Source organism: Phyllobates terribilis, unplaced genomic scaffold, assembly GCF_046119375.1.
Source record: "Phyllobates terribilis strain yellow unplaced genomic scaffold, ASM4611937v1 Scaffold_2__4_contigs__length_985480577, whole genome shotgun sequence".
Lineage (NCBI taxonomy): Eukaryota > Metazoa > Chordata > Amphibia > Anura > Dendrobatidae > Phyllobates > Phyllobates terribilis.
In genome coordinates this window covers 200,734,697-200,878,875 of record NW_027362762.1, presented here as the reverse complement: position 1 = coordinate 200,878,875, position 144,179 = coordinate 200,734,697, and the positions used below count along the sequence as shown (strand labels likewise).

Genomic DNA, 144,179 nt, shown 5'->3' with positions numbered 1-144,179 from the left:
GGCAGTTAGATATGGCAGTTGGACAGGGCAGGAGACAGATAAGACATGCAAGACAATTAAACAAACTTGCTTTCAGGTCATCTGTTTTGCAAACAGTGTTCACCATTTGCATTTGTGCCATTTACGTTCTGACTGCTATAATCATCCACATTCCCCGTTCTCCCACAAATTCTGTACACTTCATCCATATTAACCCCTCTCTCCTCTCTTCTCCTATGTACAGCTGTCATGCTCTATTCACAATGTTATACCACCAGGGGTGGATTAAGAGTAGCAAGGGCCCCGGGCAGTTTAGAAGGCGCGGCCCCCCCCCCCACACCTGATTTATCACGTGACATGTCACATGATCCCCTGTGATAGATCATGTGATAGTTCACGGGAAATTAATTTGGCACAATATTAATTGTGCTGCCTCATCTGAGAGCAGCACAATATTGGGGCAGATACCCCGATTCCAGCGATGTGTCACTTTTTCAGCTGCTTGTTGTCATTTTGAGAAAATCACCGTTTCATCTGCTGCAGATCTAGCAGCTCTCTGAATGCTGCTCTCTGTATAGCCCCACCCACGCCACTGATTGGCAGCTTTCTGCCCATGCTCAGTGTACACAGAAATCTACTGATCAGTGATGGGGGTGGGGTCCTACAGAACTTACTAGTCAATTACCTTCTGACAAATCAATGATTTTATCAAAACAACACTAAGCAGCCCAGTAAGTGACACATTACTGGAATCAGTGCCTCTAACCCTACATTATGCTGCTCTCAGATTAGGTGGCAAAAACCTGATGACAGATTCCCTTTAAAGGAGCTGTAAACACAAAAAAGTTTGTATTAAAAAAAATACAAGCCATTTGTGAAATTAACTTTTTTTCATTGTTAATTCACATTAGACTGTATCTTCAACACTTTTGTCAGCAGGTCTTATTACAGACTCTGAATAGGGCAGCTCTCTCCCTCTCCCTCAGCAGAAAGTCACAGCATGGTTAAAAAATGGGATCTTTTATGATTTTCTCATAATAAATAAAAAAGGACATGCAAGTCCTCCAAACTATTTTCCGTTTCTCTATAGGGGAGGTCCTAAATCTTTCTTGTTCTTTAGTTGATCACATGTCAAAAAGGCAAAGCATTTACTATGAACTCGCCTAAAAAAATATACACTGGGAGAGTAATATCATCATCTGCATGTAAATATTCCTTGACTCTAAGGGCTCGCTCACACTGTCGTATAACAAGGCCGAATGCTATGTGATGTTTTATCGGATAGGACTCGGCCTTATGTTATACTATGGGACAGTGCAGATCTGCGATTATCGGCATGAGAAAATAATCTCATTCAATATTCGGACCATGTGCACCCATACAAGTCTATGGGTGCATGTAAAACATTAGACTGCACTCGGATGTCATCCAAGTGCAGTCCGATGAACACTCACAGAGACTATGGAGAAGATGGAGAAAGTAAGTTCTCCATCTTCTCCATATCTGTGCTGCGAGAGAATCGGATCACACTCAGTTGAAGCTCTGACAGAGTTTGAGCCGAGTGTCATTAGCATAATTGGCCGTATTCTCTTGCATGAGAGAATATATGGCTTAGTGAGTGGACCCTAAAACTGAATAGTAGTGACGGACAGGCACCTCACAAGCGGGATCCATGTAGCTCTCAGATGTCGTGTAGGTAGGGCTTCATTCCATGGGGTAGGGCTTAATTTCAAGGTATATAAAAAAATGGACTTCAAATAAAAATTAAATGAACACAAAAAGCACTAATTGAATTATTTTTTTCGTATTTATGTTTGCAGCCCCTTTAAAAACCCTTTGAGGACCAAGGCACATATATGTCCCATAGTTTTAAACTGGAAAAAAATTTGATTGAATAAAATTTATGGTCCTCGAAGGTTTAAGTAGGTCATAAATTCATATGAATACTTGCTCATACAATTGCACATGCCAGTAGATGAAGAAGAACAGAATCAAAAATATGACATTAAGTGGAGCACTTACAGGTATTCAAGGTGAAAGAGACCAGCAAAGGCATCGTCTCGAATGACAGTAAATGAGTTAGAATTCAGCAAGCTGAAAATGAAGACAGCAGGTTAGAAGCGAACCAGACTTTATGGTGCTCAGAATTAGTCAAGCAGAATTTATTGACTGCTCTTGCAAAGCACTGAGACTCCCGTGGTGTATAGATGGCGCCGCGCGGCCTCCCGCTGTGTATAGATGGCGCCGCGCGGCCTCCCGCTGTGTATAGATGGCGCCGCGCGGCCTCCCGCTGTGTATAGATGGCGCCGCGCGGCCTCCCGCTGTGTATAGATGGCGCCGTGCGGCCTCCCGCTGTGCATAGATGGCGCCGTGCGGCCTCCCGCTGTGCATAGATGGCGCCGTGTGGCCTCCCGCTGTGTATAGATGGCGCCGTGTGGCCTCCCGCTGTGTATAGATGGCTACGTGCGGCCTCCCGCTGTGTATAGATGGCTACGTGCAGCCTCCCGCTGTGTATAGATGGCACCGTATAGATGGCTACGTGCGGCCTCCTGCTGAGTATACGTGTATAGATGGCTACGTGCGGCCTTCTGCTGAGTATAGATGCCGCACAGCGCCCCCCCAGAGACAGCAGGAGGCCGCACAGCGCCATCTATACTCAGCGGGAGGCCGCACGTAGCCATCTATACACAGTGGGAGGCCACATGGCGCTCCCCCCAGAGACAGCAGGAGGCCGCACAGCGCCATCTATACTCAGCGGGAGGCCGCACGTAGCAATCTATACACAGCGGGAGGCTGCACGGCGCCCCCCCAGAGACAGCAGGAGGCCGCACAGCGCCATCTATACTCAGCGGGAGGCCGCACGTAGCCATCTATACACAGCGGGAGGCCGCATGGCGCCCCCCCCCAGAGACAGCAGGAGGCCGCACAGCACCATCTATACTCAGCGGGAGGCCGCACGTAGCCATCTATACACAGCGGGGAGCCGCACGGCGCCATCTCTACACCGCAGGGGGCCGCACGGCGCCATCAATACACGGCGGGGGGCCGCACGGCGCCATCTATACACAGCGGGGGGCCGCACGTAGCCATTTATACACAGCGGGGGGCCGCACGGCGCCCCCCCAGATACAGCAGGAGGCCGCACGGCACCAACTATACTCAGCAGGTGGCCGCACGCAGTCACGCACACACACAAACATATACAGACATATACATACACGCATAAACACATTTGAAACACAAAAATACATTTAAACAGACATCACACAATCATATCTGCCCACACACACACACATACAAACAGACATCACACAATGACATCTGCCCACACACACACAAACAGACATCACACAATGACATCTGCCTACACACACACACACATCACACAATGACATCTGCCTACACACACACACACACAAACAGACATCACACAATGACATCTGCCTACACACACACACCACACAATGACATCTGCCCACACACACACACACACACACAAACAGACATCACACAATGACATCTGCCCCCCCCACACACACACAAACAGACATCACACAATGACATCTGCCCATCTGCCCACACACACACACAAACAGACATCACACAATGACATCTGCCCACACACACACACACACACACACACACACACATACAAACAGACATCACACAATGACATCTGCCCACACACAGACATACACACACACACAAACAGACATCACACAATGACATCTGCCCACACACACACAGACATCACACAATGACATCTGCCCCCCCACACACACATACAAACAGACATCACACAATGACATCAGCCCACACACACACACACACACACACACACACACACATACCACACAATGACATCTGCCCACACACACACACACACACATACCACACAATGACATCTGCCCACACACATACACACACACATACACATACACATACACATACATACACACATACAGTGCCTACAAGTAGTATTCAACCCCCTGCAGATTTAGCTGGTTGACACATGCGGAATTAACTTGGCATTGTGACATCTGTACTGTAGATCAGCCTGGAAGTGGGAAATGCACTGCAGCAAATTTTTTTTTTTTTTTTTAAACGTTAAAAGTTAATTCAGAGTGTCATTTATTATTCAACCCCTCAAACCACAAGAATTCTGTTTGGTCCCCCAAAAGTATTAAGAAGTAGTTCAGGCACCAAGAATAATGAGCTTCACATGTGTGGATTAAAGATCTCTTTTGCCAGGCTTTTCTGACTATTTAAGACCCTCCCCAAACTTGTGAACAGCACTCAGACATGGTCAACATGGGAAAGACAAAGGAGCATTCCAAGTCCATCAGAGACAAGATCGTGGAGGGTCACAAGGCTGGCAAGGGTTACAAAACCCTTTCCAAGGAGTTGGGCCTACCTGTCTCCACTGTTGGGAGCATCATCCGTAAGTGGAAGGCTTATGGAACTACTGTTAGCCTTCCACGGCCTGGACAGCCTTTGAAAGTGTCCTCCCGTGCCGAGGCCAGGCTTGTCCGAAGAGTCAAGGCTAACCCAAGGACAACAAGGAAGGAGCTCCGGGAAGATCTCATGGCAGTGGGGACATTGGTTTCAGTCAATACCATAAGTAACGTACTCCACAGCAATGGTCTCCGTTCCAGACGAGCCCGTAAGGTACATTTACTTTCAAAGCGTCATGTCAAGGCTCGTCTACAGTTTGCTCATGATCACTTGGAGGACTCTGAGACAGACTGGTTCAAGGTTCTATGGTCTGATGAGACCAAGATCGAGATCTTTGGTGCCAACCACACACGTGACGTTTGGAGACTGGATGGCACTGCATAAGACCCCAAGAATACCATCCCTACAGTCAAGCATGGTGGTGGCAGCATCATGCTGTGGGGCTGTTTCTCTGCCAAGGGGCCTGGCCATCTGGTCCGCATCCATGGGAAGATGGATAGCATGGCCTACCTGGAGATTTTGGCCAAGAACCTCCGCTCCTCCATCAAGGATCTTAAGATGGGTCGTAATTTCATCTTCCAACAAGACAACGACCCAAAGCACACAGCCAAGAAAACCAAGGCCTGGTTCAAGAGGGAAAAAGTCAAGGTGTTGGAGTGGCCTAGTCAGTCTCCTGACCTTAACCCAATTGAAAACTTGTGGAAGGAGCTCAAGAATAAAGTCCACATGAGACACCCAAAGAACCTAGATAACTTGGAGAAGATCTGCATGGAGGAGTGGGCCAAGATAACTCCACAGACCTGTGCCGGCCTGATCAGGTCTTATAAAAGACGATTATTAGCTGTAATTGCAAACAAGGGTTATTCCACAAAATATTAAACATAGGGGTTGTATAATAATTGACCCACACTTTTATGTTTAAAATTTAATAAAATTCAACTGAGCAACATAACTTTTTGGTTTGTAAGATTTATGCTTCTGTTCATAAAACCTACTCTTGTTTGCAGTTTGAAGGCTCTAACTTATTTGCATCTTATCAAACCAGCTAAATCTGCAGGGGGTTGAATACTACTTGTAGGTACTGTACACACACACACACACACACACATATACATACATACACACACACACACACACATATACATACATACACACACACATACACACACACATACACATACACATACACACACACACACATACCATCTCCCGGCTCGGCTCCAGTCCTCAGGCTGTTCGGTGCAGCAGTGCAGGCCGGGTGCGCACTGCGTGACGTCACAGCTAGGAGACACGGCCGCGCACAGGGCCGTGTCTCCTAGCAGTGACACGGCCGGGCCAGCACAGGGAAGTTAACTGCTGCAGTGCTGGCCCGGCGGATGAAGAAGTAGCGGCGTCCGCAGCTGGGGGAGCGGTACGGGGCCCCCCCTCCCGCTACTGCTACCGGTATGTGCCGCGGCGGCCAGCACATATAATGAGGGCAATCCGGCATTAGACACCCCGCCCGGAGCCGCGGGCCCTCTGGAGGCTCGGGGCCCCGGGCGGTCGCCCAGATTGCCCTCATTATAATCCGCCTATGTATACCACACAGATCCATTCATTCCCACCATACAACACAGGTAACGCTCTCATAAATCACTCAACCATCTGCTCACTCTCTGTTTCTTCCTTCTCTTAGTCACAGGTGATATCTCTCCTAATCCAGGACCCTCCAGTAATAATAACACTTACCCTTTCCCTGTTACTTTCAGAAACCCTGCTAATCTCATTAATATTCCCTGCATATCTTCTGTCTCATTCAACTGTGCCCTTTGGAATGTGCGCTCAGCATATAATAAACTCTCTTACATACATGACTTTTTCCACTCTAATTCCCTCAACCTTCTGTCTTTCACCGAAACCTGGATCCAGCAGTTGGACACCACCGCCGCTGCAGCTCTCTCCTATGGTGGCCTACACTTCTCTCAAACCCCGAAACCCGACAACAGATCAGGTGGAGGTGTTGGTCTGCTTCTTTCAACAAAAATGTACTTTTCAGGTTATCCCCCCAGTACCCTCCCTTATCTTCCCTTCTTTTGAGGCCCACACAGTCAGACTCTACTGGCTCTTCACCCTGTGAGTGGCGGTTGTCTATCGCCCTCCAGGTCCCTCCCGTCAGTTCCTGGATCACTTTGCTGCCTGGCTTTCAAATTTTCTATCCTACGACATCCCCACTCTAATCATGGGAGATTTTAATATCCCAATTGGCGATTCTCTTTCCCTATCTGCTGCTCATCTTTTATCACTAACCTCCTCCTTCGGCCTTTCACAGTTTTCTAATTCTCCTACACATGAAGACGGGAACACATTGGACCTGATCTTCTCCCGGCTTTGCTCAGTACATGTGTGACGCCCAGCTGTGCTTGGTATCACAGATCCTAGAAGGGTGTATTGAAGGATTCCTCCACAAGAGGCCCCCATAACCATTCACACATCTCCACCTTCCACCTCAGACCACCAAAGGGAGCACGTTAGGGATAGATAAATAGGGAAGGTGGGTCCAGACGGCAGTTAGTCTGTTGAGAGAGTTCCTGCAGTCAGAGTCTGGTTTAGCAGTGAGTCCAGTGCAGTCTGAGAAGAGTTACCTCAGAGGACAAAAGCCTGTTCCAGCTCCTGCAATTGCCATCCTGCAGTGGAGCTTATCCAGATCAAGACTCTGTGTAGCTCAGAGAGGCGAGCTTCAGGTGTGCTGGCGCCATAAGATCAGTGAAGCGCGGCAAGCTGCCGTTAGTGTGAGTAGCCTAGTGAGGGCCCGAGTAGGCCGAAGGCGAGTGGAGAGTTAGTACATAGGGGGCAGAGGAGCTTAACTTGCTCACCCCGAAGAAGTTACCGGACACCGGGTCCGAAGCTTATCGTGATCTCCACGACCCAGTAAGATATAACCGGAATCCCTGGAGAACTACAAGTTCCAGGATCGCTAAAGTGCTGATACGTAACAGAGCCAGGAGACACATAGGCCCGCAGCTAAGGTGCGTGTACTCTAAGAAAAAGCCCTACCACAAGGTCAGCCAGCGCAGGACAGAAACAGAGTTAGGCCTAGCTCAAGGCAGGTCAGAAACTTACTACGCAGAGGCAAGAAACAGGAGGCCCAAAACCCGCTCATTGGGGAGGATCCTGATATGCACCCTTCACCCTACAGTGCTCCGGGACATGCCTGAATTTCCATCAGTAAAAGGTACTGAAGTGACTATCGTGTCTGTCCCTGTTCTTGCTCTGACCCGGCTGGGTCTCGCCTGTCCTGCATACCCCATCCTACACTGCCCTGAGACCTAGCTCCACCTGTGGGGAGCTATACCACCCAGCTGCCTTATCACCGGCCTCAGTGGACTGCGCAGTGTTGGTGATTCTCACCAGAAGCCACAGGTGGCGTCACGAACTCTTATAAAAATTAATAAATATCCACCCTTTTTTAAGGAGCGACCCCAGGGTACGGGCCCGGGAGCCGACCACCGCGACATCCCTAAAAGGCCAGGCTAAAGGCCCGGGTACCGAGTTATCCCCATTCCCTTGGGCGAGTCATCTCCAACTTGGCGTCACGAACAGGATAGCGTGCCCGCTGCAACGACGAAGTGTTGTGCCCGTTGCCACCGGGTACTGTGCGCCTTTATTCTGAACTGTGTACGTAAAGTTGTGGTGAAAGTTGCCGCCATTGTTGGGCCGTTGAGCGAGAAGAAGGGCGTAACAGCGGGAAAACAAGGGGCGTACCTGCAAAAGAGCGCGAAGCCTCGGACACGCCCCACGCCTCAACGTCAAACCAACAAGCGCCAGGTCCTGTAAGGAGCGTCGCTGAATGCGCTGACGTAGGACGCAAGTGACGCAAGGTCCTGAAGACGACCATCACCTGTGGAGCTGCGGCCTACCGAAAGAAAAACTAGAAGGTAGGCCACGGTTAACTAGGGGGGCGCCAAGATGTCCAATGAACAGCAGAACGTCGACCTGCCGGTCAATGTCCCTGAAGTTGAACCCGCGCCCGATGATGAGCAGGGCGAAGCCGCCGCTCCACCAGCAGCGCCTGTAACACCTGTTATTCCTATGACTTTACCGTACATTCCTGGAGCGAAGTGGCTCCCCCAGTACAACGGCAAACCAGAGACCCTGTCTGGATTCAAACGGAAGATATGTAGTATCTTAGACATGTACTCTATGACCGGCAAACAGAGAGCCGCTATTGTATTAGGACAACTGACCGGTGCTACAGAACGGGAAGTGGAAACATGGTCGGCCGCAGACCAGGAGTCAGTGTCCGCAATATTCCAAAAACTACAGACTGTCTTTGAGGACCTTACTGAGGCGGACCTCCGGATGAGGTTCTACAGCTGTTCCCAACAACCGGAGGACAATGTTCGGGATTACGCCTGGCGTCTCCAAGGGGCCCTGCGGGCTCTAAACCAGGTTAGTCCAACCAGCGTTGCGAATGAGAACAAAATGCTGAAGGAACAGTTTGTTCGGGGACTAAGGTCTCCAGAGGAGAGCAGGACTGTGCGTTGGTGGTCCCTGGATCATCCAGATGCCACATTTGATAATCTTAAGGACATGGCTATAAAAGGACTGCAGCCCCTGGAAACAAATGCCATCCAACGTTACCAGGGTGGGGCAACCCCAGTACCTGCTACACCCACCTTTTCCCCAGTGGCTGCTGAAGCTAAGGTTCCAGCAATGTCCCCTAAAGAACTGGACAGTCTGCGCTCTGAGGTGCGTCAGTTGAGCAAAACCCTGACCACTGTGCTGAGTGCTCTGCAGTTGCGGGCGGAGCCTGAGGAAGGAGGGAAGATCCTGTTAGCCGATAGCCCTGAGGATGTCCCCTGGATGCGAAGGAGGAGGAGGCCAACACCGCCCTCGCCGAGGACCAGTGACCAGCACCGTCCACCGAAGGACCATACCTGCTACCGCTGTCGCAAGACCGGACATATCGCCCAGAATTGTCCTTTAAACGAGAAAACCCTGGGTCCGAGGGCCGACACCCAGGAGTAGACTCACCAGGCCCATCAGACTGGTACAACAGGATTGTCGGAGGAAGACCTTTCCTATCCATTGTATTGGATGGGATCCCGACGCATGCCCTGCTGGACACAGGATCTCAGGTAACCATCATGCCTGACGTCCTCTACAAGAGGTTCTGGTCCATGGACGACCTACATCCGCCAGCTCCAAATCTTTCTGTATATGCCTCAAATGGACTCCCCCTTAACCTAATCGGGGTTAAGAATGTGACTGTAAAGGTGGGGAGAGTGGAGCTGAAGGACCAGGGACTAATTGTAGTAGAGACTAATCCTGATGACACAAACCCGTATATGGTACTAGGCACTAATGTTGTTGGTAACTGTTTGGGAGAGGTTGTGTTCTTACTCCAACAGATCGCCGACACTGCCAGACCAAGACAGAGGAGGGCACTGCAAAGGGAGATCCGAGTCCTGATGTATCAACAGCAAGTAAGGTTAAACAGATGGTGAAATCAGTAACGTGCTGATAACAGACCCCATACCCATTGTCGTACCCCCAATGAGTGAAATGCTCATCTGGTGTAGAGCTGCCATAGGTCTTAGAGGACAGAGCTACCAGGCGGTAGTAGAACCCCTTTGTTCCGAGCACAGACCCACGCTCTTAACCGCCAGGGGAGTGGTAGATGTACGTAATGGGAGGGTGCCCGTCCGTCTTCTCAACCTAGGGGAAGATGAGGTCAGACTGCCACGTTATGCCACTGTTGCCAAATTACATGCTGTCAATAACAATTGCATCCATGAGGCGGAGTCCTTAACCTCACCTGATGAAGTAGAGGATAAATGACCCTGCAACCCAGGTGGAGGATTGGTGTCGACAGCTCCATGTTGGGACAGACACCACTCCTGCCCATCAAAAACAGGATGTCCACCGGGTGGTTCAAGAATACTCGCAGGTGTTCAGTAAACATCCACTTGACTTTGGGAGGGTTAAGGGGGTTCAACACCATATCCCCACAGGTAACCATTCCCCAATCAAAGAACGTTATAGGCCTATACCCCCAGCTCACTACCAGAAGGCAAAGGAAATGCTGAGTGACATGAGGAAGGCGGGAGTAATAAGGGATAGTTGTAGTCCCTGGACAGCTCCCCTAGTGCTGGTTAGGAAAAAGGATGGGAGCATGAGAATGTGTGTAGATTACCGTCAAGTAAATCGCATTACACATAAAGATGCATACCCTTTACCACGCATAGAGGAGTCCCTAGCTGCCTTAGAGTCTGCAAATTACTTTTCCACCCTTGACATCACTAGTGGGTACTGGCAAGTAGCTGTGGCTGAGGAGTATCGGGAGAAGATGGTCTTCACCACCCCGATGGGACTCTGCGAGTTCAACAGTATGCCGTTTGGACTCTGCAATGCCCCCGGAACGTTCCAGAGATTGATGGAGTGCTGCCTGGGTCACCGCAATTTCGAGACTGTGTTACTTTACCTGGACGATGTAATAGTGTACTCCAGAACGTACGAGGACCACTTGAAACACCTGGCAGAGGTATTTGAGTCACTGTCCCGGTACGGGATGAAGTTGAAGCCCTCAAAGTGCCACCTGCTCAAGAGAAAGGTACAGTACCTGGGGCACATTGTTAGTCTGGAAGGGGTAGCACCAGACCCGGAGAAAGTCACAGCCATCCAGAAGTGGCCGGAGCCGAAAAACCTCAAGGAGGTGCATCAGTTCTTGGGACTTGTAGGATACTACCGGAGGTTCGTAAAGGACTACACTAAGAAAGCAGCTCCTCTGCAAGACCTCCTGGTAGGGCAGTCCCCCAAAGACAAAAATCCCCCATTCTATTGGGGTAAGGAGCAAGCCGAGTCGTTTCAGGAGATGAAGGAGATCCTGACAGGTGATGAGATCCTAGCCTATCCTGACTACAGCCAACCGTTCCTGCTGTATACAGATGCCAGCAACGAAGGCCTGGGAGCTGTCTTGAATCAGAAGCAGAATGGCCAAGAGAAAGTGATCGCATACGCAAGCAGGAAGCTCCGCCCAACTGAGAGGAACCCAGAGAACTATAGCAGCTTTAAGTTAGAGTTCCTGGCCTTGGTCTGGGCCATCACTGAAAGATTCAAACACTACCTGGCCTCCAGTAAGTTCACTGCCTTTACTAATAACAACCCTTTGACCCATCTTGAAACAGCTAAGTTGGGGGCACTGGAACAGCGATGGATGGCTCGGCTGTCAAACTACCAATTTACAATTAAATACCGGGCGGGCCGCAAGAACGCCAACGCCGATGCCCTGTCTAGGATGCCTCACCAGTCAGACACAGAAGAAGAAGTGGATAACCTGGAAGAGATTGAGCTACCTGCCTTTCACCGGAATGGGATGATCCACGAGCAACGAGTCTCCAGGAAGCAGCGTGGAAAGACGTTAAACCCCCTGCCTCACCACAGCTGGAAAGAGACACAGGACAGCGACCCGGTTGTCAGCAGCATCAAGCAGCTGATAACCCAGGAACGTGCCTCCCTGGAGAAGGATGCGTCTCTTCAAGCAAAGCAGCTGTGGAACGAGAGAAACCGGCTGTTTATCTACCGTGAGAAGCTGTGCGTTAATCCAAAAACCCATGAGATGGTATGGCAGATAGTGGTCCCAAAGACAGACATCCAGATGGTATTAGAAGCTTACCACGATCAGGCGGGGCACTTTGGCTGGAAAAAGCTAGATACCCTGCTGAAGTGTCGGTTCTACTGGGTAGGAATGCGCAGCTCCATTGAGAGATGGTGCCGGGACTGTGGACCCTGTGGCCTAAGAAGAAAAGACTTCAGCAGCCAGAAGGCACCCCTGCAACCCATCAAGACGACTCAACCCCTGGAGATCGTGGCCCTGGACCATGTCAAGCTCTCCCCTAGCAGGTCAGGATACTCTTATGCTCTGACCATGGTGGATCATTACTCACGTTTCCTGGTGGTCGCCCCGTCAAATACCTGACGGCAGAAACAGCAGCAAAGACGTTCCAAGCGTACTTCTGCAGACCCCACGGATATCCTGAGCAGGTGCTGAAGGACCAAGGCCCGGCCTTTGAGGCTGAGTTGTTTAAGGAGTTCTGCCATTTGTACGGTTGTAAAAAGATAAGAACTACACCGTACCACCCAGAGACCAACGGTCTCTGCGAAAAGATGAATAACATCATCATCGACCTGCTAAAGACCATACCACTTGAGGAGAGAAACCAGTGGCCAGACCTACTACCTGACTTAGTGGATCTGTATAATCATATACCAGTAAGTTCCACTAATTGCACTCCAGCATATCTCATGCGGGCAAGGCCAGGAAAGCTGCCCATGGATCTGGAGCTTGGTGTTGTTGAGCCTGAAGCTGATATGACCACTGAGGACTGGGACACCACCAGACAAGAGCAGTACAGAAGAGTACAAGCCTGTGTCGAGGACAGTCTCACTCGAGTGAGAGAAAAGCAGGAAGTTCAATACAACAAAAACGCACCCGCAGAACCCTTCACACCTGGTGAAACAGTATTGAAAAGAAAAAGACTTAACCACAAACTTGATGACCAGTGGGAAAAAGACCCCTACACTGTGTTACCGTCAAGGTTTGACAACAAGAAGACATGTAAAATCAGTCGAGATGGAGGAAAAACGTCTACAACAGTGTCCAGGGACCACCTAAAGTTGTGTCCAGAATTACTGAAACCCCAAGAAAAAGTGCCTCTCACAATCCAGGAAGAACCTGAAGAAGCAGTGATCCACACTGACCTAGGAGACTTCCCAGCTGATTGGCCTCAAATAGGAGGTGCAGTAATCATTCCAGTACTCCAATTCTATGAACAGCCAGAAAACCCTCCACAGCAAGTTGAACCTGTAAGTGCTGCAGAAGAGCCAGCTCAAGAAGTTTTCCCTGATGAAGGATCCCCGGTAGCAGCAGAGCAAGAGGGCCCAGCCAATGGTAGACTTGCCAGTCCAAGAGAGAGGTTAAGGCAGTTTTACAACATGGTTACACGTAGAACTGGTAGAGTAACTGAGAATACAGACACTGACACCCCACAGACCACCGCACTACGCAGATCAATACGTAGCACGAGAGGTAAACCCCCTGCTAGGTACACTGAATAAAATAGTCAAAAATTCTGAAAGTGTAGATAGTTACCCCTGGGGTATTGAATATTAAACTGAAATGTATTGAATTGTTTATTTTCGTGCATATGTTTATCAATTTGTGCTTTACCTCATTAATTCTTTTATGCATAACTAAAGGACTTTGTGGCTGAGGACTGTGTGCAGCCCAAAAACTGCTTTTGTAAATAATTGCGCTCCTTGGAGTGCCCCTTTAGGTGACCTCAGAAGAAAAACCTGTCGGGAGTGGCTCTTTTGGAGGTCCAACTCCAGATCTTCATGCCCTGCAGCCACCCCAGGGCCTACATAGAGGGTTTAGGACAGGTCCCTCAAAACCACCAAGTACTCTACCTTGTGAGATGGACATCTTGTATGGGAACCTCATCATAAGAGACTTGGATTCTGAGGACGATTTGCATTTGTTATTGTTATGTAACGTTTAAGATTTGTGCCTCCCATAAAGGGAAGATTGTTCTTGTATTGCTTATGTTTTCTATTGTTTCATAAAATGTACTTCAGCCCGGGAGTGCTGAGTTTAACTAGGGGGGAATGTGACGCCCAGCTGTGCTTGGTATCACAGATCCTAGAAGGGTGTATTGAAGGATTCCTCCACAAGAGGCCCCCATAACCATTCACACATCTCCACCTTCCACCTCAGACCACCAAAGGGAGCACGTTAGGGATAGATAAATAGGGAAGGTGGGGCCAGACGGCAGTTAGTCTGTTGAGAGAGTTCCTGCAGTCAGAGTCTGGTTTAGCAGTGAGTCCAGTGCAGTCTGAGAAGAGTTACCTCAGAGGACAAAAGCCTGTTCCAGCTCCTGCAATTGCCATCCTGCAGTGGAGCTTATCCAAATCAAGACTCCGTGTAGCTCAGAGAGGTGAACGTCAGGTGTGCCGGCGCCATAAGATCAGTGAAGCGCGGCAAGCTGCCGTTAGTGTGAGTAGCCTAGTGAGGGCCCGAGTAGGCCGAAGGCGAGTGGAGAGTTAGTACATAGGGGGCAGAGGAGCTTAACTTGCTCACCCCGAAGAAGTTACCGGACACCGGGTCCGAAGCTTACCGGGATCTCCACGACCCAGTAAGATATAACCGGAATCCCTTGAGAACTACAAGTTCCAGGATCTCTAAAGTGCTGATACGTAACAGAGCCAGGAGACACATAGGCCCGCAGCTAAGGTGCATGTACTCCAAGAAAAGGCCCTACCACAAGGTCAGCCAGCGCAGGACAGAAACAGAGTTAGGCCTAGCTCCAGGCAGGTCAGAAACTTACTACGCAGAGGCAAGAAACAGGAGGCCCAAAACCCGCTCATTGGGGAGGATCCTGATATGCACCCTTCACCCTACAGTGCTCCGGGACATGCCTGAATTTCCATCAGTAAAAGGTACTGAAGTGACTATCGTGTCTGTCCCTGTTCTTGCTCTGACCCGGCTGGGTCTCGCCTGTCCTGCATACCCCATCCTACACTGCCCTGAGGCCTAGCTCCACCTGTGGGGAGCTATACCACCCAGCTGCCTTATCACCGGCCTCAGTGGACTGTGCAGTGTTGGTGATTCTCACCAGAAGCCACAGGTGGCGTCACGAACTCTTATAAAAATTAATAAATATCCACCCTTTTTTAAAGGAGCGACCCCAGGGTACGGGCCTGGGAGCCGACCACCGCGAAATCCCTGAAAGGCCAGGCTAAAGGCCCGGGTACCGAGTTATCCCCATTCCCCTGGGCGAGTCACATGACTTTACTAACGCTCCCCTTCCATTCTCTGACCATAAACTTCTTTCATTCTCTGTCAAGAACTGTGACTCTACTCAAGACACCCCCACTTTCCACATTTATAGAAATATATGCGCCATTAACACCCATAAATTTATGAAAAAGTTGCAGTCATTGGCCCCAATTTCCTCCCTCTCATGTCCCAACTCTGCATTGAAGCATTGTAACGAAATTTCGCTATGTGCCCTGGATGAAGCCGCACCTCCTACACAAAGAACAATTCGGTATAGAAGGCGACAACCCTGGCACACACCTCAAACACGTCTTCTCAGTGTCAGAGCCTTCATCAAAGTTAGGGACACAACATATGACGTAAATATACATCATATGTAATGAAGCGCTTAAAGTAGGCTGCAATTTTTATACTATATACTGCAATACTTATACAATATAAGCAAACAATCATAAGTTAAAGTCCCCTAGGAAGACTAAAATACAATAAAAAGTGCTCAATATGTGGTAAGAACCCCAAAAAGGAATTAATGACAACTATATGCAAAAACAGGCTGTTATACAGCTCCATCGACAGAAACATAAAAGTTACAGGTCTCATAAAATGGCAACATAAATTTTGTGAGACCCATAGTAGTGACTTTTTTTTCACTACTGAAATTGAAAAAACAAACACACACCATACAGGTTTGATATCGCCATAATTGTACTGACCTTGAGAATCATGTTGCTAGGTCATTTTAATTATAGAATGTACGCCATAAAAACAAAACTCGAAAAACAATGGCAGAATTGCAGTCTTTTCGAAATTTAACCCCACTTGGAATACAACTATATTGATAGAAAAATAATTAAAAAAAAGTTACATGTCTTGGGAAAAGGGGGAAGAAGAAATTAAAGCCCAAAAACAAACAAACAAAAAAATAAATAAACATTGGCCGTACCGAAGGGGTAAAAATGGATCCGAAATCTAATTTTATGCAGTATTCATTATACAAAAATTACAGTAAATTCAATGACAGAACGATTGCTAAGTGTTAATAATGCAGTCAAATAGTATGAATTATATGAAGTTTGGCAACGTACAACCCAAAGTTGTATGTGATACTGAAATTTATAAAATTACTAATTATTCCCAGTATAGAAACATGATTATTGAACTGAATTCTCAAAAGTCTCTGTAAATCTAAGACAATAAGTGAAGATTTTTCTAGCCAGACTCTCCAGGAACTGACCAGGTTCAGATAGGGTAACAATAAATTCAAATCAGCGAATTGTCCATGCAACAAGTACTATGTTGGTCTAACTACACGTTAACTTAAAAAGCGTGTTAGAGAACATGTGTTGGACATAGAGGCGGCTAAAGGAAGTACAGATTCCTCTGAATTAAAGACCTTACCACGTCACTTTAAATACCATCATAACTGCGACAGTTTGAAATTGATAGTCAGGGGCATCGATCGAGTATATATAGATCTGAGAGGTGGGAACTGGAAGAAAATTCTTGCACAGAAGGAAGTAAAATGGATCACCCTTCTTGATTCGTTTAAACCCCTCGGAGTCAAAGTAACGGTGAGTTTTGTGCCTTTTCTCTAAGCTTAATGGTTTCCAAAACGTGGCCGATGCTCTCATTCTCTTTTTTCTCTTATCTAATTTTGTTTTTATTTTGGTTTTAATTCTTATTGTTTGTTTTGTAGTTCTTTCGCCAACGAGAGATTTGTTCATTCCTTTGGCTGGAGTTGATATTTATCCGGACGGGTGGTCTTCTTTCTTTGATTTATTATTTGTACCTTATTTAATGATTTTTGTGGTGATAATTTTACCTAACCAATTACACTGTATTATGTTGTACACGTTTTTTTTGTTATATTTATTTATTTCTAAAAAAAATCTTCTTCAATTTTTTCATTTTATATATCTTATATATAATTTTGTTACACCTATCCCTTTTTGGGTTTAATTCCAATAATATTTTTCCATTTATTGGCTTAATGATAATTTTTATACCACTTTTCACTATTCATTATGTATGATATTTGATTTCACAATTTACTTTTTATTGTATTATTCCTTTATTTGGTAATAGACACTATTCCTATTTCTCATGCTGCTTCTTTATCTATATCATACTATGGATATTTCGCACTAGTTTCGGCTAAGTCACATCCAGTTATGCGTTCCACGGTGGTACGCAACCGGACGACACTTCCATCCTCTTGCCATGACTACTTCAGACTATTTATACTTAATATGCGTCCCACGGAGGAATGCAACCCGACGTCACTTCCGCTCCCGTGCCACGACCTTATTGGTTGCACCACGTGACACGGAAGTGACGCCGGTGTTTGTAGACGGCCCCGCACAATTACCAGCTGCGAGGGCTGTTTCTACTTGCTCAATCTCCATTGGCCAATGGATCTTATATAAGGACCCCATACCCATGCTCTCATTATCCCTCGCTAAAGCCAGCAGAGGCAAAATGCGTGTCGGGATATGTGGTGTCTGGTGCCAACATTCTGGTGGTAAGCATGTTCATCTTGTTCCATCTGGTCTTATTAGCTTCTCTTTAAATTATGTGAGGAGAGCTCTATTCCAATAGTGGCTGCTTCATCTTATGAATTGTTCACTCTTCATTTATTTATTTTTTCATATTTGCACTTTTTTGCACGGTCACTTTACCTTTTCACTACCAGGTGAAATAATCACAATCGTGTATTCTATTATTCCACCACCTTGTGGATTATACATATCTAGAAGAGCCTTTTGTACCATATTTTGATCTTTTGAGCCCTTGATTATATTATTTATATATTGATGAACATACACTTTGTGCTTTATTTTTTACCCACCATGTGGAAATTAATATGTATTTTTATGGGTACTTCATGCTATAGTATATAATCTGGCCAATTGTACATTGATATACATGTTCCCATGATCTAATTTAATTATTATTTTGGCGCCATACCCTATATACATCACCTGTTGGATTCTGTATTGTCCTGAATATGTATGTCTATTTTATTCAATAAAGTTTTTCAATTTTGTTATCATTGGCTGTTGTGCATTCTAACTGTAGGGTATTTTAGGTTCAGATAGGGGCGAGACAGGTTACATGAATTCTTTGGAATCCTGGGGGAACCGTTACTCGGGGCGACCATAGACCATGTGCTGCAGCTTCTCTCAGGCACAGACACGTAGGTTGTTTCACTTGCTGATCAGACACACTTGACAAGAGTCCTCAAACTATAGAACAGTAGCATTTAATAAGAAGCCGCACAGATAGTGCAAGTTAAGTCTTATGAGCAACAGGCTCCAATGACAAACAGTACAGTTTCCTTAGCAGCACAGCAGTTCACAGTCTTCCCAGTAGTACAGGACAGTCCAGTTCTAATGCAAAGGCACATTAATGAACGCAACAGTCTTTACAGCACAGTTAAATGGAGGAGGGGGGAGGGTTTGCTGAGGGAGATGATCTCTGTGACACCATTTCTTCCAGGCCTTATTTTTCTTCCTGACAATACTCTGCACTGATAGTTCAGGAACTCTACCTGACCTGTGCTTAGCTTCGCTCCTGACCTGAATCCTTTTCACTTGCAGGGGCACTTCTGTGAGATACAGAACACACACACCACCTTTCTCTTCGGCTCCAGGCAGACAGTAAACAACTTCCCCACAATCCCCCTGGGGCTCCGCTAAAACCCTCCCTGTCTCCTGTGACTGTGTTAACCCCTCTAGTTGCTGGATGCTTCTGGAGCACAACACTTCCTGTCTCACGTGCTTGTGCTTCTAATAGTTGCTGAATGCTTTTAAAGCAACAGCACTACTTCTGCATGTCACAATATCATTGACACACACAGTAGAGGGCCCTTGTGCAAGAACTGTATATGGACCCCCTGTTATCCCATGTAGCTCCATTAAACACCTAATAGTTTCTCTCTATCAACCAACTGTGAAGTTTATGCCCTTCTGTGCAATCTAACTGATATTAGGAAGTGACCAGGGGGTCCCCTAACCTATTGGGCCCCTCTGCAGCTGCACAAGTTTCACCAATTTTATGTCCACCCCTGATTGACACTTTGCCTACATCTGTCAACATAGAGGTGCCTTAAAGGTCACTAATTTTGCCAGTTTCACTGTTGACATGCAATGGTTAACACATGCAACAACGTTAGAATAAATGGCTGAAACATCCAACCTGGTGAAACTGATCTGCATTCAGTAGCTTCATCCAAATGTTCAAGTGTGGCAAACAACAAACCTATCCAGTTAAGTGGCATATTGGCAATGAAATTCTGCGGCCAGCTGGCAATTAAACGTGTAACTTCTGTACTGAAGCTATATTGGCCATTTGAATTAGTTGCATGTGTGTAAGTCACAGGGTATAATGCTGTCATCCATTCTGTTGAGATTCATTCTCACTGTCATTGATTCTGGTGAGAAATTAACGTCTAATTAAAACAAAACTGATGCAACTTATAAGAAAAGACATGTGTCACATAAGTTTTATGATCCAGTAATCCCATTTATTATATATATTTTATATCTTGTCTGTGTCATACCTTTATCTTGCCAAAATCTTGTCTTTTCATAGGTAGTCTTCAGGATGCCCACCTCTTAGATGTACAACCTGACAAGGCAGATGCAAAGGTGTATTCTAATTTCGTACACTACGGCTACGGGTCCCACGATGAGCTTTTAGTGAATTTTTGATGCTGCAGATTTTCTTCATTTCTGCACCTATTAAATTAGGTTACTTGCGTTTTTTCATTGTGTTTTTGAGTGCGCTTTACTACAGGGTTTTATCGCTTCTTTGACACTGCATTTTTTTCATCTTTTGTTAGTCTGTTTTAAACAAAGCTGCTTTGCTTCTGATACTTCTTGGTATTTGGCTTTGCCAATACTTTATTGATATAGTCATGTGCGGATTACATGCATTTTTTTGCATTTCTGCAGTGGAAACGCACTAAAAACATATGTGCGTTTTTACCTATGGATTTTCCGCATCTTATGTAAGCCTATGGGAAAAATCCACACATAAAACTCAGCGTAGGCGCAAGAGAAACTGACATGTTGTGGATTTGAGACATACACCGCAGGTCAGTTTATGCCAAGTAAAAAGAAGCACAGAGGGCATGAAATTTCTATAAATCCCATCCACTTTGCTGGAACTGTGAGGCGGTGTACCCACGATGAGTTTTTGGTGAGTTTTTGACACTGTATTTTCACTGCTTCAAAAACACAGCGTATTACAGCAAAGCGGATGGGATTCACATAAATCTCATACCCACTGTGAGAACAATAGAGAACTACATTTATGCAAAAACTTACATGCTGTTATGCAACGTTGTAGTGCACATCCAATGCATAGTACGGTCTCCTGTCTCTTCGTCCCTGTTCCCTTCAGCACTTTGTCCCCATATATTTTGTAATGGGCTGTATAATACAGAAGAAAAGTGAAGCATCAATCTAACATAAGATGATAATTTGTATGCTTCTTGTCACGACTACAAACTACTTAGCATTTAGTAGGTTTTTTACGAGAAACTAGGCTATGTTTGACACTACTAAGTGATTACGTTTTGTGCACTTACATTGTTATTAGGTCTGGTCTTAGGTCTCTCCTTTTTTGTATATGTTTTTAATATATATACAGTACAGACTAAAAGTTTGGACACACCTTCTCATTTAAAGATTTTTCTGTATTTTCATGACTATGAAAATTGTACGTTCACACTGAAGGCATCAAAACTATGAATTAACACATGTGGAATTATATACTTAACAAAAAAGTGTGAAACAACTGAAAATATGTCTTATATTCTAGGTTCTTCAAAGTAGCCACCTTTTTCTTTGATGACTGCTTTGCACACTCTTGGCATTCTCTTGATGAGCTTCAAGAGGTAGTCGCCGGAAATGGTCTTCTAACAATCTTGAAGGAGTTCCCAGAGATGCTTAGCACTTCTTGGCCCTTTTGCCTTCACTCTGCGTTCCAGCTCACCCCAAACCATCTCGATTGGGTTCAGGTCTGGTGACTGTGGAGGCCAGGTCATCTGGCGTAGCACCCCATCACTCTCCTTCTTGGTCAAATAGCCCTTACACAGCCTGTTGTCCTGTTGAAAAATAAATGATGGTCCAACTAAACGCAAACCGGATGGAATAGCATGCCGCTGCAAGATGCTGTGGTAGCCATGCTGGTTCAGTATGCCTTCAATTTTGAATAAATCCCCAACAGTGTCACCAGCAAAGCACCCCCACACCATCACACCTCCTCTTCCATGCTTCACGGTGGGAACCAGGCATGTAGAGTCCATCCGTTCACCTTTTCTGCATCGCACAAAGACACGGTGGTTGGAACCAAAGATCTCAAATTTGGACTCATCAGACCAAAGCACAGATTTCCACTGGTCTAATGTCCATTCCTTGTGTTCTTTAGCCCAAACAAGTCTCTTCTGCTTGTTGCCTGTCCTTAGCAGTGGTTTCCTAGCAGCTATTTTACCATGAAGGCCTGCTGCACAAAGTCTCCTCTTAACAGTTGTTGAAGAGATGTGTCTGCTGCTAGAACTCTGTGTGGCATTGACCTGGTCTCTAATCTGAGCTGCTGTTAACCTGCGATTTCTGAGGCTGGTGACTCGTATAAACTTATCCTCAGAAGCAGAGGTGACTCTTGGTCTTCCTTTCCTGGGGCGGTCCTCATGTGAGCCAGTTTCTTTGTAGCGCTTGATGGTTTTTGCAACTGCACTTGGGGACACTTTCAAAGTTTGCCCAATTTTTCGGACTGACTGACCTTCATTTCTTAAAGTAATGATGGCCACTCGTTTTTCTTTACTTAGAATTTGTATTATTGCAAGAAAAAAGCAGCTAACAGTCTATTCAGTAGGACTATCAGCTGTGTATCCACCTGACTTCTGCACAACACAACTGATGGTCCCAACCCCATTTATAAGGCAGGAAATCCCACTTATTAAACCTGATAGGGCACATATGTGAAGTGAAAACCATTTCTGGTGACTACCTCTTGAAGCTCATCAAGAGAATTCCAAGAGTGTGCAAAGCAGTCAACAAAGCAAAAGGTGGCTACTTTGAAGAACCTAGAATATAAGACATATTTTCAGTTGTTTCACACTTTTTTGTAAAGTATATAATTCCACATGTGTTAATTCATAGTTTTGATGCCTTCAGTGTGAATGTGCAATTTTCATAGTCATCAAAATACAGAAAAATCTTTAAATGAGAAGGTGTGTCCAAACTTTTGGTCTATACTGTATATATCACATATACACAGTACAGACCAAAAGATTGGACACACCTCATTTAAAGATTTTTCTGTATTTTCATGACTATGAAAATTGTACATTCACACTGAAGGCATCAAAACTATGAATTAACACATGTGGAATTATATACTTAACAAAAAAGTGTGAAACAACTGAAAATATGTCTTATATTCTAGGTTCTTCAAAGTAGCCACCTTTTGCTTTGATGACTGCATTGCACACTCTTGGCATTCTCTTGATGAGCTTCAAGAGGTAGTCACCGGAAATGGTTTTCACTTCACAGGTGTGCCCTGTCAGGTTTAATAAGTGGGATTTCTTGCCTTATAAATGGGGTTGGGACCATCAGTTGTGTTGTACAGAAGTCTGGTGGATACACAGCTGATAGTCCTACTGAATAGACTGTTAGAATTTGTATTATGGCAAGAAAAAAGCAGCTAAGTAAAGAAAAACGAGTGGCCATCATTACTTTAAGAAATGAAGGTCAGTCAGTGCGAAAAATTGGGAAAACTTTGAAAGTGTCCCCAAGTGCAGTTGCAAAAACCATCAAGCGCTACAAAGAAACTGGCTCACATGAGGACCGCCCCAGGAAAGGAAGACCAAGAGTCACCTCTGCTTCTGAGGATAAGTTTATCCGTGTCACCAGCCTCCGAAATCGCAGGTTAACAGCAGCTCAGATTAGAGACCAGGTCAATGCCACACAGAGTTCTAGCAGCAACAACTGTTAAGAGGAGACTTTGTGCAGCAGGCCTTCATGGTAAAATAGGTGCTAGGAAACCACTGCTAAGGACAGGCAACAAGCAGAAGAGACTTGTTTGGGCTAAAGAACACAAGGAATGGACATTAGACCAGAGGAAATCTGTGCTTTGGTCTGATGAGTCCAAATTTGAGATCTTTGGTTCCAACCACCGTGTCTTTGTGCGACCCAGAAAAGGTGAACGGATAGACTCTACATGCCTGGTTCCCACCGTGAAACATGGAGGAGGAGGTGTGATGGTGTGGGGGTGCTTTGCTGGTGACACTGTTGGGGATTTATTCAAAATTGAAGGCATACTGAACCAGCATGGGTACCACAGCATCTTGCAGTGGCATGCTATTCCATCCGGTTTGCGTTTAGTTGGACCATCATTTATTTTTCAACAGGACAATGACCCCAAACACACCTCCAGACTGTGTAAGGGCTATTTGACCAAGAAGGAGAGTGATGGGGTGCTACGCCAGATGACCTGGCCTCCACAGTCACCAGACCTGAACCCTATCGAGATGGTTTGGGGTGAGCTGGACCGCAGAGTGAAGGCAAAAGGGCCAACAAGTGCTAAGCATCTCTGGGAACTCCTTCAAGATTGTTGGAAGACCATTTCCGGTGACTACCTCTTGAAGCTCATCAAGAGAATGCCAAGAGTGTGCAATGCAGTCATCAAAGCAAAAGGTGGCTACTTTGAAGAACCTAGAATATAAGACATATTTTCAGTTGTTTCACACTTTTTTGTTAAGTATATAATTCCACATGTGTTAATTCATAGTTTTGATGCCTTCAGTGTGAATGTACAATTTTCATAGTCATGAAAATACAGAAAAATCTTTAAATGAGAGGGTGTCCAAACTTTTGGTCTGTACTGTATATATATTATATATTCAAAGTGATTATGATTTTACCTACATGGGCAGTCATTGGGTATACAGTGGGTACGGAAAGTATTCAGACCCCTTTAAATTTTTCACTCTTTGTTTCATTGCAGCCATTTGGTAATTTTTTTCTCATTAAAGTACACTGCACCCCATCTGGACTGAAAAAAATACAGAAATGTAGAATTTTTTGCAAATTTATTAAAAAAGAAAAACCTGAAATATCACATGGTCATAAGTATTCAGACCCTTTGCTAAGTATTGAGTAGAAGCACCCTTTTGAGCTAGTACAGCTATGAGTCTTCTTGGGAATGATGCAACAAGTTTTTCACACCTGGGTTTGGGGATCCTCTGCCATTCTTCCTTGCAGATCCTCTCCAGTTCCGTCAGGTTGGATGGTGAATGTTGGTGGACAGCCATTTTCAGGTCTCTCCAGAGATGCTCAATTGGGTTTAGGGCTGGGCTCTGGCTGGGCCAGTCAAGAATGGTCACAGAGCTGTTCTGAAGCGACTCCTTTGTTATTTTAGCTGTGTGCTTAGGGTCATTGTTTTGTTGGAAGGTGAACCCACAGCCAAATCTGAGGTCCAGAGCACTCTGGAAGAGGTTTTCATCCAGGATGTGTGTACTTGGCTGCATTCATGTTTCCTTCAATTGCAACCAGTCATCCTGTCCCTGCAGCTGAAAAACACCCCCATAGCATGATGTTGCCACCACTATGCTTCACTGTTGGGATTGTATTGGGCAGGTGATGAGCAGTGGCTGGTTTTCTCCACACATACCACTTAGAATTATCACCAAAAAGTTCTATCTTCGTCTCATCAGACCAGAGAATCTTATTTCTCATAGTCTGTGAGTTCTTCATGTGTTTTTGAGCAAACTCTATGCAGGCTTTCATATGTCTTGGATGGAGGAGAGGCTACTGTCAGGCCACTCTGCCATCAATGTCTGACTGGTGGAGGGCTGCAGTGATAGTTGACTTTGTGGAACTTTCTCCCATCTCCTAACTGCATCTTTGGAGCTCAGCCACAGTGATCTTGGGGTTCTTCTTTACCCCTCTCACTCTTTTCCCACGATTGCTCAGTTTGGCTGGACAACCAGGTCTAGGAAGACTTCTGGTGGTTCCAAACTTCTTCCATTTAAGGATTATGGAGGCCACTGGGCTCTTAGCACCCTTGAGTAATGCAGAAATTCTTTTGTAACCTTGGCCAGATCTGTGCTTTGCCACAATTCTGTCTCTGAGCTCCTTGGGCAGTTCCTTTGAGCTCATGATTCTCATTTGGTCTGACATGCACTGTAAGCTCTTATATAGGCAGGTGTGTGCCTTTCCAAATCAAGTCCTATCAGTTTAATTAAACACAGCTGGACTCCACTGAAGGAGTAGAACCATCTCAAGGAGGATCACAAGTAAATGGACAGCATGTTACTTAAATATGAGTGTCTGAGCAAAGGGTCTGAATACTTATGACCATGTGATATTTCAGTTTTTCTTAAATGTAGAAATTTTTGAAAATTTATTCGTTTTTTTTTTCAGTCAAGATGGGGTGCAGAGTGTACTTTAATGAGAAAAAAAAATGAACTTTAGAATTTACCAAATGGGTGCAATGAAACAAAGAGTGAAACATGTAAAGGGGCTTGAATACTTTCCGTGACCACTGTATCTCATTTATTTGACTAGGAGGTATACATTGATATTCATTATCTATAGAGTGACGCCATTATTTGAACATAGAATTTGGGACACCCTTTTTCGATTTATGATCTTTTAATTGGACAGTATATAGTTTAGAAAAGATTCCATCAATAGCGGTTCTTGACGTGCACCCACTACAGAAAATGCCATTTGTGTACATACTCATAGAAATTGCATTTACTTTGCTGGTAATGTTAAACGCTGCATTTTTGGGGGTTTAAAAAAAACGCAACGTGTGAACAAGCCCTTATAGTTTGCATTCACAATTGCAAATAATTTGTTACAATTGCTGAAAAACAAATCAATCATGATTTTTTAGAATTATAAGAAAGGAAGTTTGCCAAGAACACCATAACACAATTCTAAAAGCTTTAAAAGAAATAAGTATCGTTTTTTGTTACAGGGAGAACCCGCAGACCTTCCTGATTTTGTAATCTCTTCATTAGCCGGTTTCATTGTTAAGCATGTGTAAAGTGGCAGCCAGTGTGTGAAATTAGTAGTCTCTAAAGAGCGCAAGTGAGATTTACACATGGATGTAATTACCCGGCTTCCTACTGACACATGCACTCCTAGAAATTACAGTTCAACAAACTGAGAACTGAGAATGAGCAGCTGCAGGGAATATGAGAAACCTTCATGGTAGAGACTCCGAGCGTCTAACGTACGAAAAGAAGATACTATGCGCTTACATGGGAATATTGGCTGTATCATTTTACTGACATGATTGCTGTATGTTCCAAATAAAGGAACAGAGATAGGGGGAGATTTATGAAACTGCTTAAATGAGACACTGTCCTAGTCGCTCGTAGCAGTGAAAATATGCAGTCAAAAACGCAACAAAATCTCATTGTGGGAACTAAACGTAAGGTCTCATTCACACGTCAGTATTTTGCAACAGTAACCAGGAGTGGAATTTACAGAGAAAAACTATAATGATTGACAATGGTTCTGTGTTTTAGTATACAGGTACCAATGAAATACTGATCAAAAATACTGATGTGTGAATAAAGCCTAACAGTTCAAATAAAGGAGATACGATTTCATAAAAAACTATGCCCAATGTGGTATTAAGGCCACATTCACATATAAAATACTGATCAAATACTGAATATCAGTATTTGTAAGTCAAAACCAGGAGTGGGTGATAAATGCAGAATTGGTGACTTGTTTCTATTATACTTTCCCTCTGATTGTTCCTCTCCTGGTTTTGGCTTACAAATACTGATGTAAAATACTGACCGAATACTGAACGTGTGATCGTGGCCTAAAGATGCTGTTCAACTGTGTTTATTTCTTTTTGGCGTGTCGTCTTTTCCCTATAAGTTTATTTGGAGAGCCTGAAAAAAAAAAACATATGTAAAACACTGCAGTTGCATTTTTAAGTGCAGAATCCCAGTGTTTCTGCAATAAAAAAAAACACATTGAAAAGCTGTTTTAAATCTGTACTAAAAATGCATTTAAAAGGGAAAATGCATTAAGAAACAGCAAAAATGCAATAATCAAAAGAGATTGCTATTGCATATTTTTGTATGGAAAAAAACAGTATTTAACCCCTTCAAACTGAAGCCTGTTTTCACCTTCCTGACCAGGCCAATTTTTTGAATTCTGAGCAGTGTCACTTTATGAGGTAATAAAAAATATTTTTTTTTGTTAGGAAGTTATAAAGGGTTAAAAGTTTACTGGCAATTTCTCATTTTTACAAAGCCATTTTTTAGAGACCACATCACATTTGAAGTGACTTTGAGGGGTCTATATGGACAGAAAAAAAACAAAAGTGACACCATTCTAAAAACTGCACCTCTCAAGGTGCTGAAACCACATTCAAGAAGTTTATTAACCCTTCAGGTGCTTCACAGGAATTTATGGAATGTGGAAGGAAAAAACAAACAATTTAACTTTTTTTCACAAAAATTTTACTTTTGACACAATTTTTTTACTTTCACAAGGGTAACAGGAGAAAATTGATCCCAGAATTAGTTGTGCAACTTCTCCTGAGCATACCAATACCCAATATGTGGGGAAAAACGCTGTTTGGGCACACGGCAGGGCTCGGAAGGGAACGAGCGCCATTTAAGTATTTGAATGTAAAATTTGCTGGAATAATTAGGGGACGTCATGTTCCGTTTGTAGAGCCCCTGATGTGCATAAACAGTGGAAACCCCCCTCAAGTGTCACCATTTTGGAAACTACACCCCTCAGGGAACTTATCTAGATGTGTGGTGAGCACTTTAAACCTCTAGGTGCTTCACAGAAGTTTATAATATTGAGCCGTGAAAAAAAAAAAAAAATTTCGCCCAAGAATGTTTAACTCAAAATTTTGCATTTTCACAAGGGTAACAGGAGAAAACGGACACCAAAATTTATTTTGCAATTTCTCCCGAGTATGCAGATACCCCATTTGTGGTCGAAAACTACTTTTGAGGTATAGTGCAAAGCTCAGAAGGGAAGAAGCACCATATTGGAGTTCAGATTTTGCTGGACCGGTTTGAGGGCGCCATGTCACATTGGCAGAGCCCCTGAGGTGCCAGATCAGCCAAACCCCCAATAAGTGACCCCATTTTACAAACTACACCTCTCAATGAATACATCTAGGGGTGCAGTGATCACATTGACACCACAGGTGTATCACAGAATTGTATATCATTGGGCAGTGAAGAAAAAATAATTACATTTTTACTACCAAAATTTTGTTTTAGCCCCAGATTTTACATTTTCACACTGGGAAATGGGTAAGAATGGCACCAAAATTTGTCCCACAATTTCTGCTGAATGTAGAAATACCCCATATGTGGCTGTACAGTACTGCTTAGCCACACGGCGAGACTCGGGAGGGACGAAGTGCAGATTTTCCTAGAATAGTTTGCGAACTACATATACAGAGTCCCTACACGCTAGAAGAGCAGAATTCCCCTCAAGTGACCCCTTTTCGGAAATTATTCCCCTTTGTGAATTTATCTACAGGTGTAGTGACAATTTTGACTCCATGGGTTTTGTCCAGAAACAAGCAGCAGTGAATGTTGCCAAGTGAAGATTGAAAAATTGTCGTTGTAGTGACCAGTACGTTATGCCCAACTCGCGCTCCTGGAGACATGCATCCATAAATTAGGCAGGCTGTCATTGCTACAGAAATGCCAAACATGTGGAAGCTAACTGCAGTTTAGACACACACAGGAGCTCAGAAGGGAGGTGGGCATTTGGATTTGGGAACGCAGAAGTCGCTGGATTTCTTTTGAAGGGCAAGGAGCCATTTAGTTTTTCCAGAGCCTATGTGCTACCAGTAACGTGGAAGCCCCCTATATTTTCATTAACAGATGACTGACCTGAGTGGGGACTTGCTTTTTTTGTGAATGGAGTTGAAGCTTTTATTGGGAACATTTTACATAATATTTTGGATCACATTTATCCAGCGTTCTACACTGAACACTTTCAGGTGCATCTCACTAAATTAGAATATCATCAAAAAGTTAATATCGGGGTTTCCATCTAAATTTCTGGGTGACGCGATTCAGATGAAATCTGGAACTGTAAGATGCCCATTTTTGACGCAGAGAAAATACAGTGTCAAAAACTCACCAAATTGGGCACACAGGCTTACAATGATTAAAGAATAACATTCATCTTACTGATCTGCTGCTGCCAATCTAATACTTTCCCGGCCCCCACTGTTCTCTTTTCTTCCTGCTCTGAGCTGACATGGACATGCAACCACTGAAATAGTGATGTGTAAATGTCAACACCACTGAGGTCAACACTTCAGTGGTCACATGTCAGTGTCGAAACAGGGCAGAACAAAATAAATACTTATGGGCACTAAATAAGTGTTGGGACAGAAGCGACAGATCAGTAAGGGAAAATTACTTTTATCTCAATACTTTATAGCATTCTAAGTTTTGAGAAACTTTCCAGGCCAATTCACAAATAAATTACAACTCTCTAAAGATGATGGGTGTCATCTATTACAATTTTCTAATAAGACCCCAATGCTTATGGCATCCAATCACAGGACGGATATGAAATGTTATCTGCTTGGTTGCTACTAGCAATTTAGCATGGAGATGGGATTCAGATGGAACCTCTGACGGAATCAGACTCTAAAGTTTGGACACACCTTCTCATTTAAAGATTTTTCTGTATTTTCATGACTATGCAAATTGTACATTCACACTGAAGGCATCAAAACTATGAATTAACACATGTGGAATTATATACTTAACAAAAAAGTGTGAAACAACTGAAAATATGTCTTATATTCCAGGTTCTTCAAAGTAGCCACCTTTTGCTTTGATGACTGCTTTGCACACTCTTGGCATTCTCTTGATGAGCTTCAAGAGGTAGTCACCGGAAATGGTTTTCACTTCACAGGTGTGCCCTGTCAGGTTTAATAAGTGGGATTTTTTGCCTTATAAATGGGGTTGGGACCATCAGTTGTGTTGTGCAGAAGTCAGGTGGATACACAGCTGATAATACAAATTCTAACCGTCTATTCAGTAGGACTATGGCAAGAAAAAAGCAGCTAATTAAAGAAAAACGAGTGGCCATCATTACTTTAAGAAATGAAGGTCAGTCAGTGCGAAAAATTGGGCAAACTTTGAAAGTGTCCCCAAGTGCAGTTGCAAAAACCATCAAGCGCTACAAAGAAACTGGCTCACATGAGGACCGCCCCAGGAAAGGAAGACCAAGAGTCACCTCTGCTTCTGAGGATAAGTTTATCCGAGTCACCAGCCTCCGAAATTGCAGGTTAACAGCAGCTCAGATTAGAGACCAGGTCAATGCCACACAGAGTTCTAGCAGCAGACATCTCTTCAACAGCTGTTAAGAGGAGACTTTGTGCAGCAGGCCTTCATGGTAAAATAGCTGCTAGGAAACCACTGCTAAGGACAGGCAACAAGCAGAAGAGACTTGTTTGGGCTAAAGAACACAAGGAATGGACATTAGACCAGTGGAAATCTGTGCTTTGGTCTGATGAGTCCAAATTTGAGATCTTGGGTTCCAACCACAGTGTCTTTGTGCGACGCAGAAAAGGTGAACGGATGGACTCTACATGCCTGGTTCCCACCGTGAAGCATGGAGGAGGAGGTGTGATGGTGTGGGGGTGCTTTGCTGGTGACACTGTTGAGGAATTATTCAAAATTGAAGGCATACTGAACCAGCATGGCTACCACAGCATCTTGCAGCGGCATGCTATTCCATCCGGTTTGCGTTTAGTTGGACCATCATTTATTTTTCAACAGGACAATGACCCCAAACACACCTCCAGACTGTGTAAGGGCTATTTGACCAAGAAGGAGAGTGATGGGGTGCTACACCAGATGACCTGGCCTCCACAGATGTAACGACCGGAACGCCGGTCGAATGTGTATGAGGAATACGGCGCTGCTATGAATGACTCCGACCTTTGTATAGTGGCAAATAACTTTCTTTTTACTGGTCACAAAAATGACAGGGTTAAACAATTCTACAAAATATGGGCCACAGCAGCCACTAACACAAAATACAAGTTATGCAGCCCGAGAGAGCCAAAGTGCCAATCTCGCGGGGATGAGCCAATCTACCCCTGGGCTATGCTGCTCCCACCCTTATTCAGTAAAGGGCCTACCCAGGACGTTACCGCGGACGTGGCATGTGGTCCTCCCAGGAATATAACCTTACACCCCCCTCCCACACTAATACAATGAGATCTGGGTACCCTTGTTTTCCCCTTAGAGAACACTCATATATTTTACCAATACAGTGTACAGTTTCTCTTACAAGAGAAAAGAGAAATCTCTCAGACTTAATACATATGCAAACAGTTAACAAACTACACTGTGTGCAGAATTATTAGGCAAGTTGTATTTTAGAGGATTATTTTTATTATTGATCAACAACTGGAGCAGTGGGCAGCAACCAACAGAATGGTTTTTAACAGGGAAAAATGCAAAGTACTACATCTGGGCAATAAAAATGAAAAAAGCATATACAGAATGGGAGGAATAGAGCTAAGCAACAGTACATGTGAAAAAGACTTAGGTATACTAATAGATCATACACTGAACATGAGTCAACAGTGTGATGCAGCAGCAAAAAAGGCAAATACAATTTTGGGATGTATTAACAGAAGCATACAGTCTAGATCACGTGAAGTCATTATCGGTCTTTACTCCTCTTTGGTCAGACCTCATCTGGAATACTGTGTACAGTTTTGGGCACCACATTTTAAAAAAGACATAGACAAACTGGAACAAGTTCAGAGAAGAGCGACCAGAATGGTGACTGGTCTGCAAACCATGTCCTATGAGGAACGGTTGCAGGATTTGGGAATGTTTAGCTTGCAAAAAAGAAGACTGAGAGGAGACTTAATAGCGGTCTACAAATATGTCAAGGGCGGTCACATTGTAGAAGGATCATCTTTATTCTCATTTGCACAGGGAAAGACTAGAAGCAACGGGATGAAACTAAATGGGAGGAGACACAGATTAGATATTAGAAAAAACTTTTTGACAGTTAGGGTGATTAATGAGTGGAACAGGCTGCCACGAGAGGTGGTGAGTTCCCCTTCAATGGACGTCTTCAAACAGAGGCTGGACAGACATCTGTCTGAGATGATTTAGTGAATCCTGCTTTGAGCAGGGGGTTGGACCAGATGACCCAGGAGGTCCCTTCCAACTCTACCATTCTATGATTCTATGATTCTATGATTAACTATGTTCTCAATCAACCCAAAAGACTCATAAATATCCAAGCTTAATATTTTTGGAAGTTGGAGTGAGGTTTTTTTTCGATTTGGTTATCTTAGAAGGATATCTGTTTGTGCAGGTAACTATTACTGTGCAGAATTATTAGGCAACTTAATAAAAACAAAATATAATCCCATCTCACTTGCTTATTTTCACCAGGCAAACCAATATCAGTGCACAAAATTTAGAAATAAACATTTCTGACATGCAAAAACAAAAACCAAAAAAATTAGTGATCAGTATAGCCACCTTTCTTTATGATGACACTCAACAGCCTTCCATCCATAGATTCTGTCAGTTGCTTGATCTGTTTTCAATCAACATTGCATGCAGCAGCCACCACAGCCTCCCAGACACTGTTCCGAGAGGTGTACTGTTTTCCCTCCCTGTAGATCTCACATTTTATGATGGACCACAGGTTCTCTATTGGGTTCAGATCAGGTGAACAAGGGGCCATGTCATTATTTTTTCTTCTTTTAGACCTTTACTGGCCAGTCACGCTGTGGATTAGTTGGATGCATGTGATGGAGCATTGTCCTGCATGAAAATCATGTTTTTCTTGAACGATACCGACTTCTTCCTGTACCTCTGCTTGAAGAAGTTGTCTTCCAGAAACTGGCAGTAGGTCTGGGAGTTGAGCTTCACTCCATCCTCAACCCGAAAAGGTCCCACAAGTTCATCTTTGATGATACCAGCCCATACCAGTACCCCACCTCCACCTTGCTGGCGTCTGAGTCGGAGTGGAGCTCTCTGCCCTTTGTTGATCCAGCCTCTGGCCCATCCATCTGGCCCATTAAGAGCCACTCTCATTTCATCAGTCCATAAAACCTTTGAAAAATCAGTCTTAAGCTATTTGTTGGCCCATTCTTGACGTTTTATCTTATGTTTCTTGTTCAAAGGTGGTCGTTTTTCAGCCTTCCTTACCTTGGCCAGGTCCCTGAGTATCGCACACCTTGTGCTTTTTGATACTCCTGCAACGTTGCAGCTCTGATATATGGCAAAACTGGTGGTGAATGGCATCTTGGCAGCTTCATGCTTCATTTTCCTCAATTCATGGGCAGTTATTTTGCACCTTTTTTGGCCAACACACTTCTTGCGACCCTGTTGGCTATTTGCCATGAAACGCTTGATTGTTCGGTGATCACGCTTCAAAAGTTTGGAAATTTCAAGACTGCTGCATCCCTTGGCAAGACATCTCACAATTTTGGACTTTTCAGAGCCAGTGAAATCTCTCTTCTGACCCATTTTGCCAAAGGAAAGGAAGTTGCCTAATAATTAAGCACACCTTATATAGGGTGTTGATGTCATTAGACAACACCCCTCCTCATGACAGAGATGCACATCACCAGATTTACTTAATTGGTAGTTGGCTCTCAAGCCTATGCAGCTTGGAGTAGGACAACATGTATAAAAAGTATCGAAGTGATCAAAAAAATGCATTTGCCTAATAATTCTGCACGCGGTGTAAACCTTTAACTAGACTCTGATCTCCGGCCACAGTGTTTGATCTGCTTCTCCTTCTCACCAAGCTCTCCAGCACATCCAGGTGTCAGCAGGAATTAGAATCAGTCTCAGTCTCAAAGTGTAGTTCACAACAGGGCTCCTTTGCAGTATCCATGTGCACAGTCTTAGTGTAATGCACACGCCCGGACTGACTGGCGTGTGCGTGTTTAGTGGTTCCACTGTGCCATGAACCGGAGAGTGCCTGGAGGGGCGTAACTAAGTATCTGCTCGATCCGACCAAGGTCGCACGACGGCATATGACGCCAGTGCACCAGGGAGGAACCGAGCAGAGGGACCAGGGTCTACTCCAGGTCAGACTCCGGACACGGCTGTTGACACACCGGGGAATACAGGAACAGGCAGGCTAGAGCGCAGGCTGGGTAGGGTCCAGTACAGACTGGGAGACGAGTTCAGAGCCGCAGATGTGGTAATCAAACAGAGTACAGCGAAACCGCAGGTGCGGTAGACAAGGCTGAGCAGAGCGAAACCGCAGACGCGGTAGACAAAGCTGAGCAGAGCGAAACCGCAGACGCGGTAGACAAAGCTGAGCAGAGCAAAACCGCAGACGCGGTGGACAGGGCTGAGCAAAGCGAAACCTCAGACGCGGTGGACAGGGCTGAGCAAAGCGAAACCGCAGACGCGGTGGACAGGGCTGAGCAAAGCGAAACCGCAGACGCGGTGGACAGGGCTGAGCAGAGGGAAACCGCAGACGCGGTGGACAAGGCTGAGCAGAGCGAAACCGCAGACGCGGTGGACAAGGCTGAGCAGAGAGAAACAGCAGACGCGGTGGACAAGGCTGAGCAGAGCGAAACCGCAGACGCGGTGGACAGGGCTGAGATAAATCGCCGAAGAGGTAAACAAAGAAAAAGCAAATGGGACAGGGCTCTGTTCACATGGAACAGAAAGAAAGGCAGAACCAGATACACACTAGGTACTTACAAAGAAGTAGCGAAAGGACTCCAACTCACAAACGGAAGTACAATGACAACGAGTAGAAGTTAGGTGCAGGTTCAGACTCTACAGAAAAAAAAGGAACAAACGGACATAAAGACAAAACAGGTAGGAAGCTAGGAGACAGTTCAGACAGGAACTGTACTGCAACAAATACAGGAGCGAGTCTAGGTATGCGGCCCCCAGAGGGCGAGACGAACAGGCTAGGAGCGTGTTCAGACAGGCCTGGAAATACAACCGCAGGAAGGCAGACAGACAGCTGGCTAGAATACACAGACAGGACACAGTTCAGACACGGGAACTGATACCGATAGGCAGGGAACAGACAGGACCTGGCATGTCAGCGACCAGAAGCCAACTGACAGAACAAGATGCTCAGGCATGGATTCCAAGGAGGAGCTGGGTTAAATACCAGGTGACAGACAGCAATAGGCTGAGGACGCATCAGGGGAGTGTCAGCAGCAGCTACAAGAAACAGGAAGTTCAGCGGGCGTCGCCCTAAGCAGCAAGAGCAGACAACATGGAAAGAAGCCAAAGTGGCACTCTGGACTGGAGATCAAGTGCGCGCTCTTGCACAGTGGGAGATGGACCACTATGCAAGGACGCCGCCAGGTATGTTACACTTAGTATACCAGATCCTTCACAATCTCTGGATCAAGCCTGCTCAGTCCATCAGCAGTGATATACACCAGGCAGTTCTCAGCACACTGGAATCACTAACTAGCTTTCCCTAACTGACTACACAGTTGGTGACCGGTCACATATCTCAGTTACTTACAGGGCACAGCATCTCCTTGGACACACAGTCTGGCTCCAGTCTGTATAAGCTCTCCAACGTCAAAACAGCATCAGCCCGCACGTCGCCTTCTTTCTGGACTTCCTGGATCAGTCTTTTCCCGGGCTTTTTCTTTACTTGTTTCTTGCTGACCCCTAATGGCCGGACTAAGTCATTGCAGGAGAAATTTACACTGTCATAAATATGAGCTCATTGCTAGAAAGACATGTCAACATGTTACACTCCACCCCACTCACAATTTGGCGTCCCGACAAACGGTTTCGTACCACTCATATGTAACACATACTCCTCAGGATTATATCGTATCGGGGGAACACCAGCTGTGCTCCTCTCCGATCTCCGCAAACCAGTACCTGCCAAGCTTGATGGAGGGTCCACCGCATCTAGTAGAACAGTAACATCAGGGGCGGGGTCTGGAACACCTGGAACTTGCGCTATCGGACTCTGCACGTCCGATTGTCTCACCCCGAAGTCATCCCAACAGTCGCATTCAACATTGCTCGGTGCAACTGCCGTAGGTGGCGCAGGTGACTCAGGGTGACAGGCAGGTGTGTCGGACATACACCTCTTTAGCCAGTTCCGGTGCATTGTGCGACGGGGTCCAATGCACCCTTCGGGAACCACTGTGCACACACTTCCCCCTGGGAATACCCTTTCCACTACTGTGTAGGGCGTTTCCTCCCACCTGTCGCTCAACTTTCCTCCCGGACGCGTGACTTGTACTAGCACCTTATCACCCACCCGGAACTCATCTAGGTGCACCGGCCCCCGATCTCGGTGGGGATGATCCTGCACACGGTCTTTTACTATCCGGTGGATTTCGCGCAACCTTCGGCGATGATCCTGGACCCACTCACTGGCTGTACGATATTCTGGTTCATCGGGTACAGTGAGACTAAGTTCTTCAATCTCTCGCCCAGGCCGACCGAACATCATCGCATACGGAGTGAATCCTGTGGTGCTATGGACCCGATTGTTATAGGCCCACATAAGTTCTGGGAGGAACTCAGTCCATCACTCCTTCTGCCTCTGTTCAAGCGTTCTCAGCATCTGGAGCAAGGTTCGGTTGAACCGTTCAAAGGCCCCATTTCCCTGCGGATTGTAGGGCATTGTCCGGGATTGCTGAATCCCATAGACTTGCAGCAACATTATGAGCGGACCTTGGAAGCAAGCACCTTGATCTGAATGTATCCTTTGAGGACATCCATAAACCTGGATGAAATGCTTACAAATTGCCTCCGCTGCAGACTTAGTCTGATCCTTGGTGGGGACAGCGACGGCAAACTTAGTAAAGTGATCAGTCATGACCAGACATGACTGATAACCACTTCTGGCGTACCCAATTGACAAATAATCCACCATTAGCACTTCCAGTGGGGCAGACATCACGATTGTCTGGACAGGAGGCCTCTGCTCTTGGGACTTATTCAGCTCACATGCCCGGCACCTACCACACACCTCTCTCACAACTTCTTCTAAGCCAGGCGTGTACACGTACCGGTGCAGCCAACGATAGGTCTTCTCAGGCCCGAAATGTGCACCCCGCGTATGAGCTTCCTGGGCAATGTCCGGAGCCACTGAAGTGGGAATTACTACCTGCCAACGGTACCCCAGCTCTGCTGCTATGTAGATCCAGTGATACAGTATCCCCTCCGCTATGACCAATCGATCCCACTGCCTTAGCAGCTTTTGTCCTTCGGCTCCTAGCTGGGCTCTTGCTCTCCCATCAGGCCAGGACTTTAGACTCAGCCATTTCTTTACTCGTGACAGTTCGGAGTCTGCGTCCTGTAACTCAGCCCACTCTTGACGAGTCTTGCCCAGCAACGTGGCGACCCGTGTCGCCACCCCACTTGAATGTGCCACATCCACGAACACAGGCAATCGCCTCAAATCGGGGATCTCAGTATCCTCGAGGTCTTCATCCACCCCATGCTCGGGTGCGCCTCGGGTCACTCGTGATAATGCGACAGCATTGGAGTTCTCTTTACCCGAACGGAACCGAATCCGGTAATTAAACTTGGACATCCGAGCTACCCATCTCTGCTCCAGGGCTCCAAGCTTAGCGTTTTCCAAGTGTGCAAGCGGATTATTGTCCGTCATCACGAGAATCTCAGAACCAGCCAGATACTCCGCAAACTTCTCAGTCATGGCCCATACCAGGGCCAACATCTCCAGCTTAAACGAGCTGTAATTGTACGGATTTCGCTCGGTGTCCCGTAGAGACCGGCTAGCATACGCGATGACCCTCTCACGCCCATCTTGTTTTTGGGCTAACACAGCTCCCAAACCATGGAGACATCCATCCGTGTACAGGGTGAACGGTTGGTCAAAGCGAGCATACGCCAATAAAGGTGCCTGTACGAGGGCGGCCCTTACCCGATCAAATGCCTGTTGCTGTCGGTCAGTCCACCGAATTGGTAGATTCTTGGGCCCCTGTGCCGTCCCTCTCAACAACTCATTCAGTGGTTCAGCCACCTTAGCAAAGTCCTTCACAAACCGACGGTAGTATCCAGCTAAACCAAGGAACGCTCGTACTTCTCTCACGGTCTTGGGACGGGGCCACCCCTGAATGGCCTCAATTTTACTCGGTGCTGGTCGCACACCCTCAGCAGACACTACATGCCCCAGATACTTGATCGGTGTCTGGAACAAGTGACATTTTTTTGGCTTGATCTTAAGTCCATTGTCTCTCAGTCGGTGCAACACTTGCCGGAGCTTCTTCAGGTGGTCGTCGAACGAATCTCCAAATATAAATCACATCATCCAAATAGATCAGCACAGACTCGAAATTGTAATCGCCCAAGCAGTATTCCATTAACCGCTGAAATGTTCCTGGAGCATTAGTCAGTCCGAAGGCCATTCGATTAAATTCGTACAGTCCCATTGGCAAGATGAATGCTGTCTTCTGCCGATCTAGAGCTGCCACAGGCACCTGCCAGTAGCCGCTGGCCAGGTCAAGAGTGGAGAAGAACTTTGCCTTTCCCAAGGCAGACAGGGATTCCTCGATCCGGGGCAATGGGTAGGAATCACGCACTGTATGCGCATTCAGCTTACGGTAATCAACACAAAACCGTACGGTCCCATCCTTTTTCCGGACCAGCACGACAGGTGCGGCCCAAGGACTTTGACTCGGACGGATCACCCCATTATCCAGCATCTGCGCCAGCATTCCTTTGACCTCCTGATAAAGACTCGGTGGAATCTGGCGATATCTCTCCCGAACTGGGGGGGGGGGGGGGGGGTGTTTCCCATGGGCATCTCGTGCTCCACAGCCTTGGTGCAACCAAAGTCTTCATCTCCCCTGGAGAAGGCAGCCGGATATTCCCACAGCGCAGCCTCCAGTCTGCGAGCCTGTTCGGGAGTCAACTGGGACTCATCCACTCCCATGATTTCCATAATCCTTCTGCCATTCCACTCAGGCGTGGGGAATTCTTCAGCTGTCATCTGCATCGACAGGGTCCAGGCGGTCCGGCGGTCTGCCCTCAGTGTGAACTGGCTTTTGGGGATGACTCCTTCACCACACACATACACGTCAGCCAGCTTCGTGCCCACTGCCAGAGTCGCCTCATGATTCTTCAGATTCAGACATCTCACTGGTACACTTCTGTCTTGCACAATGGCCAGTGTTCGGGCTATCATCGGGCTATCCGTATCTTCTGACCGTCCCACCGGTTCCAGAATCACCTACACACCATTCAGTTTCTTGTGCGTCCCTACTGGCATCAACACAAGCTTCTCTTGACCCGGAGTGATTACAACGGCAGACCCGCGTGGGACATACACCGCTCCCACTGCTCTTCCTTCAGCCAAACTCTTTTGAATGCCGCACGAACAGACCACCTGTTGCAGGGCCCTCTAAGTGGCTTTGTGGGGTGTCGCTCGTTTCCAGTATCTCGGACCATCGCGCTCAAACAAAAGGGAGTCCAGTTCTCTCAGGATATTCATTCCCAGAACCACCGGGAGATTCGGCCTCGCCTGAGTCTTCACGAGCACCACTCCTTTGGTTCCCAACTCCTGGCCGCACAGCTGTACTCTCATCCAAGCGATGCCTGCCACTGGAATTTCTTCATTATTAGCGGCCTTCAGCCTTAGCAGGTGTCCTGACTCCGTTTTGACAGTCTCTTCGAAGTGCGTCTTGAAAAATTCCATCGGCATGGTCGTCACTTCCGATCCGGTATCCACCAAGCACGCCACCTTCTTTCCTGCAAACAGCACATCCAACATGGGATTCTCTGCAATCAGATCCTCGGAACAGACATTGGACGCTGATTTTCGTTCCTGCCTTGCCGTATGCCCAACTACAGCAAGGGCCTCTCTTTTACCGATGGCGGGACTTCAGCTGGCAGACTCCTCGGGCAGTACCGCTGCATATGCCCCAGTTCCCGGCATCGCCAACACTGAACTGGTCTTCTTGCCCTACCTCCGGATGCCTGAGGTCTAGGAGCAGTCGGGAATAGAGGGGTTCGTCAAGGCTGAGCATATCGGAGGCATTCCCTCAACTTGCATCTGTTGTACCTGTTCCGTAAGGTTTTCCACCGTTTTCTGCAATGCAGCCAGCTGTGCCTGAAAAGGATCTGGTCTCAGCTCTCGTGTTAGCCACTTGCAGGCTACTCCACTGCAGAGCAGGCTTCACTTCCAAAGTCCGTGCTACCGCCTCTTCCTGTATTTCGGCATAGGTGACACCAGGGGTATTCCGCGCCTTCAGCAACAATTCGCTCCTTAGCGCCTCACTCCGTATCCCCTCGATGAACTGATCCCGAAGAATGCTGTCGACATCGGCTTCAGTACCCACGGTTACAGGCGACTTCTTTTTGATCTCTTGATGCAATTCCTCCAGCGCTATAGCATACTGGATCAGGCTTTCTCCGTCTCTCTGGGTCCGGGCGAAAAACTGTACTCGTAGTTGCCCTGCTGCCGCCATGTGATCAAATGCTTTCCCTAGTATCCGGATGATGTCGTCGACAGTCTTTCGCCTATCCTCGGATTTTAACAAGACAACTTGACGGGCATCCCCCTCCAGAGCATTCAGTGCGACTTCCGATTGCAGCGGAGAGCTGACACCGTGCAAGGCAATGGCATTCTTCAACCTGCCTACCCAATCACTGAACAGCAAGTTATACCCATCAAACTTGGCCAGGTGGTTAAGTAGTGTGCCCGTTGCAGAGCAACCAACTAACCAGTCTCTACCGGTCACAACGGGAGAAGGGGGGTGGAGTACTACAGCGGACGCGGCAGCACCTTCCGCGCTACTGTCACCATTCATGGCGAGCACCATATCCTGCCGACTACGCCAAGATGTAACGACCGGAACGCTGGTCGAATGTGTATGAGAAATACGGCGCTGCTATGAATGACTCCGACCTTTGTATAGTGGCAAATAACTTTCTTTTTACTGGTCACAAAAATGACAGGGTTAAACAATTCTACAAAATATGGGCCACAACAGCCACTAACACAAAATACAAGTTATGCAGCCCGAGAGAGCCCAAGTGCCAATCTCGCGGGGATGAGCCAATCTACCCCTGGGCTATGCTGCTCCCACCCTTATTCAGTACAGGGCCTACCCAGGACGTTACCGCGGACGTGGCATGTGGTCCTCCCAGGAATATAACCTTACACCCCCCTCCCACACTAATACAATGAGATCTGGGTACCCTTGTTTTCCCCTTAGAGAACACTCATATATATTTTACCAATGCGTTACCTATACAGTGTACAGTTTCTCTTCTTACAAGAGCAAAGAGAAATCTCTCAGACTTAATACATATGCAAACAGTTAACAAACTAAACCTTTAACTAGACTCTGATCTCCGGCCACAGTGTTTGATCAGCTTCTCCTTCTCACCAAGCTCTCCAGCACATCCAGGTGTCAGCAGGAATTAGAATCAATCTCAGTCTCAAAGTGTAGTTCACAACAGGACTCCTTTGTAGTATCCACGTGCACAGTCTTAGTATACCAGATCCTTCACAATCTCTGGATCAAGCCTGCTCAGTCCATCAGCAGTGATATACACCAGGCAGTTCTCAGCACACTGGAATCACTAACTAGCTTTCCCTAACTGACTACACAGTTGGTGACCGGTCACATATCTCAGTTACTTACAGGGCACAGCATCTCCTTGGACACACAGTCTGGCTCCAGTCTGTATAAGCTCCACAACGTCAAAACAGCATCAGCCCGCACGTCGCCTTCTTTCTGGACTTCCTGGATCAGTCTTTTCCCGGGCTTTTTCTTTACTTGTTTCTTGCTGACCCCTAATGGCCGGACTAAGTCATTGCAGGAGAAATTTACACTGTCATAAATATGAGCTCATTGCTAGAAAGACATGTCAACATGTTACACAGTCACCAGACCTGAACCGCAGAGAGAAGGCAAGAGGGCCAACAAGTACTAAGCATCTCTGGGAACTCCTTCAAGATTGTTGGAGGACCATTTCCGGTGACTACCTCTTGAAGCTCATCAAGAGAATGCCAAAAGTGTGCAAAGCAGTCATCAAAGCAAAAGGTGGCTACTTTGAAGAACCTAGAATAGAAGACATATTTTCAGTTGTTTCACACTTTTTTGTTAACTACATAATTCATATTTTTGATGCCTTCAGTGTGAATGTACAATTTTCAAAGTCATGAAAATACAGAAAAATCTTTAAATGAGAAGGTGTGTCCAAACTTTTGGTCTGTACTGTTTATCCATTTTTTTAAGCTAGATTTTGTTGGGCACACTGCATAAGGACAGCATGAACAGGGCCTAAGGCAAACAAGAAATATATATACAGTACTTAAAAAATTAAAGTATTTAGCTCATATTTTAATCAAATTGTATGAGCCCATCTGCCAGGCCAGCAACAAGGTGACCTCTTTAGATGGAAACCTACACTAGCCAACTTACCTCTACTGCGCCTATGCCTACAAATTTAAATGGCAAGAAGGATCCAGGTTTAATTAAAAACAGCCTTGAACAGATGTGAGTAGTGCTCGACCAATACTTGAAACATCAATTTTCTCACTTGTTCACCCTTTATCTCATGTTATTTTTCGTCTGTTTTCACCATGGAATAAAAGACTTGCAATGTCATTATTTGAAAGTGTGGTGGATTCTTCTATTCGAACAATATAGAGGCAGTCACTTACCTCCAAGGTTAAGTTCCCAGGATAGGTTTTTGACTTTTCGCATTTTCGCTGCACAAAAAAAACCAAAAAAAAAACTCAGCATTTTACAGTTTCAGAAAAGTGGATGGGATTTATAGAAATCTCATGCCTAGTGTGCTTTATTTATGCTGCATATACTGAGCTGCAATGCTTTTTTTAATTATGCAACATGTCTATTTCTGTTGTGGGTACGATGAGTTTTATGTGCAGATTTTCCCCATAGAATTGCATTGGATGTGCAAAATCTACAGGTAAAAAAAAAACACATATAATCACACATGACTATCAATAAAGCCAAATTCCAGGAAGTATCAAAAACAAAAGCAGCTTAATGCAAAATATGACAAAAAAAAAAAAAGAAAAGGAAAAACCCAAGTGTAAAAGAAGTCATAAAAAAAGTATGTACAAACACTTACTCAAAAACACAATGAAAACTCAATTAACCTAATTTAGCTAATAGGTGCAGAAATGCTGCAACATCAAACATCAAAAACTCACCAAATACTTGTTATGGGAACGTAGTCCAAATACACTGCAAAAAAACAAAACTGACCAGCTTCTCCCAGCAAAATTAACTAAATGTACAAGTGCAGTTTGCAGTGATTGTATTGCTTTTTTTTCCAGCACTGGAGTGGCATTTTAAATGCAAGCCACCTGTCACTGTTTTCACGCTCACCTTTCGGCGGCTTTACCTTCTACTGACGCTGCTCCAATCCCGCAGCGTCATCTTGTACCCGTACCTTCTGACTGTTCGGAAGTCAGAAGTTACGTCACAAGAGCTCAATGCAAGTCTATGAGAGCCAGAACCAGTTGCTCACAGAGATGTATTGAAAAGGGACCTCAGTTGCACTCCATGAAACACAGGAGCTGCCAGCAGGCAGACCGACGGGAGCGATGCTGGAAAAGAATGAATGTGGCAGCAGGCGAGTATGAGACAGGGGACTTAGGTTTAGGGTTCATACCCATCACCGTGAAAAAAAAAAAAAATGGTCTGATGTTGTTCCTGAAAAGTTAGACGAGTATCATGCAAGTGTCATGCGTTTTTCATACGAGTACAATGCGATTTTTCTCACCTAGCATCTGAATGACATGTGCTTTTAAAGAAGTTATGCATTACTTTAGGTTAATCCCCCAATATATCACCCCGGCTGCCCTAAGCCTTTTTGTAAATACCTTCCCTTGCAGATAATGCCTGTGAGCGGCGCTATCGGTGGCCGCTCACAGGCATCACGTGACCCCACACTGACGTCACGACAAGTGAGGCGTGACTCAGCGCTGGGGTCGCCGCTGGGTTGTGGGCGGGGTTACCCCCCACGTCACACTCAGCATCCACCGCGCACTCTCCCAATGAATGGGGAGAGGCAGAGCGCGCGGTGGATACTGATTGTGATGCAGGGGGTAACCCCGCCCACAGACTGGCATCCACCTGGAACCAGGAAGAAAAAGACCCCCGGCTGCTGCCAGCACTTGTCGTGACATCAGCGGATGTCAGAGCCGGCTGCAGCCGGGGTTCACGTGATGCCTGTGAGCGGACAGTGATAGCGCCGCTCACAGGCATTATTTGCAACGGAAGGTATTTACAAAAAGGCTTAGAAGCCCCGGATAAGATACATTGCGGGGTAATCTAAAGGAGTGGACAACCCCTTTAACATTAGATTTTACATAGAGTAATTCTCTGTCATTTCAAGGTAGTTTTCAAGGATATATTTATGCTAAACATAGATAGATGTAGATAGAAATGTGAGTGATTATATATATATATATATAATCATTGCTTTACTGTGTAGTTAATGTACATGTATTTTAGTAATAAATAAAAACATTTCTGAAAAAAAATGACGTGGGATCCCCTGAAATTTTCTTAACCAGCAGAGGGAAAGCGGACAGCTGGCTGATGTTTATAGCCTGGGAAGGGGGTAATACCCATGGAGCTTCCCAGGCTATTAATATCAGCTCACAGTTGTATACTTAGCCTTCACTGGTTATTAAAATGGGGGACCCCCCAAAAAAAATTTAAGTGGCGTTCCCCCTATAATTTATAACCAGCAAAGGCTAGGCAGACAGCTGCGGATTGATATTAATAGGCTAGGAAGGTGCCATGGATATTGGCCCCCTCCTAGACTAAGAATATCAGCTCTCAGCCGCCCCAGAAATGTCACATCCATAAGATGCGCCATTTCAGGAGCTTAGCCTCCACTTTTCCCACTAGTCCTGGTGTGGTGGCAAGTGGGCTAATAGGGTTGGGGTTGATGTCAGCTTTGTATTGGCAGCTGATACCAAGCCCAGGGGTTAGTAATAGAGAGGAGTGTATAAGATGCACCCACTAATAACCCCATAGCCAAATTGTAAAAAAGCACACCCAGAATAAATTCCTTTATTTGAAATAAGACAGACTCCTTTATTGAAATAAACACTCCTTTATATATTTATTTACACTCCTGATATTTCAGTTTTCCTTTTTTAATAAATTTGCAAAAATGTCTACTTCTGTTTTTTTTCAGTCAAGATGGGGTGCAGAGTGTACTTTAATGAGAAAAAAAATTACCAAATGGCTGCAATTAAACAAAGTGAAAAATTTAAAGGGGTAAAGGGGTCTGAATACTTTCTGTACCCACTGTATGTATATACACTGCTCAAAAAGATAAAGGGAACACTCAAATAACACATCCAAGATCTGAATGAATGAAATATTCTCATTGAATACTTTGTTCTGTACAAAGTTGAATGTGCTGACAACAAAATCACACAAAAATAATCAATGGAAATCAAATTTATTAACCAATGGAGGCCTGGATTTTGGAGTCACCCCCACAATTAAAGTGGAAAAACACACTACAGGCTGATCCAACTTTGATGTAATGTCCTTAAAACAAGTCAAAATGAGGCTCAGTATTGTGTGTGGTCTCCACGTGCCTGTATGACCTCCCTACAACACCTGGGCATGCTCCTGATGAGATTGCGGATTGTCTCCTGTGGGATCTCCTCCCAGACCTGGACTAAAGCATCCGCCAACTCCTGGATAGTCTGTGGTGCAACGTGACGTTGGTGGATGGAGCGAGACGGGATGTCAAAGATGTGCTCAATCGGATTCAGTTCTGGGGAACGGGCGGGCCAGTCCATAGCTTCAATGCCTTCATCTTGCAGGAACTGCTGACACTCTAGCCACATGAGCTCTGGCATTGTCCTGCATTAGGAGGAACCCATTGCCAACCGCACCAGCATATGGTCTCACAAGGGGTCAGAGGAGATCGCTCTCCACGGCGTCTCCAGACTCTGTCACGTCTGTCACATGTGCTCAGTGTGAACCTGCTTTCACCTGTGAAGAGCACAGGGCGCCAGTGGCGACTTTGCCAATCCTGGTGTTCTGTGGCAAATGCCAAGCGTCCTGCACAGTGTTGGGCTGTGAGCACAACCCCCATCTGTGGACGTCAGGCCCTCATACCACCCTCATGGAGTTGGTTTCTAACCGTTTGTGCAGACACATGCACATTTGTGGCCTGCTGGAGGTCATTTTGCAGGACTCTGGCAGTGCTCTTCCTGTTCCTCCTTGCACAAAGGCGGAAGTAGCGGTCCTGATGCTGGGTTGTTGCCCTCCTATGGCCCTCTCTACGTCTCCGGGTGTACTAGCCTGTCTCCTGGTAGCGCCTCCAGCCTCCGAACACTACGCTGACAGACACAGCAAACCTTCTTGCCACAGCTCGCATTGATGTTCCATCCTGGATGAGCAGCACTACCTGAGCAACTTCTGTGGGTTGTAGAGTCCGTCTCATGCTACCACGAGGGTGAAAGCACAACCAACATTCAAAAGTGACCAAAACATCAGCCAGAAAGCATTGGCACCGAGATGTGGTCAGTGGTCCCCACCTGCAGAACCACTCCTTTATTGAGTGTGTCTTGATAATTGCCAATAATTTCCATCTATTGTCTATTCCATTTGCACAACAGCATGTGAAATTGATTGTCAATCAGTGTTGCTTCCTAAGTGGACAGTTTGATTTCACAGAAGTTTGATTTACAGTACTTTGAGTTATATTCTGTTGTTTAAGTGTTCCCTTTGATTTTTGAGCAATATATATAAATATATATATATAAAATATTCAGAAACTGATCTGTTCAGACTACACACATGTTGGAGATATAACAACATTACTTTTGCAAATAACTGGATTTCCTATCGATGCTTATACAGTGCTTCCTTTATTGCACCATTAATAACTTGATTTTATCCCTAAAAAATGATTTGCCAATAAGATGACCATGTATAAGCACTTCTGCACGCACAGACACACATGCTGGAAGCTCGGACTATCTATATCCACTGATTTACTTACAAGGGGGCCATCTATATAAACAAACACATGCAGGGAAAGCAGGTGCCTCACCCAAATAATGCACATAACATACGGCTACCACCACCTGTCACGGTTTTATAGCCTCTTATGAATAAAGGTATTGACAGAGCACAGGAGGGGTCAGACAGTTTCTCTTGTAACTACCATACAAGTCAATCGTCTTCAATAAGCAGTACTATCGGTGCTCTGTGATATCGGTGTAGTATTTCAGAAAAAAATACTGAATGTACAGACTAAAGTTGCCTACACATCAACATTTAGAGAACTTCCCAAACACAAAAAGGTAATGCCTTAAAGGGTTTTGTTTCCCACGAACAAAAGTTAATTTTAATCAATAGATCTTGGAATAATAATAATTTCCGCAATTAGATGTGTCTAAATAAAATGTTCCTGTGCTGAGATAATCTTATAAATGTGCCCCTGCTGTGTACTGTGTAATGGCTGTGTCTGACCGTGCCACAGCTCCTGGGCAGGGGAGGAAGCAAAAGAGTATACAGACATTACAGTATGGGATCACAGCTGATTCTTTTTGCGAGGTAAAACATTTCACTGCCTGTTTTTAACCCTAGAACGCATGACCATAAAAATCTACTTTTTCACATACCTGGGGCCTTTTAGGCCCGTGTGCAAATAACATGGAATAACTCAAACAAAAATGACAAACAACTATATACCTGAGGAATACCTAGAGTTTCAAAATTCTAACTAAAGAAATCTTGCAGAAAATAGAAAACAATTAAAAGGGCGGGCCTGCGAGGCCCCAGGTATGCGTTCTAGGGTTAAACAATATTTGACCTCAAAGAAAGAATCAGCTGTGATCCCATGCTGTAATATCTGTATAGTCTTTTGCTTCCTCCCCTGCCCAGGAGATGTGGTATGATCAGACCATGTTCTGTACACGGTGAGACACAGCCATTACACAGTACACAGCAGGGGCACTTTTATAAGATTATCTCAGCACAGGAACATTTTATTTAAACACATCCTATTGTGGAAGTTATTATCATTCCAAGATCGATTGAAGTTAAACTTTTGTTCGTGGGAAAACCCCTTTTCATAAGAAAATTGAATCATTTCTGTAAAAGCAGATGACGGGCATTTACAGGTCACAATTTGAAAACCAGTAAAACATTTTCAAGTTTGAACGACCAAATAGTTTTCTGTTTCGCATCTGTGGATTTATACTGGACAATAATTATCATTTCAACTGACTAGAGAATTTAATATGCAAATTGCCTCTTTAGAGAGGAAGAGGACTAGAACTCTATAGTGCCACCTGTTGGAACCAGCAATCCTATAAGTCACTATCGACCCTTTAACCCCTTAATAACATCTGACGTACTAATACGCGACTGTGCCCTGGGACTTAAGAGCCAGACCCGTATTAGTACGTCATCGCGATCGCGCGTGCACACAGGCTGTGCGGGCGCGATCGCCGCCGGGTGTCAGCTGATTGTCACAGCTGACACCCGGTACTATGTGCAGGGAGCGGTCCTGCACCGCTCCCAGCACATTAACCCCCGCGATGCTGCCATCGAAGTCGATCGCGGCATTGCGGGGGCAAGGGGAGGTGATCGGCGATACTCACCTCCTCTTCCGGCTTCCAGCGCAGTCTGCAAAGGCTTCCCGGGTGTTGCCATGACGACCCGATGTCGTCATGACAACATCCGGGTCACCAGAGAGCAGGAAGATTGCTTGGACATGCGCAGTGCATCTCCAAGCAATCTTCACACTGTGCACTTCTGACAGCCTTCATGGCATAGGGATGGTGCTCCATTCCTGTGCCATGCAGGCGATCAGAAAAAAAAAAGTGAAAGTCCCAGAGTGGGACAAAGTAATAAAATGTATAAACTGTGTGAAAGTGGAAAAAAAAAAAAAAAAATAAAAAGTGCAAAAATATTATAAAAAAATAAAAAAAATAATACACCAAAAATAAAAATATAATGTACCCATCAATAAATATTATTATAAAAAAATATAAAAAAAAACAATAAAAGTACACATATTTGGTATCGCCGCGTCCGGAAAAACCTGACCTATAAAACTGTCCCACTAGTTAACCCCTTCAGTGAACACGGTAAAAAAAAAAAAAAACGAAGCAAAAAACAATGCTTTATCACCATACCGCCAAATAAAAAGTGGAATAACACGCGATCAAAAAGACGCATATAAATAAAAATGATACCGCTGAAAACGTCATCTCGTCCCGCAAAAAACAAGCCGCCATACAGCTCCATCAGCCGAAAAATAAATAAGTTATAGCTCTCAGAATAAAGCGATACTAAAAAATATTTTTTTCTATAAAATAGCTTTTATTGTGTATAAGCGCCAAAACATAGAAAAATGATACAAATGTGGTACCGCTGTAAACGTACTGACCCGAAGAATAAAGCTACCTCATCAATTTTACCACACGCGGAACAGAATAAAAAAAAAACAAAAAAAAAACAATTCCTGAATTGTTGGTTTTTGTTTATTCTGCCTCCCAAAAATCGGAATAGAAAGCGATCAAAAAATGGCACCAATAACAACGTCAAGTCATCCCGCAAAAAACGAGCCGTCACATGACGGTCTGCCAAAATCTGGAAAAATTATAGCTCTCAAAATATGGCGATGCAAAAACTAGATTTTACAAAAAATGCGTCTTTTAGTGTGTGACAGCTGTCAGTCATAAAAACCCCATATGATTCTGGCATTGCTGTAATCACACCGACCCGAAGAATAAAGTCGTCTAATCACTTATACCGCACAAGGAACGGCGTCAAAAATAAACTCTTGGGTTAGGATTGGGCTAGGGTTGGGATTTTTTTCAAAAGTAAGAAAAAAAGATGACGATATGGCGACTAGTGTTGGGAGCAAGTGCTCGCTACTTGAGTTTGCATCGGGTGCTCTGGTATGCATTGAGTATCGTGGGTATTTGAGTGACATGCTCGAGTCTCTGCCCCATATGCTTCGCGGCCAAAAAACTTTACGGGGATTGCCTGCCATGCACGAGCGATCCCCGCATGTTTTTTTTTGGGTGTCTAATAACCGTGAAACATGCGGAGCAGGGACTCGAGCATGTCACTCGAGCACACGCTGTACATGGTGCATACCTGAGTACCCGATGCAAACTCAAGTAGCGAGCACTTGCGCTCAAGAATAATGACAACTTATTCAATATGATGACCTAATGTAAACAAATTCTGTGCCGTACCTCTGGGTTCAAAATGTTCACTATACACCTTAATAAAATCCTTGAGGGGTATAGTTTCCAAAATGGGGACACTTTTGGGGGAGCTCCACTGTTTAGGCACATCACGGGCTCTCCAAACGCGACATGGTGTCCGCTAACAAATTGAATGGAAAATCGGCTCAAATTATTAGCGGACGCCATGTTGCGTTTGGAGAGCCCCTGTGTGCCCAAACATTGGAGCTCCCCCACAAGTGACCCCATTTTGGAAACTAGACCCCCCCAAGGCACCTCTCTAGATGCATAGTGAGCACTTGGAATCCCCAGGTGCTTCACAAATTGATTCGTAAAAATGAAAAAGTGAAAAAAAAAACACTTTTTCATTTTTATGAATCAATTTGTGAAGCACCTGGGGTTCCAAGTGCTCACTATGAATCTAGATAGGTGCCTTGGGGGGTCTAGTTTCCAAAATGGGGTCACTTGTGGGGGAGCTCCAATGTTTGGGCACGCAGGGACTCTCTAAATGCAACATGATATCCGCTAACAAATTGAATGGAAAATCGGCTCAAATTGTTAGCGGACACCACATTGCGTTTGGAGAGCCCCTCTGTGCCCAAACTTTGGAGCTCCCCCACAAGTGACCCCATTTTGGAAACTAGACCCCCCAAGGCACCTTTCTAGATGCATAGTGAGCACTTGGAACCCCCAGGTGCTTCACAAATTGATTCGTAATAATGAAAAAGTGAAAAAAAAAACACTATGCATCTAGATAGGTGCCTTGTGGGGTCTAGTTTCCAAAATGGGGTCACTTGTTGGGGAGCTCCAATGTTTGGGCACACAGGGGCTCTCTAAACGCAACATGGTGTCCGCTAATTATTCAAGCAAATTTTACAATCAAAAAGTCAAATGGCGCTCCTTCCCTTCCGAGCCCTACAGTGCGCCCAAACAGTGTTTTTTCCCCAAATATTGGGCATCTGCGTGCCCAGGGGAAATTGCACAACAAATTTTGCGGTCCATTTTTTCTTGTTACCCCTGTGAAAATAAAAAAAATTGGGTCTAAAGTAACATTTTTGTGAAAAAAGTTAAATGTTCATTTTTTTCTTCCACATTCAAAAAATTCCTATGAAGCACCTGAAGGGTTAATAAAGTTCTTGAATGTGGTTTTGAGCACCTTGAGGGGTGCAGTTTTTAGAATGGTGTCACTTTTGGGTATTTTCTGTCATAAAGACCTCTCAAAGTGACTTCAAATGTGATGTGGTCCCTAAAAAAATGGTTTTGTAAATTTTGTTGGAAAAATTAGAAATCGCTGGTCAACTTTTAACCCTTATAGCTCCCTAATAAAAAAAAATTTTGGTTCCAAAATTGTGCTGATGTAAAGTAGACATGTGGGAAATGTTATTTATTAACTCTTTTGTGACATATCGCTCTGATTTCAGGGCTTAAAAGTTCAAATTTTGAAAATTGCAAAATTTTCGCCAAATTTCCGTTTTTTTCACAAATAAACGCAAGTGATATCGAAGAAATTTTTCCACAATCATGAAGTACAATATGTCACGAAAAAACAATCTCAGAATCAGGGGGATCCGTTGAAGCGTTCCAGAGTAATTACCTCATAAAGTGACAGTGGTCAGAATTGTAAAAATTGGCCCGGTCATTAACGTGCAAACCACCCGCGGGGCTTAAGGGGTTAACAAGTCGTGTAATATGACTCAGGATAAAAACCAAATCAGAATCTCAATTTGCAGACACGGTGTTTCGGGCTGTTGGCCCTCGTCAGTGCAAAGTATGCGGTCTGATTTGGCTAGATGAGAGGCTCTGGACTGAGGTCTAAGAGGTAATGTTTCTCCTTGTGGAAAGTGACATACCGGCTCTGGCATGCCAAGGGGAGGAGGCTTATTTACAGTGAAAGGTTTGCACCTTGGCATGCCAGAGCCGGTATGTCACTCTCGACAAGGAGAAACGTTATTCCTTAGAACTTGACTGGAGACAACTATATGTAACATGTCTTTACAATTTAAGTTCCCACAATGCGTTTTTGATGTTGCAGATTTTCTGCTTCTATTATGTAAATTAGATTATTTGTACTTTCTCATACAGTTTTTTTTTTTTTTTAACTTGTGCTTTATCTAGTTTTTAACTCTCTGGGTTTTGTCTTTTTGGTGTCTCGTGTTTTAAATAAAGCTTCTTTGTTTTTGATACTTCCTGGTATTTGGGTTTAACAAAACTTTTATGTGTAGTTTATATGCATTTTTAATGCGTTTTTTTTTTTCCAGTAGAAGAGAACTAAAAATACACGAGTTATTTATCTGCGGATTTTCTGCATCTAATGCAATTCTATAGGGAAAATCCACATATAAAACTCAACATACTCATAGGAGAAATTGACATGTTGCAGATTTCAAACACAAGAAAAAAAGAAATACCCTTCAGAAAATGTCCAACCAATGGAGAAGCCCATGATCACACTACTGCATAGTGTCTAGTGAATGCAAGGACGAAAGACAATCCAGGTATCATTAAAAAAAGGTCCTTTATTGTAACTGATTAAAATGTATAAAATATATGACACACCATGGCTTTTAGTGTGTCAGGGGTACGGAGAAAACTAAGTTTAAGTACGCAGTGTGCGTTTGGAACACATTTGGTTATCTCATGATGTTTTTCTCTTATCCCTTTACTCACTAAAACCCATGGGGTGTCACGTATTTTATACATTTTAATCATTTACAATAAAGGACAACCTGGATTGGAAGCCGGATTGTCTTTCCTCCTTGATTTCAAACCACAGGTGAGTTTACGCAACATAAAAAAGCACAGAGAGTATGAGATTTCTTTAAATCCCATCCAACTTGCTGGAACGGTAAAACGTTACATTTTTTGTGTAGTGAAAACTTAACCTAAGAAGGTCAAACACATAAAACCGCTATTTTTGCAATGTACAATTCTGACAGTTAGTCCTTATCGTCACATTTTTAGGGTATGTTCACACAATATACCGCGGTATACACTGTCCGGATTTATGGGTGGAAATATCTACAGCAAGGTACAAACGCACACTACCATATCTCATTCATGCAATGTGCAAAAAATCAGCATAGTAAATTGTATTGCCAATTTTAAATTTGATATTCTGCAAATTATTATAAAGTAACTCAACTCTTTTTTTTTTACATTTTAATTGCCTGCAGATTGGGTCAGTGAGGAGGATCCAGGTTGTAAAACCGGCACCAATTGCTCAAAACACTGTTGAAAGTGTGCATGCTTGGGAGGCAGCAGCGCAAAGATCCCGCCTGAGTGGGTACATAGAGTGGTGTACTAATTCAACAGAAAGTCATAGGCTTTCTACTGAATCAGTACTCCGCACTGTTCAGGCTGGAGCTATGCGCCCCTACATCCCAAGCTGCACTCCTCTTGGAAATAATAGTGCTTAATTCACCGTCCGAGCGCTGTCCGTGAAAAAATCCGTTATTGCACAGACAGCGCTTAGACCAGTTATTCCTTCATACATTTCAGATGACCATTTTGTTTTGTTTCTTTACATCAACCGAAAGTGCATGTTAAAAAATAGCAGCATGCACGAGTCTATTCCCGAATTCGGTTTAGCAAAAAAAAAAACGGATCCCGTACAGATCAACCTTAGGGCATTCAAATTTCAGTGATACATTGCCATTATTAACATACAAAAACGGTTTTTGGTCTTGTAAATTTTATATAGTGCTGCAATATAAATACAAATGCCATACGGCTCGTGTGAACTTAGCCTAATAAATAATAAAAAAAAAAAAAAAAAAAAAAACACGTAAAACTTTAGCTTCTCTAAAACCTAGGCAGATTTTGGTGTAGATTAGAGGCAAAAGTTCCTGCAAACATTTTAAAAATGTGTAACGTACCATAAAGGGTCACACAGTGTATGGGGCATTTCAATTCCTTGTGTTAGGGTTCGCTCTCACTTGCGATTAAATCGGACGAATGCAATCCGATAAAAAGAAAAAAAAAATCAGATTGCATTCATACCAATTTAATCCCATGATGGGGTGCTCAGTGGCGTTTTTTTCCCCAGCTCCGATCGGATTAATAGCACCTTTTGATTGAATGTTGGATTTGGATCGCACGCACCCATATAAGCCTATGGGTGCATGTGAAACATCGCACTGCACTCAGATATCACCCGAGTGCAGTGTGATTCCCGCCAACGCCAGCAACAGAGGAGATGGAGAAATTGATTTCTCTGTCTCCTCAGCACCTGTGCTGTGATTTTCTCATGCGAGCGGATCGGTGCAGAGAGCACTGACACGGGACCACGGCCTTAGTTTCCTCAATATAAAGCAGAAAGTAGTCTGTCTATTCATCCCAATGTTAAAAAGTCTACTTCTGTGTATGACCTGCATGGTTAGCTTTTTTTGTGTGATTTGTCAGCCTCTGGACATGTGTTGATGCTGTTCTGCCGCTTGAGTTTCCAAATGGCAGTGGCAATTTCACACTAGTGTTATCTATGAAGGATCTGCTTATCATATACTGATAGCTAAATTATGTAAAAGCCTTTCAGGCTGGGGTCACACATAGCACTTGGCACGCGTGTAGCTGCATTCGTGCATCTGCTGAGAAGTCGCTTCCTACATACGGCAGTGGATTTCCGCTGCATCATTAGAGAGGAATTGCAAATTGCTTACTATTAATGGCCTAGAAGTTTCTGCAAAACCCTGTAGCCATTAAACAATAGGCAAGCCATTAATTGGCAATTAATTTATAATGTTGCAGAAGAAATCCACTGAAGTATTTTGATAGCACCTTCTCCACAGCCACAACTTGTATCCATGCTACATGTGCACACAGTGCCTCAATTACTTTATCTTTTATCTTTTCATCTGTTAAAATTTCACAACCTCAACTATTAATGCATCACAATTTTTTTTTAAGGGGAAGCAGGTGTTTGCTACTTAATCTGAGATCAACATAATGTAGGGGCAGAGACCCTGATTCCAGTGATGTATCACTTACTGGGCTGCTTGTTGGAGCTTCAATAAAATCATCAGCAGTCCTCCTGCTCTTTGTAACCCAGCTCCCACCACTGATTGGTACAATGTACAGTGTACACAGACAGCTGCCAATCAGTGGTGTGGGCGGAGTTATACAGAGCTCAGCATTCAGAGAACTGCTAGATCTGAAGCTGAGAAAACAGGGATTTTATCTAAACTGCAGCACCCGGTATGGTAAATTATATATCGCTGGTATCAGGAGTTCTGCCCCTACATCATATTGCTCTCGGATTATATAACAAAGACCTGGTGACAGATTCCTTTAAGAAAACTGCATGCTTTATTTAAACACAATAGAAAAGATAATAAAAATGTATGTTACATTCTTTGTGGGACCCCTGCCTCATGTCCAATTGACTTCTGACAGATAATCGAAGAAATGCCTGTGGATGGTATCTGTTTGAGCAGCTAGGCTCTATGTCATGTCTATAAACATATACTTTTGGAGGGATTTTCTCATATGTTTATAGATATGTAAAATCATTAGATTTTTCAACAAATAAAACAATTCTCTGGATCTCTCAATTGGGATGTATATAAGGCTTCGCTGACGTCGGCGGTTGCGTGACCCGTCACATGACTAAATGACATAATGGCAGGTCCTTTTACACCACCGTGAGACATCGGGGGCCATCAGAAGGTAAGTATAATATTTATTTTTTACCATTCTTTTACGGTCACACTATATAAATACATGCCGTTTGCATGGATTTATATAGTGTGACCAAGTTGTCAAGCACTTTCCAAGTGATGCTAAAATCGTTGGAATTCGCATGACAACCCGCATGCGGAAATGCAAGTGAAAAATGCTTCACTTACGGTTGTCCCTGGCAGGAAAAACGCATGTACAATCCGCATGTGTTTTTTCTGCCAGGGAGATGCAGAAACACTCAGGAAAAATGCTGCATGAAATGCTGCATATTTTGTCCACTTCTCCCTGACAGGAAAAACACATGCGGATTTTACATGCGTTTTTCCTGCCAGGTAGAAGCGTTTGTCCAGCGTCTTTGCATGCAGGTTATCAAACGCTTTTCCAAGCGATTTTAGCATCACTTGGAAAAGTGCTTGACAACTTGTTCACACTATATAAATCCATGCAATCGGCATGGATTTATAGTAGTGTGACCAAGTTAGTTAAAAAAAAAAAAAAAGAAGAAGAAGGGTAAAAAAATAAAAAATAAAGATTATATTACTTTCCTCCGCTCCGTCCGGTGTCCTTCACAACACCGCGACCCATACAGCAGACCAGACGGAGCGGAGAAAACACCGGGAGGACATCGGAAGGTAAGTATAATCTTTATTTATTTATTTTTTTTTAACAGGTACCATGTTACCCAGGTCTGGATGAGAGTCTCCTCTCCTCCAGACCTGGGTACCATCCACACATTGAACCGTGTGATATCTGCATGTGCAGATGCATATTTTTCCGCAATGATAATCCGCAGCGGAAGTTTCTGCAGCATGTGCACAGCAGATGCGGATTATCATTGGGGACCATGGGGCACGTATTACCAAGCGTTTTCGCTGTGGAAATTCCGCGGCAAAAACGCTTGAAAAACGCATAGTGGGCACGCAGCCCAAGAGTGGAATCTAGCAGGTAAAAACTCTTTTGCTGAACTCTTATAAAGCATGTTCTCTGGCTCCAACTAGTGGAAGAACTAACAACATGCAGATTTTCACAGCTCCCACTAATAATAATAATTTAATTTCTATAGCACCATCATATTCCGCAGCACTTTACACTACAGAGAGCACTTGTACAGACAATAAAGACAATAAAGGGTAACAAATAACAGACACCAAGAGGAGTGAGGGGCCCTGCTCGTAATCTTACAATCTATGAATGTTAAAACCTGGAAGTCTGAACTGAAACGCAAATTGATGTGCATGCAAATTGTAAATGCATGTTCACACAAGGCCACTAGACAGAGAAAAAACAAAAACAAGCAAAATACCCAAATAACTGGAAGTAAATGGATAGATCGCACAGTGCAAAAATAATACCTGGAAGTAAATGGATTTGTATTTCACTGTGCTTTAGTGCATATAAAAGGGTGAGGCCGCCCTTAGTCTGAACTGAAAGGTTCATTCTGCCTCAGGTTTATGCTTATACTAGGGATCCAGTCTCTCTGCCCTTATCCACATGTACGTCACTTGACAAATGGTAAGGTTTTTAATATTAGAGTTAGGACTGTCCCATAAGGGTTGCCTTGACGTTGCGGGATAGCTTTTACATTATTTTCATCAAAATTATGTTTACTAAATACCCTTTATTATTTATTATTATTTTTGCACTGTGCGATCTATCCATTTACTTCCAGTTATTTGGTTATTTTGCTTGATTTTGGTTTTTCTCAATCTATGAATGTTAGCTGAAAACATGCTATCTAAAGTTAAGTCTATATAATATTGTATAGAAGTCTTGATAAAATCTTAAATCATGCCACAGGTTCAATGTTATCCAGCAACAGTCCCTTTATCTTACGCTTTATCTTTAAATCTATCGCTATGTAAATGGGAAAACAATTAATTTCAAGAAAGCCCCAACTCTTATTTTATGAAATTAAAGCAGAATTTTGGATCCATTTAATTAACTGAAACAAATGCTACTTATCACTTTAATACTCTAGACCACTGGAGATGTATCATTTAAAGGGGTTTCTAGGTTTTCTAGGGCTAGCCATAAATTTCTACCGTGCCTCTATGTGACTGCAGATTGATGAATCCTACCAGGATCACGCTCTATTGGCAGCTCGGGCAGACATCACAGGACGCTCATAAGTGAAATCCTTTATCTCTCAATGTTCCATTGAGGGACGCAAAAGAGAAGCAATCTCATATGTTAAAGAAGTTGGCCACTACCCGTTTTTCTAATTACCTAATGCTGTCCTTCTTGCCTGTGAGCAGCGCTATCACTGGCCGCTCACAGGCATCACGTGACCCCCGGCTGCAGCCGACTCTGACATCCGCTGAAGTCACGTCATGTTCTGGCTGCAGCCGGGGGTCTCTCTCTTCTGTGTTCCACGGTGGATGCCAGGCTGTGGGTGGGGTTACCCCACGCGTCACACCCAGCATCCACCGCGCTCTCCCTCTCCCCATTCATTGGGAAAGCGCGCCGTAGATGCTGGGTGTGACGGCAGGGTAACCCAGCCCACAATTCAGCAGCCACCACAGGGACAGCGTCACTGATGTCACGCCTCACTTGACGTAACATCAGCGAAGGGTCACGTGATGCCTGTGAGCGGCCAAGGATAGCTATATATATATATATATATAAAAAAATATTCCATATTGTAATACTAAGACTAAGAACCTTCAGTTTGAAACGCGTCAGTGTGCACACTGGTTACCTGCCACGTTTTTAACATAGATTATTTTAAAAAATATTCCATCAATAAATGTTGTTTTTAAATTACTAAAATATTTTTGGGATCAATGGTGCTGGATCTTTTTTCTCTTTCTTCGGATTATTTTCAATTTTACACAGGCTTAGGGAAAACAATTCTTCATGGGAGTGCTTCTTTAAAAATAAATACAAAAAATTAAAATATTAGGTATCGCCGCATTTATAAAGGTCTGGGCTACTAAAACTTAAAATTAATTAATTAAAAAAGGCCCCCCACATACTGTATCTCCATCGATAGAAAATGAAAACGTAATGGCTCTCAGAAAATAGTGCCACAAACATAATTTTTTTAAATGAAGAATGAGCCTGCACCACCTTCTAAATGCATAATGACCGCACCTGAATCTTAACGGCAAATACACATTGTATAAACTTGCGATGCCAGCTTTAAAATGCAGAAACAATAGTCCAATAGAGAGGAGATGATGAAAAGCTGCACTCACCGTTTATGTAAAAATAAGAGTCCTTTATTTCATATTCGGATAAAAGGAATGGAAAGCAGGGAGTGCGCGGAGGAGGTGGACTACAGCTGTTTCACGCTCCGACTAGCGCTTCTGCGGGTCCATGGACTATGATTCTCCTCCGCGCACTCCCTGCTTTCCATTCATTTTATCCGAATATGAAATAAAGGACTCTTATTTTTACATAAACGGTGAGTGCAGCTTTTCATCATCTCTTCGCTATTGGAACATTATTTTTTGTTTTTAAATGTCTGAATTTTTTCTCAACGTTAAATTTTAAAAAATCAATACAAGTTTGGTATCACCGTAATTATAATGACCTGGAAAATCTTGATGACAGGACAATTTTATCATGCAATGAACACACATTATTCTCTCACCTACCCTCCCCATGCCCCCCAAAAAACAGAGGAACTAATGTATTTGCTGCATGTTTATACTGCACTGCGGGAGGAGCGTCATTCCAATTTTTGCCAGAATTAGGACTGCCAGCCATCCTCAGTGACAGTGTCCACATGTCAGTATCACAATGTAGTCACTTACAAAATGTCCCCACACTGATCCTAAACATTCATCCTCCCTTATCCTTTGGCAAATGCCCAGAAGGGGAGGGGAGGTGTGATGTCACACACATGTGAACAGATCCCACCCTCTTTTACTGCAGTCATAATGCGAGCTAGCACTACACTAGGTTTTAATGGCAAATTTAAGCAGCTGCTCCCCCTAGTGTTTAAAAGTAGAAAATATCAAACTTTAAAAAAAAAAAAATCATATTTCATGCCATTAAGAAAATTATCAATACTTTAAAAAATAAGCAATTGAAAAAATGTAAAGACACATTCCCTTTAAATAGCAGAGTAACCAGTAAAACAAAAAGTTATTTAATGTTATTGCACTGTCCAAAATGAAAAGAATATGTAGAGGCTAAAGAGAATGACTCTCCAGGCTCCCCCTAAAGGTCAATCTGAAGGCAGAGTAGGAGGCATGGAGCAGCAGCCTGAACCAATGAGGAGAGCAGAGGTGTGCCTCAGACTACCTCTGGCTCCCTGTAGTCACAAATCACAGCACTGACTTAAAGAAGTAAACCTAATGAGAACCGAAAAGCATGAACTTAGGAAACTAAAGAGCACTCATGCCCTGTAGGTACTGACTTACTGAACACTGTTTTTGGCATATGACTGGGCAATCATTTTAATGAGTTGGTGTGGCCACCAGCAATCACATTTCTGTAGCCAGTTCACAGCCTGTTAGCAACAATTTCACTTGCTGTGGAAGACATTATCAGGATGGAAGTCTGATGCTTCGCAAGGGCAGCCTTTACTAAATCTCTAACATAATAATCATAGCAATTAAATTAAATGAGCAGCATTTATGCCACGGAAACCTTCTAAAATCGAATAATGACACATCATTTACAGAAGTCTAATTACTAACTCCCATGTTGAGTTCAGATTATTTTAGGTGCAAATTTTGGGTAATTTATATTACTACCATATAATTATGGATAACGATTATTACTTTGTAGAAATGAAAGATGCAAATACTTTACCAGTTGAACAACATTCATTGTACAGCACATAAAACTATCCCAACGTTTTACAAATAAGAACTGTCATTTCTGATATCTTCTGTGGGAGAAGGAATCACTTACTTCGTTTTTAAAGGGGTTGTCTCATCATCTTAAATTTTGTAAAATTACAAAGTATATATGAGATAGATATATATATATATATATATATATATGCATCTTTGCAATTTACCTCTTAACAAAAATCCTCTCCGCTCTCAAAAAAATGGAGGTTACCAGACCCCAATAAAAGTAAATGGATCAGCAGTTGAGCATCTTGTGGATAGGCGATGAATGTATTCGTAAAAAAAAACAATTCTGTAAATTTCTACATAGAATCTTTGACCATGCACAGCATTATATTTAGCCCTAGACCCTGCATTGCATCAGTGACCATTCTAGTAAGGAGCACAGCGCTTGTAAGATGTTTGCTATAGAACTTGTAAGTGCTGCTCTGAAACTAGCTAGATTGACGGATGATCTCTGATGGTGCAGAGGAACAGCTGTCAATGTTTGCAGCATCAGAAAACCAACAGTTCTCCCCTCTGCTGCTGGTCCGAACTGTCAATCAGCAGGAAGCCAAGAAACAGAGGAGCTGTCACGCTAGGTAAGGGGAGTACCAAGTGTACAACGATGGGAAAACCCAACAACTAGGGAAAGGGAGAGAGGCGATCAATAGGCAGATCTTACAACACCCTGACTCCTCTACCGTCCCTATATAGGTTCGGCACCTATCGCCAAGCAGGATACCTAATCCCTAACTGACCCTAGAGCTAGGCCCTAGGTAGGGAGTGGAAGGGGTGAGCACTAGTCAGCCCCCACTACAACTAAAGACAACAACGGAAAACAGACAAGGGGATACACTTAGTTTTGAGAAGACACCAGAGAGAAGACGCCAACAATCCACCAAGAAGAAACTGGCCGACTGCTAGAGAGCTCCAGACCTGAGCAGAGGAAAATAGTTCTATCACTGGTGATTCTCTGGAGACACTGAGGGTTTTTAAATATCAAGCAAGGGTGTGTCAATTAGCAGCAGAAGGTGGAGATCACTGCTGGGTCCTAGCGAGAGAAAGATACCACTACACTACAGAGATGAAAGGATCAAGAAGGTGTCTGCAAAACCAAGCGCAGCAACCTTGCGCAGCCGGATCCAGAGCGACTGTCAAACTTGATACACCCGTGACAGGAGTGTTGAGCTCCTGAAGACGAGAAAAACCCTTTAACTAATAAATACAAATATTAAAATGATAAAAACTAATACAGTAAGAACAATATACAATTATATATGGTATAACAAACCTCCCTAAAGTAACACACAAAAGTTTAAGATGTCACAGAAGTATTATCCTATCACCCATGACAGCACCTACAATGAGAGAGGGGATCCGCCCTCCCAGGACAGGAAACCTACAGAATAAAAGGGTGGCGCCTCTCCACCACCTCAGTTGGTTTCCTGTCCTTGAGGGGAACCTTGTTAAAACGGCGGCAGAAGAAAGAAGAGAAGATTATTCCCAATGGGAGAACCTTAGACAGGCTTACCTGTTGAAGATCCGGATATGACTGAGAGGAAAAGCTTCTGTGGAACTGCGCCCCTATCTGGGGTCGGCAGCTCCAGCTCTGCACGTCAGTGAGAGAGCAGCTGTGGATCTGCGCACCTGTCTGGGGTCGGCAGCTCCAGTTCCGTGCATCAGTGGAGAAGCTGCTGTGGACCTGCGCCCCTGCCTGTGGTCGGCAGCTCCAGTTCCGTGCACCAGTGGAGAAGCTGCTGTGGAACTGCGCCCCTGTCTGGGATCAGCGGCTCCAGCTCTGCACATCAATGGGAGCACCTGTTGAGCTGCACCCCTGCCTGGGGGTAGCAGCTCCAGCTGTGATCGGCGCACTATTGGAGGTGCCCCTGCCTGGGATTGGCCACCCCAGTATTGCTCAGGCATGGACGGATGGAGAGGAACAGGCCTGTGACTCGTTCCAGCCTCTGAATCTGTACAGCTGGTGGTGAGTGATTTTCGTGAATGTTTACCTTGTTTATGGGGCCCTTTCCTTGTTATGGTTACTAGGAAAGGCTGAAGGATGTTAGCGCAAAACTCAAAAATGGGTGTGTGTGCGCTCTGTAAGACCCCATCTAGGCCAAGGGCATTGTGCTTTAAATTTGGCTTCAGGACTCAAGCTGGACCCTAGACCTCTAGACTAAAGTTAGCCACATGTCTGGGCTGCACAGAGCCTCATGATTGGCCTTCAGGATTTACCACAAAAATGAGCCTCAATATGCTCAGTAAATGTTAAACTAACACTGAGGTTTTTACTGTTGTCCTCCAGTCTGTTTACTCCATCCATAGGACGTCACATGGTGTTAATACAGCACATGGTCTCTGTGAGGTCTGCTGTCCACCTGCGTCTCATCAGTTGGCTCCTTCAGGTGGGGCTAGTCTGACAATTGAGATTTACCACCCAAAGGAAAGGTTTATCCTTCATTCAGAGGGATTGCTCTTTTAAATAAAAATCTGAGCGCAGTGCCTCACAGTGCCTTATAAAGCCTCTTTGCGCTTCACAAAGAGCACATCATAGCGCTTTATATCACATCATAGTGCCTCACAGCACCTCTGGCCACATCATAGCGCTTCATAGCACATCATAGTGCCTCATGGCACATCATAGCATAGTGCCTCATAGCATAGCGCTTCATAGCACATCATGGTGCCTCATGGCACATCATGGCATAGTGCCTCATAGCATAGCGCTTTATAGCACATCATAGTGCCTCACAACGCCTCATGGCACATCATAGTGCGCCATAGCATAGCGCTTCATAGCACATAGTGCCTCATAGCGCCTCATGGCACATCATAGCATAGTGCCTCATAGCATAGCACATCATAGTGTCTCACAGCGCCTCATGGCACATCATAGTGCGTCATAGCATAGCGCTTCATAGCACATCATAGTGCCGCACCTCATGGCACATCATAGTGCGTCATAGCATAGCGCTTCATAGCACATCATAGTGCCTCGCCTCATGGCACATCATAGTGCGTCATAGCATAGCGCTTCATAGCACATCTTAGTACATCATAGCGTGGTGCCTCATGGCACATCATAGCGTGGTGCCTCATGGCACATCATAGCATGGTGCCTCATGGCACATCATAGCGTCGTGCCTCATGGCACATCATAGCGTGGTGCCTCATGGCACAGCGCTTCATGTCACTTAATAGTGCCTCATAGCGCCTCGTGGCACATAGCATAATGTCTCATAGCACATCACAGTGCCTCATAGCACATCACAGTGCCTCATAGCGCATTATAGTGCATCATAGCGCATTATAGTGTCTCAAAGCACATCATAGTGCCGTATAGTGTCTCATAGTGCTTTGTGCCTCATGGCATAGTGCCTCATAGCACTTCGTAGCGCCTTATGGCTCTTCATAGCATAACATATCATAGTGACTCATAGCATATCATAGTGCCTTATGGTGCATTCATAGTGCCGTATAGCGCCTGTTAGTACCACATAGCGCTTCACAGTGCCTTTTAGTACCTAATGGGGCCTCATAATGTCTCTCAGTGCTTCAGGTTGCCCCTATGCCTTGTAGTGCTTTTATAGGGTGTCTGTGCCTTATAGTCCCTCTTTGTAAAGGTACTGGTTCCACAACTAAGTTTATGTCTGACAAAACCAAGTTTAGCGACTGTAAACTGTGCATGGCAAGCTTACCGACTTCAGGGGGAAAAATATCCTAGCCTCTATTTTGAGACAGAGGGTAGCAGTATTCCTGGCTGCTGCTCAGCTGGCTCGGTGGAATGCCGATTGGAGGCAGGTGACAATAAGAGCGCTTCCTTAGTTTTGTAGGTTAATAAACCTTGTAGGTTTTCACTCTTAAAAGGTAGGAGGCTTCATGTAGTGCTCTCATACAGCCATTGTGGGTTTGGTCCAATCGAGCGCAGTTTTCTTGCTTTTTACAGGTTGCACAGAAGTCATAAACATTAATATTTCTGGTCTTGTCCAAGCTCTGACTAAATAGGACAGACCCTGACTACTCATATACAGCTCAGCTAACCCAGCTTGATCAAACAAAACAATATTTATCCAGGGCAACCACTGATACTTGTGGAGTCTGGCCCGTGTCTCTGATTAGCTCCAAGACACATACCATCTGCTCTGCTCTCCAGCAGTCTGACTAAGGTGAATACCTAGCCTGCTCTGGTGCTTAGCTCTCCAGGGGCCCTAATCAAGACCTGTAAAGCTATTATTTAACCCAGTCCTACCTGGGTTTTCTACAACCCGAAGGGGCTATTGAGACTCCTGAGAGTTAGATAACTGGAAATGGACTCTAGAAGAACTGCTAGTAAATCTGCAGTTACAGATTGCGATATAGTAGTATAGGCATTTAAGGAGGTATACAATCAGGTTCCAATTCACATGAAACATCAAATTTCCTGAGAATAGTTCTTGGCATAAAATGAGGATTTAGGCTTTCAGTTTGTGTCCTTCCATTCAGATGTTAATGAGCCTTAAGGCTTTATGGAGGATTATAGTAGTTAGGACAACTCTCATATCGAAGGAAGATGCATTGACAATAGTTTACCTCAACTATTTCGGGATTATGGGCAGATCCATTGAGTGCTGCAGAACTCATTGGACAGTGAGTAAGAGTTGTGGTCTCCCAAGGTAGAATAAGGAGTCCTGTTATATGTCAAAATTAATAAGCAGTCTGGCCACAACTCTGAACAAGGCAATATTGCTGTTAATAAATAATCTACATTCCAGTAGTAGCATGGTCACAGGTACACACCCGTGGGCTGCCTCTAAAGACCCGGTTCCTCTAACCTAAAGAAGCTTTAGGCAGTATATAAGAAAGCTCCATTCATCTATACATGGTCACCATGTAAAGGTCTTGTCATACAATAGAGTAGCTTTATCTTACATAAACCATTATGGAGGAACTCTGCCAAGATCCCTAATGACACTTATGTCTAATCAGTTCAGATGGCGAAGTCTCACCTTTTATCTTTAACAGCACCTCATATAAAGAGGAAGAGAATTGCAAGTGGACCTTTTTAGCTGTAGACTACTGGAACGGTGTCCAACCTTCATTGAATAAGCAAGGAATGTGAAAGTGAGCTTTGAATCTAGGCCCATTTTCAGTCCAAAGATGGCACCCTGGGATGTGAATCCAGTGCTTACGGCTGTAACAAGCCTTCGCTTGAACCCATGGATTCAGGGTCTTCACAATAAAGACTATTATCCCGGTGGCCCTGACTTCAGCATGGTAAGTTAGTGACATTCAAGCTTTTTCGGTTAATCCTTTGTTTATACAGATCTTAGAAGGTGGGCCGGTTCCGGAGCTACCCTATCTTCCGAAGATAGCTTCCAATTTCCATAGAAGTCAGGAAATTGTGCACCCTACTTTCTGTGCTAATCTGGGGATTCCGTGGCAGAACAATAAGAAAGCGGATGTCCCCATCAAGCATTATGTAAGGTTGCGATTCAGTCTTCACCTTGCACCTTCTATAGACACTATATGCTTGATCTGGGATCTTCTGCTGTCCTTTCCTTTAGGAAAACTGTTCTACAGGCTGTGGTCCCACCCTAACTTTAAAGTTTTTTCTCTGTAAATCTCTCGTTGTAGGTGCTGTCATGGGTGATAGGATAACACTAAATTACTTACCGGTAATGTGTTTTTCCTGAACCCATGACAGCACCCTTATATTCCCTCCCATCACTGGTAGAAGTTGATCACTTCATTTCCTTCATGGTGTTTGATTTACGTGGTGTGTAGAAGGAAAAATCATGGGATATATAACTATTAAGTAGTGTCCTCTCATGCTCTGTAAACAACTGAGGGGGTGGAGAGGCGCCGCCCTTTTATTCTGTAGGTTTCCTGTCCTGGAAGGGCGGATCCCCTCTCTCGTTGTAGGTGCTGTCATGGGTTCAGGAAAAACACATTACCGGTAAATAATATAGTGTTTCATGACTATGGAAAATAACCACGCTATAGACCTTGGAGTAACAGGTGTCCATTAATATTCTTAGGCTCTTCATAAATGACTGGAGAGTAACAAGCAATTGTGGGCCCCAAGACAAAAACTTGTAATGAGGCTGCATAGGTTTAAATTATAAAAGTGACTTCTAGTTCACAAATAAACCTTAGTGTGAACTGGCGAGTCTAAATTTCAGTCACGTAAGTGAGAAAAGGACTAGAGCCGCCCTGTGAACTGGGAAAGGATTTTATTGTACTAACTCTAAACAACACACTTATTTAGACAATAAAACATTTTTTGGGCATGTTTCTTTAAGGAGTTCTCCTACTCAATATACTCTTCAACATTAAAATTTCAACACCAGGAAGGAAAAGTCTTGGACTTAAGGAAATTACAGGATCGATAGAAATGTTAATGATGCACAAATGATGAAAACATGGAAACAAATTTTTCAAAACATCTTCTTTATCTATTCAGTATTGAGTATATGTGCCATGCGCAGAAATACAAGCACTTTCACACCTTGGCATGTTATCAATGAGGCTACTAGTAATTATCTGAGGAATGTTCTGCCAAGGTAGAAAATCATCAAGTCCACTAGTGGCACCTCCCTTTGCCATTGCTGACCTATGATATTCCAAATGTGCTCAATGGGAGACAGGTCTGGAGACGCTTCAGGCTAGGGTATCACATTTAGGCTATGTGCGCACGTTGAGTATTTGATTGCAGACATTTCTGAGCTGATTGTTCCCACGGTGAGGTCATGTGAGCATTCTTCAGAATGATCCCACCAGTACTGGTGGTGAGCGCACCGAGGCTGATCTTCAGCTGATGAACCCCAGTGACCTCACTCCATTAGCAATGTATACTTACAGGAGTGATTTTACACTCCTGTCAGTATACATTGCTGTCTTCTACAGCAGTGACATCAGTTATAGCTGATGTCACTGCTGTAGCAGTGAGCGCGATCGCCGAGGGACAGTCGTTGGCGGTAATCGTGGACTGCGTCGTGACGGCAGACAGGTGAGGGATATGGTTGTTTTTGTTTTTTTTTTACTTCTTTTCAGAATATCAAAGGCTTCAGGGACTTACAGTGCAATAAAATTATTATTATTTTTTTTAAACCATGTGTTTTTTATTTCATTAAAATACTTTATTCTGGCCATGTATTTATTGAAAAGGCGGCGATAACTTTACTAAGCATTTAGTAATGGGGGCGTCTTATAGACGCCCTCCATTACTAACCTGGGCTTCACGGCAGCCACCAATACAAGGCTGACGTGAACCCCAACCCCATTACCCCACTCACCACCACTATAGGATAGTGGGAAGAGCGAAGGCTAAGCCCCAAATTTGATGCATCTTGTGGAGGCGCCATTTCTGGGACTGCTGAGGGGTGATATGAATAGCCGCAGAGGGGGTTAGTATTCATGGCCCCTTCCCTGGCTATTAATATCAGCCTGCAGCTGTCTGTTTAGCCTTTTCTGCTTAGATTTTATAGGGGGACCCCACATCAATTTTTTTTCTGGGGTCCCCTGTAATCTATGCAGTAAAGGCAAAACAAACAGCTGTGGGCTGATATTAATAGCCAGGGAACATTGTTGCCTAATGGCCCCTTTCCTGGCTACTAATATCAGCCCCCAGCTGTCGGCTTTCCCTCTGCTGGTTATAAAAATGACGTGGGAGCCTACGCTATTTCTTTAAATTTTAGGCTCTGTCCCCACGATCCGGACGTAGCAGCGCTTTTGACGCATATTTTTTGCTGCGTCCAAAATGTTGCATTCTATTGAACTCAGGTAAATCCACATGTGTTCACTGAACCATGCATATTTACCGCATTCAATACATTCTAGTGGTCAAATTTCTGTTGTGGAAACTAGCGACTCCACACGAGAATTTGACATGCTGCAGTCCTGAAAGATGCGCCGCATGTCCGTGTCCGCGGGTGATCCGCAGCCTCTGATAAACGCATAGTGTACGTGGGATTTCTAGGGATCCCATCCACTATGCTGTAACATCTGGACGCTGCGGGTTTGACGCTGTATATACACGCAGCGTCAAACCTGCAGTAGTGGCTCCTGACCGTGGCCACGTACCCAAACTCACCCGCACCATGTCAATTTCTGTAGCGGACAAGCTAGTCTCCGCTGCAGATTTTGACCAATTGAAGTGTCATTATATGCGGTGGATTCACATGTAACGACAACAAAAGTGCGGCATTAGAGCACCGCATTTTGGACGCAGCAAAAATACACTGTGTGCAAAGCGCTGCTGAGTGCTGAACAGGGGGACGTAGCGGCTAACGAAACAGCTGTGAGCTGTTAATAATGGCCAGGGACCATGTTTGCCTAATGACACCTTCCTCGGCTAAAAATAGCAGCTCACAGCTGTCCCAGAAATTACATGAATGGAAATGCTAATGAGATTGGGTGACTGGGATTAGCTGACACCTAGCTCTTTTGTTTGGTGATGACAAGGTGTGAATCAGACCCTTCCCTACCAAACCTAAATTAAAGTAAAGAGTTAAATAAACACACAGACTAAACACTTTATTTGAAATACAACAGACACATTCTTTAATCATTTAAATTAACCAATATACTCACCCCAGTTCTAACGATAACCCAAGGGTTTAAGCAATGTCCCACTAAATAACTTTATTTAGCTCCAAAAAGCATTCATTGATGTACAAAAAAAAAAAAGCTTCAAAAACCGCATCAAAACCGAGTAAAAAACGTGGCAAAACTGAGCGTTTTTTTCGCAGCTTTTTTTCCTGCCAAGGAGATGCAGAAACACTCAGGAAATTTCTGCTGAAATCCTGAACATGCGCACATAGCCTTAAGCAACACAGGCTGATCACAGTAGCAAGAATAACATGCTGCCTCGGACAGTCTGGAGAAATGGCCGCACCATTGGTTCCATGATTTTCTCTGATTCAGACTGTTTGGGACATCTGGAAGAATGACTGGAGAAGAAAAGGTGAGTGCTAGTTTGAGTCCGGTGTCAAGCCAACAGTAAGGCCATGTGCACACGTTCACTATTTGGTCAGTATTTTACATCAGTATTTGTAAGCCAAAACTCAGAGTGAGTGGAAAATACAAAAGTGGTGATGTGTTTCTATTATACTTTTCCTCTGATTGTTCCACTCCAGTATTTTACATCAGTATTTGTAAGTCAAAATCAAACCAAATACTGAATGTGTCTTAAGGCTATGTTCCCATGATGTGCTTTTGGTGAGTTTGATGTTACAGATTTTCTGCACTATTTCTGCATTTATTAAGTAAATTAGATTACTACAATGTTTTTTTCCAGCATGATGAAGCAACATGTCACAACTCACAAGGCAAAAGTGATAACTAAGTGGGTTGGTGAACAATACATTGAAATTTTGGGTCCATGGCCAGGAAACATGTGGTCAATCCTCAAAAAGCCTGTGGACAAACAAACACCGAAATTGTGATAAACCCCGAGCACTGATTAGACAAGAATGGGCGGTCATCAGCAGGGCTGTGGAGTCGGTAAGCTAACCCTCAGACTCCTCAATTTCCCTGACTCCCGACTTCACAGCACTGCCTCACTACTGAGCGTGTACATAAAGTGCAGCACAGATTCATCTCAACTGAAAGCCAAGATACTTAGATCAGGAACAGAACAGACATTTAGGCCTCTTTCACACGTTCGGATATTTTCGGTACTGGAAAAAATGTTACCGGAGATATCCGTGTCTGTGATACGTGTGGCACAAGTGTGGCAACTGTGTGCCGCCCATGTGCCGCATTAGTATCATATGTACTGGTGCCTGAGCGGTCAGGTGGATTACCGTGGGGGACATCTTCAGACAGGTGAGTATAAGGATTTTTTTTACATTTATTCTTATTTTTACACCAGACACAGCGGAAGCAAAATACTACTCTCATCATTGTCCCTTGTTAGTGCTGATCACAGCGCAAGCAGGGGACAACGATGAGGGCAGCATTCAAAATCCGGCGCTTGGGAACAGCGCTAACTGTACTGCCGATTCCCAGGCGCTGGTATGTCATCTATGTGTCACTGTGCGGGACGTTTTGTGGCCCATGCTGCGAAAAAAAACCCAGACATGTCAGCGTGTTTAGCCTATGGACACACATTGATTATGTGCACAGACCCATTTATTTGAATGGGTCTACGTGTGTCAGTATCTCCAGTACATGTGGAAATTGACACCACATGTACTCGAAACACGGACACTGAAACGCACCTAAGGCTGAGTTCACACATTGCAGATTTGCCATGCAAATTTGCTAGCAAAACCTGAAGCAAATTCTGATGTCAGCAAAGTGAATGATAAACCTGAAGTGTCATGCACACGTTGAGTATTTTTGACTTGCAGATTTGGTGCAGAAAATAAGCATCAGAATGTCAATTCTCTGTGCGTTTTTGCCTGAGTTTTTCAATCATTGCATGCATTAAATTCACACAAACAAAAACGCAACATTTTTTTGAGGTTGCGTTTTCCTGCCAAGAAATGCAGAAATAGTGCAGAAATTTCTGCACACAAAATACTTAACGTGTGCACATACCCCTATAGGACATTTCATAACTTTCCCAAATTCTTATGAAAACATTTACAACGCATCCTGCATTGTACTACTCTACCAATTTATTATATATTTTAGGAGTCAGAGTCGGTCCATTTTACACCAACTCCACAGCCCTGGTCATCAGTCAGCATTTGGTCCAAAGGCTGATATCCAACATGTCAGGGCGAAGTGCAGAAATCATGAAAAATAAGAGAACACAGTAATTATTGAGTCTTTGCATAAACTTGATGTATTTGTCAATAAAAAAAAAGTATAAAAACTTATAAAATGCTTAACCATAGAAACAAAGGACTAAGGTTGAATTCCCACAATGAGTTTTTCTCGTATTTTCACTGCAAAGAAATACGAAGCATTTTACAGTTCCAGCAAAGTGGATGGAATTTATAGAAGTCTCATGCCCACTGCGAGTTTTTAAAAAAGTTTTTTTTTTTTAAAGTTGAATAAACTGATCTGCGGTGCGTGTTGGAAATTCACAACAAGTCATTTGAGTTTCATGTGCGGGTTTTCCCTATTCAATTGCATTAGATGTGAAAAATGTGCAGGCACAAGACGCACATATGTTTTCAGTGCTTTTTCCCTATGGAAATGCACTAAAAACAATAGTAATCCACACATGACTGGATCAATAAAGTTTTGTCAGAGCCAAATATCAGGAAGTATGAAAAACAAAGCAGCTTTATTTAAAACATAACACCAAAAAGAGACAAAAAGCAGAGTTAAAAATACATTTTTTTCATTAGCTTTTTGAGTGCACGTAACCAAATTAGTGCAGAAAATCTGCAACAAAAATTCATCATGGGAACATAATCTAGACTAGAGGATCGGAAAACACTGAAGCAGCAAACTCTGAAAACCAAAATTTGTCTCAAACCGTTTGGCAGAGATTGTTCAGTGATAAATATAATGATGTCGCTGCACAAAAAATATGTACGAAACGACAACATCTGCAAGGAGTCTGTATGTTCTCCCCGTGTTAGTCTGGGTTTCCGCCGGGTTCTCTGGTTTCCTTCCTCACTCCAAGGGTAGGGAATGTAGATTGTGAGCCCCAATGGGGACAGTGATGATGATGTCTGTAAAGTGCTGTGGAAATAATGGTGCTATACAAGTAAAATAAATAATGATCTCACTGCATAGATTTAATGTATACAGTGACATGCCAGAATAGCATTAAAGGACAACCCCTTCTCAATTACTATATAAATAACAGACTGTACTCATCTATGATGCCATTCCAGCAACATCGCCTTCCTGGGGCTCATATCGTGTTTTTATGTCACGTGAGCCCTGCAGCCAATCAGCGGCCACATCACTCACTTCCTTCAGACAAGACGGACACATGGAAGAAATGAGAGCTGCTGCTGCTCTCTGGCCGTCTCCAGATGTCAGTTACTTCAGAAGGAAGTGAGAAGGAAGCAGCCGCTGATTGGCTGCAGGGCTCACATGACATAAATTCACATGAGCAGCTAACGTTGCTGGATGTCGCCGGTACCGGAGGTGCGTGAGGTGTTTATATTCTACATGGGGAATATTGTAAATAAGAAGGTGTTGTGCAAGTAGTGGACGATCCCTTTAAACAGTCAGCACAGAGTGACTGTTCAAACCAAGTCCTGCAGCTGGGTGCATCATGGTGGAGCCAGTCATTTATATACACCCTCACACCTGCTTGTTTTCCCTTTATCTTTGACCTTCTCTGACCAGAGCTGTCAATCAGAGAGGGGGTTGGAGATAGAAGGACAACAAGCAGGTGGGAAGGTGTATGTAAATGACTTGCCCTGCCATGATGCACTGAGCGGCAGGACTTAGTTTGAACACTCATTCTGTGCTGACAGAGTCCCTTCAATGTCCAGGATCAGATAAACATGGCGGTTTTCTAAGGTTGCGTGCCCACTATGCGTTTTTCAAGCATTTTTGCCGCAAAATTTCTGCAGTGAAAACGCTTAAAAAAAACGCTTGGTAATACGTGTCCCATGGTCCCCAATGATAATCCACATGTGCTGTGCACATGCTGCGGAAATTTCCACTGCGGATCATCATTGCGGAAAAATACGCAGCATGTCCATTAATTTTGCAGACACGCAGCGTAATCGCCGCCATTGACTTGCATTGGACCATGTGACATCCGCATCACTGCATCTGCACAAGCGGATATCACACAGTTCAATGTGCGGATGGTACCCAGGTTTGGAGAAGATGAGACACTCATCCAGACCCAGGTACCATAGAACCTGTAAAGAAAAAAATAAAGATTATACTTACCTTCCAATGTCCTCCCGGTGTTTTCTCCCCTCCATCTGGTCTGCTGTATGGGTCGCGGTGTTGTGAAGGACCTGTCACATGACTCAATGACGTCACCGCAGGTCCTTCACACCACCACGAGCCGCCCAAAACACCGGACGCAGCAGAGAAAACACCGGGAGGACATCGGAAGGTGAGTAGAGGGATTTTTGGTACTCACCGTAAAATCTTTCTTGGAGCCTTCATTGGGGGACAAAGGACCATTGGTGTATGCAGTTGTCACTAGGAGGATGACACTAGGCAAAAAAGAAAAAAGCTCCTCCTCCGCAGTATACACCCGCCTACAGGCATCAAGCTCACCAGTTAGTGGCTAAAGCAGTAGGAGGAACTTAAACAATTAACTATGCAATGCCCAACCGCGAAACTATATTAGATGCCCAACAGGGCCCACTGTAGCTATGCCCAAAATCAGGGAGGGTGCCGTGTCCCCCAATGAAGGCTCCAAGAAAGATTTTACGGTGAGTACGAAAAATCCCTTTCTTTATCGCTTCATTGGGGGACACAGGACCATGGGACGTCCAGAAGCAGTCCCTAGGGTGGGAGAACAGAAAAGGTAACCACAGACTAGGTCTGACTGCCGGCAACTGCTGCCTGCAGAACCTTCCGTCCAAGACTGGCATCAGCCAAGGAATAAGTGTGGACCTTGTAAAACCTTGAAAAGGTGTGGAGTGAAGACCATGTTGCGGCCTTACAAATCTGAGAAGCTGAAGCCTGATGGCGAACAGCCCAAGAGGCCCCCACCGCCCGGGTGGAGTGAGCCCTTACCCCCAGAGGGGGAGATTTGTCCGAGACGCGATATGCTTCCAAAATGTTAGAACGTAGCCAATGGGCGATTGTTGACTTGGAAGCAGGGAGACCCTTGCGACGCCCCTCAGGAACGACAAACAGGGCGTCCGAACGCCGAAGGGAAGCTGTTCTAGAAAGGTACACACTCAGAGCTCTGACCAGATCCAGTTTGTGCAGGGATTTCTCCCGAGGGTGCACTGGGGCCGGGCAGAAGGAAGGCAAAACAATGTCCTCATTGATGTGGAAAGAGGAGACTACTTTTGGCAAAAAGGAAGGCACCGGCCTGAGCACTACCTTGTCTCGATGGAATACCAGAAAAGATGACTGAGAAGAGAGGGCTGCGAGTTCTGCAACCCTCCTAATAGAGGTAATAGCCACCAGAAAAGCCACCTTCCACGAGAGAAGAGAGGCTGAGATGTCCTGAATGGGTTCAAATGGGGGCTGTTGAAGGACGCTCAGGACCATATTAAGGTCCCATGGATCCACCGGGGGACGATAAGGCGGCGCTAGGTGAGCCACCCCTTGCAGAAACGTCTTGACCTGAGGACGGAAAGCAAAGTTTCGCTGGAATAGAATAGACAAGGCTGAAACTTGGCCTTTGAGAGTGCTTAGAGAGAGTCCCGCTTCCAGGCCAGACTGAAGGAAGGCCAAAATGACCGGTAGCGAAAAGGACATGGGAGCTAGTTGATCCTTTTCGCAGTGACGAAAGAAAGCTCTCCAGGTTCTGTGGTATATGCGCGAGGTTGCGGGTTTCCTGGCACTAATTAGGGTCTGGATAACGTTGTCCGCAAAACCAGCTTTCCTTAACACTGCGGCCTCAATAGCCATGCCATTAAATTCAGAGACAGAGAACTCTGATGAAGAATAGGTCCCTGAGAGAGGAGGTCCGGACGGTCCGGCAGTCTCCAGGGGGAGTCGACGAGCAGGTTTACCAGACGCGTCTGGGCCAATCCGGGGCTATTAGAATTACCGGTACTCTCTCTGTCTTGATCTTTTTGATGACCCAAGGGATCAATGGTAGAGGGGGAAAAAAGATAAGGGAGCTGGAACTGAGACCATGAGAGGACTAGCGCGTCTTGAGCGATCGCAAGGGGATCGCGGGACCGGGCTACGAAGGATGGAACCTTGTGGTTTAACCGAGACGCCATGAGGTCGACGTCCGGCGTGCCCCATCGTAAGCATTTCTGATGGAACACCTCGGGATGGAGAGACCATTCTCCTGAGGCAAGGCCCTGCCGACTGAGGAAGTCGGCCGCCCAATTGTCGACCCCCGGAATGTGTACTGCTGAGATTGCCGGAACAGTGTTCTCGGCCCAAACTAGCACTCGTCACCTCTTTGAAGACGGACTTGGTGCGTGTTCCTCCCTGACGGTTTATGTACGCCACCGCCGTGGCGTTGTCCGATTGTACGCGGACTGGGAATCCTGCAAGAATGTCCTGCCAGTGACGCAATGCCAGGTAAATTGCCCTTATCTCCAATATATTGATCGGCAGGGAGGCTTCGTGGAGACTCCAACGGCCCTGCACTGTGTGGTGGAGGAAGACTGCCCCCCAACCAATGAGGCTGGCATCGGTTGTGACTACCTGCCAGCGAAGTGGCAGGAATGACCTCCCGGGTCTGAAGGAAGAAGGACGAGTCCACCATATTAGTGACCTTCTGATGTGAGGAGGTAACCTGATGCGTCGATCTAGAGACGACAGGTTCTTGTCCCATGGTGACAGAAGGGCCAGTTGAAGAGGCCGGGTATGGAACTGGGCAAATGGGACTGCTTATATGGCTGCCACCATTTTTCCCAAGACACTCATGCACAGGCGAAGGCGGCGTGGACTCAAGTCGGAGAGAAGGTGAATCCCCCGACGGAGAGAGTTCATCTTCTCCCTTGGGAGAAGGACCCGGGCATGGGTCGTGTCGAACTGCATCCCTAGAAAGGTTAAGCACTGAGATGGGACCAGGGAGGATTTGTCTGTGTTGATTAGGCACATCACGGGCTCTCCAAACGCGACATGGTGTCCGCTAACAAATTGAATGGAAAATCGGCTCAAATTGCTAGCGGACGCCATGTTGCGTTTGGAGAGCCCCTGCGTGCCCAAACATTGGAGCTCCCCCACAAGTGACCCCATTTTGGAAACTAGACCCCCAAGGCACCTATCTAGATGCATAGTGAGCACTTGGAACCCCCAGGTGCTTCACAAATTGATTCATAAAAATGAAAAAGTGTTTTTTTTTCACTTTTTCATTTTTACGAATCAATTTGTGAAGCACCTGGGGGTTCCAAGTGCTCACTATGCATCTAGATAGGTGCTTTGGGGGGGGGTCTAGTTTCCAAAATAGGGTCACTTGTGGGGGAGCTTCAATGTTTGGGCACGCAGGGGCTCTCCAAACGCAACATGGCGACCGCTAATTATTCAAGCAAATTTAACAATCAAAAAGTCAAATGGCGCTCCTTCCCTTCCGAGCCCTGCCGTGCGCCCAAACAGTGGTTTGTCCCCACATATGGGGTATCTGCGTGCCCAGGGGAAATTGCACAACAAATTTTGGGGTCCATTTTTTCTTGTTACCCCTGTGAAAATAAAAAAAATTGGGTCTAAAGTAACATTTTTGTGAAAAAAGTTAAATGTTCATTTTTTTCTTCCACATTCCAAAAATTCCTGTGAAGCACCTGAAGGGTTAATAAAGTTCTTGAATGTGGTTTTGAGCACCTTGAGGAGTGCAGTTTTTAGAATGGTGTCACTTTTGGGTATTTTCTGTCATAAAGACCTCTCAAAGTGACTTCAAATGTGATGTGGTCCCTAAAAAAATGGTTTTGTAAATTTTGTTGGAAAAATGAGAAATCGCTGGTCAACTTTTAACCCTTATAGCTCCCTAACTAAAAAAAAAAATTTTGGTTCCAAAATTGTGCTGATGTAAAGTAGACATGTGGGAAATGTTATTTATTAACTCTTTTGTGTGACATAACTCTCTGATTTAAGGGCATAAAAATTCAAATTTTGAAAATTGCTAAATTTTCGCCAAATTTCCATTTTTTTCACAAATAAACGCAAGTGATATCGAAGAAATGTTACCACAATCATGAAGTACAATATGTCACGAAAAAACAATCTCAGAATCAGGGGGATTCATTGAAGCGTTCCAGAGTAATTACCTCATAAAGTGACAGTGGTCAGAATTGTAAAAATTGGCCTGGTCATTAACGTGCAAACCACCCTCGGGGGTTAAGGGGTTAATGGACATGCTGCAGATTTTTGCGTGCATCAAAAAGCTGTGGAAAAATCCGCAGCATGTGCATAGAACTTGCGGAATCCCCTTGGGGACCATGGGGTGCGGATTACCGAGTGTTTAGCAAGCGTTTAGGCTATGTGCCCACGTTGCATTTATGAAGCAGAAAATTTCTGCTGCATAAATGCAAGTCCTCTCCCGGAAAAACGCATGCAGAATTCCGCACGCGTTTATCGCGCATTTTTCGCGCGTTTATCACGCGTTTTCCACATGCGGAATTGCCTTGCGTTTTTTATGCATTGGACAAAGGCAATTCCGCTTGCGGAAACGCAAAATTAAATGACATGCTGCGGATTTTTGAACGCGGCATAAACGCTGCGGAAAAATCCGCAACATGTGCATAGAACTTGCGGAATCCCATTGGGGACCATGGGGTGCGGATATACATGCGTTTTTCAAGCGTTTACGCTGCGGAAATTCCGCAGCATATACGCTTGAAAAACGCTACGTGGGCACACAGCCTCAGCCTAAGACAAACAGCATCACACAAGGCACAGCTCAGCGCCAAGGGCAGATGGCGGCTCTGAACGAAGCTCCACTTCTTCCTATTTGCACTTGTGATAACACCGAGTATAGATGTACAAACACCACAAGGAGAACAGAGACTGCACCAGAAGCTGCCGCCCCCTGCAGCGTCACTGTCACTGTACCAACGTCACTGCAGTCCTTGCACCACGTGATAAATAAAATGCCGCCTCCTGTTACACCACGTGACCCAAGTATCCGCCCCCTACTTGTTCTCCGCCCCCTCAGGTAGAATGCCGTGTTGCTAGGAGACAGAGGAAACTTCACAGAAAGCGTTTTGGCCAGGTATGAGGGGCGAATGGAGGCAGCGCGGTGTCAGACGGGCACAGGACGGTGATGTCTGCTCCGCTCCCAGGACGCGGTGCTGCCCGTCAAAGAGACATGGCCGCCGCATGGCTACTGTACTAGGGGGCACCTGTGATTAGAGGGGCTTCCACTAGTGACATCAATGTGATATGTATCCGATGTACGGGGGTCCCGGGTCCTCTTCTCATTATTAGCAGCAGCACAGGTGTGACCATTCACTGCCGTCAATGGGGGGTCTCATCGCTGCCGCCCCAGAAATCCAGCTGCACCTACCCTGTGGCTGTTGGTTTGGGGGGCATCTCTTATGTGTTGTGGGGGCTGTCTTGTATTATTGCTCCATTACATAGTTAGAGTATTTTTTTTTTTAATTCTCTTGTCCACCATGGAAAGCAATGGATCTTTATCGCTCCCTTTTTTGGGGGTGTAGTGCTGCGGAACATGCTAGAGCCATAGAAATAAAGATTAGAGGATTTTCCTTCATTACTGTAAAACACAACATCTAAGTGGCTTCCAGACCCCGGATTTAACCAGTCTATATAGTCTGCCTACAGCTGCAGTGATAATAAATTGTAATCATCTGGAGTACAGATGATGGCAGTGAAAGGTCCAGCACCGGTGTCCTCTGAGTGTTGTACTTCTCAGAATAATTTCGGGCTGCCATAAATGTTTACAAAGGACGATGCCGCCAAGAACAATGCCTTTTTGAGCTGCACAAAAGATCATTTCACCTGATGAACAAGTGCCATCGGGTGATCAGAGTCCTGTTTACATGGCAAGATAATGTAAAACAACCGTTTTTAACCCCTTACTGACATATGATGTACTGGTACTTCATATGCCGGCTCCCTGACTTTGTGGCAAGCTCCCAAGCCAAGACCCCATCTTTCCCGGCCGATGATGGTTGAAGTAGTATTAATATTCTTTGCTTATATAGCACCATCATATACTGTAGCGCTTTACATATATTACCATCGCTGTACCCATGCAGCCAACATCTGCCTCTAACAGCTGAGGGTGGAGCGGGCTTCATCCGCGGTGGTTAACCTGTCAAATGCCGCTGTCAGTCTCTGACAGCAGCATTGGACATGTCCTGACAATGGGGGAGGGCGCATCATTCCACAAGCCCATTGGCTTGCCCGTGACGTCATCGCGGGGCGCCGATGGGTTGCTATGACAGTCGGGGGTCTGCCAAAGTCCCCCATGCCTGTCACTACAATCCTCCTATGAAAGCCAGTGTTTAGCTGGCATACATAGGAGATCATGATTTTTACTACACATAGCAGTGCTGGTGCTGAAAATGGCAACAAAAGCAATTTTTTTTTCTCTCTTACCACTTAAAAAAAAAACAATGTTTGGTATGTGTGTACTTAGAATCATAGAATGGTAGAGTTGGAAGGGACCTCCTGGGTCATCTGGTCCAACCCCCTGCTCAAAGCAGGATTCACTAAATCATCTCAGACAGATGTCTGTCCAGCCTCTGTTTGAAGACGTCCATTGAAGGGGAAATCACCACCTTTCGTGGCAGCCTGTTCCACTCATTAATCACCCTAACTGTCAAAAAGTTTTTTCTAATATCTAATCTGTGTCTCCTCCCATTTAGTTTCATCCCATTGCTTCTAGTCTTTCCTTGTGCAAATGAGAATAAAGATGATCCTTCTACAATGTGACAGCCCTTGAGATATTTGTAGACAGCTATTAAGTCTCCTCTCAGTCTTCTTTTTTGCAAGCTAAACATTCCCAAATCCTGCAACCGTTCCTCATAGGACATGGTTTGCAGACCAGTCACCATTCTGGTCGCTCTTCTCTGAACTTGCTCCAGTTTGTCTATGTCTTTTTTAAAATGTGGTGCCCAAAACTGTACACAGTATTCCAGATGAGGTCTGACCAAAGAGGAGTAAAGACCGATAATGACTTCACGTGATCTAGACTGTATGCTTCTGTTAATACATCCCAGAATTGTATTTGCCTTTTTTGCTGCTGCATCACACTGTTGACTCATGTTCAGTCTATGATCTATTAGTATACCTAAGTCTTTTTCACAAGTACTGTTGCTTAGCTCTATTCCACCCATTCTGTATATGCTTTTTTCATTTTTATTGCCCAGATGTAGTACTTTGCATTTTTCCCTGTTAAAAACCATTCTGTTGGTTGCTGCCCACTGCTCCAGTTTATTTAGGTCTTTTTGAATCCTCTCTCTCTCTTCTCTAGTATTAGCTATCCCTCCTAGCTTTGTGTCATCAGCAAATTTAATCAGTTTACCCTCAATTCCTTCATCTAAATCATTGATAAAGATGTTGAACAATACAGGTCCCAGGACGGAGCCCTGTGGTACCCCACTTGAGACATTCATCCAGCTGGATGTGAAGCCATTTACAACCACCCTTTGAGTCCGATCACTAAGCCAGTTATGAATCCACCTAACAGTTGCCTGGTCCATTGCATACTTGGTCATTTTTTCAATAAGGATGGTGTGAGATACTTTGTCAAATGCTTTGCTGAAGTCAAGATATACTATATCTACAGCATTTCCCTGATCCACCCAGTCAGTGATTCTGTCATAGAAGGAAATTAAGTTAGTCTGACATGACTTGTTAGTTACAAACCCATGCTGACTCTGGTTAATCACTTCATTCTTATCCGTGTACTTACATACATGTTGTTTAATAATTTGTTCAAAGATCTTTCCTGGTATAGAAGTCAGACTCACCGGCCTATAGTTCCCTGGGTCCACCTTCTTCCCCTTTTTGAAGATAGGAACAACATTTGCTCTTCTCCAGTCTTCTGGGACTTCTCCTGTTCTCCAAGAATTTTCAAAGATTATGGAGAGTGGTTCTAAAATTTCTTCTACGATCTCCTTCAGTACTCTGGGGTGTAATTCATCTGGACCTGGAGACTTGAACTCATTTATGTTAGCTAAATATTTCCTCACAATCTTTCTGTTTACAGATAACTTGGATTCTTCTATTCCTTTAAAAGGACAGTGAAGATCAGTTGATGTTACATTTTCTTTCTGAGAGAAAACAGATGCAAAATAGGAATTAAAAAGTTCGGCCTTCTCAACATCCTCTCTTACCATTTCTCCATTTTCATCCTGTAAAAATCCTATAGCATCTTTGACTTTTCTTTTACTTTTGACATACCCCCAAAATCCTTTTTTATTGCTTTTGACATCTCTTGCAAGCCTTAGTTCATTGTCAGCTTTAGCTAACCTGATACGTGCCCTGCAGGATCTGCAGACTGCATTATAATCTTCTTTAGATATGCCTCCCTCTTTCCATTTAATAAACATTTCTTTCTTTCTTTTAAGCATGTGTTTAAGTTCTGTGTTCATCCATCCTGGTTTCCTTAAATGCTTCCCATTCTTCCTACTTTTCGGGATTGTTAACGATTGTGCTTTGAGAATCTCATTTTTAAAAATTTCCCATCCTTCCTGGACATTTTTGTCCTTAAGGACATCCAGCCATTGGATCCCTCCTATTCTCTTTCTGAGTCTCTTAAAATCTGCCTTTCTAAAATCTAATCTTGAAGTTTGAGTCTTAACATGTCTTCCTCCTCTAGTTATCCAAAATTCTATAATAGCATGATCGCTGCCTCCTAGGGTCCCAGCCACCTTTACCTCCTCAACCATTTCCTCCCTGTTTATAAGGATTAGATCCAAAGTAGCAGATCCCCTTGTTTTCTCCCCTACCTTTTGGAAGATAAAGTTGTCAGCAAGAGAGGATAAGAATTTGCTTGACCTGTTAGTTTTACTTGAGAGAGATTCCCAACAAATGTCTGGATAGTTGAAATCTCCCATGACCACTACGTCATATTTTTTGGAGAACTTGGTCATTTGATGCATAAAGAGTTCATCCATATCTTCAGCTTGCCCAGGTGGCCTGTAGTAAATGCCTACAATGGTGTCCTTTCCGTTGTTCTCTCCTTGTATTCTTACCCAAACAGTTTCCACAGAACTCCCAGTCTCTGAAGCTTCAATCTCTGTGCAGATATACTCTTTTCTAACATACAATGCGACACCTCCTCCTCGTTTATCAAGTCTGTTTCTTGCAAATAAGTTGTATCCTTTTAGCCTTTTATTCCAATCATGTGTATCGTCCCACCAAGTTTCAGTGATTCCAATGACATCATATTCCTTTTCCTGCATTAGTAGTTCCAATTCTCCTTGTTTGTTGCCCATGCTTTGTGCATTTGTATAAAAACATTTTAGTTTGTGATTGGTTTCTCTTCCTCCCATATTTTTATTATTTAAATTGTTTTGTCTTTGTTCTTCCTTTCCACTTCCAGTAGCAGAGATCTCAATAGTATTTGTCAGCTGTATAGCTTTTTCTGGCCTTTTGCTTCCCTTCCCACATTGTTCTAGTTTAAAGCTCTCCTGATGAGTGTAGCAAGGCGACTTCCAAATACATGTTTTCCAGTCTTCGTAAGGTGCACCCCATCTCTAGCAAGTAGTCCATCGTATAGGTAATTCATTCCGTGATCCAGAAATCCAAATCCTTGTTGACGGCACCATCGACGTAGCCAGTTGTTCACCTGTAGAATCTTATTCCACCTCATTGTTCCATGGCCATCCACTGGGAGGATGGATGAGAAGACCACCTGCGCTCCCAATTCTTTCACTTTCTTGCCTAAGTCTTCAAAGTCACTGCAGATGGTTTCCAGGTCCTTTCTTGCGGTGTCATTTGTCCCCACATGTATTAGCAGGAATGGGTAGTGATCTGTAGGTCTGAAGAGTCTTGATATCCTGTCAGACACATCTTTAATTTTTGCTCCTGGAAGACAGCACATTTCTCTTGAGGTTATGTCTGGTCTGCAGATAGCGGCCTCTGTTCCTCTTAACAGGGAATCCCCCATAACCACCACTCTCCGTTTTTTTCTTCACAACATTCTTCTTTCTCCATCCAGGAGGATTCTGAGGGCTTACAAGGTTATTCATTGCTGGCAAAGTCTTATCTTGCTGTATTTCTTCATGGTTCTCCTGCGAGAGAGCCTGGTACTGGTTCCTAAGCAGTATGGGTGCTGACTGCCTCTCGATCCTCCTGCTTCTGTGGGTCACATGCTTCCATTCCTCTGTTTCCTCAGGTGCAGTTCGAATTTCTTCTCTTTCTGAATCATGAAGAGATAATTCTGCTCTGTCTAAGAACTCTTCACCTTCCTTAATGATTTTCAAGGTAGTCAACCTCTCTTCTAGATTTCGCAACTTTTCCTCCAACAGGGACACAAGCTTGCATTTCTGGCATGTGAAGTTTGGCTTTTCCACTGGCAAGTCTGTGAACATGTAGCAGGATATGCAGCTCACCAAATGGCTCCTGGACTCTTCCATGTTCTTACTGTTAATATTCTGAAAACAGCGAAAAAAGCTTAAAAATGCGCGCGCCTATCGGCGCGCGGTTTACCGATGTCCTCTTTTCAGCTCCAACAGCCAAAATCCAGTGTTCTTTGAGCTCGCGGAGACTCTTCACTTACCCCAAAATGCAGTGGGAATATGCAAATTATCTCCTCAGGACTCCTCCCCTGGTCTGCACTGACCCGGTGAATCATAATGGCAGGACAGTTTTACCATTTAGCAAACATGGGAAATTAAAAACCCAAAAGACAATTGTGGAATTGCACTATTTTTGCAATTTTAACGCACTTCAGATTTTTTACTACGTTCCAGTGCATCACATGATAAAATGGATGGTGTTTTTCAAAAGTACAACTCGTCATGCGAAAAACAAGACCACATACAGCGATGCTGATGGAAAAATAAAGTTATGGGTCTTGGAAGACGGGGAGGAAAAGACATAAAATATCCCCATAGGGAAGGGGTTAAGAATGATCATTTATGATTCGTTTTCAGTGTAAAATCAGCTTTAGCCCTACATGTGTCTCTTGTATATGCTGATAAAGTTTAGTGCTGAAAAAAATAACCTGATTCAACTTCCTCAGGTTTTGGCACCAAAACCTGATGCCTCTGTTTTTTGCACTACACATTGTTTTCTATGGGTGAAAAACACACAAAAAAAAAAAAAAAAAAAAAACACTGAAAGAAATGACAGGCTGTATTTTGCAAAAACCCAACCTTTTCACAAAACAGGGGAAAAAAAAGGCGTGCACATGAGATTAATGTAATCTCATAGACTTTGCTGGTACTGTAAAACGCAGCTTAAAATTTGCATAAATAAAAACGCTGCAAAAACGAAACGTGTGAACATAGCCTAATTATTGAGACAGGTGCTAACCCTTTCACTGCCAGCTTCTGTTCTTTAAATGTGTAGGTGCTGATATATGCAGCTGAAGACTGGTAAATGACTGGGGAAAGCAGGGGATTGGAAGCCGATTAGATGCACTTCCCATACGGCCTCCTTCACATGTCCGTGTTTCTAGCACGTGTGGAATCCGTTGTTTTTTTTCACAGATACTACACGTACCCATTATAACCTATGGTGATTTTCACATGTCCGTATGACCCACACGGAGACGTACAGAGGCTCCTATGTGTGACTCAGCCCAGACTGGCTTACTTGAGCTCAATACTGAAAAGACTCACCTGAAATCATTGCGCAATCTCAGGCAGATCTCTGATGTTAGCAGACTGCAGCCCTCGTCATCAGCCCCCAGCTGAGGGTGAAGATACAGATCCAAAATAAAAATTGACGATCCGATGGAGCTGGTACTCCAATGAATTATTAAAAAAAAACAATGTTTTTATTAAAACAACGCATTTCCAGAGTGAACTGCTCTCTTCATCAGGTACATACATTCAAAATAACCAACATTCTTATAAAACCCTTTAACCAGGTGTGGGTACTCAAATTCCTGAATCATTTAACCCCGTCATCACTGCTCTATAGCTCCACAGCAAACTTGCCCCATTATCAATGTGATGCATGTTAACCTATATACTGCCAGTGTGTATTAGCCTGTATGCTCTATGCCCCATTGTCAATGTGATGCATGTTAACCTGTGTATGACCAGTGTGAATTAGCCTGTATGCTCTATGCATTAATTTTCTCCTTCCAGGGCCATCGTAGATAATTTAAAAATCCACTAACTTTCTCTATTTATCAGCCTTTGATATCTATCTGTAAAATTGACCGATATTGATATTTGTTCTATTATGGTAAGCTCTAAGTTAGTAGAATTTCTTTCATGTACATGGAAAAAATGACTCGACAGGCTGTGATCCAAAACTACATTTTTAATGTTGGACCTGTGCTTATTCATCCTGAGGGCTCTTTCACACGTCCGTGTGTCCGGTACGTGTGTGCCCGGTTCCACACATACCGGAGACACATATGCACGCAGACCCAGTCAAATGAATGGGTCTGTGCACATGTCGGTGTGTTTCCACGGACACACGGCAAAACACATTGACATGTCTGTTTTCTTTGCGCTGCACGGGCCGCAAAACGTCCCGCACAGGTGCACAGTGATAACATCCGTGTGTCATCAGTGTGACATGTATTGGCGCCTGGGAATCCGTGTACAGTTAACGCTGTTCCCAAGCGCCTTGTGCTGAACGCTGCTCTCATCATTGTTCCCTGCTGGCGCTGCGATCAGCACGAGCAAGGGACAATGTTGAGACTAGTAGTCTGCTCCTGCTGTGTCCTGGTGTAAAAATAAGAACAAAATAAAAAATCCTTATGCTCACCTGTCTGAAATGTCCCCCACTGTAACCCATCTGACTGCTCATGCTGAGGAGTTGGGAAGAATGACTTACTGTAGCGAGCGAGCCCCAGAGCTCTACTGAGCTCACCGAGTGGTGTCCTGTCACTCACTGAGGGAGTGGAATACTACTCTCATCATTGTCCCTTGCTTGCGCTGATCGCACGCCGGCAGGGGACAATGATGAGGGCAGCATTCAGCATCCCGACGCTTGGGAACAGTGCTAACTGTACACTGATTCCCAAGCGCCAGGACGTGTGATACTGATGTGGCACACGGTTGCCACACAGGTAGACATGGATATCTCTGGTTCTGATTTTCGTGCCAAACCTGGACAACCCCTTTAAGGAGAGAAAGTAGGAGAACAGTCTTCCTCCGCTTCATTTGTTTGGCTGTCCTCTGGCTGGCCACACATCTGCTCCCTCTTGTTCCACTTTATTGTTCTTTTACACCTCCAAAGATGTCCGGAAAAGGACATCACACATCAGTAAGGGAAAGATCAAAGAGGAGGAATTGTTCTGCATCACATCTTGTCGCTTGTGCTGCGGGTTCACAGATTTCACTCCTTCACATTAGAGGGGGAAAATCCAATGTGAAAACCTGTGGCATTTCTGCAGCACAGTGAGCAGGTTATGAATCTGCAGGTATGCAGGATGCTCATACTTCTATTACACATGGATGGCATTTTCAAAACCTCATCCACATGCATTTTACTGCAGCTTGCAGAGTGGAATCCGCCATGTCTGAACATGGCCTATCAATGCAGGAAGCAGGAGCCCCGTCTGCACTAATGATATGGCCCTGACGGGCAGCCCCATGAGCACTTTTCCTAGGGTATGCTCACATGCAGTGTTTTTGTTTTGTTTTTTTTGCTGCATTTTTTTATGCCAATTAAAAGCTGTATTTTACAGTACCAGCAAAAGCTGAGATTTCAGAGATCTCATGCACACGCTTTTTTTTTTCCCAGACTGAATTTGAGAACTGCAGCATTTTTTAAATCTGCAGCATGTCAATTGTTTTAGCATTTTTGCAGATTTTTTTTTTCCCCCATTAAAAAGAAAGCAATGAGTGCAAAAACGCAACAGTGTTTTTCGTGGTGTTTTTGAAGCGAACTTTATTAAACGTACTGTAGACAAATGACACAAGTAATCCGCACCATAAAACGTGGCAAGAAAACGCAGCGAAAACGCTGAAATGCTGGCGCTTTTACTGCCAAGAGAGCAGGTTTTGGCTGCTGAAAAAAATGCTACAAAAACGCAACATGTGAACATAGCCTTGGCTTCACTTTGGGGTCAGGTGACTCCTATTCCTAGCCCGAGTCTCCATTAGGGCAGTTCAGGTCTTATTGATGTCGGGGGCCTACATGTGTTAATTCTAAAATGAGTCTACCTGTCGGCTCTGGCTGGATGTATGTCTTTGGATTGTAGGTGGAAACCAGAGGAAACCCACGCAAACATGGGGAGAACATACAAAGTCCTTGCAGATGTTGTCCTTTATGGGATTTATACCCAGGACCCCAGCGCTACAGACTTCTAAACACTGAGCAGACCTACTATCGCGGGGTGCCAATAATTTACCAAGGCAGCCAGTGGCCTGCTACTCCTGTGAAGCCCAGCTACAGGAATCCCATAAAACGCAAAAGACAATGGCGGAATTGGATTTTGTTTTTCACCACATTTAATTTTTTTTCTTCATTTTACAGTATTTTGAGAGGTAAAATGAATGGTGTCATTCAAAACCTTAACTCGTCCCACAAAAAATAAGCTCTCATACAGCTATATCAACAGAAAAAATAAAAAGTTATGATTCTTGGAAGGAGGGGAGGAAAAACAAAAGCACAAAATGAAACTTGGGTCGCCCGATGGGAAACTTGGCCCCTGATGGGAAGAGTTGAATTTGCAAAAATACATTTATGTTGCGTACGTGAAGCTACACAATTTGTCTTCTGCTTCCCCGTTCTACACAGATTCACAAAATATCTTGTATGGACCCCACTGACCCATCCGTGGGTTGGAGAAAACATAGTCTTTAAGCCCAATTCAGAGGGGTGCATTGTATTCAAGTATATCTAAAGGCCCCGTCACATTTAGCGACGCTACAGCGATCCCGACAACGATACGACCTGTCAGGGATCGTTGCTGCGTCGCTATGTGATTGCTGGTGAGCTGTCAAACAGGCAGGCTCACCATCGATCAGGGGAGCAGCGACATCGTGGAAAGAATCTTTCCACGATGTCCTGGTTACCAGCCTGATGAAGCAGGAGCAGGCTGGTAACCATGATAAACAGCGGGTTACTAGGGCCACACGCGCACCTAGTAACCCGCTGTTTATCATGGTTATGAGCCTGCTACGGTGAGCGGGAGGTTACCGCTCACCGTAGCAGAGTGGTAACCATGATAAACAGCGGGTTACTGAGTGCGCGTGTGCCCCAAGTAACACGCTGTTTATCATGGTTACCAGCTTGATCGCTGGTCCCGTTGGTCACACACAGCGATGTGTGCTGATCAGCGGGAGGGCAAAGACCAAAAAATGGTCCAGGACACTTTGCAGCGATCAGCGACCTCACAGCAGGGGCCTGATCGCTGCAAAGTGTCACACATAGCGACATCGCTGGTGAGGTCGCTGTTGCGTCACCAAAACCTTGACTCAGCAGCGATCTCGCTATGTGAGACGGGGGCTTAAGTGTATCCAGGATGAGAAACTCAGACCCGCATTTTTATTGCCATACTGAAAACTCCATTGAGAATGGGGGAACGACAGTCCAAGAGGGTCTTATCCGTTTGTATGGGGCCAAAATCCTGATGATGGTAGGCCTGTGCCCTGTACGATTACAGCAGTATGTTGTCTAAGGGGTACATTTTCTCCTTATGGAAAGTGACATGCCAGGTCTGGCACGCCAGTATGAGGAGGCTTAAATGCCTTGCATGCTCTTCTGGGAAATTAAATGAGCAAATCGTCCTTCAGAGAGGAAGAGGGCTTGAACTCTAGTGTCACCTATAGGAAGTAGTAATCCTACAAGTGAATATCAACCCTTTAACAAGCCTTCTAATATGACTATATAGCAGTATGTTAGGAATCTATTTTATTCCAGTGATGTCAAGAACAGGATTTTTGGATCTGACGTTAGTGGAGATGCTTTAGATTTTCTCCAATATACAGGTGTCATGTTGTTTTTCTGCTTTTATTACTTTTCTTCACACTATAACACATGGACTATTACTTATAACATGCAGATAATATCACCATGCCGAAGAAAGGTGGTAAAAAGTCTGGCAAGTTAAGCCGTATGACTGAAGAGGAGCGGTTACTCTATATGCAACAGAAGATGATGGCAGAGGAAGAGCAGAATAAGAAGAAAGAAGACATGTTAATGCAGTTCCTAAAGGTACTCATTCACAGTAATCCTTTATTAAAGGGGAATTGTTTTAAGAGAACGTTTCCCTGGATTTTTTAATTTAAACTAAATATCCTTCCAGTTGGTGCTGCTCCACTGATTTTGGAACAGCTTTTCTTTTTCTTCTGTTCTAATGTTGTGTCCTCCCAGAAATAAAGATGCAAATTTTCCCTTTAACTAACTGGGTGTAAACAAGAGAACTTCTCTATTGGCACGGCTGTGTTTTGATTGGCCATTGGGGCACATTCACTATGGCTGTAGCAGGCCATAGTCATCTGTAGGAAAGACCCCAAATGGATCCGTGTCACCATATGACATTTACTGTGTGCTTCATATTCTAAAGCTTAAATAATGGGCTTAAAAGAAATACAGATGACTGTATTACTGGTCTGTGTTTTTCCTATATGTGGCTCATATGCGCAGTTTGTTTTTGTGTGATGGTTACAAACGTATGATGATTACTTCTTTATAGGACAAACTTGCTAAAGAAGAACAAAGCAGCAAGATTAACATGAGCAAGCTGAATGTACAATGGCGTGCCGTACTGCGAGAAGCAAAGGCCAAGGAGCTGCGCAAAGACATCGAGATTCTCCATCAGACGTTTGAAAGAGTTGTGGACTGCAAGGACAATGTCATCAAGGTGTGAAACTGTTCATGACTTTATATATGGAGGTTAGATTGTATCAGGCTATAGTGTGAAGCTATCTGGGTACCATCAGAGTTCCAGCAGATTCACTCACAGATAATGCAGAAGAGCTCTCTTGCTGGTTCCTCCCCCTTGCTTTCTCTCATGCTGTCTGCACAGCATTCAATACTTCTGTCAAGGATTTATATCACCAACAGAAAGCTCCAGCGTATGCCGCTGTGTAAGGTCCCTTTGTTAAGACAAGTAATATACTTGTTTTGCAATGACTACTCTTTCCTGTGCAGTTAGAAAATGGTATACTGAGTCCTATTGACCTGAATGAGGCTAATGCAGGACTCTTAACTCATGGACTCCTGGATATGTTTGAAGAAAACCTGTCACTTGACTTTCCTACACTCAATCAAAATTACTACATTATTTAACGGTTTAACCGTTTTACATATAAATAGGACAGTTCCTCTGTATAGTCACGTAGTCCGGGCCGGAACCATGTCCATTATGCCATGATTGATGTACAATAGAGGTCATTGCTGAAATCCACTGTCTGCTCTGTCGATTGCTGCATCCCAGTCATTCGCCAGTAGCTGAGATAGTGATGAAAGGTGGACAGCAGGAGGGATTCTGGTGATGTTCGACCATCTTTTGTGCATCAATCAGACCACAAAGGTAGTGAATACATCCCGGACTGTGTGATTGCTTACAAGAATGGCCATTAAAGATAAGGAAGTAGCATATGCTTGATTATAACATAATTTTGTTACACTACTGTTTTAGACAGTTTATGTAAGAGCTTGCCTTGTGATGGTGGTTTAGTGTAAGATTATTAAGTGACTGGTTTCAAGTAATGTACATGCAGGGAGCTGATGGAATGTGCACAAAGCCTTAAGCCCCCCATACACATCAGACTAAAGTCACCCGAACATGCTGATATCAACGGGCTTGACCGACTGTGTAATGTGTATGGAATCCCCCAACAGATGATTGTCAGGGGAGTTAAGGATCCAGCATGTCTGATTTCGGACTACTGATCTTTTTGTTATCCCTGAGATAAGCTGCCGCCAGAGACGTCTGGCAGTGGCTCTTATAGAGAACGCAGGTGGGCTCAGCAGAGCGAGAGCTGCTGTGTATTGGAGAAATGTCCGAGTCAGGTGCCGGCCCAATGTTGTTCTGCCAACAGCCATCTATGATTTATGGGGGGGCTTTCAGGTCCATATACTCTGCACGATTATCGTGAGCAAGTGTTGCCGAGAACAATGGCAGCCTATTCACACTGAACAATCTCTTACAAATCGTTCAGTTCTCACTTGAATAGCGATCGGCCTGTGTAGGTAGGCTGTTAAACGACCGCCAATCAGCAAACAAATAGCTGATCAGCGGTCGTCTAATGTGGTACTTTGGTTTGTGTAAACAGACCCATATACAGTGGGGAAAAAAAGTATTTAGTCAGCCACCAATTATGTACGTTCTCCCACTTAAAAAGATGAGAGGGCTGTAATTGACTTCATAGGTAGACCTCAACTATGAGAGACAAAATGAGAAAACAAATCCTGAAAATCACATTGTCTAATTTGGAACGAATTTTTTTTTCAAATTTTGGTGGAAAATAAGTATTTGGTCAATTCCAAACAAGCAAGATTTCTGGCTCTGACAGACCTGTAACTCCTTCTTTAAGAGGCTCCTCTGTCCTCCACTCATTACCTGTAGTACTGGCACCTGTTTGAACTTGTTATCAGTATAAAAGACACCTGTCCGCAACCTCAAACAGTCACACTCTGGAAAAATACATGTTAACCCGGAAATCCAAAATCATGTACTGTGTTGCTTGTCCCTGCCAGCTGGGACCACATATTCGTGGCATGCATACGTGTGCCGCAGCAACATCGCACTTGTGTGACTTCCAGCAGATCAGCCATTGTCACCTCCGCTACATCATCTGTTACCATGCTGCGGCCCAGCAGAATCTGAGCTGCTGATTTGTAAGCAGCCTGGCTTAGAAATTATTTATTAGGTTATCTGAAAACCTCTTTGATGAATAACTACAGTGTGAAAATTAGTTTTTCAACAATCAGTTACCGTTTTATTTATTTTTTTTATTTCTGCTGGAAATGACTTTCTTAATGTTCCTAATTGTACCTGATGATTTTTGTTTTGTAGATTTTCTAAAGGGAACAATGATCAGAAACAAGGAAAAAATATCTGTATTCCTTTATTTTTTAATATCCTGTTTCTAGGTAGTCAACTATTTATCCCCACATATACCAAATGTACATACACTGTCGCCACAGCTCGGAGAACAAATACCCCGTTTTAGCTTTATATGTATCTCCAACACTTACCATTCAGGTGCAAAAAGGTGTCAAAAAGAAAATGTGAAATTGTTTTATTTAATCATTAAAGTAGGGTCAGACATGTTGGTTTTCAGCCTGATGAAACCACAAGTGTCTGACAACAGCTTATTCCCCTCTCTCAATTAAAGTGTAACTAAACTTTGGAGCACTTCTTTTATATTGTTTAGGCCTATAAATTCCCTGCAGGTCGACCAAAGTCCTGAGACCCAATCGATTTGCTAAAAAGACTGGTTAAAAGTGAAAAATGTATGGGGCAGAAGCGCTTCCTTCCTGCCTAAGCGTGCACACAGAGCGGATAACAGACACTTTGGGGCCGATTTATTAAGTCCGGAATTTCATACTCCAGTCCCAATGAGGGACGTGCAGGAATAAGATGCGCTAAATTCATGGAGGGGCTCATGCCACCTAATGAATTCATCACATCTTATCAGAGACAAAAGTAACATTGCAGGCATAAGTAACGGCACCACTTCTGATGAATTTGTTGGGTGGGCATTGCCTCGCCCCATCCTGCTTTACCCCCTCCTCCCCTCCACAGCTCTGCTCACGTTGTTGGAACTGGCTGAAAGTGGCATGAAAACGCTAAAAGTCACTTTTTTTTTGCACAACTTCACATTGCACTGAAATTTTGTTACTCGTCAAAGTGTTTTATGCCATAATTCTGTCATGAACACTTTGATAAATCTGAGCCGTAGACTTTCTATTGAGCTGTAGCCCACTCTGTGCGCACGTTCAGGCAGGAGGTGAGCGCTTCTGCCTCCTAAACTGTGCAGTCTTTCCATCGATCAGTGGGGTCTAGGTCAATGAGATCTGCAGGAAATTTAAGGACCTGCAAAATATAAAAGAATGCCTCAGAGTTTAGGGCCTGTGCACAAATTGCAGATTTGTCACAAAACCTGAAGGGTTTCCTAGTTCCAGTAAAGGTATCTGTTGGGCATTGGGCATAATACTTAGAACACTCTTTTTATTTACCTGTCTGCCTATCATATAGACCTGATAGTAGCGACCTACTTACTGCAGGATACCGTAATATATTACTGTATATTAATAGTTGAATATAATTAATTTCTAACTGTTTTTCCAGTCTCTAATAAAAGACATAGATGAGGCGGAGGAGCAGTACACACACGCTCTGCGCAGTCACCTCCAGAATATTGACCAGTTACTGGAGCTGCAGCGGGAGCGCCTGGACCTGCTGCAGGAGGAGTATCAACAGGAGCTGGAGACCATACAGAAGGAGTTCGATACTGAGAGGTATGTCCACTGCAACGTTTGTAAAATTATCCCAAAATAGGTGATCCATGAGTAACTGGTACTGGAGAAGCACTGACATCCTGAGAAATCTCTCCATTCCAGACCATTGCTATTTTAGGGTGATGTTGTGTTCATCTGCATTGTTAATAATGATATTTATTTTGTCGCATTACATTTACAATTATTTACAAAGTGTGAACGATCCAGTTTCTCCTGGATGAGTGTCCCCTATATGCCCAGACCTGCAGGGATGATGGGTGCATAAAAATGACCAACGGACTATGGGAAAGAGTCTTTTAAAAAGGAATCTGATTATATGTCTACCTCACTATAGACCGCTTTCCTCCCAGTAGTCTGTAAGCTGTTATTCATAACTGGCAATGTCTGTAGTGACTGATCAGAGTACCTGGAGGAAACCCCCATAAACACGGGGAGAACATACATAATCTTTGCAGATGTTGTCCTTGGTGGGATTTGAATTCAGGACCCCAGCGCTGCAAGGAAACAGTGTAACCACTGAGCCACCGCGCTGCTCGTTGAATTTCAGGCTACTTTCCTATGATGAGTATTAATTGAGTTCTTGATATTGCACCATTTCTGCACCTATTCGTTTTTGAGTGCGTTTTTTACATGCATTTTTATCGCGGTTTTTGTCTCTTGTTGGTGTGTTATATACCAGGCTGCTTTGTTTTTGATGCTTCCTGGTATTTTCCTTTCATAAAACTTTATTGATACAGTCATGTGTTTTTGATGCATTTCTGCAGCGGAAATGAAATAAAAACGCATGTGTGTTTTTTACCTGTGGGTCTTCCCGCATCTAATGTAAATCTGTAGGGAAAATCTGCACATAAAACAAAGTATTCCCGCAAGAGAAGTTAACTTGTTGTAGATTTGAAACTCTCAGGTCAGTTTACTCTGCATTAAAAAGAAGTACCGTGGGCAGGAGAGTTCTAGAAATCCCATCCACTCTGCTGGATCTGTAAGACGCTGCGTTTTTGACAAAGCAAAGATATTCAGCATCAAAAGCTCATGGTGGGAACGTGGCCTAAAGGTGCCTGTCGCTTATTCATGCTGCCCAAATCACAGGCAGAATGTATCAGACACTGGCTGTGGTATTGCAGTTTTTAAGGGGAAAACACACAGCTTTAAAGGGGACCTGTCAGTCGATTTATGTTGCCCAACCATGGGCAGTATGAATTAGAGCCTGCTGCACCATTGCAGCCAAGTGTATTTTTTGCTGCTCCATAGTTTGAAGACTTTTTTTTAAAGAGAAACCTACCTGGCTGCCATCATGCAGACGGACACGGATTCATGCTGTCTCTGGTTTGGGCAGCATTAATCAGATGACATGTCTATCATTGTATTGGTGTATTTGACAGCTAGAATAACATTGTAGACTACAGGATTGGAGTAACTCAGGCTCCAATGCAAAATCTCTTAACAGGAATCCCATCTATCACAGGTCTTCTCATATAGGCCAAAGGGAACTTTTGACCCCTGTAGTCTCCAGGGCCCGGTGTGACTGCTAAACCTGCACACAATATGGTTACTCCTTTGGACTCTACAGCAATTACTTTCAAGAATACTGGAAATGTTTTATGGAAACCTTTGCAGAGCCTTCAGATGCAGGTGTGATCAGAGCCTTATATGATACCAGTTTTGTTTTATGACTTCAACAGTCTCACTGCCTGAACAAACCTATAAAATAAATAATTAACAAAACCTAAATTGTCAACCCCTTAACACTCCATGACGGATTTATACATTATTTAGCGGGTTGTGTGGATCAGACTACACAGCCGACATCTACCTCTAACATATGTTAGCCCCCATAAATTCTGCTGTCATCACAGACAGTAACGTTTAAGGCACTTGATCATGCCATGGAGTTTAGTCCAGATGTCCATTTCTCCTCACCCGCAACATGATTGTATAATTGAAGGGTGCTGACGGGTTGCCATGGCAGCGGGAGGCTCCTGAAGACCCCTGTCACTACCATGTTGGTCATTATGTTGCAATATATAAAACAAGCAATCAAATGATCACAGGTTTAAGTCCCCTATGGGTGCTAAAAAATAAAGCAGTAAAAAAAGTTTTTTTCTTTTTTTTTTTTAAAAAAAAAACCACCACCTTTTCTCTACTTAAAATAAAGAAATACAAAAGTAAATATTATTGCGAAAGTCCAGTCTATGAAAATTATACAATTGCCAAGCTGACGCGGTAGATGTTGTAAAGGAAAAAGTAAATCTGAAATCCAAAATTTTTTTTTTGTCACTGCACCTCCCACAGAAATGCATAAAATTGTATGTACCCCAAAGCGGAATTATTAAAAACTACAGTTCGGGGCATGAAGAACAAGCCCTCATACAGATCCCTCAATAGAAAAGTAAATAACAATTAGGGGTTAAAAATTGCAACACAAACCAAAACTTTTTTACAAGGCTTACAATTTTTTTAAGCCACAATGAGCTTCTGGGGAGTTTATTAGATTGCAGATTTTCTGCACCTATTAAGTAAATTAGGTTGAATCATGTTTAGTCATTTTTACTTCAATATGAATGTCCTAAGAACAAACAACTGCAGAGGGTTTTTTTCACCATTTCACCTCACTTGTTTTTTTCTCCTGTTTTTCAGCACATTATATCATCAGGTGAATGGTGTCATTCATGTGTCTTGCAAAAAATAATGTTGACCTAAAAATAAAAGATCTGGTTATTAGGAGAAGGGGAGAATAAAACTGAAATCACAAACCTCTCCTTGCTTCTCCTAGTATTGATTGGCATGACCCGTTCTGCCAATCTATGCCATGGTGGCGTTGTGGGGGATCGGCAGGTGCTACACATTTACATCCTCTATATACTGCTGACATTATAGTTAGTTATAACCATTATTAATGCACTCAACTAATGTTCCTTTATAATGTGATGATGTAGCTTCCTACAGTTTAGGGATTATAAGCAAAGATAAGCTGAAGATTGTTCTGCAATATCGATTCTTTCAGGAAGTCCGGCTAAATAATGTACAGCACGTGCACTTCCAGGTATATGGCCATTACAGGCATTTCTGATCTTCAAACTTTAACATTTTCCTAAACCATTAATATACTTAGACACAATTGATTGATTAAATATATATATGTATATATATGTGTGTATATATATATATATGTGTGTATATATCTAGAATATGTCCATAATGTCTGTAAAGCGCTGTGGAATTAATGGCGCTATATAACTATATAAGTGAGTAAAATAAAATAAATAAATGTTTTTATAGTATAATTATTTTCTGGGTAAGTGCTGACACCTAGTGGTAAGGCAGTGTTTTGCTGTTGCTTTTCATAGATGAGGACAAATATTAGGATATTCCAGGTTCAAAATGCTGAAAAGTGTTTATGTAGACCAGCCACCTATGATTACTCTAAAATGGATTTGGTCTTAATATAAACGTTGTGATTATTGCTAAAAGGTGAAACGTTTGATGACATTTTATTGGCTATTTAATGAATTCAGTCCTATAATGTAAGCATCTAATAATATGGGGCTGATTAATCATATGGTGTGGAGCAGAATTGGGTCTTGCTTTGGGGTTATTATAAGCACTACAGATGACTGCTGCAGTTCTTAGAGTGGGGATTGCATTGTGGCATTTGAAGAAAAATAAAAATATTAAGACTTAAGATACGTATTACTATGTGAAAGTATTTATCTCACTTAATAGCACTTAGGCCACGTTCACATGTTCAGTGTATGGTCAGTAATTTACATCAGTATTTGTAAGCCAAAACCAGAAGTCGGTGATAAATACAGAAGTGGTGACGTGTTTCTATTATACCTTATCTCTGATTGTTCCACTCCTGGTTTTGTCTTACAAATACTGATGTAAAATACTGACCAAATACTGATAGTGTGAACATGGCCATACAGTGACTCTTAGATTAAAGAAGGGTCTTAATGCATTTATATAAATGACAGCAGCTGACCCCTAGTTAAAAAAGTTTAGGGTTTAAGAAAAACCACCTGTGACTATAAGAATGGGGCTACTGGGATGTGTCTCATGACAGCAATTCTCAGACAAGTCACGTAACTAAAATCATATGTGCAATTTGTCTGTGACTTGCTGTTGTGGTTTTGCTGTAAAATAAAAATGGCAAAGTTGCAGATAAGTCGCACACAAGTCGTGGTTGCACGTGACTTGCAATGAATTCTATGGTAAGTGGGCTGCATGCTTCCAACAACAGTCTATCCAACTCACTTGGAAATAGTTGCAGGAAGTTGCAGTGCGACACTATAAGAAATCACTAGATGCGGTGTCACAATGCTACACTGCGATTTGACTTCCGCAAGACACTGAAATCGCAGCTACACATTGCAGCAATGGATGCAACGATTTCTAACAGTGTTGCGTTGCGACCTGTGACATACTGCGACACAGATAAACCGACAGCGTCCAAAGCTGGTGTAGAAGTTGAAAGAAGAGTTTATTGTCTTATACAGTTCTGTGCGTGGCACTATAAACTTTTGTTTCAACTTCTACAGCTGCCTTTGACGCTGTCGGTGTATCTGTGGATGATATGTATAACCAAGTGGGGTTCTTTGGGATGGTGACTTGCGCCCTGCCTTTGTGAATGCAGTCAGCCACTTTCTCTACATTTATACTGGGACACAGTCGCATATGTTTCCAGATGTCTTGGATTTTCTGTCACTGATTGCAAGTCGCTTCCGATTCACTTACCATAGACTTCACTGCAAGTTTCTGGGAACTTATCTTTAACGTGGCTTTTCTATTAGTGATAGTATAGTGAATCCTGCATTGAGCAGGGGGTTGGACACTATGACCCCGGGGGTCCCTTCCAACTCTAATATTCTAGGATTCTAATGACAGCAGAATCACATCTCTAAAATAGTTGTGCGACAGCAAGTCACAATCAAGTTGCACAGATGTTTTTGTCCTGCGACATTTCTGAGATTTGCGGTCTCACGACACATGTGGCCAGATATCCCCGGCCTCGTGCTGAAATGTTGTCATTTCTATAATTCTCTTAAACAGAAGGATGATCATTGAGCAGAATGAGAAGGAGATGTCCTATATTGAGAACGTGATGCTGGCGATGGAACAGAACACTCTGGAAAGTGAGACTGAAGCTAAACAAGAATTTCAGAGTATGAGGGATGACATAAAAAACAAGGTAATTTAGAGGGTCCAATGTATTAACTGGCTACACTGGCTATTGGCATGCTGTAATCACTAGCTGAAGGAAATTGAAGTTGACAAGTAAGGTCTTAGGTAGGGTAAGCACACATTATTTTTGCCGTGGCTTTTTTGTAAAAATTACATAAAAAAAAAAAAAATTCTGTTATTTGTACAAAAAATATAAAACCAATTGCCATGCTTGTTAATGAGGTGTTATCATCTCATAAAGGGATGGCATATCCCTAGGCTACGCCATCACTTTATGATCTGTGCATCCTTTCGAACCCCACCGACCCTAAGAATAAAGAGTACGCCACTCTGGTTTATCACCGCTTTCGCTTTGCTGTTTTTTTCCCTACACAGCGGACCCTAGATACTCGGCTGTGTATTGAATTGCAGCAATGTCCTGTGGGAATAGGGCCAGCTGCAGTTTCCTGAACAGCCAGGGGTCCGGGACCCCCACAATGCATATAGGGGATGTGGGGCTACATCAGCTCTGTGCCCCCTTCTTCATCAGAATTGGGTAGGGTCTCAAACAGGGGCATAACTATAATGGGTGTAGGAGTTGCAGTCGCACCTGGGCCCAAAAAGTTCCTTTGTCCATATGAAAAGACTATTGTAATCAGAGACCTGTGATACTTGGGGGCCTTGTGGGACACATTACATTGGGGCCAATAAACTTCAAATTACGCCACTGGTCCCACAGGTCAAACCTCTGCTTTTCATAAAATGATGGCTCTTCCTATTAATTTGCAATCATTCTATCATCAAACTTTTATTACAAAAATCCAATTTGTTTGTATTTCCTTTAGATATTATAATGTTAGTAAACCAATACTGGAGTATTTCTATATGATCTCTGGTTTCAATTGTGATCACTTCTGCCCCCACCCATCAGCAAATATGTCATAAAACTAAAACTCTTGTCCATTTTGCATTTGACAGAATTTAGAGGAGAAACATTCGCTTCGTGTGATTCTGGAAGGAACCGTGGAGGACCTGTGGAAACAGTTCCAGCAAGCCTTGAAGAACTACACAAATGCCACCGAGGACCGCAAAATTGCATTTCAAACCTTAAAAGCAAAAGATGAAAAGAGCTCTGAAGAAATTGCTTATCAGATGGAAAAGCTTCAGAAGATTCAGGTAACTAATGAAATCATTAGGTGTTTGTAACAATACAGGTTATTCAGCCTTGTATTTAGAATGGAACAACAATGTATGGAGAGGAGTTTTGGGGGAAAATTGGCAATAAAACATCATGAGTAAGTTAAAGGGTTAAAGTAACTTCCAAAAATAAAATGTCTATGACATCAGAATGAATGGCCTCCATAAAGCACTTAAAGGTAATGTATCATCGGAAAATGACTGTAGCGCCGGCGTCTCTGCCTCCTGCCGAGCAGAGACGCCGTTCTCCTCACCGCCCCGGTCCTGGTCTGATGTCCTCCAGCTCCCCTGCTGCTGTTGCGCGCACCGCACGCATCTTCCCCGACACTGTGCTTAGGGTGCGCTTTTCCTCCCTCTTAAAGGGGCTGCGCGCGCCGTCCTAAACAGTCCCCGGCCAATGGCTGGAGGACCACTCCTATTTAAAGCACGTCCTCCAAAATGGAGGTTCCTGTGCAAGGTTGTTGTTTGTGTGCTAACACTCTCCTCAGCCCTCAGGTTCCAATGCCTGCCAGTCTGTCTATCAGCCGTGCCCACCAGCCTGGCTACCTGCCGTGCCCGCCGGCTTGCCTACCTGGACCACCTGTCTGGCTACCTGCTGTGCCCGCCTGCTTGCCTACCCGGATCACCTGTCTGGCTACCTGACGTGCCCGCCTGCTTGCCTACCCGGATAACCTGTCTGGCTACCTGCCGTGCCCGCCTACTTGCCTACCCGGATCACCTGTCTTCCTACCTGCCGTGCTCGCCTGCTTGCCTACCCGGATCACCTGTCTGGCTACCTGCCGTGCCCGCCTGCTTGCCTACCCGGATCACCTGTCTGGCTACCTGCCGTGCCCGCCTGCTTGCCTACCCGGATCACCCGTCTGGCTACCTGCTGTGCCCGCCTGCTTGCCTACCCGGATCACCCGTCAGGCTACCTACCGTGCTCATCCGCTGTACCTGTCAGCTTCAGCCATCTGACCCGTGGGAGTCGCCTGCTCTCACACAAGGTCGGTCCCAGAGGGCACCCGGTCCACCTGCCCGGTCCCTCCCTGGTTCACAGAGTCGACTAAGCCGCCGTGTGGCCAGGGTCGGTCCGAGTTGGCACTTATTTACACCCCTCTGGCTCCTCCTTGCATCTCAGCACAGAGGTTCCACCACCCGGATCCGTAACAGTTTGCACAGGCCATGGAACCCGGTGGCTCCCAGGCTCCTTCGCTCTCCGACCTGTACCAAGAAGTCTCTCACCAGAGATCCCAACAGGATACCATCCTGTCCTATCTGCGGACAGTCAACTCCCTCTTGGACGCGCTGTCCACCCCGACTGTGTCCGCCTCTGACCGAGCAGCACCTTCTCCTGCGGCACCTCAACCCAGTGGCGCTGTGGCACCCGGCTTTGGACCCCAGCTTTCTGCGCCTCCACGTTTTGGTGGTGACCCTGTACTATGTCGGGGCTTCATAAATCAGTGCATGCTGCCCTTTGAACTCCTGGCACACCAGTTCACCTCTGAATGTGCCAAAGTGGCATTCATCATGTCTCACCTCACCGGAGAGACGTTGGCGTGGCTTAACCCTCTGTGGGAGAGAGGGGATTCTCTGGTGTCCGATCTCCAGGCTTTCCTCACGGCTTTCCGGAAGGTGTTCGATGAGCCCGGACGAAAATCTTCTACTGTCTCCTCACTTCTTCGACTCCGCCAAGGGAGCCTCTCTGTGGGCCAGTATGCCGTGCGTTTCCGAACCCTCGCATCTGAACTTGCCTGAAACAATGAGGCCCTGGTGTCCACCTTTTGGGAGGGCCTTTCCGGACGGATCAAGGATGAGATAGTCGATCGTGACATACCTTCCTCCCTGGACAACTTAGTGTGATTAGCTACCCGGATTGACATCCGTTTTCTGGAACTTGCTAAGGAGATGACCCGTGAGAGGAAACCTCTGCGCCTCGCTCCCGTCCTCCAAAGCCCAGTCTCGCAACCTGCACTCCCCCAGGTGTCTTCTCCAGAGCCTATGCAAATTGACCAAGTAAAGATGGTCAAGTCTCACCAGGAGACCCGTCGTGCCGAGGGGAGTTGCTTCTATTGTGGCAATATAGAGCATCTGATCCGCTCTTGCCCGGTGAGACCGGGAAACTCCAGTGTCTAGGGCCACTCTGAGAGGTCGTCCTAGGCAAGAGTTCTTCCTCTCCGCCCTTGACTCTGTCCTTTTCCATTACCAGTGGTGAGACCCGCTTCTTTGAGACTGCTCATCTGGATTCCGGAGCCGCTGGGAATTTCATCCAACAGGCCGTTGTGGAGCGTTTTCAGATTCCTACCATACGTCTGGCGGATCCTTTAGCGGTTTCCTCTGTGGATGGAAAGCTTCTCCCTGAAACCTTCTTGTTGGTCACTGAGCCGGTAACTCTTCAGGTGGGATTGCTGCGCTCGGAGAAGATCTCCTTTTACGTACTGTCCGGTCTCTCTCATCCCCTCTTGCTTGGCCTGCCTTGGTTACAGAGACATGAGCCCGTCTTGAATTGGAGCTCAGGTGAGGTGCTCTGTTGGGGTCAGGAATGCCATAAGACCTGTCTGGTTCCGGTTTGTCCTGCTTGACCCCCGTCTACTCCGGCTAACCTACCTGGCCTGCCAGCACCCTACTGGTCCTATGCGGACGTCTTTGATAAAAAGGAGGCAGAGACACTACCACCTCATAGGCCGTATGATTGCCCCATCGACCTAATACCTGGTGCTTCACCTCCTCGCTGCCGAATCTACCCCTTGTCGCTGGCCGAGACCCGTGCTATGTCTGAATACATTGAAGAAAATCTTGCTAGGGGATTTATCCAGAAATTCACCTCTCCGGCTGGAGCAGGATTCTTCTTTGTCAAAAAAAAGACAGCACTCTTCGTCCTTGTATCGACTATAGGGGCCTAAACCAGATTACCATCAAGAATAAGTACCCCCTGCCTCTCATCTCGTAGCTGTTTGATCACCTAAAAGGCGTTAAGATCTTCACTAAGCTCTACCTGCGTGGGGCGTACAATCTGGTCCAGATTCGCCAAGGAGACGAGTGGAAGACGGCATTCAACACTCGGGATGGTCACTACGAGTACCGCATGATGCCCTTCGGTCTCTGTAATGCTCCAGCCGTCTTTCAGGAGTTGATAAACAATATCTCCTGTATTCCTGCGTGGTGGTGTACCTGGACGATATCTTGGTGTTCTCTGATCTGCCCTCTCACCAGAGGGATGTTTGTCAGGTCCTGCTGAGGCTCCGGAAGAATCGCCTGTATGCTAAGTTTGAGAAATGCCTCTTTGAGCAGACCTCCCTGCCGTTTCTGGGGTATATCATCTCTGAGACCGGACTGCGGATGGATCCCGAGAAGGTGTCTGCCGTCTTAAAGTGGCCCCGACCGGAGGGGTTAAAGGCTATTCAGCGGTTTCTGGTATTCGCTAACTATTACTGCCTCTTCATTCTTCATTTCTCCTCCCGGACAGCTCCCATCTCTGCTCTTACCCGTAAGGGAGCAAATCCCAGGGAGTGGTCTTCCAAGGCAGAGAATGCCTTTATCTCTCTTAAACAAGCCTTCTCCTCCGCTCCTGTGCTACACCGTCTGGATTGCAATAAACAGTTCTTCCTGGAGGTTGATGCCTCTTCCTCCGGAGCCGGAGCAGTGCTTACCTAGAAATCTTCGTCCGGATGAATGGTGACCTGTGGCTTCTTTTCCAAACTCTTCTCTCCGTCTGAGTGCAATTACTTCATAGGAGATCGAGAACTGCTGGCCATCAAATTAGCGCTGGAGGAGTGGCGCTACTTGCTTGAGGGGGCTCTGCACCTGGTGGTCATCTACACTGACCATAAAAACCTCGCTTATTTGCAGACCGCCCAAAGACTAAACCCGCATCAGGCCAGATGGTCTTTGTTCTTTGCTCGATTCTGCTTCAATCTCCATTACCGCCCGGCAGACAAGAACATTAAAGACGACGCTCTTTTCTGTCTTCCGACCTGGAGGAGGAGCCTCTACACATCATTGATCCCTCCAGAATTATGACTGTTGCTCCATTTGACCTGTCTCATCTACCTCCTGGTAAGACCTTTGTAGCGGCTCAGGATTGGAAGAGGGTCTTACTCTGGGGCCATTCATCCAAACTGGCTGGCCATGCCGGCCAGAGGAAGACACTTCTGCTCATTGCCCTTCACTATTGGTGGCCCACCTTGCGTAAGGATGTTGCGGATTTTGTCGCGGCTTGTTCCTCTTGTGCCCGTAACAAGATACCTAGTCACCTTCCAGCCGGTCGCCTCCTTCCTCTTCCCGTGCCTTCCGCTCCGTGGCAACATATTGCAATGGATTTCATCACGGATCTTCCTGTATCGGCCGGTTGTACTGTCATTTGGATGGTCGCCGACCGCTTGTCCAAGATGGCTCACTTCATCCCTCTGCCTGGTCTTCCATCTGCAGCTGTGCTGGCTAAGGACTTCATCCGTCACATCTTCCGTCTCCACGGCTTACCCCTCCACATTGTCTCGGACCGAGGAGTTCAGTTCACTTCTCGCTTTTGGAGAGCCACATGCGAGCTGCTGGATGTTTCTTTCGATTTTTCTTCGGCCTATCATCCTCAGTCTAATGGTCAAGTGGAACATATCAATCTGATCCTTATAAGTTTTCTTCATCATGGGCATGGAGATAGGTTGAATATTCATGCCCTTTATAACAGCGGGCACAGGCGATTCCGGCAGCAGCAGGAGCCGCGCTGCGGCTACACTGTGTGCCGGCTATTAAGGAGCATGCCTCCTGTGCTCCGCTCCTCCGCAGCTACCGCTCCCCCCACACCCCACACATCATACATACACATATATATATATATATATATATATATATATATATATATATATATACAGTACAGACCAAAAGTTTGGACACACCTTCTCATTTAAAGATTTTTCTGTATTTTCATGACTTTGAAAATTGTACATTCACACTGAAGGCATCTAAACTATGAATTAACACATGTGGAATTATATACTTAACAAAAAAGTGTGAAACAGCTGAAAATATGTCTTATATTCTAGGTTCTTCAAAGTGGCCACCTTTTGCTTTGATGACTGCTTTGAACACTCTTGGCATTCTCTTGATGAGCTTCAAGAGGTAGTCACCGGAAATGGTCTTACAACAATCTTGAAGGAGTTCCCAGAGATACTTAGCACTTGTTGGCCCTTTTGCCTTCACTCTGCGGTCCAGATCACCCCAAACCATCTCGATTGGGTTCAGGTCTCGTGTCTGTGGAGGCCAGGTCATCTGGCCTAGCACCCCATCACTCTCCTTCTTGGTCAAATAGCCCTTACACAGCCTGGAGGTGTGTTTGGAGTTATTGTCCTGTTGAAAAATAAATGATGGTCCTACTGAACGCAAACCGGATGGAATAGCATGCCGCTGCACAATGCTGTGGTAGCCATGCTGGTTCAGTATGCCTTCAATTTTGAATAAATCCCCAACAGTGTCACCAGCAAAGCACCACCACACCATCACACCTCCTCCTCCATGCTTCACGGTGGGAACCAGACATGTAGAGTCCATCCGTTCACCTTTTCTGCGTCGCACAAAGACACGGTGGTTGGAACCAAAGATTTCAAATTTGGACTCATCAGACCAAAGCACAGATTTGCACTGGTCTAATGTCCATTCCTTGTGTTCTTTAGCCCAAACAAGTCTCTTCTGCTTGTTGCCTGTCCTTAGCAGTGGTTTCCTAGCAGCTATTTTACCATGAAGGCCTGCTGCACAAAGTCTCCTCTTAACAGTTGTTGTAGAGATGTGTCTGCTGCTAGAACTCTGTGTGGCATTGACCTGGTCTCTAATCTGAGCTGCTGTTAACCTGCGATTTCTGAGGCTGGTGACTCGGATAAACTTATCCTCAGAAGCAGAGGTGACTCTTGGTCTTCCTTTCCTGGGGCGGTCCTCATCTGAGCCAGTTTCTTTGTAGCGCTTAATGGTTTTTGCAACTGCACTTGGGGACACTTTCAAAGTTTTCCCAATTATTCGCACTGACTGACCTTCATTTCTTAAAGTAATGATGGCCACTCATTTTTCTTTACTTAGAATTTGTATTATGGCAAGAAAAAAACAGCTAACAGTCTATTCAGTAGGACTATCAGCTGTGCATCCACCTGACTTCTGCACAACACAACTGATGGTCCGAACCCCATTTATAAGGCAAGAAATCCCACTTACTAAACCTGACAGGGCACACCTGTGAAGTGAAAACCATTTCCGGTGACTACCTCTTGAAGCTCATCAAGAGAATGCCAAGAGTGTGCAAAGCAGTCATCAAAGCAAAAGGTGGCTACTTTGAAGAACCTAGAATATAAGACATATTGTCAGTTGTTTCACACTTTTTTGTTAAGTATATAATTCCACATATGATAATTCATAGTTTTGATACTTTCAGTGTGAATGTACAATTTTCAAAGTAATGAAAATACATAAAAATCTTTAAATGAGAAGGTGTGTCCAAACTTTTGGTCTGTACTGTATATATATATATATATATATATATATATATATATATATATACCCCCTCCTCCCCCAACATTCGGACTATAAGGATGTACGCCCTATAAGATAACACCCGGCGTATAAGACGACTCCTGACTTTTGAGAAGATTTTCAGGGGTTAAAAAGTCATCTTATACTCCGTAAAATACGGTATTTCTCACTGCAAAATGCAAAAAAAATATCTAATTTATACAATGTGATTTTCTTGATTTTTTGGGGGGATATTCTATGTCTCAATGTTAAAATTAACCTACCCATAAAATTATAGACAGTTCATGTCTTTGTCAGTGGGCAAACTTACAAAAACAGCAAGGGATCAAATATTTATTTCCCCCATTTGTTATTTGAGTAATCCCTTTATTTTTTTGAGCAGTGTTTTTTCTATATATATATATATATATATATATATATATATATATATATATATATTACAGTACAGACCAAAAGTTTGGACACACCTTCTCATTTAAAGATTTTTCTGTATTTTCATGACTATGAAAATTGTACATTCACACTGAAGGCATCAAAACTATGAATTAACACATGTGGAATTATATCCTTAACAAAAAAGTGTGAAACAACTGAAAATATGTCTTATATTCTAGGTTCTTCAAAGTAGCCACCTTTTGCTTTGATGACTGCTTTGCACACTCTTGGCATTCTCTTGATGAGCTTCAAGAGGTAGTCACCAGAAATGGTTTTCACTTCACAGGTGTGCCCTGTCAGGTTTAATAAGTGGGATTTCTTTCCTTATAAATGGGGTTGGGACCATCAGTTGTGTTGTGCAGAAGTCTGGTGGATACACAGCTGATAGTCCTACTGAATAGACTGTTAGAATTTGCATTATGGCAAGAAAAAAGCAGCTAAGTAAAGAAAAACGAGTGGCCATCATTACTTTAAGAAATGAAGGTCAGTCAGTGCGAAAAATTGGGAAAACTTTGAAAGTGTCCCCAAGTGCAGTTGCAAAAACCATCAAGCGCTACAAAGAAACTGGCTCACATGAGGACCGCCCCAGGAAAGGAAGACCAAGAGTCACCTCTGCTTCTGAGGATAAGTTTATCCGAGTCACCAGCCTCAGAAATCGCAGGTTAACAGCAGCTCAGATTTGAGACCAGGTCAATGCCACACAGAGTTCTAGCAGCAGACACATCTCTACAACAACTGTTAAGAGGAGACTTTGTGCAGCAGGCCTTCATGGTAAAATAGCTGCTAGGAAACCACTGCTAAGGACAGGCAACAAGCAGAAGAGACTTGTTTGGGCTAAAGAACACAAGGAATGGACATTAGATCAGTGGAAATCTGTGCTTTGGTGTGATGAGTCCAAATTTGAGATCTTTGGTTCCAACCACCGTGTCTTTGTGCGACACAGAAAAGGTGAACGGATGGACTCTACATGCCTGGTTCCCACCGTGAAGCATGGAGGAGGAGGTGTGATGGTGTGGGCGTGCTTTGCTGGTGACACTGTTGGGGATTTATTCAAAATTGAAGGCATACTGAACCAGCATGGCTACCACAGCATCTTGCAGCGGCATGCTATTCCTTCCGGTTTGTGTTTAGTTGGACCATCATTTATTTTTCAACAGGACAATGACCCCAAACACAGCTCCAGGCTGTGTAAGGGCTATTTGACCAAGAAGGAGAGTGATGGGGTGCTACGCCAAATGACCTGGCCTCCACAGTCACCAGACCTGAACCCAATCGAGATGGTTTGGGGTGAGCTGGACCGCAGAGTGAAGGCAAAAGGGCCAACAAGTGCTAAGCATCTCTGGGAACTCCTTCAAGATTGTTGGAAGACCATTTCCGCTGACTACCTCTTGAAGCTCATCAAGAGAATGCCAAGAGCATGAAAAGCAGTCATCAAAGCAAAAGGTGGCTACTTTGAAGAACCTAGAATATAAGACATATTTTCAGTTGTTTCACACTTTTGTGTTAAGTATATAATTCCACATGTGTTAATTCATAGTTTTGATGCCTTCAGTGTGAATGTACAATTTTCAGTCATGAAAATACAGAAATAACTTTAAATGAGAAGGTGTGTCCAAACTTTTGGTCTGTACTGTATATATATATATATATATATATATATATATATATATATATATATATATATATAATATAATCTATACTACTCAAAAAAATAAAGGGAACACTCAAATAACACATCCTAGATCTGAATGAATGAAATATTCTCATTGAATACTTTGTTCTGTACAAAGTTGAATGTGCTGACAACAAAATCACACAAAAATCATCAATGGAAATCAAATTTATTAACCAATGGAGGCCTGGATTTGGAGTCACCCCCACAATTAAAGTGGAAAAACACACTACAGGCTGATCCAACTTTGATGTAATGTCCTTAAAACAAGTCAAAATGAGGCTCAGTATTGTGTGTGGCCTCCACGTGCCTGTATGACCTCCCTACAATGCCTGGGCATGCTCCTGATGAGGTTGCGGATGGTCTCCTGTGGGATCTCCTCCCAGACCTGGACTAAAGCATCCGCCAACTCCTAGACAGTCTGTGGTGCAACGTGACGTTGGTGGATGGAGCGAGACATGATGTCCCAGATGTGCTCAATCGGATTCAGGTCTGGGGAACGGGCGGGCCAGTCCATAGCTTCAACGCCTTCATCTTGCAGGAACTGCTGACACACTCCAGCCACATGAGGTCTGGCATTGTCCTGCATTAGTAGGAACCCAGGGCCAACCGCACCAGCATATGGTCTCATAAGGGGTCTGAGGATCTCATCTCGGTACCTAATGGCAGTCAGGCTACTTCTGGCGAGCACATGGGGGGCTGTGCAGCCCTCCAAAGAAATGCCACCCTATACCATTACTGACCCACTGCCAAACCGGTCATGCCGAAGGATGTTGCAGGCAGCAGATTGCTCTCCACGGCATCTCCAGACTCTGTCACGTCTGTCACATATGCTCAGTGTGAACCTGCTTTCATCTGTGAAGAGCACAGGGCGCCAGTGTCGACTTTGCCAATCCTGGTGTTCTGTGGCAAATGCCAAGCGTCCTGCACGGTGTTGGGCTGTGAGCACAACCCCCATCTGTGGACGTCGGGCCCTCATACCACCCTCATGGAGTCGGTTTCTAACCGTTTGTGCAGACACATGCACATGTGTGGCCTGCTGGAGGTCATTTTGCAAGGCTCTGGCAGTGCTCCTCCTGTTCCTCCTTGCACAAAGGCAGAGGTAGCGGTCCTGCTGCTGGGTTGTTGCCCTCCTACGGCCCCCTCCACGTCTCCTGGTGTACTGGCCTGTCTCCTGGTAGTGCCTCCAGCCTCTGGACATTACGCTGACAGACACAGCAAACCTTCTTGCCCCAGCTCGCATTGATGTGCCATCCTGGATGAGCTGCACTACCTGAGCAACTTCTGTGGGTTGTAGAGTCCGTCTCATGCTACCACGAGTGTGAAAGCACAACCAACATTCAAAAGTGACCAAAACATCAGCCAGAAAGCATTAGTGCTGAGATGTGGTCCCCAACTGCAGAACCACTCCTTTATTGAGTGTGTCTTGATAATCGCCAATAATTTCCATCTATTGTCTATTCCATTTGCACAACAGCATGTGAAATTGATTGTCAATCAGTGTTGCTTCCTAAGTGGACAGTTTGATTTCACAGAAGTTTGATTTACGTGGAGTTATATTCTGTTGTTTAAGTGTTCCCTTTATTTTTTTGAGCAGTGTGTTTGTGTGTGTATGTATATATATGTATATGCGTGTATGTATATATATGTATATGTGTGTGTGTGTATATATATATATATATATATATACAGTACAGACCAAAAGTTTGGACACACCTTCTCATTTAAAGATTTTTCTGTATTTTCTTGACTATGACAATTGTACATTCACACTGAAGGCATCAAAACTATGAATTAACACATGTGGAATTATATACTTAACAAAAAAGTGTGAAACAACTGAAAATATGTCTTATATTCTAGGTTCTTCAAAGTAGCCACCTTTTGCTTTGATGGCTGCTTTTCACACTCTTGGCATTCTCTTGATGAGCTTCAAGAGGTAGTCACCGGAAATGGTTTTCACTTCACAGGTGTGCCCTGTCAGGTTTAATAAGTGGGATTTCTTGCCTTATAAATGGGGTTGGGACAGGGCCGGCGTCAGCACCCGGGCAAATGCCGGGGCCCTGAGCAGGCAGAGGGGCCCACTGGCGGTCGCGCACCCCGCTGGGCTATGGGCGGAGGAGAGCGGTGTCAGCGCCCGCCCTTCTCCGCCGCTTGCTCAGGGCCCCGGCAGCCCGATACTTACCTCTCCCCGTGCCTCCGCAGATCAGCTGTCTTCCTGCTCTGCGCTCCCTGTGACGTCTCAGGTCAGAGGGCGCGGTGACGTCTTTACACCGCGCCCTCCCCTGAGCCGTCACAGGGAGCGGGAAGACGCCGACAACGCTGGAGTTCGGAGCCGAGCAGCGAGCGGCGGGCAGCAGGCAGCGGGCAGCAGGTAGCAGGTGAGGAGAAGGGAGGTGAGTATTTGATTTTTTTTTTTTTTTAATGTATGGAGGCATGGGGCATTATAAAGAGGGGAGGGGGGGCATCCTGCATGGGGCATTATAAAGAGGAGGGGTGACAGCCTGCATGGGGCATTATAAGGTGGGGAACAGCCTGCATGGGGCATTATAAAGAGGGGGGGATTCCTGCTTGGGGCATTATAATGAGGAGGGGTGACAGCCTGCATGGGGCATTATAAGGTGGGGACCAGCCTGCATGGGGCATTATAAGGTGGGGAACAGCCTGCACGGGGCATTATAAAGAGAGGGGGGGCATCCTGCATGGGGCATTATAAAGAGGAGGGGTGACAGCCTGCATGGGGCATTATAAGGTGGGGAACAACCTGCATGGGGCATTATAAAGAGGGGGGGATTCCTGCTTGGGGCATTATAATGAGGAGGGGTGACAGCCTGCATGGGGCATTATAAAGAGGAGGGGTGACAGCCTGCATGGGGCATTATAAAGAGGAGGGGTGACAGCCTGCATGGGGCATTATAAAGAGGAGGGGTGACAGCCTGCATGGGGCAGTATAAAGAGGAGGGGTGACAGCCTGCATGGGGCAGTATAAAGAGGAGGGGTGACAGCCTGCATGGGGCAGTATAAGGTGGGGAACAGCCTGCATGGGGCATTATAAAGAGGGGGGGATTCCTGCTTGGGGCATTATAATGAGGAGGGGTGACAGCCTGCATGGGGCATTATAAGGTGGGGACAAGCCTGCATGGGGCATTATAAGGTGGGGAACAGCCTGCACGGGGCATTATAAAGAGAGGGGGGGACATCCTGCATGGGGCATTATAAAGAGGAGGGGTGACAGCCTGCATGGGGCAGTATAAAGAGGAGGGGTGACAGCCTGCATGGGGCATTATAAAGAGAGGGGGGGACATCCTGCATGGGGCATTATAAAGAGGAGGGGTGACAGCCTGCATGGGGCAGTATAAAGAGGAGGGGTGACAGCCTGCATGGGGCATTATAAAGAGGAGGGGTGACAGCCTGCATGGGGCAGTATAAAGAGGAGGGGTGACAGCCTGCATGGGGCATTATAAGGTGGGGAACAGCCTGCATGGGGCATTATAAAGAGGGGGGGATTCCTGCTTGGGGCATTATAATGAGGAGGGGTGACAGCCTGCATGGGGCATTATAAGGTGGGGACCAGCCTGCATGGGGCATTATAAGGTGGGGAACAGCCTGCACGGGGCATTATAAAGAGAGGGGGGGACATCCTGCATGGGGCATTATAAAGAGGAGGGGTGACAGCCTGCATGGGGCAGTATAAAGAGGAGGGGTGACAGCCTGCATGGAGCATTATAAAGAGGAGGGGTGACAGCCTGCATGGGGCATTATAAAGAGGGGGGGCAGCCTGTATGGGGCATTATGTGGGGGGTAACAGCCTGCATGGAGCATTAAAAGGGGGGGCCTGTATGGGGCATTATGTGGGGGGGAACAGCCTGCATGGAGCATTATAAGGGGGGGGGGGGCAGCCTGTATGGGGCATTATGTGGGGGGTAACAGCCTGCATGGAGCATTAAAAGGGGGGGCCTGTATGGGGCATTATGTGGGGGGGAACAGCCTGCATGGAGCATTATAAGGGGGGGCAGCCTGTATGGGGCATTATGTGGGGGGTAACAGCCTGCATGGAGCATTAAAAGGGAGGGGCCTGTATGGGGCATTATGTGGGGGGTAACAGCCTGCATGGAGCATTATAAGGGGGGGACAGCCTGTATGGGGCAATATGTGGGGGGTAACAGCCTGCATGCAGCATTATATGGGGACCGGTATCCTGTATGGAGCGTTATATGGAGGCCAGTATCCTGTATGGAGCGTTATATGGGGGCCAGTATTCTGTATGGAGCCTTATATGGGGGCCAGTATTCCATATGGGGGCCAGTATTCCGTATGGAGCCTTATATGGGGGCCTGTATTCCGTATGGAGCCTTATATGGGGGCCAGTATTCCTTATGGAGCCTTATATGGGGGCCAGTATTCCATATGGAGCCTTATATAGGGGCCAGTATTCCATATGGGGCCTTATATGGGGGCCAGTATTCCGTATGGAGCCTTATATGGGGGCCAGTATTCCGTATGGAGCCTTATATGGGGGCCAGTATTCCGCATGGAGCCTTATATGGGGGTCAGTATTCCGCATGGAGCCTTATATGGGGGTCAGTATTCCGCATGGAGCCTTATATGGGGGTTAGTATTCCGCATGGAGCCTTATATGGGGGTCAGTATTCCGCATGGAGCCTTATATGGGGGTCAATATTCCGCATGGAGCCTTATATGGGGGTTAGTATTCCGTATGGGGCCTTATATGGGGGCCAGTATTCCGTATGGGGTCTTATATGGGGGCCAGTATTCCGTATGGGGTCTTATATGGGGGCCAGTATTCCGTATGGGGTCTTATATGGGGGCCAGTATTCCGTATGGGGTCTTATATGGGGGCCAGTATTCCGTATGGGGCCTTATATGGGGGCCAGTATTCCGTATGGGGTCTTATATGGGGGCCAGTATTCCGTATGGGGTCTTATATGGGGGCCAGTATTCCGTATGGGGCCTTATATGGGGGCAAGTATTCCGTATGGGGCCTTATATGGGGGCCAGTATTCCGTATGAAGCGTTATATGGGGGCCAGTATTCCGTATGGGCGTTATATGGGGACCAGTATTCCGTATGGAGCCTTATATGGGGGCCACTATTCTGTGTGGAGCGATTCACCGGTTTCTGAGCTATTGTGGAATTTACAATAGATATCACTCATGAAGTGAAATCTTTGCATTGTACTATATATATATATTTCTCCGCCGTATCTCTGCATCATGAATCGTGGTATGTGTTAAAGGGGCCCACTGAGACTCTTTCACCCGGGGCCCAGAAAAACCTGGAGCCTGCCCTGGGTTGGGACCATCAGTTGTGTTGTGCAGAAGTCTGGTGGATACACAGCTGATAGTCCTATTGAATAGACTGTTAGAATTTGTATTATGGCAAGAAAAAAGCAGCTAAGTAAAGAAAAACGAGTGGCCATCATTACTTTAAGAAATGAAGGTCAGTCAGTGTGAAAAATTGGGAAAACTTTGAAAGTGTCCCCAAGTGCAGTTGCAAAAACCATCAAGCGCTACAAAGAAACTGGCTCACATGAGGACCGCCCCAGGAAAGGAAGACCAAGAGTCACCTCTGCTTCTGAGGATAAGTTTATCCGAGTCACCAGCGTCAGAAATCACAGGTTAACAGCTGCTCAGATTAGAGACCAGGTCAATGCCACACAGAGTTCTAGCAGCAGACACATCTCTACAACAATTGTTAAGGGGAGACTTTGTGCAGCAGGCCTTCATGGTAAAATAGCTGCTAGGAAACCACTGCTAAGGACAGGCAACAAGCAGAAGAGACTTGTTTGGGCTAAAGAACACAAGGAATGGACATTAGACCAGTGGAAATCTGTGCTTTGGTCTGATGAGTAGTGTTGAGCCACCCCCGTAGTGTTCGGGTTCGGTTCGGTTCGTCGAACACCGGGATGTTCGAGGAACTGTTCGTCGAACTGTTCGTCGAACACTTTAGAACACCGTCGAACACCGTTAAGACCAATGGCAGGCAAACAAAAACACATAGGAACACATAGAAAACACCTTCAAAGGTGTCCAAAAGCTGACAAACTGCTCAGAAGACGCTTTCTTTAAAAAAGCCGGCCGGCAATTCAGCAGCGGCATACACCCGACAATTTAGACATGAAGGAATAGAGCATCACACATAGATTAGATAGATAGAAACATGTCAGTCACATATATATGAAGTACAGTGACAGTGTTGCTTACTGTACTTGTCATTTAGTGTAAAGGATTTATTAAAAAATATAATAGTGTTTTCGTGCACCGTCTCTTTAAAAAAGCCGGCCGGCAATTCAGCAGCGGTACCCGACAATTTATAACAGACAGAATAGAGCTTCACACATAGATTAGATAGATAGAAACATGTCAGTCACATATATATGAAGTACTGTGACAGTGTTGCTTACTGTACTTGTCATTTACTGCAAAGGATTTATTAAAAAAAATAATAGTGTTTTCATGCACCGTCTCTTTAAAAAAGCCGGCCGGCAATTCAGCATCTGTACCCGACAATTTAGAATAGAAGGAATAGAGAATCACACCTAGATTAGATAGATAGAAACATGTCAGCCACATATATATGAAGTACTGTGACAGTGTTGCTTACTGTACTTGTCATTTACTGCAAAGGATTTATTAAAAAAAATATTAGTGTTTCCATGCACCGTCTCTTTAAAAAAGCCGGCTGGCAATTCAGCATCTGTACCCGACAATTTAGAATAGAAGGAATAGAGAATCACACATAGATTAGATAGATAGAAACATGTCAGCCACATATATACGAAGTACAGTGACAGTGTTGCTTACTGTACTTGTCATTTAGTGTAAAGGATTTATTAAAAAATAAAATAGTGTTTTCGTGCACCGTCTCTTTAAAAAAGCCGGCCGGCAATTCAGCAGCGGTACCCGACAATTTATAACAGACAGAATAGAGCTTCACACATAGATTAGATAGATAGAAACATGTCAGTCACATATATATGAAGTACTGTGACAGTGTTGCTTACTGTACTTGTCATTTACTGCAAAGGATTTATTAAAAAAAATAATAGTGTTTTCATGCACCGTCTCTTTAAAAAAGCCGGCCGGCAATTCAGCATCTGTACCCGACAATTTATAACAGAAAGAATAGAGAATCACACATAGATTAGATAGATAGAAACATGTCAGTCACATATATATGAAGTACTGTGACAGTGTTGCTTACTGTACTTGTCATTTAGTATTAAAATAAAGGATTTATTATTAAAAAAAATTGGCGTGGGGTTCCCCGTAATTTTAGTCTCTAGCGGAGGTTAAGCAGACAGCTGGGGCAGATGTTTGAAGCCTGGGAAGGGGGTAATACCCACGGAGCTTCCCAGGCTACTAATATCAGCCCCCAGCTGAATACCTAGCCTTTACTAGCTATTAAAATGGAGGACCCCCCCCAAAAAAATGACGTGGGGTCCCCCCTAATTTAATAGCTAGCAAAGGCTAGGCAGACAGCTGGGGGCTGATATTAATAGCCCAGGAAGGGAGCCATGAATATTGGCCCCCTCCCAGGCTAGAAACACCAGCCGTCAGCCGCCCCAGAAATGGCGCATCCATAGGATGCGCCAATTCTGGCACTTAGCCTCGCTCTTCCACGCTGCCCTGGTGCGGTGGCAGGGGGTAATAGGGTTGGGGTTGATGTCAGCTTATAATGCCAGCTGACATCAAGCCCAGGTTAGTAATGGAGAGGCGTCTATAAGACACCCCCATTACTAACCCCATAGTCAAAGTTAAAAAAAAAACACAAACACCCAGAATAAAGTCCTTTAATTGAAATAAAGACACAATTCTTTATTGTTCTATATTAAACCATACTTACCATCACGCCCATTCCAGCTGAAGCCAGCGATCTCCTGCAATAAAAGAAAAATAATAAAGCAACCTCATCCTTACCTTTCCATGGTTCCCAGGACAGCTTCAGCTCTGCTACATCGAGATGACAGGCTGGACCGCAGCAGAACGCTGCCATCCAGCCTGTCATCCCGCAGACACTGAGAAGCGCAGGCATGCTTGCGCTCCTCAGTGTCTGACTGTGACGGCATCCAGATGAGCCGACAATGAACTCGGCTCACCTCCTGTACGTCACTGACAGCGTGGGAAAATTCTCCTGCACTCAGCGCTTCAGCGTGAGAATTTTCCCACGCTGTCAGTGACGTGAATGAGGTGAGCTGAGTTCATTGGACATGACCTCGGCTCATCTGGATGCCGTCACAGCCAGACACTGAGTAGCGCAAGCAAGCCTGCGCTTCTCAGTGTCTGCGGGATGACAGGCTGGATGGCAGCGTTCTGCTGCGGTCCAGCCTGTCATCTCGATGTAGCAGAGCTGAAGCTGTCGTGGGAGCCATGGAAAGGTAAGGATGATGTTGCTTTATTATTTTACTTTTATTGCAGGAGATCATTGGCTTCAGCTGGAATGGGCGTGGCGGTAAGTATGGTTTAATTTAGAACAATAAAGAATTGTGTGTTTATTTCAATTAAAGGACTTTTTTCTGGGTGTTTGTGTTTTTTTTAAATACTTTACTAGAAATTCATGGTGGTCATGTCTAATATTGGCGTGACCCCATGAATTTCGGGCTTAGGGCCAGCTGATAATGCCAAGCTGGCCTTAACCCCTTTATTACCCAGTGAGCCACCGCACCAGGGCCCTGGATGAGTTGGGTACAGCGCCAGAAGATGGCGCTTCTATGAACGCGCCATTTTCCGGGGCGGCTGCGGACTGCAATTTGCAGCGGGTGGGGCCCAGAAAGCTTGGGCCTCCCTGCGCTGCAGATTCCAGCCCCCAGCTGCCTAGTTGTACCTGGCTGGACACAAAAATAGGGCGAAGCTCCACGTATTTTTTTTTTTAATTCATGAAATTCATGGAATAATTAAGAAAAAAAGGGCTTCCCTATATTGTTGTGTCCAACCAGGTACAAATAGGCAGCTGGTGGTTGGGAGCAGCCCGTTCCTGCCTGCTGTACCTGACTGGACACAAATATAGGGCGAAGCCCCACATCAATTTTTTTTTCATTATTTCATGAATTTCCTGAAATAATTTTAAAAAAATTGACGTGGGGCTTCGCCCTATATTTGTGTCCAGTCAGGTACAGCAGGCAGGAACGGGCTGCCCCCAACCACCAGCTGCCTATTTGTACCTGGCCAGACACAACAATATAGGGAAGCCCTTTTTTAAAAAAATTATTTCATGAAATAATTAAAAAAAAATTGACGTGGGGCTTCGCACTATATTTGTGTCCAGCCAGGTACAGCAGGCAGGGACGGGCTGCCCCCAACCACCAGCTGCCTATTTGTACCTGGCCAGACACAACAATATAGGGAAGCCCTTTTTTAAAAAAATTATTTCATGAAATAATGAAAAAAAAATTGACGTGGGGCTTCGCACTATATTTGTGTCCAGCCAGGTACAGCAGGCAGGGACGGGCTGCCCCCAACCACCAGCTGCCTATTTGTACCTGGTTGGACACAACAATATAGGGAAGCCCTTTTTTTCTTAATTATTCCATGAATTTCATGAAATAATTAAAAAAAAAAATGCGTGGGGCTTCGCCCTATTTTTGTGCCCAGCCAGGTACAACTAGGCAGCTGGGAGCTGGAATCCGCAGCGCAGGGAGGCCCAAGCTTTCTGGGCCCCACCCGCTGCAAATTGCAGTCCGCAGCCGCCCCAGAAAATGGCGCGTTCATAGAAGCGCCATCTTCTGGCGCTGTACCCAACTCATCCAGGGCCCTGGTGCGGTGGCTCACTGGGTAATAAAGGGGTTAAGGCCAGCTTGGCATTATCAGCTGGCCCTAAGCCCGAAATTCATGGGGTCACGCCAATATTAGACATGACCACCATGAATTTCTAGTAAAGTATTTAAAAAAACACAAACACCCAGAATAAAGTCCTTTAATTGAAATAAACACACAATTCTTTATTGTTCTAAATTAAACCATACTTACCGTCACGCCCATTCCAGCTGAAGCCAATGTCTTCTGCAATAAAAGTAAAATAATTAAGCAACCTCATCCTTACCTTTCCATGGTTCCCACGACAGCTTCAGCTCTGCTACATCGAGATGACAGGCTGGACCGCAGCAGAACGCTGCCATCCAGCCTGTCATCCCGCGGACACTCAGAAGCGCAGGCATGCTTGCGCTCCTCAGTGTCTCGCTGTGACGGCATAAAGATGAGACAAGCTCATGTCCAATGAACTCGGCGCACCTCATGCACGTCACTGACAGCGTGGGAGAATTCTCCTGCACTCAGCACTTCAGCGTGAAAATTCTCCCACGCTGTCAGTGACGTACATGAGGTCAGCTGAGTTCATTGGACATGAATGAGCTCACCTCATGCACGTCACTGACAGCGTGGGAAAATTCTCACGCTGAAGCGCTGAGTGCAGGAGAATTTTCCCACGCTGTCAGTGACGTGCATGAGGTGAGCTCATTCATGTCCAATGATCTCAGCTCACCTCATGCACGTCACTGACAGCGTGGGAAAATTCTCCTGCACTCAGCGCTACAGCGTGAGAATTCTCCCACGCTGTCAGTGACGTGCATGAGGTGAGCTCATTCATGTCCAATGAACTCAGCTGACCTCATGCACGTCACTGACAGCGTGGGAGAATTCTCACGCTGAAGTGCTGAGTGCAGGAGAATTCTCCCACGCTGTCAGTGACGTGCATGAGGTGCGCCGAGTTCATTGGACATGAACTCGTCTCATCTTTATGCCGTCACAGCCAGACACTGCAGAGCGCAAGCATGCCTGCGCTTCTCAGTGTCTGCGGGATGACAGGCTGGATGGCAGCGTTCTGCTGCGGTCCAGCCTGTTATCTCGATGTAGCAGAGCTGAAGCTGTCGTGGGAACCATGGAAAGGTAAGGATGAGGTTGCTTTATTATTTTTCTTTTATTGCAGGAGATCGTTGGCTTCAGCTGGAATGGGCGTGATGGTAAGTATGGTTTAATTTAGAACAATAAAGAATTGTGTCTTTATTTCAATTAAAGGACTTTATTCTGGGTGTTTGTGTTTTCTTTTAACTTTGACTATGGGGTTAGTAATGGGGGTGTCTTATAGACGCCTCTCCATTACTAACCTGGGCTTGATGTCAGCTGGCATTATAAGCTGACATCAACCCCAACCCTATTACCCCCTGCCACCGCACCAGGGCAGCGTGGAAGAGCGAGGCTAAGTGCCAGAATTGGCGCATCCTATGGATGCGCCATTTCTGGGGCGGCTGACGGCTGGTGTTTCTAGCCTGGGAGGGGGCCAATATTCATGGCTCCCTTCCTGGGCTATTAATATCAGCCCCCAGCTGTCTGCCTAGCCTTTGCTAGCTATTAAATTAGGGGGGACCCCACGTCATTTTTTTGGGGGGGTCCTCCATTTTAATAGCTAGTAAAGGCTAGGTATTCAGCTGGGGGCTGATATTAGTAGCCTGGGAAGCTCCGTGGGTATTACCCCCTTCCCAGGCTTCAAACATCTGCCCCAGCTGTCTGCTTAACCTCCGCTAGAGACTAAAATTACGGGGAACCCCACGCCAATTTTTTTTAATAATAAATCCTTTATTTTAATAGTAAATGACAAGTACAGTAACCAACCCTGTCACTGTACTTATTATATATGTGACTGACATGTTTCTATCTATCTAATCTATGTGTGAAGCTCTATTCTGTCTGTTATAAATTGTCGGGTACAGATGCTGAATTGCCGGCCGGCTTTTTTAAAGAGACGGTGCATGAAAACACTATTATTTTTTTTAATAAATCCTTTGCAGTAAATGACAAGTACAGTAAGCAACACTGTCACAGTACTTCATATATATGTGACTGACATGTTTCTATCTATCTAATCTATGTGTGAAGCTCTATTCTGTCTGTTATAAATTGTCGGGTACCGCTGCTGAATTGCCGGCCGGCTTTTTTAAAGAGACGGTGCATGAAAACACTATTATTTTTTTTAATAAATCCTTTGCAGTAAATGACAAGTACAGTAAGCAACACTGTCACAGTACTTCATATATATGTGACTGACATGTTTCTATCTATCTAATCTATGTGTGAAGCTCTATTCTGTCTGTTATAAATTGTCGGGTACCGCTGCTGAATTGCCGGCCGGCTTTTTTAAAGAGACGGTGCATGAAAACACTATTATTTTTTTTGATAAATCCTTCACACTAAATGACAAGTACAGTAAGCAACACTGTCACTGTACTTCTTATATATGTGACTGACATGTTTCTATCTATCTAATCTATGTGTGAAGCTCTATTCTTTCGGTTCTAAATTGTCGGGTACAGGAGTATGCCGCTGCTGAATTGCCGGCTTTTCATGTTTCACTGTGAGCACTGTTCCCATCGATTTGGGCAATCACTGTAATGCCACAACCACCATGGCTGTGGCATTACAGTGAGTGGCAGACAATCCCTGCATGATTGGTGCTCTAAATAGCGCCAGACATGCAGGACATGCTTTTGGTGCACGAACAGTTATCGAACATAACCTCGAACAGCCGAATTTTTTGCAAATCGTTCGGGTTCGTCGAACAACTCGAACACCGCCCAAAACAGCTCGAATTTGAGATTGGCGAACAGTTCTAGTCGAACACCGCTCATCTCTACTGATGAGTCCAAATTTGAGATCTTTGGTTCCAACCACCATGTCTTTGTGCGACGCAGAAAAGGTGAACGGATGGACTCTACATGCCTGGTTCCCACCGTGAAGCATGGAGGAGGAGGTGTGATGGTGTGGGGGTGCTTTGCTGGTGACACTGTTGGGGATTTATTCAAAATTGAAGGCATACTGAACCAGCATGGCTACCACAGCATCTTGCAGCGGCATGATATTCCATTCGGTTTGCGTTTAGCTGGACCATCATTTATTTTTCAACAGGACAATGACCCCAAACACACCTCCAGGCTGTGTAAGGGCTATTTGACCAAGAAGGAGAGTGATTGGGTGCTACGCCCGATGACCTGGCCTCCACAGTCACCAGACCTGAACCCAATCGAGATGGTTTGGGGTGAGCTGGACCGCAGAGTGAAGGCAAAAGGGCCAACAAGTGCTAAGCATCTCTGGGAACTCCTTCAAGATTGTTGGAAGACCATTTCCGGTGACTACCTCTTGAAGCTCATCAAGAGAATGCCAAGAGTGTGCAAAGCAGTCATAAAAGCAAAAGGTGGCTACTTTGAAGAACCTAGAATATAAGACATATTTTCAGCTGTTTCACACTTTTTTGTTAAGTATATAATTCCACATGTGTTAATTCATAGTTTTGATGCCTTCAGTGTGAATGTACAATTTTCATAGTCATGAAAATACAGAAAAAAATAAATGAGAAGGTGTGTCCAAACTTTTGGTCTGCACTGTATATATACACACACACACATACACAGGGTGGTCCAAAAGAAGGTGGCCAGAAAATAATAACATTTATTTTGATTTATATATGAAATTATATTTACTAACACAAGCATAACATTGATAATTAAATTTTATTCTGAACAATAATACAAAAGCCCTTAAATTTTATCAACGCAGGTGCTCAAACTGTTTTCCATTACAATTTGCACAGCTTTGAAGTCGCCTCTTACGCTTCGACAAACTTTTTTGCACAAGTCTCTTTGGGTATTAATTTCTTGAAATGCATCTCTTATGTAATTTTTCAAATCACTTTTTGGTTTTCGACTATAAACTTTGTCCTTGAGTACTCCCCAAAAGAAAAAATCCATTGGGTCAAGTCTGGTGAACGTGCCGGCCAATCAAGTGGGCCTCTTCGGCCAATCCATTTATTAGGAAATGTTTCATCAGGATACTCGCGGACTACTCTTGAATGATGTGGAGGGGCCCCATCTTGTTGGAAATAAAGGTCATTTGAATTAGGCTGTTGCTGTAACTGGGGAACAACTTGATTCATTAGAATTTCGAGATACTTATCTCCTGTGACTGTTCCATCAAAAAATATTGGTCCTAAAACACCAAAACTTGAAATACCGCCCCAAACATTGACACCAGGCTCATTTAGTTGTTGCTCTAATGTTAAATGCATGTTCTCATTATACCAGTAAATACAATTATGTCTGTTAATATGGCCGGAGAATTTGAAAGAAGCTTCATCACTCCACATAATGTTATCTAAAATTACTGGATTTTGTTTGATAAATCTCCCCCTTCATAACCTTATTACACTTTCTGTCCACCTACTTTTAGACCACCCTCTATATAATTATTTTTATTAGTAAAGTTGTGATATTGGGGACTTTCTTTTCCTCCTGTATACCAGTAAGGCTCTGGCAGCCAATCGCACAGTTATAAGAGCAGTACCGGACGATCAGTATAACAGATATATCTCTAATGGAGCACAAACTCACATTTGCTCATGACTGCTATATAATAATAATAACCTTTTCATTTATATAGCGCCAAAATATTCCTCAGCACTTTACAATTCAGGTAATTTACAGACATAATGGGCACTGTCCCCATTTCACAATCTAGATTCCCTATCAGTATGTCTTTGGAGTGCGGGAGGAAACCGGAGAACCCAGAAGAAGCCCACACAAACACGGGGAGAACATACAAACTCCTTGCAGATGTTGTCCTTGGTGGGATTTGAACCCAGGACCCTAGTGCTGACCACTGAGCCACCGTGCAGTGTTAAGGAGATAAAGTACTGACTACTCTTTCTTTTATATAGGAAAAAATAACAACCTTGAGGAATAAGGTGGCAACTCATGCTCGGGCAAGTGATGAGCAGAACCGGCAACTGCGGGAGAATAAGGAGGTGGTGCACAAGCAGTTCCAGAAGCTAAAAGGCCAGATGAACCAAACAAGAAGTGCGGAGCATAGTCGTCTCACCACTCTGACTGTTCAGAGCAATGCAACTCTCAAGGAACTGAACAGAATTATAGAGAAGGTATCACCACGTGTACTAATATAAATATACATGGGGTTTATAGGATCTGTACATACAGTATATAACTGTGTGGAATATTCAAATGAGATGGACAAAGTGCATTACCCCATTACCTCTTAAGGACCATGCCTAATTTGGCCTTTTATGGTTTTTGGGAACAACTCTGTAATGACTGAATATCTTTTTTTTCTTTGTTTTTCATTGTTGCATTCCAGGTGCAATTTTCTTTTCATCAACATAACTATGTGAGGGCTTTGGTTTTTGTAATATGAGTTGTATTTGTCAAAAGCACCTTTTTGGAATGCATATACTTTATTACTTTACTTTTATTAACTCTTTATGGGGAGCAATACTTTTTTTTTTGATAATTTAAATGTTATTCTATTTATGTGTCCCACACAGATTCAGAAAAATCAACATATTAACTTTATTCTGCAAGTCGACATAAGGACAATACCAATTTTTTTATAGTTTTTTTTAATGCTTTATTACTTTTGAACAAAAAACAACTTTTTTTTTAAAAAAAAAATCATTTTTTATTGGTTGCCACATTCTGAGAACCAATTTTTTTTTCTTAGAGGTTTGAGGTCTTTCCTTTTGTTGGTCAAACTGTAGTTTTCACTAGTGTCATTTTTCGTGCACATATAACTTTTTACCAAATTTTTATTCCTTTTTTTGGTAGGAAGGATAAACAGAAAAACAAAAACAAAACTTTTCTGGCATTGTATTTTTTTATGTCTGTCACAACTAGGAATAAAGAATGATATCGTTTTATTGTATAGATCAATATGATTACTGTGATACCCAATTTGTATAGTTTTTTTTTATGTTTTATACTTTTATGCAATGAAATTTTTTTAAAGGGAATCTGTCAGTAGGATTTCACACCCAAACTATTTATATGTGCATATAGCGCTTCCAAAGACAAGTTCACCAATACTTTTACATGGTCAATCTGTTGTTTTGTTACTGAGAAATTAGTGTTTTAATTGATATGCAAATGAGGCTGTATATCTGAAGCCTCTGTCACCCCAGCTCTATTCCCCGGCCAGTGCCATCTCCTCTTGTTTGACTGAGGGCTCCTTTGCCTGCACTCAGACACCATGGAGGATATCAGTCAAGCAGGATGAGGCAGCGCTGGTTGGGGAATAGAGCTGGAGTGACAGAGTCTTCACATGTACAGTGATGAGCAAAAGGGTAACAATGTTTTGAACTTTTGAATTTGTCTCCATATCTCACCATCCATTACTGCTTTTGAACGTGATGCTACCATCATTTTATAGACAATCATCTTGGCTATCTCCTACATAAATTTTGACTTGCAACTATTTTGCATATTATTAGTTATGCAGATTGTCATGTCACTGCATTGTTACTGTTTTGCTCCTAAATATCTAAATTAAAATTTTTATTATTTTGTTAGTATTTTGGAAATCCACCTTTGGCTTTCAACACCGCCTGAATCCTTCTGGGCATGCTCTCTATCAGATTCAAACATGTCTCGGGCCGAAATCTGATGCCAGGTCTCTTTTACATGTTCCCAAAGTTGGTACATACATACCATCCCGCTGAGGATGTACTCTCACCATTCCAATCACATACATGTACACCGGGATGAGTTTCATCCCATTAGGATGTACATATGGGTATGAGATTTTGCATTAGGGGAGTCAAACAGTAAATCTTCTTTTAAAAAGCTGCAGCAGCAAAAAAAATAGAAACCTTGCAATTTTCATTTTGGCCACTTGCTCTATTTTGGACCCACACTCCCTGTTCCCTTCAGTACACTTTTCAGCTTCATTCAGACAGTATTCCAGTGACAGGTAACCTTTCTATACACAGCTGATAACACAAGATCCATCAATTCTAATAGGGAATAGCACAGATAACTCTGCTCCCTTCACAATGATCTTTGCACATGCTCATTAAACGCTTCAATACAAATGATGGGGTCAGTATATTGCTTCTAATGTACATGTAGATTTCCTGAAAATATGAATTTCCAAGGGGAAAATGGCAAAGAGTCATTTTTTTTGTAATACGGACGGTGATATGAAGTAACATTGATGAATTATGAAAAAATATATTTAACTCAAAAACCTAATATAAAAAGTAAGTCATATTTTGATGATACATTCCCTTTACATACTGATTACATACAGTACAGACCAAAAGTTTGGACACACCTTCTCATTTAAAGATATTTCTGTATTTTCATAACTATGAAAATTGTACATTCACACTGAAGGTATCAAAACTATGAATTAACACATGTGGAATTATATACTTAACAAAAAAGTGTGAAACAACTGAAAATATGTCTTATATTCTAGGTTCTTCAAAGTAGCCACCTTTTGCTTTGATGACTGCTTTGCACAGTCATCAAACAAGTAAATTATGTTTTTTTTACTATTTCTTATAAACTCCCTTAAGTGTACAAATGGGAATCTTGTCTAAAAAATAAGATTTTATTGTTTGCTCCACGGACAGGGAGAGCATATTCTTCGCTTGGCAGAAATGTGTCGTAAATTGGAAACAGAGGAAGAGAAAGTGCTGCCATTTTACCCATCTTCATTAAGTGATGCAGAGAAGGAGGAGGCTGAGAGAGCCAGCATGGAGGAGCCGTCTGAGCAGCTGGCACAGGTGGGTGTACGTGGGTGCCACAATTTACAAAGCTTACATTTGTGTACATTCTCTCAAACTCATTGGATTAGGCTTAAAACTGACTGCAACTAACTTTATTATCTTCAGAGACATGGAAAAGCAAGTACAAGCTACCATATAATCCAATGTCCAACCCTTCAACGAGCCTTGCAACATGACCAGTTCTGTGTGAGAGCTATCTCGCAAGTACCACCTCAGGGAGGTAGCTACCCTATAAGTTCATGTCTGATCCTTTTACAAGATGATTGCAAAATGACATTGAATAAATGACAGTCTGTTTCAGGGTGTTTGCCCTTCAGCAGTATAGAGCAGTGTCTGGCTGGACGAAACAGGCTTTCTGTAGATGAGATTCTGGCTTGAAATTTATCACTTGTCATGTTGTAAAAAGCTCATAAAAGGGTTAGACATTGACTTGTAGGGTAGCTACCTTCCCTCGGTGGTACTTGCAAGATAGCTTTATCACTGGACAAAATAAACTAATTTGAATACTTTTCTCCCATGGAGAATTGCCTGTAAGATTACATGCACAGCTAGTTTTTTGAAGAACAGTACTTTCCTCAGTGTAGCCAGCCATATTCTGCTCTACACTGATGAGGGGTACAAACCCCGAAACAGGCTGTCTGTAGATGTGCTTCTGGCTTGGCATATATCCTTGGTCTTGCAGGGCTCAGTAAATGTTTGGACCTTGACTTACAGACTAGTTACTTCTTGGGTAGTACTTGCAAGATGCCTTCCTATGTTTTGAGGGAGAGCTAATTTGCATACTTACACTTCAGCACAAGACGTGAGACCCCAATGACATAAACATGTCAGCAAGTTTATAACGAAGTGTGAGCACCCGAATAGAAATTTCAAACTCCTCTAATGCGCTTTTATGCTTATTGGTACTCAAGATATAGCACGCAATTGGCATCTCATCATGACCACGCTGCATATTGATTTGAAACAATACCATTTTCACTTAGTGTGGAGGAATTTGTCCACTTTCTGAATTCTAACTAAATAAATATCACCTTCTAGGCTCTGACCAAGTCGTCCTCTGAGGCTTCATTAGGAGCCTCTGTCACAGATTCTGTCGTTTTTTTGTTGCCCACGGTCCTGTGTTTTCCATCAGAATGACAGACATCTTGGTGGCACCTGACTGACTTATTTGTAACACAGCGGGATACGTCAGGCACTGCCAGTGTCTGTGGTGGGACAGTCTCAACACTGCAGTGTTGCGAGCGACCAAGTTAAGCTGACATTTACTTAAAGATTTGGACAGGTAACTTAATTTGCAGAAATGAGTGGGGGCAGGAAAACTATTTTCTGGACCAGCTATGTCTTGACTATATTATTTTTTTATTTAATATGTTTCTATTATATAGGGATTATATTGTTTATTTATATTATCCATATTGTGGTAGATCGCTCTTCAAAACTTCTGGTTGATTTATTAAAAAATGCAGCATAAACCAACTGAGTCCACAAAAGAAAACACATCCCGCTGGGCAAACAGGAGACAAAAAGCAATATGGCAACACAAAAGCACAGTCTTTGTGGAAGCAGGGATCCGCTTGCTGAGAGTGCAGATATTCCGTGTGGTTCAGAATAGCTCCACACAAACAGATCTGGAGTTCCTCACTCCAGACCTACTGAACACTGAATGCCTCAGCTGGCTAAGTATTTAAACTCCCCCCAGACCACACCCTGAGGCGGAGAGACATGGTGAATGGCCTCCCACCCGCTCTATGGCCATTCGAAAAAAAAAAACACTCCCTTTTACTATGGAGTTAACCCCTCTCGACACATAATATGCTGGAGGAAATGTAATGGTTTTAGTTCACTGACGCCAACAGCCTCAGGGAAACATATCTCCCCTCCAGCACTTTACCAGTGACTTTGTCACAATATATATAAAGATATGTATTATCTGTTGATATTTCATTATTCCATTCTTCCTTACTTTAATTTCTCACCTTATTTGTTTCATTCTGTTCACTCCTTCACTTTTCTTTACATTTCCTATTACTTATGCGCATATCTCCCTCTTTAAATATGGCACCATCTTTACAAGCATTGATTCACGCCGCCCTCCGTTGCCTCGCATCCCTTCATGACGTGCATGATCACGTGATTGCGTAATGTGCTCTGATGCACGACTTCCGGTCTTAGGCCGCTCTATTGATGTGGCAAACAGCAGCCATTGGGTAATTACTTTTATTGATTTAACTAATTACTGCCTTCTTTCAAATATAAAAGATACCTCCTCTCCTCCTCCCTCTTACTCCCGGATGAAATGCTTGTTGGAGTCTGAGGTGGAGGCTGATGCGGTGATGCACCTTTATTTAACATGAGTGGTTAGTATGAATTAAATTTACATTTATGTAAAACCAAATATATTTTGAGTGTATTAAATTGGACCTCTGTACTTTAAACACCGCCAACTTTTGTGAGCCCTTTGCCATCTAGCGGCTCTTTGCGGTAACGCTTCATATTTAATAGCACTGTGCCCTGCATCAGCCCCACCCCCCTTTTCTGTGCTTTTATTGATAAGTGTTTAACTAATAATGTTGTGTTTTTCAATTAATTATTTATAAAACATATTTTTGTCTTATTATTTGTAGTACATCTTAAATGGTACACAGTTGTGAAATTGCTTTGATTTCTCTTTGGCCCTTCAGATGATGCTGGACTACGCTGCACTAGATCAGTTTTGGAAGCGGTACAATAAGGTTCTCCTTGAACGCTGGGCACTTGATTGCGAGAAAACTGTCCTTTCTCATGACAACCAGAAACTGCGTGTTTTGCTGAAGCAGTACCTGGATGGCATCTCTGTAAGCAATGAGATCCTCACCCAGCAGAACTCCCTACTAATCGTCAACAACCGCAGTAACCTGACGCAGAAAGTTACCCTACAAGTTCCTGTTACTGACAAGAGGGTTCAGCGTCCAGTCCATAACATCATCGAAGCAGCACATGTGGTCAGCCACACACTATGACGACTAGTGCTCTACAGATCACTTTGTATTGAGAGAGGAGAAAGTGTAGAATTAAACTTGTTCTCTTTCAGGATTCTAGATATAAACTGCAGAAAATAAAAAAACAATGAAAATTTCTCCTCCACTCCTTTCTCCTGGTCGTTCCTCCACTTGTGTCATAGAAACATACATTGTTGGAGTTGGAGGGGACCTCCAGGGTCATCGAGTCCAACCCCCTGCTCAATGCAGGATTCACTAAACCATCTCAGACAGATGTCTGTCCAGCCTCTGTTTAAAGACTTCCATTGAAGAAGAACTCACCACCTCTCGTGGCAGCTTGTTCTACTCATCCATCACCCTCACTGTCAAAAAGTTTTTTTCTAATATCTAATCTGTATCTTCTCTGTATGAGAATAAGGATGAATAGTGAATCCTGCATTGAGCAGGGGGTTGAACACTTTGACCCTGGAGGTCCCCTCCAACTCTAACATTTTATGATGATTATTTTGAAAATCACTGGTGTAAAAACTTACACACTGACCAAACAATGATAAAAATCTGATCCAAAACAACAGTCAGGTTTTACTTTACGTATAATAAAAATCACATACGTCTGAATGAGGTATAAAACATAGTACAAATGTTCACCATACTCTTAAATGGTCAGCTACTTTTTTTCTATTCTGGACAAAAAAAATTGATATTTAGCATTACCACATCAGTAAAAATCTAAACTTTTAAAATGCTGCATTATTTATCCCACGTCTCATGAATGCCTTAAAATGTTAGAATTGCTGTTTTTTTGTTGACCTTGCCTGACGGAAAAATAAAATTAAAAATGATCAAAAGATTCTGTGTACCTGTGTGCCAATAAATTTACAGCTTGCCTTACAAAAAACAAGCTCTCACTCTAATGAAAAATAAAGTTATGGGTTCTTGTTATTTTTACATTTTTTAAAAAGTAGTAAAACATAAAAATATAAATTTGGTATCAACATAATTGTACTAATCTGTAATAAATGTTACATTTAATTTTCGCCAAACAATGGATGCCGCAAAAACAAAACTCGTGCAACAATGACAGAACTGCTCTTATTTTTTTCTTAGTATATATGTATAGTGGCCTAAATAACAAGACACCAACTTGGCTTCCTGCAGTCACTAAGAAAAGCATGGGAGCTTAATGGAAATTGCTATAATTGAAAAGGAATGTATCATCACTTATTATTTAAATCAGTTTTTTTGTGTTGAATGCAATTTTTTACAATTTTTGGCAATGTTTTTTTTCCATATCAAAATATGTTTTTTTCTTTAAATATAAATATTGTAATTTTCACCCTGGCCACTGAGGCTGTTTTTACATTCATTCCTCTTGTTCATTACAGAAGGCTGAAGTACAATGAAAGGTTACACCAATATTCCTATTACAAATCATGATATGAAAAATGAGACTGAAAATTAAAATACATTTAAGATAAAAACCTGATTTAAACAGTGGGTCATTTTCTAATTACACATTCCCTTTAACCCCAATAATAGAGCTGTATTCCGTAAACCAGACCTGGGCAAAGTGCGGCCCATGGCCACATCCTGCCCTATGGCTGTTCCTGTTTGGCCCGCGGCCCAAGACAGCCAAAGGGATGAAAACAGTGGCCCACAGGCTGCACCATGCAGTCACCCACCTCTGCCTATGTCCCGATTTCACCACTATCTGCATCCTTAACCATTCCTTTCACCATTCAGTGTGTGACTGAGTCTCAGTGCACACAACAAAGACCGGAGCAGAGCGTGTGTGAATGTGTGTGGTCTCCTACTGTATATTGGGAGGGCTGTGTGTGTGGGTTCACACTGTATATAGGAGGGGCTGTGTTGGTTTATATTGTATATAGGGGCTGTGTGTGGAGCATCATAATGTATATAGGGATCTGTATGGGGGATCATACTTTATATACGGAGCTGTAAGGACCATCATACTGTATAGAGGGGCTGTGAGGACCACCATACTGAATATAGGGGGTTGTGGTGTTCATCATACTGTGTATAGGGGGATTCTAAGAACCATCATACCATGTGTGAGGGGCTGTGAGGACCATCATACTGTGTGAGGGGAAGGCTAGGAGACCATACTGACTGTGGGGGCCATTATACTATGTTGGTGAGCAGTGGGGCAATCATGCTGTGTGTAGAGGCATCATACTGTGTGTGGGAGAGCTGTGGGAACATCCTAATGTTTGGGAAGCAGTGGGGACATCATACTGTTTGGAGTTGGCTGTGGAGAAACCATACTGTGTGGGTGGAGCTGTTGATCAAGCTACAAGAACTGAATAACAAGAGCAGTATGATTTATAAACTTTATAAAAAGCAGTAAATTATTTGGTGTTGATTTACTGTTAGTGGTAAAAACACATACTACAATAGGCATTGTCCTAACATGTATTAGCATTAGCACTGTGCCAGAATACTTAAGGGGAACTTTATTCCTTCTGGCAGCATTCGGGTTTCAGTCACTGTGGTGGCGCCGGCGTGTATTATCCACTTTTTGGATAGAGAGCAGCTGCGGTAACCGCATCCCCAGCACTGACTGACAGCCGGCTCAACATTACAGCCGGCTGTCAGTCAGTGCTGGTGGTGCGATTACAGCCAACCGCTCTCTATACATAAAGCGGTGACTGAACCAGCGCCGCCCCTGTGACTGAAATTCAAACGCTGCCAGGAGGAATAAAGTTAGTTTGCTCCCGGCAGCGGGGGTCTAAGTGCGGGCGCCAGGCAGGTTCAGAACGCTGTCAACCTGCAGATTAACCCCATATCTGCAGGTTAATAGCGTTTTTTCACGTGACAGGTTCCCTTTAACTCTGCTCAATATTAAGTGATTTCATTTTTTTACCCATTGATTAATTGTGAGACAAAAAAAGTGGCAAAAATATTCAGTTGGAAAAAAAACACCTTACTTTATTTCATCTTTTATTAAAAAAGTACAAACAGTGTAGCGGTGGTCTGTTGATGCGATTCGACTGCACAGCGGTCGTAGTCATAACGTACTTGTTCTATACAACCGCTTCCTATTAAAACCACAAGCCCCACCCATGTTAAAGTCATCAGAATATGTAAATACAACATGAAAAGACAAGAAATTGCAAAAAATCAATATACATAAGGTCAGTAATTCATTCCTATGGAATATCTAGTATTCGCTTTTAGAATCCAAAAAGCCTCTTTAGTAGCTTTCTCCAGTTGCTGCCTCTTTTTGGCTTATTGACTCTTTCTGAAAAAAAACAGGAGTTCAAATTCTCTGATACATTTGAATGAAATTTTCGATGCAGAGGACGTAGGTTTGCCTTTAATGATATCCGCAATATGTTTGGAAATGCGGGATTTTAATTTTCTAATGGTATATGCTATATACAGCATGTTGCATAAATCACAACTAGTACCATGAACTACATATTTGGTATCACAATTTATGAAAGAATTGATAAAGAAAGATCTATCATTAGGCATTACAAATGCTGCTTATATAACCGCAAATCAACACATATTACATTTGGTTCCAGCACACTTAGAAAAGCCTTTTTGTGCCGGCCAATTCTTACTTGAAGTGGAATCCTGATACAGGTTCAGAGACAAAAGGTCGCCCAGGGTTTGACCTCTACGTGGGGCATATCTTATACCAGGACGTAAGATGGTATTTAAAATTGGATCCTGGAACAGGATAGGTAAGTATTTGATAATAATGTTCTTTATAGCACTAAATTGTAAACTATAACTAGTAGAAATCACCGGAATAGAAGAATTACGTTTTTAAATCACACTAGCATTCTTAGATTTGTGTAACAGCGATTTATGTGGTAGTTTATTGACCTTCTGCACGGCATTTTGGAGAATAGATTTTTTTGTAACCTCTATACTTTAATCTGGTTAATTTGACATTGTTCAGTAAACCTTTTAGGAGTACAACTTCTACGTTTAGCTCTAATATATTTTCCATAGGGTATGGAATTAATTGTCCATTTTGGGTGACAGCTGTTTGCCATGAAAATAGTGTTTCCTGAAATTGGTTTGCGATATATATATATAGTAGAATGAATTATGTTCATCTTCATATCACCTGATAAAAATAAATCCGAAAAAGCCATGCAGAAGGTTGAAGCAGAATTAGTGAATCGAAGATTCAAAGAATTATCATTAATGAAATTTATAAAATCAAAAATGGTTCCATCACCCATTCCTGTGTCACTCCAAATAAATAAAATATCGTCAATAAAACGTCCATACCATATTATGGAATAATGGATTGGAAATAGAAAATAATAAACCTCTGTTCCCACCATGCCACATAAAGCACCGCTAATGAAGGAGAAAATTTAGACCCTCATCAGGACACCCTTTATCTGTAAAAAAAAAATATTGGTTATTAATCATAAAAAAATTTATGACTTAATAAGAATTCAATTGAAGATAAAATAAGTTGCTGTAACTCAATGGAAAAGATACGGTATGTGGCAAGGTGGAACTCAATTGCTGTTATGGCCTATCATGCGAATTACTTAAATATAAGTTGAAGATGTCACAAGAGAGAAACCTCATCTTGTTTGTCCATTTAAAATCATCAAAAAAATAGAGCACATCTATGCTGTCTTTCAAAAAGCCAGGTATTCTGTGGGTAAGTGGTTGCAGATAACCATCAATCCAGGCACTGAGATTCTCATTGAGAGATCCAATGTCTGAAATGATGGGTCTGAGGGGAGGTGGAAATGTATGTTTTTGGACTTTAGGCAAACCATGAAAAATGGCAGTATCTGGATTTTCAGGATATAAATATTTATACTTTTTGTCTGACAGCAAACCCAATTTATTACCTTCATCCAAAAGTTTAGGCCATTCTAAAATGAAACTGTGGGGTTAGACAACAATTTTCTATATGTATTGTCATAATCTAATATATTATAAACAACTTAGTATATAGACCCGAATTCATAATTCCACAGAACCACACTTGTCTGAGACACGAATAACTATATTCTTGTTTTTTGTCATTGAGAAATTGCCTTGTATTTTAGTAAGATTATAGTTACGACAAAGGTGGTCAGATTTCTCAAAAAGTCACAAATAAGGAATTTGTAAACCCCAAACCCTGCCCGCCATGACACAAATAAAAAAACCCAGAAAACACATAAAATAGACTTTAAAAAAGGCACAAATTAAAAGGAAAATAAAGTCCCAAATGAAAAAAAAGGCGAAAAACATAAAACTTAGACAAACAAAGGAGCTAATGCAATAATGAATCTGTCCCTTAGAGTTTTGCATCAGAAAAGTCCCTGACTGCTACCACAATGTAGTAATAAATTAATCAGCAGTGAAATTTGTTCCTAAAAATAAGGATAAAGGTAGAGATTAACATTAAGACTTCAGAGGGCTCTTTCCATTCATTCTTAATTAAAAATTTGGATCTGGTCCCAAAAGGACGTTCAGGATTTTAACATACAGTACACGGATGCCGCTTCCTAAAGAAACAGTTCTAGGTTTTTTTGCTTTTTTTTTCTTTATAAAACTGCTCTGCTGAAAAGCGATTGGGACAAAATCCCCATAAAACCTGCATTTAATGTGCAGTTTCACCATAGTTTTGAGCAATGTTTCTCCGATGCAGATGTGCAGCACTACCAGTATGTCACGGGTGTGTCGCCACGAAGATCGTCACGAGTACACAGCCTGACTTCTCGCAGCTGACTTGTTGGTGCTTTGTGTTTTTCGGCAGTGAGGGAGTTAATTCTCTCTCTCTCTGTGCTAGACGAGGTCCAGCCTCGCCCAGCTGCAATCAATACTGCTGTAGTGAGACTCCTTCAAATGCCTGCTGGTCTGTTTGGGAAGTGTCGGTGAAAGCATTTCATTCAGACTAACAGAGCGGATCGTGGTGTTTGGAGTTTCTGAGATAATTGCATTTGGAGTGTTTTTTCCCTTCCTCGCTTTATCATTTATCTCCTTTCCCGTTGGTGTTCCCTCTGTTGTAGTTGTGTAGTTGTTGTATGCAAGGTGGTTTTGGTTTTTCCCTTGTACTGTCTCGTTCGTCTAAGTACTGTGTGTGGGCATATTATTACTTGTCCCCTTTTGTTGTGATCGGGGTCCTTCTCAGGACTAGATTACTTAGGTGCAGGGATCCTCAGGAGGTAGGGGTTACGCTGGCGGCCTGGACCTCTGTACCTTTAACAGTACCTCCAGGTTGAGGGACTAGTCAGGGCCCCAGCTTAGGGTCAGCTTAGGCCCCTTACCTCCAGTATACAGAGACAGCGTGACATTTTCACCGACCCACTTAGTTTTTCTCCAGCTACCATGGATCCAGTAGCCGGTCTAGCTCGGCAGTTGCAGAGTTTGTCCATGGAGCTGGCGGACGTTAGGTCCAAGGTTTTGCATCCTCAGGAGCAAGCCGGACCAGAACCTAAAGTAGCTCTCCCTGACAGGTTCACTGGGGGGCGGGACAAGTTTTTTGTTTTCCGGGAGGCATGCAAGTTGTACTTTCGGCTGCGGCCTCGGTCATCGGGGAGTGAAGAACAAAGGGTGGGAATTGTCATCTCGCTCCTACAAGGGGACCCACAATCTTGGGCGTTCTCTCTTCCCCCGGGCTCCCCGGCTCTCCAGTCAGTGGATAGGTTTTTCGCTGCTCTGGAACTCGTATATGATGACCCAGATCGGATCTCCCTTGCTGAGTCTAAGTTACGTAGGATCCAGCAGGGAGATCGTCCGGCGGAGGAATTCTGTTCGGAGTTCTGTAGGTGGGCCACGGACACCCAGTGGAATGACCCGGCTCTTAGGAGCCAGTTTTGTCAAGGTTTATCCGACAAATTACAGGATGTGTTGGCACAGTATGACTCTCCCGCGTCACTGGAAGCCGCTATGGCCCTTGCTATTCGCATTGACAGACGGCTTCGGGAGAGGTGCGGGATAACTCTACCCCCTGTGATGACTCCACCTCCTACAAGGTCCCCTCATATGGTGGTTCCCCTGGTCAGTCCAGAGGAGCCTATGCAATTAGGAGGGACATCATTTCGGGGGAGGGGACCGGTGGTGCGCCATAAGACAGGAAGGTGTTTCTTCTGCGGGAGAAAGGGACATTTTATTGGGGGGTGTCCATCCCGTCCCTTGCAGAGTGTAGAGTCGTCGGAAAACTGTTGATCCCAGGTTGTGTGGTGGACGGCAATCTGGGAGTAGGTATTTCGTCCCTAGGTTCGTCTCAGTTTCTCGTACCGGCGGAGGTGGTGGTGGGTACGAGAACTGAGAGGATATCTGTTCTTCTGGATAGTGGGGCCGGGGCTAATCTGGTTGATGCTCGGTTTGCCCGGGTTCAAGGTATGCGATTGAGTGAGTTGGCTAAACCCATCCCCATATTCTCGATCGATGCCAGGCCTCTCGGTCAGGGAAGTTTTTTGCAAGCTGTGCATGACGTAAAACTTCAAGTGGGGGCGATACATAAAGAACTGTTGTCTTGCTACGTGTTGGAGGGTCTTCCCACTCCTATAGTGTTGGGCCTTCCTTGGTTAACTAAGCATAACCCGGTTATTAATTGGCAAACCAGAGAGATAAGCCAATGGAGTAAATTCTGTAATAAAAACTGCATGAACACGGTCATCGGTGCGGTTACTCCTTGGGTCTTACCTCCATTTCTGGCGGACTTTGAGGATGTATTCTCGGAGAAAGGGTGTCAGGAACTACCTCCTCATCGCGAGTATGACTGTTCTGTAAAACTGCTCCCTGAGGCCAAGTTACCTAAAGCTAGGTTGTATAACCTTTCTGGTCCTGAGAGGCAGGCCATGAAGGATTATATTTCAGAAAGTCTGGCTAAGGGGCATATTAGACCTTCATCTTCACCGGTGGCTGCGGGGTTCTTCTTTGTTAAGAAGAAAGATGGAGGCCTACGCCCTTGCCTGGATTTCCGTGAACTTAATCGGATTACGGTCCGAGATCCGTATCCGCTCCCACTTATTCCCGATCTCTTTAATCAGATCGTGGGCGCCAAATGGTTCTCTAAGTTGGATCTCAGGGGGGCGTACAATCTGATTAGGATGAAGGAGGGGGATGAGTGGAAGATGGCGTTTAACACTCCGGAGGGGCATTATGAGAACCTTGTCATGCCATTCGGTCTGACTAATGCCCCGGCGGTGTTCCAACACTTTGTTAATGACATTTTTCGCCGCCTGGTGGGACAGTTTGTTGTCATATATCTGGATGATATCTTAATTTACTCGCCGGATCTGGTGTCTCATCAGGAGCACGTTAGGCAGGTGTTACAGATCTTGCGGGATAATAAACTGTATGCCAAGTGGGAAAAGTGTGTGTTCGCCGTACAGGAACTCCAGTTTTTAGGCTTCCTGGTTTCAGCGTCCGGTTTTCGTATGGACCCTGGGAAAGTGCGGGCAGTTCTTGAGTGGGATCGGCCAGAGAATCTTAAGGCACTACAACGTTTCCTGGGGTTTGCTAATTATTACCGGAAGTTCATTCGTAATTTCTCGTCCATGTTTAAGCCTCTCACAGACATGACTAAAAAGGGGACGGATTTTTCTAGGTGGTCTGACAAGGCTTGTCAAGCATTCTCCTCCTTGAAAAAATGTTTTGCCTCGGCACCCATACTCATTCAACCTGATGCGTCACAGCCATTCATTGTAGAGGTAGACGCTTCCGAGGTAGGGGTGGGAGCAGTATTGTCACAGGGTTCGTCCCCTGGTAAGTGGCATCCGTGCGCCTTTTTCTCTAAAAAATTGTCGTCCGCTGAGAGGAATTACGATGTCGGCAATAGGGAACTCTTGGCCATTAAGTTAGCTTTTGAGGAGTGGCGCCATTTTTTGGAGGGGGCAGTCCATCCGGTCACCGTCATCACCGATCACAAGAACCTGCTATATCTGGAGTCCGCGAAACGTCTGAATCCCAGACAAGCTAGGTGGTCATTGTTTTTTACCAGGTTTAATTTTGTCGTTACATATCGTCCTGGGTCAAAAAATGTAAAGGCGGATGCCTTATCTCGTAGTTTCCCTGGGGCCGGGAATACGGACGACCCGATTCCTATCCTTCAGGAGGGGGTGGTGGTTTCGGCAGTATGCTCTGAGCTGGAGGAGGAGGTATTGGAGGCTCAGGGGGACGCCCCTGTTGGACCTCCGGGGAGACTGTTTGTTCCAGATCAGTTGCGACAAAAGGTGATCGAGGCACACCATAACTCAGTTTTTGCAGGACACCCGGGGAGTAAAGCAACTGTGGATCTCCTCTCGCGTCGGTTTTGGTGGCCTAACTTACATAAGGAGGTGGTAACTTTTGTCGCGTCCTGTGGGGTTTGTGCACGCTCTAAGACCTCACATACCCGTCCGTCTGGGGCCCTCTTACCTTTGAAGATCCCGGAGCGTCCTTGGACTCATCTGTCTATGGACTTTATTACGGACCTCCCTCCGTCTTCGGGTAAAATGGTCATACTCGTTGTAGTGGACAGGTTCAGCAAGATGGCACATTTTATCGCTCTTCCGGCTCTCCCTAATGCTAAAACTCTTGCGCAGGTGTTCATTGGGGAGATTGTGAGGCTACACGGGGTACCCTCCGAGGTGGTGTCTGATCGGGGGTCTCAGTTTGTGTCCAAGTTCTGGAAGGCGTTTTGTGCACGGCGGGGGATGCATTTGTCATTCTCATCGGCTTTTCATCCTCAGACCAATGGTCAGACGGAGCGTATGAACCAGAGCTTGGAGACATATCTCCGGTGTTTTGTGTCAGAGAACCAGGAGGACTGGGCTTCTTTCTTACCTCTGGCAGAGTTTGCTCTTAATAATAGGCGGAGCGAGTCCACTAGTAAGTCCCCGTTTTTTGGGGCATATGGTTTTCACCCCCAGTTTTGTACTTTCAGTAGGGGGGGCTCTTCGGGGGTTCCTGAGGAGGAACGATTTTCCTCATCACTCGCTTCAGTATGGAGAGGGGTGCTGAAGAATCTGAATACTATGGGGAACCGATACAAACGTATGGCTGATAGGAGGAGAGTGTCTGGTCCGGACCTAAGTGTGAACGATCGGGTATGGTTGTCTACCAGGAATATTAAACTTAAGGTTCCCTCCTGGAAACTGGGTCCCAGGTTCATCGGGCCGTACAGAATCAGTTCTATTATTAATCCGGTGGCATTCCGTCTTGACCTCCCCCCTACGTTTAAAATTCACAACGTGTTCCACAGATCGTTGCTTAAGAGGTATGTGGCGCCGGTTGTACCGTCACCTTTACCTCCCCCTCCTGTGGTGGTCAATGGTAACTTGGAGTTCCAGGTATCGAGGGTCATCGATTCACGCTTTAATCGCCGGTCCCTTCAGTACCTGGTTCATTGGAAAGGGTATGGTCCTGAGGAGAGGATGTGGGTTCCTGCGTCGGATATTAACGCAGACCGATTAGTTCGGGCCTTCCACACGACTCACCCGGATAAACCTGGCCCTGAGGGTCCGGAGGCCCCTCGTAGAAGGGGGGGTACTGTCACGGGTGTGTCGCCACGAAGATCGTCACGAGTACACAGCCTGACTTCTCGCAGCTGACTTGTTGGTGCTTTGTGTTTTTCGGCAGTGAGGGAGTTAATTCTCTCTCTCTCTGTGCTAGACGAGGTCCAGCCTCGCCCAGCTGCAATCAATACTGCTGTAGTGAGACTCCTTCAAATGCCTGCTGGTCTGTTTGGGAAGTGTCGGTGAAAGCATTTCATTCAGACTAACAGAGCGGATCGTGGTGTTTGGAGTTTCTGAGATAAGTGCATTTGGAGTGTTTTTTCCCTTCCTCGCTTTATCATTTATCTCCTTTCCCGTTGGTGTTCCCTCTGTTGTAGTTGTGTAGTTGTTGTATGCAAGGTGGTTTTGGTTTTTCCCTTGTACTGTCTCGTTCGTCTAAGTACTGTGTGTGGGCATATTATTACTTGTCCCCTTTTGTTGTGATCGGGGTCCTTCTCAGGACTAGATTACTTAGGTGCAGGGATCCTCAGGAGGTAGGGGTTACGCTGGCGGCCTGGACCTCTGTACCTTTAACAGTACCTCCAGGTTGAGGGACTAGTCAGGGCCCCAGCTTAGGGTCAGCTTAGGCCCCTTACCTCCAGTATACAGAGACAGCGTGACACAGTACTTATGAATATTCAGTAATAGGGAAAATAATGAACTCATTTTCCCCAAAAGACAGTTACGCCTGCTTTGTCATGTTTTGTCATTAACCCTTTCTCGCCGTGGCCAATTTTCATTTTTTTCCTCCCCTCCTTCCAAGAGCCATAACATTTTTCATTTTCCATCGGTAAAATCGTGCGAGGGCTTGTTGTTTGCATGATAAGCTTTAGTTTTGAATGACAGCAATCATTTTACTATATATTTGTTTTTGCGATATTTATTGTTTGGAAAAATGACCTGCCAACGTGATTTTCCAGGTCAGTACAATTTGGGACATATCAAACTCACATAGTATTTTTTATCTAAGTTGTAAAAAAAAATATACACAGAAATTTGTAAAAATTAACTATTTAGTTTGTATCGCCATTTTCTGAGACCCGTAACATTTTCATTTTTCTAGTGAAGGCTTTTCTAAGAGGGCTTGTTTTTTATTCTCGTGACGAGCTGACATCTTATTGATACCATTTTGAGTTACATACTATGCCCTGAATACTTTATTGCATTTTTTAGGAAGGTGAAGGGACTGAAAAACAGCAATTCTGGCATTTTGATTTTTTCTTTCTTCATAGCATTTACTGTAACAATTAATTTTAATAGATTGGACTTTTACAGGTGTGTTGATTACAAATATGCTTATTTTTTACATTTTTTTAACCCCTTACTGGCATCAGCCTTAAATGTACTATGCAAGTCGGTAGCAGGTGTATGGAGCAAGCACTAATGGGTTACTAAGACAGTCGGGGGTCTGTTGAAGACCTCTCTTCTTGTCATCCAGGAGCTCCTTTGGGCTTCAAATGAGACTGATTTTTACTATATGCAGCAATACTATAGTATTGTTGTGCATAGTACAAGCGATAGGACGAGAGCAGGGTCAGGGGACTAAGATACAGTAAAAATAACTTTAAAAAGTAAAAAAAGAATGTCGAATCAAGCTCCCTTTTTCCCCATTAAAAATAAATATAATAGGAAAATACACATACAGGTGCATCTCACTAAATTAGAATATCATCAAACAAGTTAATTTATTTCAGTTCTTCAATATAAAAAGTGAAACTCATATATTATATAGAGTCATTACAAACAGTGATCAATTTCAAGTGTTTATTTCTGTTAATGTTGATGATTATGGCTTACAGCCAATGAAAACACAAAAGTCATTATCTCAGTAAATTAGAATACTTTAGAACAACAGCTTGAAAAATGTTTTTAAAATCCGAAATGTTGGCCTGCTGAAATGTATGTTCAGTAAATGCACTCAATACTTGGTCAGGGCTCCTTTTGCATCAATTACTGCATCAATGCGGCGTGGCATGGAGGCGATCAGCCTGTGGCACTGCTGAGGTGTTATGGAAGCCCAGGTTGCTTTGATAGCAGCCTTCAGGTCATCTGCATTGTTGGGTCTGGTGTCTCTCATCTTCCTCTTGACAATACCACATAGATTCTCTATGGGGTTAAGGTCAGGTGAGTTTGCTGGCCAATCAAGCACAGTGATACCGTTGTTTTTAAGCCAGGTATTGGTACTTTTGGCAGTGTGGACAGGTGCCAAGTCCTCCTGGAGAATGAAATTTCCATCTCCAAAAAGCTTGTCGGCAGAGGGAAGCATGAAGTGCTCTAAAATTTCCAGGTAGACGGCTGCGCTGACTTTGGTCTTGATAAAACACAGTGGACCTACACCAGCAGATGACATGGCTCCCCCAAACCGTCACTGATTATAAGCTTCACACTACACCTCAAGCAGCTTGGATTGTGGCTTCTCCACTCTTCCTCCAGACTCTGGGACCTTGATTTCCAAATGAAAATTGGAACTCTGGGACCTTGTGGAGTGAGTCAATGACTGCCTTCTGGACATCTGTTAAGTCAGCAGTCTTCCCCATGATTTTGGAGCCTACTGAAATAGACTAAGGGACCTTTTTAAACGCTTAGGAAGCCTTTGCAGGTGTTTTTTGTTAATTATTTTAATTTACTGAGATAATGACTTTTTTTTCAGTGCGGCAGCAAGACAGCATTTGAATGCTATTAACCTGCAGATGCAAACTTATTAAATGTATTTGTTTGAGCAAATGAACCCTTTAATAAAATTGACATCACATAATTTTCACCACAATAACCCATTCCAATCCATTCAGCTTATTTTATGTGAAAATAAAATGGTTATTACATTAAAATTGGGCAGAAACCAAGATTAACTAACAGATATTAGCCCCTTAACGACATGTACAGCACATGGCGTGTCTCTTCCTTTTGGCGCGGGCTCTGGCAATGAGCCGGCACCTGTCCTGCATCTGTTCAGCGGTCATGTGCCCCTAACAGCCGCGATCCACCCGTGGCTGTTAACATGTTAAATGCCACTGTCAATCTCTGACAGCAGCATTTAACATGGCCACAGCGGAAGGACGTCACTAGTCCCGCCCATCAGTGCCCGTGTCACATGACTGCGGGTCGCCAATAGGTTTGCTTGGCAACCCGGGGTCTGCAGGAGACCCCTGTGGTTGTCATTGCCAGGATACTATGAGCGCCGCCCAGCGGTCAGCTCTCATTGCAAGTGAGCAATTCTGCTACACACAGGCAATCGGATTATCGCAGTTTCTAGTCTCCCATGGAGACTATTGAAGCATGTGAAAAAGTAAAAAAAAAGTGTTTTTAAAAATATTTAAAAATACAAAATATATAAAAGTTTAAATCACCCCCCTTTTCATCCCATTCAAAATAAAACAATAAAAAAATCAAATATACACATATTTTGTATCACCACGTTCAGAATCGCCAGATCTATCAATATATAAAAATAATTAATCAGATCAGTAAACGGAGTAACGAGAAAAAATCAAAACACCAGAATTACATTTTTTTTGGTTGCCACAACATTGCAGTAAATTGCGATAATGGGCAATCAAAACATTGTATCTGCCCCAAAACGGTATCAATACAAACATCTGTTCAGCTTGCAAAAAATAAGCCCTCACCCAGCCCCAGATCCCGAAAAATGGTGACGCTACAGGTCTCGGAAAAAAAAATAGTTTTTTTTTTTTATTTTTTTTAACAAATTTGGGATTTTTTTTTCACCATTTAAATAAAAAAGAACCTATACATGTTTGGTAGCTATGAACTCGTAATGACCTGGGGAATCATAATGGCAGGTCATATTTAGCATTTAGTGAACATGGTAAACAAAACAAACAAAAAACAATCGTGGAATTGCACTTTTTTTTTTGCAATTTCACCGCACTTGGAATTTTTTTCATGTTTTCCAGTACATAAAATGGTAAAACCAATAGTGTCGTTCAAAAGTACAACTTGTCCGTCAAAAAATAAGCCCTCACATGGCCTTATTGACCGAAAAATAAAAAAGTTATGCCCCTGAGAAGAACAGGAGCAAAAAACGAAAGCGCAAAAGTGGAAAATGGCCACGGGGTGAAGGAGTTAATAACCCTAGCCCTTAACAGTAGTGTATGCAGATGACTTCTGTTTTAACTAGTCCTCGAGAGATTAAATTGTTAGATTATATATAGGATACAGATCACCAGTCACTAGTTGCTCCCTAGCTGTC

General features: G+C 44.1%; 1 protein-coding gene across 1 annotated transcript; it reads left to right on the top strand.

Annotated features, from left to right (window-relative positions):
- Nucleotides 1-78,530: 78,530 nt before the first annotated feature.
- Nucleotides 78,531-130,322, top strand: DRC2 (dynein regulatory complex subunit 2). The gene is made up of 9 exons (XM_073670254.1): nt 78,531-78,666; nt 89,569-89,720; nt 90,202-90,369; nt 93,808-93,977; nt 99,027-99,165; nt 100,116-100,313; nt 123,649-123,867; nt 126,358-126,510; nt 129,195-130,322. Exons 2-9 carry the CDS (start codon nt 89,580-89,582, stop codon nt 129,510-129,512), a joined length of 1,506 nt encoding a protein of 501 aa, XP_073526355.1. The 5' UTR covers nt 78,531-78,666; nt 89,569-89,579; the 3' UTR covers nt 129,513-130,322.
- The last annotated feature ends 13,857 nt before the right edge of the window (nt 130,323-144,179 follow it).

What these genes read in the sequence shown, in the direction of transcription:
- DRC2 (XM_073670254.1), top strand. Translation starts at nt 89,580, where the DNA reads ATGCCGAAGAAAGGTGGTAAAAAGTCTGGCAAGTTAAGCCGTATGACT. An exon ending in TGTTAATGCAGTTCCTAAAG is followed by an intron (nt 89,721 to 90,201) that starts GTACTCATTCAC and finishes ACTTCTTTATAG; the next exon opens with GACAAACTTGCTAAAGAAGA. An exon ending in GCAAGGACAATGTCATCAAG is followed by an intron (nt 90,370 to 93,807) that starts GTGTGAAACTGT and finishes CTGTTTTTCCAG; the next exon opens with TCTCTAATAAAAGACATAGA.